This window comes from Sminthopsis crassicaudata, chromosome 4, assembly GCF_048593235.1.
Source record: "Sminthopsis crassicaudata isolate SCR6 chromosome 4, ASM4859323v1, whole genome shotgun sequence".
Taxonomy (NCBI): Eukaryota; Metazoa; Chordata; class Mammalia; order Dasyuromorphia; family Dasyuridae; genus Sminthopsis; species Sminthopsis crassicaudata.
Genome location: NC_133620.1, coordinates 362,095,713 through 362,239,891, shown reverse-complemented (window position 1 = coordinate 362,239,891; position 144,179 = coordinate 362,095,713). Strand labels below are relative to the sequence as shown.

Sequence of the window (144,179 nt, the reverse complement as noted above, 5' to 3'; positions counted from 1 at the left end):
ACAGTGATTTCCAATAAAACTACTTCTTTTCTATTTCCACATAAATTGGATTTAGCCCTAAGGGAAGCTAATCCCAAAGAAAAGGAGTCCAGTTTTTATTCTTTCACTCTGGTGCATTATGACCTCACCCAAGAATTCTAGGAAAAATCTTTTAAAGCTAAAGTATCCCAGGATATATATTTTATTTTGTAAAAGAATAACAATTATATATAACTATTTTTATGCTAATGCTTAAACACAAAAAAAAAACCTTAAAAAAATAATGAACAAATACTTTTAAAACAAAAAATAACTCACTACCTTTATACTCTTTTGAGAGGTAAACCTTTCAGGACTGCTCAACAACTATTTCATATTCATCTTAGATCATCACGCTCCAATTAACTTGTAATTCTAAGTATTTTGGCCATCCAGACTTACTAGCTTCAGTATCCTCCTAGTGGTGCAAGTCATCTTGCCTAGGAGTTATTGCAGTTTCTACAATTGCCTTCTTATTGACAACCAAATAATTAATATCCAGCTATAGAAAAAGTTAACTTCTCAGAATCCTTAGGTTCAGGGACACAAACAAGCAAGCAAAAAAAAAAAAATCAGCCAGATTCTTTAGGTCCAAGCAGGTAGTCTCCTTGCCATGTGCATGCAGAAAGAAAGGAAGGACAACCCCCAACGCTATGCTGCTGGTGATCTTCCCCTATTCTTTCAATTTGTTTATACCTAATATTTAACTATTTGTCAGCTCATCTTAAAACACTCATCTCCTATAGACCACCTATTTGCTATATGCATGGATTTTGCCAATTCCCAAGTTGTTTTGCTGTCTTTCAATCTGTCTTGATTTTTGTTGCCCATATGATCCATCCTTGTCAAGATTCTTGCATTTCATAAATATTTGGTCTCTTCATTCTATTGCTATACACAACCTGACAACTTCTTACCATGTCAGTAGTGACCACTATGAATTAAACTCTTTATATATGATCCAAGAAGAAATTAAAGCTCTGATATATGATATAGATGAGAGAAGAAGAGAAAACTGGTTATTGGGGCCAGAATAACCAATTTGGATTTGCAGCTTTGCCACTTAAAAGTTAATGTTTTTGAGCAAATCATTCACTTCTCTGGACTTGTTTCTTTATCTGGAATATGAGAAAATTGGTCTATATGATTTCTAATATTTCCCTACTCAGAGGATATAATACATGAGGAAACTAGGATTGCAAAATCTAGAATCAGTAAAATGGAAACCTCATTTGCAGTGACTATATCCCATGAGTGCCATGTTTTCCCTTCTTACCTCCAGCTCCTGAATTCCCTAGATTCCTCCTACCTTCTGCAGGAGAGTTTTCCTAGTCCTCCTACATCCCTTTATCAACCAGTCTTTTCACTCTGAGATTACCTTCAAGTTATACTGTATACATCTTATAGACAGGTATTTATTTGAAAGTTGTCTCACCCATTTAAGTGTGAGTTCTTGAGAGAATAGATTATGCTTTTTACTTTTTGGGGGAGGGGGATCAGTATTCTCAGCATTTAGAATAGTTCTTGGTACACAATAAGTAATTAATAAATGCTTATTGACTTCATAACAAGTAAAAAGGAAGGGAATGACGACTGATGCTAGTTATTTTCTTGCTGACATTCCATGCCAAGTCACATTCTATTGAATTTAAGACTTTGAAAATTTAGCTTTCTTTTTGCAAAATAGCCTTTTTGTTTATAGTGGGAGCAGCAGCAACACAGAATTGAATTTTCCTTTATTCTTGGTTTGGGAGTTGATAAGGTCACAAACCTTGGACAGATCTCACCCAATATGCAAGAAAGAGTGACTTCTTTCTTTTTTTAATTTAGTATTTTATTTTCCCCCAGTTACATGCAAAACACATTTTAACATTTGTTTTTTTAAAACTTTAAGGTCCATATTTTCTCCCTTCAATTCTCCCCATTCCCACTCATTGAGAATACAAGCAATTCAATTGAGGCTGTACATGTGTACACATGCAAAATGTTTCCATAATAGCCATCTTCTGAAAGAAATATAAACAAAAGAACAAGAAAACCCTCAAGAAAAGTAAAGAAAGTTTTAAAAAATTATGACTCAATTTATATTTAGACACTATCTGTTCTTTCTCAGGGTATGGATAGCATTTTTCATTATAAATCCTTCAGAGTTGTCTTGAATCATATTGTTGAGATAGTTATACCATTCACAGATTCACATCTTATGATATTGCTGTTACTTTGTACACAATACATTTTACTTTGCATCAGTTCACGGAAGTCTTTCCAGGTTTTTCTTAGAGGATCCTGCTCATCATTTCTTATAGCACAATAGCATTCCATCATAATCACATACCACAATTTATTCAGCCATTCCCCAATTGATGTGCATTACCCCAATTTCTAGTTCTTTGCTCCTTTTTTCCCCCCACAAAAAAGAAAAGATGCTCTAAGTATTTTTGTACATGTAGAAGCTTTTCCTTTTTGGGTTTTTATTTCTTTTGGGATACAGACCTAGTGATAGCATTGCTAGTTCCAAAGGAATGCATGATTTTATAGCCCTTTGGGTATAGTTCCAAATTGTTCTACAGAATCAGTTCACAACTTCATCAAAAATCTATTAATATCTCATTTTTCCCATATACCAGAGAAGGTGACTTCTTAAACAACCATCAGACAACCTAGCAATAGCATTGCAGAAATCAAGACATAGTTCATTTTCTGTTTATCTGTCCTCAAATATTATACATTATGTAGTCAATAACTTGTGTGCTGGGCAAATACTGGGGAGCATAACCCAAGGTCTCATGTTCTTGATGCACAAATGTGGAAGGCTGTTGTTTGGGCTTATTGATATATTTCATGTTATTTGTCATTTTATATTTTGTTGATTTCAAAATGATGTCTATTTTAAGTGATTTTAAATAATAATAATAACTATGAAGTTAAATAGCAATTTCAAAGTTATCTAAAAAGAGGCTTGCTGAAGTTGGAAACTCATGAACATTAACTAAAATAATTTGAAATTGAAATAAGTTTTAAGAGCCTGAGAGATAAGGAGGCTCTACTTACCATAACCAGGGCTGGCCTAAAGAAATCACAGGCCAATTCTAAAATACAGGAGAGGAGGCAGGAGAAAAAGAAAGAATTAAACTTTCATATTTCTCTTCAACCATAAAACCCCAAAACTTATATGACAACTTTTGGCTAAGTGACAGGTTAGTGAAGTGAATCCACATGGGCAGAAGAGAGACTCATTGGGGCCTTTGTTATGAACCCAATAGTCTAGTTTCAGCCTAAAGCCTGTGTGTTTCCTGCCCTATTAAAGGTCTGTAAAATCAAATGTCTGATGATAATGCTGACAGCTCCTGAAAACAGTTACCTCAAGGAAGAATATTGCCAAGCCTGCTCCAAGCACCATGAAGTTTCTGACTAGGCCCCTATGTGTTATTTTCATTTCAAGATGAACACTAAATGACTGGATAATTTTTTGCTGGGCCTTCTGATAAGTCCATCTTTAAAATGTGGTTTAGAAAAGTTACTCCAGGTCACTTGTCCAATAGAGTGTACGTACCTTCTTGTTCTCCAATCTTCTGCAGCTTTCTCATTCTGTTAAAACTCGATCTTTTACCAGGAAATTCACTCAGACAGGGAAGTTCATTTGAGGTTAAAACTGTAAAGTGGCCAATTATCTTTCATTCATTGGTTGCATATGATCTTTAGTCCAAACTCTGGAAATAAGGACAGCATTTTGCAAAGTCTCTGCTCCAAAGCTAATGTTTTGGAAAGAAAAACAGCATATTGGGAATAAATTACATGGTCTTTAATCCATTTTAGTATTATTGCCTGTTAACACACAGTATTGCTTGCCAACACATGAGAAAGTTACAGTCTTCTTAGCAACCAACTTTCTGATTTGCTGAATTTATAGCATCTATGTTATATCTTTGAACTGACCAGAGCTAGAGAGCACAGCAGCCTAGGGTATGCAGCCTCCCTGGCAAGATGACCCAAAGGAAATCATAAATCACATGGCTAGGATTCCAGTTTAGTCGCCTCATAAGAGAAGGGTCAGGTGATGTGTATAATGATCACAGATTAAGAGCTAAAAAGGATTTTCGAGGTCATCCAGTTCAAGCCTTTCATTTTGCAAATGAGGAAACTGAGGCTTAAATAAGGTAAGTGACTTGTTCAAGATTATGCAATCATAGATTTAGAGCAGAAAACTTAACTAAGATTTTAAAAATTAAATAATATTTTAATTGAAGTTTTTTATTTTCAAAACATATACAGGGATAATTTTTTCAATATTGACCCTTGAAGAATTTTGTGTTCCAATCCCCCCCTCCCTGTAACCCTTCCTCTAGATGTTATGTAATACAATATATTTAACTACCATTTATTAAGCAATTACTGTATATATCAGAAACTGTGCTGAATTTTGGGGATACAAAAAAAAAAAAAGAAACAGGCAAAAGACTGTCCTTGCCCTCAAGGAGCCCACAGTCTAGTGGGAAAGGCATCAAAAAAACAAATATGTTACAAACAAGCAGTAAACCAGATAAATAGGAAATAAACATATGGAAAGCACTAGAATTAAGAAGGTTTGAGGAAGGTTTCATGTAGAGGATGGGACTTTAATTATTAATTAGAAAAATGCAAATTAAAAATACTCTGAGGATAATCTTACAACTATTATCTAGTTTAATATGACAAAAAAGGAAAATGCTGGATGTTGGAAGGGATATGGGAAAAGCAGGATACTAAAGCATTATTGGTGGGGCTGTGAACTGATCCAACTATTCTGGATAGCAATTTGGAGCTGTGCCCAAAGGACTATAAAACTGCATAACTCTATGATCTAATACTACCTTTAAGTCTATATCCCAAAGACACCAAAAAAAGGAAAAGGACCCTATGTGCACAAAAATATTTGTAGCAGCTCTTTATTTATTTATTTATTTTTTTTTTGGTGGTTGCTAAGAAATGGAAATTGAAGAGATCCCCATCAACTCTGAACAAACTGTGGTATGTAATTATATAGGAATATTATTGTGCTATAAGAAATGACAAACAGGATGATTTCAGGAAAACCTGGAAAGATTTTCATGAACTGATGGCATTATACACAACAATATTGTTCAATGAAGAACTGCGCGTGATTTAACTATCCTTAGCAATATAATGATTCAAGACAAACCCAAAGAACTAATGAGGACATATACTATCCATCTCCAGAGAAAAAACTGATATTGTTTGAGTATAGACTGAAGCATGTTGTTTTTCACTTTTTTAAATTTGTCTTCTTATACAAAATGAGTAATATGGGAATGTTTTACGTAAATGGACATATGTAGTCTATATATGATAACTTATCATCTTAGGAAGGCGAGAGAGGAGAGAGGAAGAGATACAATGAGACAAAGTGCCACTGGAGTTATTAAATAGGAACAGGAGGAAATGGTGATGGTTGATAGTGGGGGAAATTGACATGATTAGAACTGTACTTTAGGAAAATCCTGTTAATGGAAAAATGGAAGATGGATTGGAGGGAGAAGTGACTTGAAGCAGGTAGACCCAGCAGTCAGCTATTGCTGTAGCCCAGGTGTGAGGTAGTGAGGGCTTGTACCAGAGAAGTGGCAGAGTTAGAGAAGAGAATGGGGCATATTTGAGAAATTGCAAAAGTAAAATGTAAAATCAAGAGAGTTTGGGGTTGTTGGGGATTTTTTGTTTGTTTGTTTAGATGTGGGAAGTGAGAGATAGTGAGAATTTGAGGATGACACGTAGGTTGTGAACTTGGGAAACAATAAAGATGTGATGTCATTGACAGTTTTGGAAAAGTTTGAAAGGGGAGAGATTTTAGGTAGAAAGATAATAACTTTGGTATCACGTCGAGTATGTCGAGTATAAGATAGACATACAGTTTGAGATATTTGAAGGACAGGTAAAGATGTGAGACTGAAGGACTAGAAAGACAAATTTATCTAGTTTAACTCTTTCTTTCTACAAATGAGGAAACTGAGGCTCAAGTTAAGTGGCTTGCTTAAAGTTACCAAAGTAGTAACAGAAGAAAGCTTTGAATTTAGATGCTCTACTTCCAAATCCAGAGCTCTTTCACTGAGCCATGCTGCCCCCTCTTGAAGAGCAAAGCCCTGGCTCAGAAATGCCTCTTTTGTTCCTGAGGTGCTAAATGTATTTGTAATGTCTCCCCTCCCTTCCTCCTCCAGCTGCTGCCACTTCCCCCACCCTTCTTTGAATGGAGTGGAAGGGAAATAGGAAAGGGGTGGAGAGGGAAGGAGATCTTTAGTAAACTTAATAAAAGTGAAAATTAAGGGGCGGGAGACATTTCTTAAGGCAGGAAATACATCAGAGTCAAGTTCACATTTAGTCCTTCTACATATGCATACAAGGGTAGATCCCAGAATGAAGTGTGAGAGACTGCTGTTTGAGAACAAAATTGTTACAAATTATATGAATTCATCTACAGGCTCTCTTGTTCATCATTGCCTCAGGAAAGTAAATCATTAATAAAGGACAAGTGAACAAAGTTGTTCAATTGTTTTAATCACCTCTGACTCTTCATGATTCTGTATGGTTTGTGTTTTTATTGTTGTTGTTTGTTTGTTTTTGGCAAAATTACTGGAGTGATTTACTATTTCCTTTTCCAATGCATTAAGGCAAACACAAAGTCACACAGTTAATCAGTGTCTGAGGTAACATTTGAACACAGTTCTTCCTGACTCTAAGGTCCAGCACTCTATACATCAAGCTATTCAGCTGCTTTCAAATGGACAATACAAAAGAGAAATGAAAAAAAAAACAAAACAAAACAAAACAAAAAAAACATAAAAATGTTCAGTTGTGCTTGTCTTTTTTTTTAAATATAAATTTTAACAATAAAACAAAATATGGGCAAATGAAGCAATAGAAAGAATACTGGATTTGAAATCAAAATATTTAGATTCAATACTGACTCTGCCACTTATTATCTTCATGATAATGGACAAGTTATTCAACTTTTCTGGACCATAATTATCTCATATGTAAAATGAGAGTTGACCTCTAAGCTTTCTTTTAGCTCTAAATATATGATCTGTTTTCTTATGGATTATGTTGTACTTCATTACAGAAACTATATTTTAGCATTAAGTTCTTCATGAGTTTGTTTAAAAGGGTCTCCAATATATTACTGTACACTTGAGTAAAGAAAATGTTAGGAGGTTTTCCTGCAACCTCAAAATAAAGCATGGTAGTGTATAAAGGCCATATTGCTTTACAAAATCAGAATTCCTTTGAGTTTGAAAAAAGAACTTTGACCATGGGGCTTGACATAAAATACATGTTTAATAAAGTTGACTAAGTTTAATTAAACTGCATTGTATCTGTGTAAGGGAAATAATAATATTTTTAAAATGTCATAGACCTGGAGTCACAGGTCTTGGTTTGAATTCTGGCTTTTATTATTATGTATAAAATCTTGGATTCATTATTTCCTTCTCTCAGCCAGTTTCCTTATCTGTAGAAGTGTAAAGATTGGATGAGATTCTGTTAATGTACTTTCCAGTTTTAAGACTTCCCAGAGTTATGGTGAGAGAAAAACTCCATTAAAGGCCCTATTAATTGAAATTACTATCCAGATCATAAACTTTAAAGAGAAGGAACCTTTAAAAATCATTTAACTTTCCTACACAAATAAAGGGACTTACCTAGAGTCATACTACTATTAAATCACAGAGATTCAAATGCAGGGCTTCTGATTCCAGATACTGCATTCTTTTATAATGCTAGGTTGATGAATAAAGAATATAGTATAAAATAATTCCTAAAGCCGCTTTCAACATTGTAGACCTAGGTCTGACCTTCCAACCCTTATAATTTTCATGAGCTAGTCCTTACTCCTTCTGCATATATCAAATTTTTGGGAAGATAACTTCATACAAGTTTGGTCAATAACTGAAGGCCTAAAGACAACAGGTTATCAGGTATTATCTTGGTTCTCCAGAGCTAATTGGAGCCAGGGTGGGAGGGTCCTTTTCCCAGGACAAGCCTCTACTTACTTCCCTTCTGTTGCAGCAGCAGGGAGAACTGGCTTTGGAAGGATGCCTAATCTCCAGTGTGGGACTTGAACCTTTGGCCTTGAGACCAGAGGCAACAGAACTACCAGCTGGGTGACACTGACCTATTTCCTGATTTGGGAACTAAATGGAGGCAAAAGTATGTGAGGCATTTCTTTTCTCTCCACCTAGCTCTGCCTCAGTAGGGCTAGGATAACCAAAAACGGACTTCCCCAAAGTACAATTATGCCCTTCAAAGTTGGCTCCCAAAGAAAGCAGTGCATCTTACTTGTTTGTTTTGGATTACACAGCACTTAGTGCAGTACCTCACAAATACAAAAATATATACACACATATATGTTTGTATTTGTGTGTGTGTGTGTGTGTGTGTATATATATGTGTGTGTGTGTGTGTGTGTATATATATATGTGTGTGTGTGTGTGTGTGTGTGTATGTAGAAAGAAAAAGAGACAGAGATAGAGAAAGAAAAAAAGAGAGGAGAGAGACAGAGAGACACAGAAACACAGAGATAGAGAAAAAAGATTAGTTGTTATAAGTAGTAAATAAGGAGTTAAATCCAGTTCCACTAAACTATAAATTCATCAGTGTTTTCACTAAAAAAAATAAACTTACTAATATTCTCCTAGGCTACATAATATTAGTTATAATTACATTGTATACTACATTGGTTACAAATTTATGCAAATTTCTTGAGAAGGGTTTTTACTTGATAGTGCTGATGGAGAGGAAAACATCTAGTATATATCCTCTTGAAAGTCTATTTAAATTGGCAGTGTTCTTACATCCCGTTTGTAGCTTTTCTTTCTCTCCTGTTCAATATTCCCTTTGAAATTGTTGGCTACAAGTTTAGTCATGAAAATAAGTCCACACAGGGAAGTTGAAACTATTTAGTAAAATGAAATATTTCATTCTTATCATCCTGAATCCAAGATAGCTAGAAGTGACACCATATTGAGTAGGCCGAAAGCAGGACATAACTTTTGCATTCTAATATATGTTGGTCCTTTCCATTCATTGTTAAAACCTTATTTTTAAAAAATACATAAAAATAAGAGTCTGGGGGTGGTGACTCTGAAATAAAATGTACATCAAAGGTATTAAATATATAGCTCACAGGTCTCTTGTAGCCTTCCAACATTCAAAAGTGCTGCTAAAAACAGATTAACATATAATTGGGAAATTTTAAACAAATTAACAAAAGTAAAATAAAACATAATTTAAAATTTTGAAACTTAAAGCAACATACATCCTGAAAGGACTGTTTTTTGTGGATTAATGGCCCCCTTTTCTGCTTGAGTTTGGCACTACTGATCTACATTTGTATCACTGTTTGAGTGTTATTAATTCATTATAACTCTTATATAACTTCCAATTTACCATTTATTTTCCCTGTGTTCTCTCTTTTAAACATTATCCCAAAGCCATATAAATTAGGTTATAACAGTCTATATTGCACTATGGAAACAATCTCCCATGGGACTCCATTGAAAGAGCTTATTTTATATAAAAAGATGAGGATCAAAGAGTTTTAAATAACCTGCCCGAGATTAAATCTTGTTATAACAGAACTTGAACACAAGCCTTGAATCAAACAAGTGTTCTTTTTTGAGGCAATTGGAGTTGTGACATGCCTAGAGTAATATATCTAGTGAATGTCTGAGAGTGAATTGGAACTCAAGTTCTCCTAACTTCAGGACTGGTGCTCTTCATTGTGTCATCTAGCTGCTTAGATTCAGTCAAGTATTCTAAGATAGTTCCACTAAAACAATTTGAGCTGGTGTAAAAATGGCTTATGTTTATAAATTGCTCTAAGTTTTCCAAATGTTTTTCTCACAACATCCCTGTGAAGTATGTGGTTCAGGTATTATTATCCCAATTTTACAGTTACCAAACTTTAAGCCTAGAAGAGCTAAATGACTTACTTATAGTTATATAGTTTGGCATCAGAGCTGGTAGCAGAGCCCAACTCTCCTAAATCAAAATCCTAGCTCCCTGGAGGTCAGTTATACATTCCCTTCATGATGAAAGCTAATTTCCCTGATTCCTTTGGGACTCTGGTTTTTGGCTATTCAGCTTATCACTTAGCCCAAAAATCCAACATAAAACATAAAACACCCTTAACTCCCTAAACAACCTCATTTCTAGTAGAAAGTTTTGGGATTTTGAGCCAAAACATTACCTAGTTCTTGGCAGACTCTGGAGAGGACTTGTGGTCACAAGACCACCATGCAGGACTCTCACAGCTGAATGTGAACATTCTGCTTATTCAAGCTGCAATGCCATCCAATAACATTTTGGAGCCATTCTACTCATGTTCCAGCTGGATCAAGGAAGTCAAGCTGTCTGTCCAGCTGGGTTTTCATTATTTTTATTTGAAAGTCTGAATCATCAACCAGCATCATTCTCCAGCCAGGTGGCCTGTTAGGATTCAACGTCAATGTCTGGCTCTTTGTGAGTGAGTCAAAGATACCTCTGAAAAATTCTAGTACAGCTATTTCCTCAGTTTTCAGTCAGTCCCCATCTTGAGTTATGTCATCCTCACATGGCAAAGTGGAGGAAGATATTTCCCACTAATAACTGATTGAAAACACTGTTGAAACCAATTAAAGGTCTTAGAAACCATCTATATATCCAGCAATTGAAAAAATAACTAAATAAGTTACATTATACTGATGCAATAGAATGTAATGATGCCATAAGTGATACATGCATACAAAGAAGTATGGAAAGATCTATATGAAGTGAGGCAAAAAAAATACCCAGTAGAATTAGAATTGTAGACATCTTGACAAAAAGAAAGGAAGAAGAGAGAAAAAGAAAGAAAAGAAGAAGAGGAAGAAAGAATAAAAAGAGATAATGGGGGAAGAGAAAGAGAGGAAGAAAAGGAAGAAATAGACAAAGGGGGAAAAGAAGGAGACAGGCAAAGACAAAGACAGATAGACAGAGAGGAGACAGAGAGAGACAGAAAGAGAGACAGACAGGGACTTCCGGCCAAGATGGCGGCGTGGAGGCAGACAGCTGCTTGAGCTCCTCGTCTTCTCTCAGAACTTACTTCATGACAAGCCTCTGACTTAATGCTTGACCCAGAAAGAAATCCACAAATTATCACCAAGAGAAGACATCCTTGAAAGTCGCCAGAAAAGGTCTGTGTTTGTTCGGGGGAGGGTCAATCAGACTGGGCGCAGACTGAGGGCAGGCAGCCAGAGCAAGACAGGCAGCTCACACAGCTCAGACCGGAGGGGGAGGGGTGTGATCTCTGCCATTTCTGCGAAAGGGCTTTTGCCCCAGTGTGGATGCTCCGTCTTGGCAGCAAGCCAGGAGCAGCAGAGAGGGTGTAAACACCGGAGGTGAAGATTAAAACCCCAGAAAGCCAGCGTCTCTCAGAGCCCGGCCACCCCCAACCCCCACCTGGACTGACTTGGTGCGTCCTCGGAGCCTCAGAGCACAGACTCAGTACAGTCATTGCTGTTCTGTTAGTGGCTCTCTGCTGCCCTACCCCCAGTCTGTAGAGGAAGCCCATTAATACCATCCAGCCCTATCCCCCGCAAAACAGACCAATTGTTTCTCTTGTCAGTTTGTTTTCTTTGATTCCTACTCTGACAAAATGAACAAAAAATTCAAAAGGGCTCTAACCATTGACAGCTTCTGTGTGGAGAGGGAGCAGACTTCAAATGCTGAGGAGACTAGGAACAGACTGTCCCCAGATGTATCCCCTGGGAGGGATATAAGCTGCTCCTCAATACAAAAGAACCTCATAGAGGAAATCAAAAAGGCTCTCACAAGAGAGCTGGAAGAGAAATGGGAAAAGGAAAGGGAAGCTTGGCAAGAGAGCCTGGAGAAGTCATCCCATGCATTCAAAGACAGAATGGATAAAGAAATCAAATCATTGAGAAACAGGATTAGTGAGCTGGAAAAGGTAAACAACTCCAAGGAAAACAGGATTAGAGAGCTGGAAAAAGAAATCAGCTCTCTAAAAAATACAATGGAAAAAAATTCCATAGAAGATAAAAAATCAATTGGACAATTACAAAGAGATATAAAAAAAGTGAGTGAAGAAAATACATCATTGAAAATTAGACTGGAACAAGTAGAAATGAATGACTCAAGGAGAAACCAAGAGGGAGTCAAGCAAAACCAGAGAAATGAGACAATTGAAAAGACTGTCAAGTACCTTACCAGAAAGACAACAGACCTGGAAAACAGATCCAGGAGAAACAATTTGAGAATAATCGGACTCCCTGAAAAATGGGAGGAAAAAAAGAGCTTGGACACCATTTTCGAGGAAATTATCAAAGAGAACTGCCCAGACGTTTTGGAAACAGAGGGTAAAATAGACATTGAGAAAATTCATCGATCACCTACTGAAAGGGACCCTAAAATCAAAACACCAAGAAATATAGTGGCCAAGTTCAAGAACCATCAGACAAAGGAAAAGATATTGGAAGCTGCTAGAAAAAAACAATTCAGATATGGAGGATCCACAATAAGGATAACACAGGATCTAGCAGCGTCCACATTAAAAGAACGCAGGGCCTGGAACATGATATTCCGAAAGGCTAAGGAACTTGGTATGCAGCCAAGAATAACTTACCCAGCAAGAATGAGCATCATTTTCCAGGGAAGAAGATGGACATTTAACGAAATAAATGAATTCCATCTATTTTTGATGAAAAAACCAGACCTACATAAAAGGTTTGATCTTCAAATACAGAACTCAAGAGACTTCTAAAAAAGGTAAAAAGAAATCTTGAGAACTATACTTCTGTCAAAAAAATATGTAAAGAACATATGTACAATTTGTCTTAGAAACTAGAGGTGGAAAGGAGATTATATCATAAAAAAGTATAAAGTGGTGGTACTACATCTCATGAAGAGGCAAAGGTAACCTATTATATCTGAGAGAAAGAAAGGAGGGAGATGAACATAGCGTGTATCAATAGACATATTCGATTTATGGTGAAACTTCTTCCACTTCATTGAAAAGTGAAAGGGAAGGAGTAAGCTAAGGGGAAGGGAATACAGTAATTTCGAGGAAAAGGGATAAAATAAGGGGAGGATCTTTAAGGTGGGGGAGGGATCCTAAAAAGGGAGGGCTGTGAAAAGCAAGTGGTGTTTACCAGTTTAATACTGGATAGGAGGGTAAAAGGGAAGGAAAGGGGAAAAGCATAAGCAGGGGTTAATAGGATGGCAAGCAATATAGAATTAGTCCTTCTAACCATAAATGTGAATGGGGCAAACTGCCTCATAAAGAGGAAGCAGTTAGCAGACTGGATTAAAAGTCAGAATCCTACTATATGTTGTTTACAGGAAACACACCTGAAACAGGATGAGACATTCAAACTAAAAGTAAAAGGGTGGAGCAGAATCTATTATGCTTCAGGCAAAACCAAAAAAGCAGGAGTAGCCATCCTCATCTCAGATCAAGCAAAAACAAAAATTGATCTAATTAAAAGAGATAAGGAAGGGCATTATATCCTGCTAAAGGGAAGCATCAATAGTGAAGCAGTATCAATATTAAACATGTATGCACCAAGTGGTGCAGCATCTAAATTCTTAAAAGAGAAATTAAGAGAGCTGCAAGAGGAAATAGATAGCAAAACTATAATAGTGGGAGATCTCAACCTTGCACTATCAGAATTAGATAAATCAAACCACAAAATAAATAAGAAAGAAGTCAAAGAGGTAAATAGAATACTAGAAAAGTTTGATATGATAGATCTTTGGCGAAAGCTAAATGGAGACAGAAAGGAATATACTTTCTTCTCAGCAGTTCATGGAACCTATACAAAAATTGATCATATACTAGGACATAAAAACCTCAAAATCAAATGCAGTAAGGCAGAAATAGTAAATGCATCCTTTTCAGACCATAATGCAATCAAAATAACATTTAATAAAAAGCCAGGGGAAAATAGACCAAAAAATAATTGGAAACTAAATAATCTTATACTAAAGAATGATTGGGTAAAACAGCAAATCATAGACATAATTAATAACTTCACCCAAGAAAATGACAATAATGAGACATCATACCAAAATGTGTGGGATACAGCCAAAGCAGTAATTAGGGGAAGTTTTATATCTCTACAGGCCTACCTGCATAAAATAGAGAAAGAGAGGGCCAACGAATTGGGTTTACAACTAAAATTGCTAGAAAAGGAACAAATTAAAAACCCCCAGACAAACACAAAACTTGAAATTCAAAAAATAAAAGGTGAGATTAATAAAATTGAAAGTAAAAAAACTATTGAATTAATTAATAAAACTAAGAGTTGGTTTTATGAAAAAACCAACAAGATAGACAAACCCTTAGTAAACCTGATTAAAAAAAGGAAAGAGAAAAAGCAAATTGATAGTCTTGAAAATGAAAAGGGTGAACTCACCACTAATGAAGAGGAAATTAGAACAATAGTTAGGAGCTACTTTGCTCAACTTTATGCCAATAAATTTGATAACTTAAATGAAATGGAAGAATACCTTCAAAAATATAGCTTGCCCAGATTAACAGAGGAAGAAGTAAGTAGTCTAAATAGTCCCATCTCAGAAAAAGAAATAGTCCAAGCTATTAACCAACTTCCTAAGAAAAAGTCCCCAGGACCAGATGGATTTACAGGTGAATTCTACCAAACATTTAAAGAACAACTAACTCCAATGCTATGTAAACTATTTGAAAAAATAGGGATTGAAGGAGTCCTACCAAATTCCTTTTATGACACAGACATGGTACTGATACTTAAACCAGGTAGATCGAAAACTGAGAAAGAAAACTATAGACCAATTTCCTTAATGAATATTGATGCTAAAATCTTAAATAAGATATTAGCAAATAGACTTCAGAAAATCATCCCCAGGATAATACACTATGACCAAGTGGGATTTATACCAGGAATGCAGGGCTGGTTTAATATTAGGAAAACTATTAGTATAATTGACCATATTAATAATCAAATTAATAAAAACCATATGATCATCTCAATAGATGCAGAAAAGGCATTTGATAAAATCCAACATCCATTCCTACTAAAAACGCTTGAGAGTATAGGAATAAATGGACTATTCCTTAAAATAATAAGGAGCATATATTTAAAACCTTCAGTAAACATCATATGTAATGGTGATAAACTAGAACCTTTCCCTGTTAGATCAGGAGTGAAACAAGGTTGCCCACTATCACCATTACTATTCAATATAGTACTAGAAACTCTAGCCTTGGCAATAAGAGCCGAGAAAGAGATCCAAGGAATTAGAGTAGGAAATGAAGAAATCAAATTGTCACTTTTCGCAGATGACATGATGGTATACTTAGAGAACCCCAAAGACTCTGCTAAAAAGCTATTAGAAATAATTCAGAATTTTAGCAAAGTCGCAGGATACAAAATAAATCCACATAAATCCTCAGGATTTTTATACATTACCAACACAATCCAACAGCAAGAGATACAAAGAGAAATTCCATTCAAAATAACAGTCGATAGTATCAAATATTTGGGAATATATCTACCAAAGGAGAGTCAGGAATTATATGAGCAAAATTACAAAACACTTGCCACAAAAATAAAGTCAGATTTAAATAATTGGAAAGACATTCAGTGTTCTTGGATAGGCCGAGCGAATATAATAAAGATGACAATACTCCCCAAACTAATCTATTTATTTAGTGCTATACCAATCAGACTCCCAAGAAACTATTTTAATGACCTAGAAAAAATAACAACAAAATTCATATGGAAGAATAAAAGGTCGAGAATTGCAAGGGAACTAATGAAAAAAAAGTCAGAGGAAGGTGGTCTAAGTGTACCTGATTTAAAGCTATATTATAAAGCAACAGTCACCAAAACCATTTGGTATTGGCTAAGAAATAGACTAGTTGATCAGTGGCATAGGTTAGGTTCACAGGACAAGATAGTGAATAAAAATAGCAATCTAATCTTTGACAAACCCAAAGATCCCAAATTTTGGGATAAGAATTCATTATTTGACAAAAACTGCTGGGAAAACTGGAAATTAGTATGGCAGAAACTAGGCATGGACCCACATTTAACACCACATACTAAGATTAGATCAAAATGGGTCCAAGATTTAGGCATAAAGAACGAAATCATAAATAAATTGGAGGAACATGGGATGGTTTACCTCTCAGACTTGTGGAGGAGGAAGGAGTTTGTGTCCAAGGGAGAACTAGAGACCATTATTGATCACAAAATAGAACATTTTGATTACACCAAATTAAAAAGTTTCTGCACAAACAAAACTAATGCAAACAAGATTAGAAGGGAAGTAACAAATTGGGAAAAAATTTTTACAGTTAAAGGTTCTGATAAAGGCCTCATCTCCAAAATATACAGAGAATTGACTTTAATCTATAAGAAATCAAGCCATTCTCCAATTGATAAATGGTCAAAGGATATGAACAGACAATTTTCAGATGATGAAATTAAAACTATTTCCACTCATATGAAAGAGTGTTCCAAATCACTATTGATCAGAGAAATGCAAATTAAGACAACTCTGAGGTATCATTACACACCTGTCAGATTGGCTAAGATGACAGGAACAAATAACGATGAATGTTGGAGGGGCTGTGGGAAAACTGGGACACTGATGCATTGTTGGTGGAGTTGTGAAAGAATCCAACCATTCTGGAGAGCAATCTGGAATTATGCCCAAAAAGTTATCAAAATGTGCATACCCTTTGACCCAGCCATACTACTACTGGGCTTATACCCCAAGGAACTACTAGAGAAGGGAAAGGGTCCTGTCTGTGCCAAAATGTTTGTGGCAGCCCTTTTCATAGTGGCTAGAAGCTGGAAGATGAATGGATGTCCATCAATTGGAGAATGGTTGGGTAAACTATGGTATATGAATGTTATGGAATATTATTGTTCTATAAGAAATGACCAACAGGAGAAATATAGAGAGGCTTGGAGAGACTTACATCAACTGATGCTGAGTGAAACGAGCAGAACCAGAAGATCATTATACACTTCAACAATGATACTGTACGAGGATGTATGCTGATGGAAGTGGATTTCTTCAACATAGAGAAGAGCTAATCCAATTCCAATTGATTAATGATGGAAAGAACCAGCTACATCCAGAAAAGGAACAATGGGAAATGAATGTAAACTGTTATTTTTACCTTCTGAATCCAATTCTTCCTGTGCAACAAAAAATTCGGTTCTACACACATATATTGTATCTAAATTATACTGTAATATATTTAACATATATAAGACTGCTTGCCATCTGGGGGAGGGGCTTGGGGGAGGAAGGGAAAAAATCTGAATAGAAGTAAGTGCAAGGGATAATGTTATAAAAAATTACCCATGCATATGTACTGTCAAAAAATGTTATAATTATAAAATAAAATAAAAAAATAAAAAAGAGAGACAGACAGAGAAGAGAGACAGAAAGAGAGAGAGACAGAGAGAGAGAGAGAGAGAGAGAGAGAGAGAGAGAGAGAGAGAGAGAGAGAGAGAGAGAGAGAGAGAGAAGCAGATCATGGGTAGTAGAACTTGAGATAAAAAAACAACATGGAACAAAAATATCTTCTTTGCTTACTGCTTATTTGTTTATTAACTCATTCATTTCAATTTGTTAGCTTCCAGGAATTTTTTGCTATGTCCTTGGTTGATTTTTTGGTTGATGTCTGTTAAACTTATGCTGTTTTTTAAAGAAGAAGAAATCATTCAGAGGGTGATGAGGAATACCAGGCACAAGCTAAAGAGACTGACCTCATCATCCGTCAATATTTGGGGACACTTAAACATGTAAGAATTCCTAGAGACAGAGAGAATTCTAAAGCTTAATCCATGCTTTTTCAGAGTTTGTTATCCAGTTGGAGAGATAAGACAAAGATGTGAAAAAAGAAAAATCATAATGTCAATCAGTATATAAGTGTTAAATGAGGAACACTTAGATGTTGAGAATTCAAAAAAGGAAGAGATCAGCATTGAAAGTCAGGGAAGTCTTTGGGCAGGAAGTGAGATTTAAGCTGGGAACTGTAGGAAAGAAAGGCAAAGAAGAGGAAGGAGTATCTATCTTCAAGGGAGATAAACTTGAACAAAGCTTTAAAGCAGTGATCCTCAAACTTTTTAAATAGGGAGCCAGTTCACTGTGCTTCAGACTATTGGAGTGCCTCACACTCTATCTCTGCAGCCTCAGCCCAGTGCCGGAAGTGTGCGTTGCTAATGCAAGTTTAGGTGGAACATCACTTTGGGTCTGATTTTGCCATAGGCGGGCCGCATAAACGTCCTCAGCCGGCCACAGTTTGAGGACGCCTGCAAAAGTAAAGATTATGTTTATTTACTCTCTGAGGTTGATGAATAGGCCCATTTGGCTGGAATGGGTGGTTTGTGGTGACTGCAATAGATTAATAATGAATGATTTATTCATTGTAGTCCCAGCCAAATATTGTACTTTCTGATAGAGTAGCATTCACAAGCTCTCATATGCATTAAAAAGCCTATACAGAGATCCAGTCAAGACTCAGTCTATTCCTCTAAGAAAAAGAAGAGTGATAGAAATTAAATGTAATGAAAAAAATTATCCATATGAGGTCCCTGTCCCAGAACCATATAAGAGATTCCTTGACTGTTGACAACGCTCATGAAAGGACTGATGAGCCTGATTCTGAATGTGTGCATTGATATGGAATGGGGAAAACCTTGTCCCATTTCAGAACATGGATAGGTATTCTGTGACTATTTTTTGTTTGTTTTGTATAAGAACAATGACCTTTTGGTTAGCCGCAGAGCTAAAACAGTTGCATGAAACACTGAAATCCTTCTTCTATCCATGAGATATAAGTAGATTCTCAATTTGTCACCTTTGTGTAGATAATTCTCAGATCTACTTATCCAACTCTTTGACCTTCAGCCTTACATCTCCAACTTTTTATTGGACTTCTCAAAATGAATTCTGAAGATATTTTATACTCAACATGTCCACAAGTAGATCTCCAAGCCCTCTCTCTTTTGAACTTTTCTGTAATCATTTGGGGAATCATTGCACATATTCATAACATCTCTTACATGTTCCCCCTTCTCTGACATTGCCAATACCCTGGTGTAGGCTCTTATCATGTCATGCTTGGACTATTGCTATTCCTAAAGCCCTTATTTGTTTTCTACAAGTTTCTTCTACTCGAATCCATTCTCCACATAGCTATAAAAATGATCTTCCTAAAAACACAGGTCACCCTGTGTGTGCCAAAATATTTGTGGCAGCCCTTTTTGTAGTGGCTAGAAACTGGAAAATGAATGGATGCTCATCAATTGGAGAATGGTTGAGTAAATTGTAGGATATGAATGTTATGGAAAATTATTGTTCTGTAAGAAATGACCAGCAGGATGAATACAGAGAGGCTTGAGGAGATTTACATGAACTGATGCTAAGTGAAATGAGCAGAACCAAGAGATCATTATACACTTTAACAATAGTACTGTATGAGGATGTATTCTGATGGAAGTGGATATCTTCAACAAAGAGAAAATCTAATTCAGTTCCAATTGATCAATGATGGACAGAATCAGCTATATCCAAAGAAGGAACACTGAGAAATGAGTGTAGACTACTTGCATTTTTTTTTTTTACTTCCCAGGTTATTTTTACCTTCTGAATCCAATTTTTCTTGTGCAACAAGAAAATTGTACGGTTCTACACATATATATTGTATCTAGGATATACTATAACATATTTAACATATATAAGACTACCTGCAATCTAGGGGAGTAGGTAGAGGGAGGAAAGGAAAAAGTCAGAGCAGAAGTGAGTGCAAGGGATAATGTTGTAAAAAATTATCCAGGCATATGTTTTGTCAATAAAAAGTTATAATAAAAAAAAAAAAGAAAGAAAAAAAAAACACAGGGTACCATCTACTCAATAAATTTCAGTGGTTCCCTATTACCTACAGAATCAGATAAAAATATTTTGTTTGGTATTCAAAATCATTCATAATTTTACCTCTTCTCACCTTGCCGGTCTTACAATTTATTCTCCTCAAACTATAAAATCCAGTAACTGGCCCCTTGTTGTTCCTCAAATAAAACTATCTTCCAACTTAATCTTTTTGTGCTGGCTGTCCCTCAGACCTGGAATTCTTTTTCCTCTTCTCTTTTTCCTGGCTTCCCTGAATTTTCCCAAGTGTCAGATGAAAATCTGCCTTCTACAAAGAGCTTTTCTCAGTCTTTCTTAATACAATGTCTTTCCTCTATGTTTACTTTCCATCTATTCTGCACATCTGCATAAATTCCTTGTTGTCTCCTCTACATAAAAACTGTTTTTGCATCTTTCTTTATATCCCCACTGTTTAGCAGTGCTTGACATATGTGCTGTATTAATAAACAATTTATTTAAAATGTTAATTGAATGACTAATTAGAGAAATGTTCTTTCTACTCATCATCAATCTGGCTCATGTTATCATGGTCTCTTAGTCCAGGCAGACAAATTGAACTAAACTTCAGTTTGTGCCTTCATTCCTTTGGTACAAGGCATTGTGAGGTCTTAAAAGTTAGAAGAGCCACCAGAGATGTAATTAATGAGTTTAGGAAAGAGCTATGCTTAAGGAATGACTACCTACTTCACCCAGCTCGGCAGCCAAGATGCCATGTCCTGAAAACTAAGGTGCATCTGCATCCATCTGGTTATTCTGTGCTTGGAAATGAACTTGGTAGGGGTAAATGATTGTAGCAGCCCCTTAAATTTGAAGTTACTGTTAGCTGTCTCTAGATAGGCAAGAATTGAGAATAGAAACATATATTAGAGTACCAGATTTTCCCATCATGCTTGCAACTTCAGGGTTCTCTTGCTCCCCGAAGTCTGCACCTTTTCCTTCTTGCTCAAGCCCTTTCTGTCTGAATCTCTTTCTGTGCTTTGCTAACTCTATCTCTTTCTTTTTGTCTCTGTGTCTCTGTTTCTCTTCTGTTTTTCTGTTTCTCTTCTTCTGTCTCTCTGTTTCTAACTTTATCCCTCTGTCTCTGCCTCTCTTTGTCTCTATCTCTATCTCTTTTCTCTACCAACTAAACAGAGCTTCTCTGAGCAAGATGTTTTGTCAGCCTTAAAGTGCCCTTCAGAAGTGAATTTTTATTGTTGTTGAGTATGGTGATTCAAGTCATTTAAATTCAAGAAACCTTTATTAACCCAAATCTCATAGTATGTGTTAATGTTGCAAAGACAAATATAAAAGAATCTCTGCTTTGGGGGTGCTTATAATCTACTGATTATAATAAATGTCATCTTTAAGAGGCCTCGCATGATTATATTTCTCTAAATTTTAGGGATCCCAATCCAAGTACTCCTGCAGGTTCCTACTGCCTAAGAATAGAGAGGCTCAACCTACTATTCCTAATTCAACCAATCTGCAGCTGATGAGTTTTGCAACTAAAAAGACAGACTAAAAATTTGTCACCCTGTTTAACAATAACAGTAACAACATCTAGTATTTTTATAATGTTTTAAGGTTTGAAAGCAGTTTATGTATATTATCTTGGTTTGATCCTGAAAATACTCTGGGAGGTCGGTGCTATTGTTGTTTCCATTTTGCAGACTAAGGCAGATAGAGTCTAAGGAACTTGTTTAGGGTCATTTAGCTGATAAATTTCTGAGGTAATATTTGAACACAGGACTCTCCTTCTTCCAAGTCTAGCATTCTATCTAATCTACCCACCTATCTGTAATTAAAAATTCTATGACTGACCTTCCCATTCACTATGAGATTTGAGAAATGGATATTTGTAGTCTGGGAAGACTAAGTATAGAGTGATACAGCAACTTTTCCATTAAAAGTAATAAGGAGGTTTAAGTTTGTTATAAATGCAGGATACATTCTGATCTGCGAAGATGTTAGAGAGGAAAATTATGGAGACTTATGATGTTAAGAGGAAATATATTAGAAAACAAGGAAAATCATGGCCCCCTCCATCCCTCATCAAAGGTTGTACTCTGTCTGCTTGACCAAATCACATACACTGGGGGAAGAGACATGTAAAACTGTGATATTGTTGATTATGCTTAGAGGAAGGCTTGAATCCTCTAAAAAATGCTGAAATCTCAGAGCTGAATTCATTGGTTCATTCACTGGTTGATCACTCAATCTGCGAAGGCACTATCATAGATGTTATGATGAAGGCAGATGTTAGGCAGCTACCACATACAGGTTATTATGTGAGGATCCAAACAAAGGCATGACATGTTTGTTCTCAGGGCTTACAGTTTAATGGAGTTAAGGCATACACAACTATGATACTGGGGAAAGTAATTTAATTGCAGTGGAGAAATCCAAGAAAAATGCCATGAAAATTTTAAGGCATGGATCGTTTTCAGAAGAATGAGGGAAATTTTTAAAGAACAATCATAGGATCATAGATTTAAAGCTAGAAAGGTCCAAAGATACCTTCAAGGTTAAGAATCTCATTTTATAAGGGGCAGACCCAAGAAGGCAGAGAAGATACACACGAATTTGTAAGCTCCCTTCTTCCCTCAATACCAATTAGTTAAATTAGCTTCAAAAATAACACTGGACTGATAAAAAACCACAAGGATTAGAAGCACAACTTACCAGCTGAAGAGAATTGGGAATTTCAACAGAAAAGGTCTGTTCTGAGGGGAGGGAAAAAAAAAGACATGGACAGGGTTGGACTAAGAGCTAGCACACTGTGCCAAACGGGCTGGGGAGAACTCTGGGATCAGAGAAGCCACTGAGATAGAGGAATCTAGCACAGGCTGATAGTGCTAATCTGCTTATAAAACAGCCGATCAGAAGAGAAATCAAATTACTTTAAAATATAAAGCCTGATCCTAGAATCACCCCAATCCAAAAGTGACCTAACACCTATCTTGGCAGGGCTGTACAGCCTCCTTCTGCTGACCGAGACTTTTCCTTGGGGCAGTTAAGGACCTGGACAGCGGGGGACACAGCCCGGGGCAATCTCTAATCCATACAGTGCAGGGCTCAGCCTGAGACAGTGGAATTCTAGCAGCAGTGGAACTCCCAGAGAAGGGGAACCTCCAAAGCAGGGACTGTGGTTTCTGGGCAGATACTTCCAGTTAGAGTGAAGGGGCTTTTCACATCAGCGGGAGGCTTTGGCTGGGGTTTGTGATGCTTTTACTGTTCAGCCTTAAACCTCAGGGCAGTTGCTAGGCCACACAGCGGGGGTCCTTCACTGGGCACTGCTCCCAGTGCAACCGTGCTAAACACCTCTGAGGCATTTCTGGGGAGGGGAGAGGGAAACTCTCTCCCAGAGCTCTCTCTTAGCCTAGACACAAGACTGTGGCAACCATCTGGTCTGGGAGGAAGGTGATAAATTTCTTACCCCAAGGGCAGACCCCCCACAGAGTGTTAACAATGAGTAAGAAGCTGAAGAGAATGACTGACACCTTCTATACAGAGAAAGAGTGGGTATCCAACGCCGAGGAGGCTAACAGCAGAGAGTCTCCAGATAACACCCTAAAGGGGAATGATACCTGCCCCCCCCATCACATAACTCTCTCCTAGAAGAGACTATTAAAAAGTTAAGAGAGTTTGAAGAAAAATGGGGAAAGGAAAGAGAAGCTATGATAGAGAATAACAATGTCTTGCAATCTGAGTTAGAAAAAAAGAATTTACAGGAGATGCAGGGAAACAAAATTTGTGAATTAGAAAAGGTTAAAAAATCACAAGAAAGTATGATTTTTGAATTGGAAAAGATAAAAAATTCCCAAGAAAGTAGGATTTGTGATTTGGAAAAAGAAAATAATTCACTAAAAAAAATAGTGAAATGGAAAAAAATTCAACAGAGCAAAATAATTCATTTAAAAACTCAATTGGACATATACAAAAAGAACTAAAAAAATGTGAATGAAGAAAATAACTTATTAAAAATCAGGACTGAACAAATACAAATGAATGATTCATTGAGAAACCAAGAATCAGTCAAACAAAACAAAACAAGCAAAAAAAATGAAAAGCTGGAGAATAACATCAAATATTTAATGAGAAAATCTATAGAGCTGGAAAATAGATCTAGGAGAGATAATCTGATGATCATTGGACTTCCTGAAAATGATGAAAAAAAAAGAGCCTAGATTCTATTTTTACAGGAAATCATCAAAGAGAACTGTCCAGAGATAATAGAAATAGAGGGGAAAATAGGCATTGAAAGAATTCATCGAACAGCTTCTGGAAAATACCCTAAAAAAAGAACTCCATGAAACATTGTCTCTAAGCTGCAGAACTACCAAACTAAGGAAAAAATATTGCAAGCATCGAGGAAAAAACAATTCAAATATCAAGGTGCCAAAATAAGGGTCACACAAGATCTGGCTGCCTCCACATTAAAGGACTGAAGGGCCTGGAACCTGATATTCCAAAAGGCAAAAGAACAAGGATTGCAACCAAGAATAAACTACTCAGCTAAGATTAGCATTTTCTTCCATAGAAGAAGATGGTCATTTAATGAAACAGAGCAATTCCATTTGTTTCTAAAAAAAAAAAAAAAAAAAAAAAAAAAAAAGACTTAAACAAAAAATTTGATCTACATCCACAAGACTCGAGAGAAGCAGAAAAAGGTAAAAAGAATTCTTAAAAGAACTGTATCTCTGTTGTGGATATACAGAAAGTCCACATAGATAATTTGATTTTACTGATATAACATAAAAAAAACAGAAGGGGATAGTATCAGAAAAAGGGAAAGGCGAGATAAAAAGAGGGAAACTACATCCCAGGAAGAGGCATAGAAAATCTACCACATCTGAGGGAATTTAGAGAGGGGGAGACACATTGTGTGAATCTTACTCTTATCAGAGTAGGCTCAAAGAGTAAATAATTGACATGTTTGTTTTTCAGAGAATTCTCTCTCACTTCATTAAAATGGGGGAGAGGAAAAGAGAAAAGGAAAAGGGGAATAAGGGAAGGGTACAAGAAAGGGGGAGGGACTTAAAAGGAGGGGGAGGGATACTAAAGAGGGAGGGCTGCGCATCACAAGTGGGGTCTATAAATTAAATACTGGGGAAGGGGTTGAGGGGAGACAAGGGGGGGAAAAGCATAATCAGGGGATAATATGATGACATGAAATACAGAATTAGTCATTTTAATCATAAATGTGAATGGGATGAACTCTCCCATTAAAAGGAAGCGGATAGCAGACTGGATCAAAAGTCAGAATCCTACAATATGTTGTTTACAGGAAACACACTTAAAGCAGGGAGATACATATAGAGTAAAGGTAAAAGGTTGGAACAGAATCTATTATGCTTCAGGTGAAGCCAAAAAAGCAGGGGTATCCATCCTTATCTCAGATCAAGCAAAAGCAGAAATTGATCTAATTAAAAGAGATAAGGAAGGAAACTATATCCTTCTGAAAGGTAGCATAGACAATGAAGCCATATCAATACTAAAGATATATGCACCAAGGGGTATAGCATCTAACTTCCTAAAGGAAAAGTTAAGAGAATTGTAAGAAGAAATAGACAGCAAAACTATAATAGTGGGAGATCTCAAACTTGCACTCTCAGAATTAGACAAATCAAACCACAAAACATATAAGAAAGAAATTAAAGAGGTAAATAGAACATTAGAAAAACTAGGTATGATAGATCTTTGGAGAAAACTGAATGGTGACAGAAAGGAGTATACTTTCTTCTCAGCAGTTCATGGAACCTATACAAAAATTGACCATATAGTGGGACAGAAAGATCTCAAAATTAAATTCAGGAAGGCAGAAATAGTAAATGCCTTCTTCTCAGATCACAATGCAATAAAAACTACATTCAATAAGAAGTTAGGGATAAATAGACCAAAAAGTAATGGGAAACTAAATAATCTCATCTTAAAGAATGACTGAGTGAAACAGCAAATTTTAGAAACAATTAATAATTTCACCCAAGATAATAATGATGAGGCATCATACCAAAATTTGTGGGATGCAGCTAAAGCGGTAATAAGGGGAAATTTTATATCGTTAGAGGCTTACTTGAATAAAATAGAGAAAGAGAAGATTAATGAATTGGGCCTGCAACTTAAAAAGCTAGAAAAAGACAAAATTAAACCCCCCCAACCAAAAATTAACTTAAAATTATAAAATTAAACAGAGAAATCAATAATATGGAAAGTAAAAAAAAAAACTATTGAATTAATAAATAAAACTAAGAGTTGGCTTTATGAAACATCCAATAAAATAGATAAACCTTTGGTAAATCTGATCAGAAAAAGGAAAGAGGAAAATCAAATCGTTAGTCTCAAAAATGAAAAGGGGGATCTTTCCACCAATGAAGAGGAAATTAGAGATATAATAAGAAGTTACTTTGCCCAACTTTATTCCAATAAATTTGATAACTTAAGTGAAATGGATGATTACCTCCAAAAATATAGACTTCCTAGATCAACAGAGGAGGAAGTAAACTGCTTAAATAGTCCCATTTCAGAAAAAGAAATAGAACAAGCTATTAATCAACTCTCTAGGAAAAAATCTCCAGGTCCAGATGGATTTACATATGAATTCTACCAAAAATTTAAAGAACAATTACCCCCAATGTTATATAAACTATTTGAAAAAATAGGGAATGGAGGAGTCTTACCAAACTCCTTTTATGACACAGACATGGTACTAATACCTACACCAGGTAGGTTGAAAACTGAGAAAGAAAACTATAGACCAATCTCCTTAATGAATATTGATGCTAAAATCTTAAATAAGATATTACCAAAAAGACTTCAGAAAATCATCCCCAGCATAATACACTATGATCAAGTAGGATTTATAGCAGGAATACAGGGCTGGTTTAATATTAGGAAAACTATTAGTATAATTGACCATATTAATAATCAAATTAATAAAAACCATATGATCATCTCAATAGATGCAGAAAAGGCATTTGATAAAATCCAACATCCATTCCTACTAAAAATGCTTGAGAGTATAGGAATAAATGGACTATTCCTTAAAATAGTCAGGAGCATATATTTAAGACCGTCAGTAAGTATAATATGTAATGGAGATAAACTGGAACTTTTCCCAGTAAGATCAGGAGTGAAACAAGGTTGCCCACTATCACCATTACTATTCAATATTGTATTAGAAATGCTAGTCTCAGCAATAAGAGTCGAGAAAGAGATTAAAGGAATAAGAGTAGGTAATGAGGAAATCAAACTGTCACTCTTTGCAAATAATATGATGGTTTACTTAGAGAACCCTAGAGATTCTAATAAAAACTTATTAGAAATAATTCAGAACTTTAGCAAAGTAGCAGGATACAAAATAAAACCACATAAATCCTCAGCATTTTTATACCTCACCAACAAAATGCAACAGCAAGAGATACAAAGAGAAATTCCATTCCAAACAAATGTCGAGAGTATAAAATATTTGGAAATCCATCTACCAAAGAAAAGTCAGGAATTATATGAGCAAAATTACAAAACACTTGCCACAAAAATAAAGTGAGATTTAAATAATTGGAATGACATTCAGTGCTCGTGGATAGGCCAAGCGAATATAATCGTGATGACAATACTCCCCAAACTAATCTATTTATTTAATGCTATACCAATCAGACTCCCACAAAACTATTTTAATGACCTAGAAAAAATAGCAACAAAATTCATATGGAAGAATAAAAGGTCGAGAATTTCAAGGGAATTAATGAAAAAAAAAAGTCAGATGAAGGTGGTCTAGCTGTACCTGATTTAAAGCTATATTATAAAGCAGCAGTCACCAAAATCATTTGGTATTGGCTAAGAAATAGATTAGTTGATCAGTGGAATAGGTTAGGTTCACAAGACAAAATAGTCAATAACTATATCAATCTAGTGTTTGAAAAACCCAAAGACCCCAACTTTTGGGATAAGAATTCACTATTTGACAAAAAGTGCTTGGAAAACTGGAAATTAGTATGGCAGAAATTAGGTATGGACCCACACTTAACACCATATACCAAGATAAGATCAAAATGGGTCCATGATTTAGACATAAAGAATGAGACTATAAATAAAACAGAGGAACATAGGATAGTTTACCTCTCAGACTTGTGAAGGAAGAAGGAATTTGTGACCAAAGAAGAACTAGAGATCATTATTGATCATAAAACAGAAAATTTTGATTATATCAAATTAAAAAGCCTTTGTATAAACAAAACTAATGCAAACAGGATGAGAAGGGAAGCAACAAACTGGGAAAACATTTTTACACTTAAAGGTTCTGATAAAGGCCTCATTTACAAAATATATAGAGAACTAACTCTTATTTATAAGAAATCAAGCCATTCTCCAATTGATAAATGATCAAAGGATATGAACAGACAATTTTCAAGTGATGAAATTGAAACTATTTCTATTCATATGAAAGGGTGTTCCAAATCACTACTGATCAGAGAAATGCAAATTAAAACAACTCTGAGATACCACTACACACCTGTCAGATTGGCTAAGATGACGGGAACAAATAACGATGAATGTTGGAATGGATGGATGTGGGAAAACTGGGAAGCTAATGCATTGTTGGTGGAGTTGTGAAAGAATCCAGCCATTCTGGAGAGCAATTTGAACTATGCCCAAAAAGTTATCAAACTGTGCATACCCTTTGATCCAGCAGTGCTACTACTGGGCTTATATCCCAAAGAAATACTAAAGTTGAGAAAGGGACCTGTGTGTGCCAAAATGTTTGTGGAGCTCTTTTTTATAGTGGCTGGAAATTGTAAAATGAATGGATGTCCATCAATTGGAGAATGGTTGGGTAAATTATGGTATATGAATTTTATGGAATATTATTGCTCTGTAAGAAATGACCAGCAGGATGGATACTGAGAGGTTTGGAGAGAAAAGATGGAACTTAAATAGATGTATGTGTCCTCTCCGCCATCTTGGCCGGAAGTCCCTGGTTAAGTCCCAAAGAGATCTTAAAGAAGGGAAAGGGACCTGTACGTGTAAGAATGTTTGTGGCAACCCTCTTTGTAGTGGCCAGAGACTGGAAACTGGATGCCCATCAAGTGGAGAATGGCTGAATAAATTGTGGTATATGAATGTCATAGAATATTACTGTTCTGTAAGAAATGACCAGCAGAATGATTTCAGAAACGCCTGGAGAGACTTACATGAACTGATGTTAAGTGAAATGAGCAAGACCAGGAGATCATTATATACTTCAACAACAATACTATATGATGATCAATTCTGATGAATGTGGCTCTCTTCAACAATGAGATGAACCAAATCAGCTCCAATAGAATAGTAATCAATTGAATGCCCAGTGAAAGAACTCAGGGAAATAAGTGTGAATCACTCCATAGAATTCCCAATCCCTCTATTTTTGTCTGCCTGCATTTTTTATTTCCTTCACAGGTTAATTATACACTATTTTAAAGTGCAGCAAAATAACTGTATGGACATGTATACATATATTGTATTTAACATATACTTTAATATATTTAACATGTATTGATCTACCTGTCATCTGGAGGAGGGTGTGGTGAGAAGGAGGGGGAAAATTGGAACAAAAGGTTTTGCAACTGTCAATGCTGAAAAATTACCCATGCATTTATCTTGTAAATAAAAAGCTATAATAATGTTTGTTCCCATCCCTTTCCCAATTTGTCACATCAATGGGATATAATTCTGCTCATCCCATGATTTTTAAGTCATGGTAATACTAGAAATTGTTGGTCTTGTCTATTGGTGTTTATCCTTCACAATTCATTTCAGAGACAAAATTTAGCTCTACTCTTTGTGAGAAGGGATATTCTATAAAAGTTTCAATCAAACACTGAAGCAGGCAAATCCTTCAAACACTATCTGGTATCACTTCTGAACTTTAACCTAATCACAAGGACAGAAGGATGTGACAGTGAATGCTGTATTCAATTGTATCTAACTCTTTGTGACCTCATTTGTGGTTTTCTTGGCAAAGTTATTGGAATGGTTTGTCATTTCCATCTATACTTAAGGAAACTGAGGCAAACAATATTAAGTAACCTACCCAGGATCACACATTTAGTTAGTGTCTGAGGCTATATTTGAATTCATGAAAATAATTTTTCCTGATTCCAGGTCCTGTGCTCTATCCATTGTACTCTCTAGCTTTCTGATGTATAAGGAAAGTATTATATGAATAAGAAAAAAAGAGGATTTGTATAAAAGAATAGCTATGTTGAAACATTACTTTTAGCAAACTGAAAAAAAAATTTCTGATGTCACAATATCCCACTACTATGAGGAATATTTTGATTACACCAGGATTTCCATATAATGGTAACATGATAAAATGTAGACAGCCTGACTTACAGTAAGGGGACCCAGGTTTGGTACCAGCTCTGCCATAAATTAGTTTGGTGATTTGGGGCATGTTACTTCTTTCTGAATGTCAGTGTTCTTTTTTTGGAGATTAACCAGGGCCAAGAGCAAAATGATTAGAAATTGCCAAGAGATAGAAGTAGTTCTGTTTTAAGTGTAGGCCAGCCTGTCTCTGAAAACTACCCTACTCCTTAATCCAGGAAGGCAGGAAATTAATCACAGAAAGCAAGGGACTGATAAAGTGTTAAACTTAACTGAAAAATAATTTTACTCTGGTGACCTTTTTATGAAGCATGAAGTTCCTTGAGTGAATTACAAAGCAAACTTGTCCACTAGTTTGTCAGTGGTTAGTTATGCACCTAGATGGCCCTTTAAAGATAATCAATGCATTATTCAGTATGTTCAAGACAGACATTGCAATACCATGACTAGGCATGTATACAAGAAGAGATTAAACAAAAAAAGGAAAAGAACCTATATGTACAAAAATATGTATAGCAGCTTTTTTCTCGGGAAGAAGAATTAGAAAGTGAGGGGATGTTTATCAATTGGAGATTTGCTAGATAAATTGTCATATATGATTACAATGGAATTCCATTTTTCTATGAGAAATAATAGGCAGTATGCTCACAGGAAAACCTTAAAAAAAAGTCCTCCATGAGCTCAGGCAAAGTGAAATGTACTGTGTCCAAAGTAATAGCAATGTTGTGGGATTATAAACTGTGAATGACTTTGTTATTCTCAGCAATACAATGATCAAAACTACTCTAAAGGACTTACTGATGAAAAATGTTATCCAAACCCAGAGAAAGAACTGATTGTGTCTGAATATAAATTGAAGCATATTTCTCCCTTTATTTTTCTTGAGAGGCTTTTTCTTTCGGGAGGAGGCAATCTATGTTTTCTTTTACAACATGACTTTGATGGAAATGTTTTGCATAACTTCACATATGCCTTCTTAATGCAGGGGAGATAGGGAGGGAGGAAGAAAGAGAAGGTGTAACTCAAAGTTTTAAAAAGAAATGTAAAAATTGTTTTACATTTAACTGATTAAAAATAAAATATTAAATTAAACAGAAAAAGGGAGAGTCATTACCAGGAACAAATTATGGCGTGTGACCCAAAACTATATACTAATTAAAAGAATAGATTTTTTTTTTCTCTCTTCTTCCCTCTTCTACTTGCCTGATAGGAAACATCCCATTCTTTAGTTTAAAAGTTTGTCAGTTTAGGAGTGTCTAGGCATGAACTCACAGCTATGTAAAGGCATATACTTTTCAGATAGACATAGACCCTTCAAGAAAGTTAGTCATTTGAGAGAGGTAACATGACATTTAAGAAACAAAACCCCTGGAAAAAAAGAAAAAAAAAAAAAAAAGATCTAATGATAGAGTCATGGGAGACCTAGCATTAATAATTCAGAGAAGAGCTGAGTCAGAACTCTAGGAAGAAAGAAAAGATCATTTCGATCCTGTATACCAGAACCACACATTGCCTTGCTTGTATTTCCCATGTATGCCTGCTCTCCCCACAGACACTATGTCTATATGTGGGAAACTGTATCTTCAGTTTCCAATGAAACTTTTTGTTATTCTTCCATCACAGGAATCCCTTTAATTTGAGTTAAATGTATCTACTGGCTACTATAAATATGAAACATACAAGAAGCAGTTTTAACAATTGGAATGCCCATAGATTATCCCTAGAAAATCAAGATAGTAGCTGTCCTCTAGAGAAGTAAGCCAGAGGCAATGCTAGACAAGGAAAAACTCTAGCAATTAGAGTTATTCTTACTGGACGTTGTCAAGCAAAAAAATAAAAAAAGAGATAACCACTTGTTAGGGGAATATAGAAAAGATTCTTGGTCAGACAGTTGGATATTTGGTCCCTGCAGATTCTATTACACTAAGATTCTATAGTTAGAAGACATCCAAGGTATCTAAGAGTCTCACTTTCTATGACATTAGAGACAGTCTATTTGACTTGAGCATATCCTTGAAGAGAATCATGGAATGTTGGCCTCAAAGGTAAGACTCTATCATTACTGATAAGGAAAATGATATCTACATCTTATATAACTTGATACTAAGGTAATGATTAAAAGAAAAATAACACATTTTAAATTGGAAAGGATCATAAAAACATTCTAGTCCAACTCATTGATCTTACAGAGGACCTGGGGCTTAGAGGAATTAAGGGATTTACCCAAGATCACATAGATATAAATAAATAGCAAAGCCAGGAATCAGATCTTGTCTCTATGATTCCAAATCCAATCAATGGTCTCTATTCTATCACATTGACTCCTAAAATAAACCTAGCTTTACCTCCATTACTAATTAACCTATCACCACTATCTTGCAAATAGAGTTCCCCCTTTATATTATGCATGATTCAACAAACTAATTGATGCATTGATAACATCTGAAAATGCATGCTTCCATATGAATTTCTTGTCCATCAAAGCTCTGCCAAAGAATAGATAGTATGTTTTATCCTCTGTCTTTTGAAATCACTATTTCAGATCAGAGTGCTGGGATCCTTCAAAGTTATATTTGTGGGTTATCTTTCAAATTTTTTCCAGACTTTGTGTACATGTCTGTGTCTTTATTATGTTTATACAAGTGCATGCATGTGTCTATGCCTATATAGCACTCTATGTACATGTGTGTTGATATGTATTTGCAGACATGCTCACATATGTGCATCTAAAATAAAAATGATCTATGAATAAATGTATTTATATGTATATATGTGTTTATATATACATGTGCATACATGTCTGCATATTCATAGCACAGGTTCTACATCTACAAAATGGTAAGAAAATTCCTCTTGCCACACATACAGATATAGTTTATATAGTCTACACATACTATGTTATTATAGATGATGTGATTATAATATAACAAAACATAACATAGTATAATATACATGTATAATGTATGCATATGATATATACATATATGATATACACAATTATATATATATATATATATAGAGAGAGAGAGAGAGAGAGAGAGAGAGAGAGAGATGTGACCTATATAACAAATATCAAGCAAATATTTGTCAAATTCCAAATTCCAGTTTTGTAATCCCAAGCAAGTCATTTAAACTGTGAGTATTCTAGGAAATTCTTTAAGACCAAGAGTTGGAGAGAAAATGCTAATATGCATTGATAGGTGAAGTTTCCTTATCCAGGATTTCATTATGCTATATGAAATCATAGGTCCATTCCCTATCTTCATATACTTATTTTTAAAAAAGACTATTAATAACAGAAGCTCACAGTTTCTAATGTAATCCTTCTTTGTAAAACAAAATGTTTGTTGGTAATTAAATTCCCATTTAAAAAAGAAAAATAAATGACCTCTCAATGTCATTGGGACTTTGTCTTTCCTAGAACACACTTTCAATTCATGGATGCAGCTCCCTCAAAGAGTTGCTATGCTCTTTAGCAATTTTGTACATGTGACTCGTCAGACCTTAGATTAAGCTCTCAGATGATCCTTTCCTCTCCCTCAATTTCTATGCTCTTTTTCATCTTACAGCCTCTATGTATCACTGAAAACTCCACGCATTACTCCACAATAGCTGGGTCACCTTGATAAATATTGACCTTGTATAAATTTCATGAGTGAGGTAGATGATGGCTCTCAGGGCAGCTTGCACAGAAATCCCCCTTTATGCAAAGTTATAAATCACTTATGAATAGAGCTCCACATGTTTGATGAATAAGTCTCTTGGATTCAAATGATGACTGATTCTCGAGTATTTTTTTTTTTTCTAAGCTGCAGTGCAAATCTTAATTCAAGCAGGCAGTCACCCTCCCTGAAGCTACAATGTCTTTTTGTTGCTGAGTAAGGTGAGAAGCCCATAATAGGATTTTAAATGTAAACATATCATGTCTTAAAACAAACAACACTCAGTGTCATTGCATATTTATACCTCAAATTAGCCTGACCTAGAGGAAAACCCCCAGAAACTTCTTATGTTATGTTCACTTAACTTGAGGGTTTAGGTGCTTGGTAGTGGAGAGAAGTAAGATTATTAGAGACTAGAAGTGTGGAATCCATTTTCTCTAACCACATTTTAATCAACTCTTTGGTTTCATTTGAAAAATTGTGTTATTCCACAAAGAAGGGTCTGTGTAGGGGGCAGAGATTTAAACAAAGAACACAAGGAGAGTGAGGGTGCTGTCCAGTAGATAATGAAAGCTTTTAACCTTTTAGGATTTCATAGAATCTCAGAGCTGGAATTTTTTTATTTTGTTAATGTTTTAGTCTTTTTCCTACATCACAATTTTATACTTCAACTTTCTTCCTCATACACTTCTTGCTTATAATACATAAGTACAACTAGGCAAAGGAAATCATCATATTGGTTATGTTTGAAAAATATGTATCCAAATCCACATCTGGAAACTACCATTTCCCTATTTAAAGAAAGGAGACATAACTTATTGTTGGTCTTCTGAGGACATTACTAGTCACTTTAGTGATCATTGATGTTCCAATGTCATTTTTCTTTAAGGTATTGTGGTTTAAATTATTAAATTATTTTTTAAATTATTATTTAAATAATTATTAAATTATATTTAAATTATTCTTTTAAAATAGTTAAATTAAATACTATTAAATCATATTTAAATTATTCTGTTAAATTATTTAAATTAAATAATATTAAATTATTAAATTATCAGAATCTCCTAATTCTGATCATTTTTTCTATATCAACTTATGATGCAAATTCCCAGCTCTTTCTGAATTCTTTGAGAATAACATTGGTTAGAGTGTTAAGTTAGAGTATTAAGCATGGAGTTAGGAAGACCTAAATTCAAATTTGACCTCAAACATTTACTAACCATGTGAATCTTGGGAAAGTCACTTTAACCTCTGCTTGCCTCATCTGTAAAAAGGGGATAATAATAGAACCTACTTCCCATATCTGTTGACACCAAAAGAGATAATTGTAAAGTGCTCACAGTGCCTAGCATATAATAAGCCCTATATAAATGTTAATTATTACTATTATTTTTATAGCAATGATATCCTTTCATTACATGCATTTACCACAATTTATAATGCAATTAAGCCATTCTCTAATTGATTGGGAAATCTACTTTGTTTCCATATCTTTGCCCCCAGACACTCCAAAAAGTTCTGTTATAAACATGCTTACTAAGAGTATCATGGGAGACTTCAAAAGATATAAAGACCAAATCATAACTGACCAAGGAATCATTCTATAAGAATCTCATTTTGGAAGGCTCCTCAGAGACCATTTGTTCTAATTTATATCTGAACAAATATCTAGTAAATAAACTTGAAAAATCATCATCCAGCTTCTATTGGAGAGCTTCAATAAGGGAAAATCCATTGCCTCTCATGATACTGCCCATTTTAATTTGGCATGATTCTCAAGTTTAGTAAGTATTTCCTTATATCAAGCTAAGTGTACTCCTCTGTCACCTTCACCAATTGCTCGTGGTTCTATCTTTTGTGGGAAAGAATAAGTCCAAATTTACAAACAAATCTAAGAAAACGAGTGCAAGAGAAATTCAAAAGGTGTTATAGTTTGTTTTTTTTTAATTGGATGTGGAAACTGGATTATAAAAGAGAATAAAACTTGGGACCCATCTGAGAAAACAATAGATCATTTCTTATGCTTTCCTAACTAAAGATATTTCCATAGTTGTCATGCTATGCAAGAAAAATAAAATCAAAGGGTGAGGAACCATAAGAAAGAAAGAAAAACAAACAAACAAACATCAATGATACAAAAAAAAATGCTATACTTTCCTCCACATTCAGTCTCCATATTTCTCTCTCTGGATGTGGATGGCTCTAAGAATTGGAAAATGAGTAAATGCCCATCATTTAGGGAAATGGCTAATAAATTATGGTTCATGAAAGTAATAGAAAATTATTGTTCTATAAAAATGATGAACAAGATGATTTTAGAAAGGCCTGGAAAGATTTACACAAACTGATGCTGAGCAAAACTAGAAGAATCAAGAATACATTGTACACAAGAACAACACAATTGTGTGATGATCAACTGTGAAAAACTTGGTTCTTCTCAGCAGTTCTATGATCCAAAGCAATGTCCAACTTTAGAAAGAAAATGTCATCTGCATCCAGAGAAAGAACGATAGAGAATGAATATATAAATCAACACATTCTGTGTTCACTTTTTTCTTTTTCTTCTGTTTTTTTTCCTTTTGTAGTTTTTCTCTTTAATTCTGATTTTTCTCTCCCAATATGATTCATAAAGAAATCTGTATTAAGAATAAAATTATGTATATTTATAACCAGAAAAACAATAAAATGCACATTTAAAAAAAGAAACACTATAACAAACATTGGTACCTTCACTGTAATGTGAAGAATCTGTGATTTTTATCATAAAGGAATTACCTGCAGAAACACCTTCTGTCAACACAGATTGCAACCTATCAAAACAGATGGCAATCTATGACTTGTTAGATGTGTCCCAGGAGAATTGCCAGAAACATTTACTATTTAAATTACTAGGTGATTCAATGGATGCAGTGCTGGGCCTGGAATTAGAAAGACTTATCTTCCTAAATTTGAATCTGGCCTCAGACACTTACCAACTGTGTAACCTTGAGCAAGTCACTTAATCCTGTTTGTCTGTTTCCTCGTTTTCAAATGCTGTTTAGTCATATAGTCCAACATGACTAGACAACAGAAAGAGAAAGAGAAGCTTCTTGAAGGTAGGGACTTCTTCAGTTTTGTCTTTATATCCCCAAGGTCTAGCAAGTTACATGTAGTAGATCCTCAACAAATTCTTGTTAATCAATTCATTAATTTAATACAAATAATCAGCATTTACACAATTTTTTTTTAAGATTTGTGAAGCATTTTATGTACATTATCTCACTTGACTCTAAAAGCAACTTTGTGAACTGGGTGCTATTATTATCCCTGTTTTGCCTTTATTTAGTAGCTTTAGTCATATCTGACTCTGAGGTTTTCCTGGCATTTTCATTCTCCAGCTCAAAATAAGAAACTGAGACTGAAAGAAGTTGAGTGACTTCCTCAGAATTAGCTAATAAGTAGGGAAGGCAGGGTTTGAATTTAGTTCTTCCTGGTTCTAATCTCAGTGACAGATCTTTTGAACACTATTCAAAACTAAGAACAAGATACCTTTGGATGAAACTTCACTAAATGGCAGAAGAGTTTGAGTAAATAAAATCATATTTTTAACAGACACCTACCTATAACAGATCAAAATAAGTTTTAAGATATTTTGCAAAACTGTCTTCTTATATTTTGCTAACAGTCTCTATCAGTCTTTGTTAGTTACTTAGGTTTAAATCTGATCAAATCTACCTTGCCCAGTCAGATCTGTACATGTTCTTCCTGAAAATTAGGAAACAGAAATTTGTGAACTTGCGATACCGTGGATGCAACAACAACTTTATCATATCTTGGGTACAAACCAACAAGGGAAATAGAAGAAAAAGAGTCATAGGGATACAGCTTACATTTATCATATAATTTGTTTGCTCATCCAGCATTATAGAACTCCCTGACATTACCCCTTTCCTGGACTATTGGCCTTTTAATTCATGTACTTCATCTCCCCTCTTCTCTACATTCTATTCTTCATGCAACTATCAAAATAATTTTCCAAAAATACAGGTCTGATAATGACACTATCTCCTACTAGAAAATGGCTCTTGGTATTATACATTTGTATCAATTTTCCATTTTCTTAAATATAAACTTTTTATCAGTCATATCTGATTTGATTATTTTGTCTACTTCACAGGTTTTTAAAAATTCTACTTTCAGTAGTTTTATCCCTGAAAAATGTTAATTTTGTGATCAAAATGGCTCTTTAATATTTTTTTTTTTGGTTAAAAATTCTTCCCCTAACACTAATACATTGTTGGTGAAGTTGTAAACTAATCCAATCATTCTGGAGAACAATATGGAACTATGCCCAAAGGGCTATCAAACTATGTATATCCTTTGATCCAGCACTCTCTAACTAATGGTCCTATATCCCAAAGAGATAATAAAAAAGGAAAAGGACCCACATGTGCAAAAATGTTTGTAGCAGCCCTTTTGGTTATGGCAAGGAACTGGAAATTGAGTGGATGCCCATCAGTTAAGGAATGGCCAAATAAGTTGTGGTATATGAATGTTATGGAATATTATTGTTCTATAAGAACTGAGGCTAAATAAAGTGAGTAGAACCAAGAGAATATTGAATACAACAATATCAAAATTATATGATGATCAATTCTTTTTTTCCCCTGAGGCAATTGGGGTTAAGTGACTTGCCCAGGGTCACACAGCTAGGAAGTGATATGTGTCTGAGGTGAGATAAGAAAGGAAGAAAGAAAGAAAGAAAGAAAGAAAGAAAGAAAGAAAGAAAGAAAGAAAGAAAGAAAGAAAGGAAGGAAGGAAGGAAGGAAGGAAGGAAGGAAGGAAGGAAGGAAGGAAGGAAGGAAGGAAGGAAGGAAGGAAGGAAGGAAGGAAGGAAGGAAGGAAGGAAGGAAGGAAGGAAGGAAGGAAGGAAGGAAGGAAGAAAAAGAAAGAAAGAAAGAGATCCTCAGTCCCTTTCATCTTTCCTCCTCCCCATTAGAGTTATAAAACATTTCCTACTGCACCCTGCTGCATTTGTGGAGAATTAATATTTCTGAAAATAACTTCTAGAGTCACTTAGAAGGTTAAAGGAGAAAGGAATCTGCATGAAAATTACTCTAAATAACTTCCTTGAATAAGAAAAATAGATAAATTAGGGGAGCTAGGAGGAAAAAGGAAGTTATAACATTTTATCTGAAACCAAAAAAGGAAGGATAAAATTAAGTAGGAGCTTAAAATTGCAGTCATCATGAAAGATTCAGGACCCACTTGGTATTTCCTGGGAGCCGGAGCAGGAGAAGATATACTGGGACAGGTTTCCTTTTGGTACACTTTCAAGAGGTTAATCTGGTTCTTAAATTCCAAGGATTCTTAGATTTCAAAAGTTCCATGGTCATGGATAGGGAAAATTACACTTATATTTTTATTAATTTCTAACTGAAATTTAGCTGTTCCTTCAATTATGCAATAAATATTATTCTGAGAAGGGGTCTACAGGGTTCACCAGACTGCCAAAGGGGCCTATAATATGAAAAAGGGTTAAGCACTCTTTCGCTGTTATTCAGTCACATTTGATTCTTTATGCCCCTATTTGAGATTTTCTTGGCAAAGATACCGGAGTAGTTTGCCATTTGTTTCTCCAGCCTGTTATACAGATAAGGAAACTGAGTAAGAGTTAAGTGACTCGTCACACAGCTCATAAGTGTCTACAAATGAGTTTGAGCTTAGGTCTTCTTGATTTCAGGTCTGATACTCTATGGACTGCTGCACCCTAGCTGTCCCTTCTTAAGCACTATTAGGTCAACAAAAAGCTGGTGCCTATAACTGCAGTAGGCATGAGATATAAAAGTCCAGCTCTGGCCAGTGTTTCCAATGGAGAAGGAAAAGAGGGAGCACCAGTAGTAATAGGTTGCTAAATGGGCAATCATTTCTTTTTTTGAATTATATTATGGCATGTTATCTCAAATTTTCCTTTTCCTGGCTATCATTTATTTGCTGATATTGAATTTGATGGTTCTTTAATTTAATTTAATTTGATGGATTTGGGGTGGAAATAAGGTGGGGGGTTGTATCAGGTTATCTTTTACAATGCCATCTTCACAGTACCTTCACTTCAGGCTTATTCATGTTGTTTTTTAAGTTTATCATTTTCACTTTTTGTTTGATTGTTATCACAGAACCATTATTTATTTATTTATTTGTGTGTGTGTGTGTGTGTGAGAGAGAGAGAGAGAGAGAGAGAGAGAGAGAGAGAGAGAGAGAGAGAGAGAGAGAGAGAGAGAGAGAGAGAGAGAGAGAGAGAGAGAGAGAAACAAATTAGGGAACCAGTGATCTGATTAATATCCAAAGCTACTGTTTTATAACTGTGTAAGGAATCATGATGGGTGGTCCTGAGATGCCAGAATGACTCGTTAAAAGAAACCCACAAACAGCTCAACTTGTCACTTGACAACTTGTCTCAATAGTGACCCATCTTGCAATTCCTGGTTAGTGGCCACATAACCACCAAACCGCTGTCTTGGGTTTTGTTTTTCCCTTTCATCTGCCCACTCAGCATATGTCAATTTAACTTGGATCAGAATCATATGCCCTGATTAAGCCCCTTGGATCTGTTGCCTCAATTTCCCCCTGAGTTTGCTACTCTCCACCAGACATCCTGGTAATGAAACAGCTAGTAAACTTGTTCCTCTGTGGTTTCAGCACCAGAACCAGCTGTTAGGAATGCTTACCCAGCTGGCCCCAATTACCATCTTGCCATAGCTCTCATTCCTCTGAATCCTCTGCCCTCTAATAGTCAGAATCACCCTTTCACTTCCCACCACCACTCACTAGATTTTGATAAAGTCAAAAGAAATCTGGAGTGCATCTCTAGAAATTCTAAAGTGGTAGGGAAAAAATGAGTCTAGTATTTCCCTCTCTATAAAAGAGACATTTGGACTAGAAGATGATAGATTTAGGAGTTTGAAGCCATCAGAAACCATCTAGTCCAATTCTCATATTTTAAAGATGTGGAAATGGCCCAGAGTGTGTGATTGTCAAGCCCAAGATCACATAGTATGAAAACTGGAAGATTGTAAGTAATCTGCTAGTCCATAGGACTAACTTTACTGACAAGAAAACTAAGATACTTGCCTGAGGCACACAAATAATAAATGATAAGAGTTCAGTTTTAAACCCAAGCCTTATGAAAGCATGCAACCTTTATTATACCATAGAATCTTCTAATGGTAATGTCATCAAGTTCTCCTTCCAGTTCTAACATTTTGTGGTTCCATGATTTGGGACAGTAGGTAGCATTGTGACCTCAAAAGAAGCATGTGACAAGAGAATGGTTTGTTCCATAGATGGTTGGCAGTGGGAATGATTTGTCTTCCTGTATTATGGCCCATGTATATAAAATGACAAATTCTTGACCGAGGACCAGAATTTATACCGGGAAGAAAGAGAAGAATATGTTAGGCTGCAGATTTATGGATCTTACCAAGACAGTCTTAATCTGATTGTTAGGCAGTTCTGTGGATAGAATCCTAGGCCTGGAATCAAGAAGTTGTTGCTGTTCAATAATATTAATTTTCCATAACCCTATTTGGGGTTTTCTTGGCAAAAATACTGAGGTGGTTTTCCATTTCCATCTCCAGCTTATTTTATGGAAAAGGAAAACAGGGTTAAGTGACTTACCCAAGGTCACATAGTCATTATGTGGCCAGATTTGAATTCAGGAAAATGTGTCTACCTGAATCCAAAACCAGGGACCTATCTACTGTACCAACTAGCTTCCCTAGAGACCTATCTTGAAATCTGGCCTTCCAATCTCTCTATCTTTCTTGTCTTGTTTCCCTCTCTCCTCTCCCCCCCCCCCCCGCCTCTTTGCTTCTCTCATCTCCCCCTACTCCCTCTCTGTCTCAACTTCTTTATATGTAAAATGGGTGTAATTATAGCTCCTATTTACCAGGGTTGATGTAAGGATAAAATGAGATAATATGTGTAAGGTGTTTTACAAATCTTGAAGAGTTATATAAATGTGGTGGTGATGATGATGGTGATGGTGGTAGTGATGAAAACATGGACATAGAAAACTTGCAAAACAATATATTATAGAGAATATGAGAAACTTAGAAAGAAAAATCAGAGAGCAAAAAGTATCCTGTTATTCTCAAACACAGATATGAGAAATTGAGTCAGGAACAATCTCAAGGAAGAATATCTTACCCTTTTCTATGTCACAGACCATTTTGGCAGTAAATCTTTTGGATCCCTTCTAATAAAGTTTTTAAATCCATAAAATAATATGCATAAGATTACAAAGGAAACTAATTATGTTAAAATCTAGTTATGAAAAAAATTATTAAGCTCCAATTTGGAACCTCCAGTCTATGATCTCATATATCTATCATTACATGTAGAACATACATAATAAACAAATAGCAATACATAAAAGATCTTGGATTTTGTAGGCATGGGAATTCATTTCATCGATGCAGTTATCAATCTGCCTGTAACTACTAAGATAAATCTAGTTCCTTGGGATTTAGAGATGTTAGTTGACTTTTTCAGGGCTACATAGTCAGAGCATTAATCAGTAGGGGATCAAACTTGGTTTCACTGAGAAAAGATATGGCAAATGAAACATTCTCCTTTTTAAAATATTTCACTCTCAGGCAAATGCCATAGGGTCTGATGTATAAATGTAGAAATATTTTTATTCGACCTTTCAAGTTTAAAATCAAGAGTTCACATACACACATACATTACAGTAATCAGAAATCTCTAGATGAATAATTAGAAACATTCTGCTAGAGCTTTTTAAAATTTGAAGAAGTCAACAATGGAAAGAGTTTAATGTGAAAGATTTCATATCTAGCTTCACCTTCCCCAACCCTCTCTTTCCCCCATACACATGTACTGCTCTCTCTAAGCTCCTCTTTCTGTAATTCAATGAGCACGGGTTTGGTTTTCATTTTAAACCCAACTTTAGAAAAGAAATGATGAGAAGAAGAAATGGCCAATGATAATGCTTCCCTTATCAAGCATATCATCCCCTATTCATAATTATTAAACTCATGTATCTACAATCTGAATTCATTTATTTCCCTCTCTGCTTTACATAGGTGAAAACATAAATGGAATGTGGCCAAAAATCTTTAGGCGAATCAAAGCTGGGAGGCTAGTTTTATACATAGTAAAGCAAAATTTAGAATTATATCTAGAAATTAAAACTTGGAACTCAACCCATTTAAGAGTTAGATATAAATTTAAAGTCTAATATTTGAGGTATATTTAAGGAAATAGATGATATGAAAAAGACTTGTAAGAGGATTAGTAGACTACATAAAACAGGAGGCACGAATGTGACCCATCTGCTTATGTGTCAGCAATGTGATTTGGTTACCAAAATAAATAAGGCACTCAAGTTAAATTAATTAAGTTAAAATAAGCTTAGTGCCCATTATCATGAGATTGAGCATTCCCCTCTATCTGTACTGGTAAGATCATGTCTAGAATATATACTCAATTCTAGTAGTCACATTCTAAGAGTATCATTGACCAACTAGAGCATATCCATATAGATACCTGAAAAGGTATTGTTTGTCCTTCCTTTGGAAGAAGACCAATTGGATTTAAGTGATATAGAGTTCCACAAAGTCATTAGCTTCATTCTCTCTTCCAGAGCCATCAAAGACTAGTGGCAAGACAAAAGTTAAAATTACTGGCAATGACTGGGAATGCAATGGATAACTTTGGCATCTTTGATGTCTTGTAGTGTCCCATAACTGCCTACCTCAACTGCTCATGTGGAAATAAGAAGAAATTGTTCTCATCAGCCCATTCTTTTAGGGAAGCCTTTGTATCCTTGGAGTAGACCTTCCCCTAAGTTACTGATGAGTTTGAGGCTTGTTGATTTCCTACAACATGGTTTATCCCATCTGCTAAGACAGCTTCTAGCAGTGTTTAGCCACTGTGTGTTATAGCTCCTTGGAACACTAGGTGAGAATTGGGTGATAGGTGGACATCAAAGATGAAAGAGAAGTCCTGAAAAGGGCTCAGCAGCTGTCACATCAGAGATAATATTCCTCCCTGAATAAGTCAAAATACATAAATAACTAGAATACACATGTAAAGGAGATATTCAGGCAAAGTCCTAAAAGGGATTGAGAGAGATCATTTTTACCTAGGGCGGGGGGGAGGCTTTAGAAAAGACTTCATGGGTAAGGAGGCATCTGAGTTGACCTGAGATTTTTAGATTTATGTGATCTTTCAACTAATTCAGCCCTTTCATCTGGACACTGATAAAAGGCATAGAACACTGTAGGGATAGGGGAATAATATAGCTGATGATAACACTGAATTAGCAGCATACCTGAATATACATGCAGAGACCTTCAATGCTTTAAAATATTCTTTCCCTCCCCAAGAAAAAAAAAAAATTTGAGTGGCTGCAGATGACATTTGTAATCACCCCTCGTGACTAATACTCCAAATAGGAGAAGTTACTGGTTCTTTCTGTAGAGGTTATTTGGCTCCTTTAATTACAGTGCATCAGCCTAGGCTTCCTTGGGCCAAGTAGCTCTGCTTTCAAAACTCTTCCCCAGGCTACCTCGCCCAATGATGTCAGATGGACCAGTATATTGGCTCAGCCCTCGCCTTTCACAAGATGATGATGCGCTAGGGGAAACGAAAGCTATCCTCACTCAGGAAACATCTGGTTGCTCTTCTAGTCCTCAAGCAGGGTCAATCACTAGCTGTTTTATAAGTTAGTGGAATAGAAAACTATGGGAAGACATGGAGGTGCTAGGATTACTCAATCAAGCAGACAAGCCATAAAATGAACAGCAATGTGAGGAAATAGTCTCTCTGGCCAGCCATCTCCAGGGACCTGGGCATGATTGCAATGCAGTCACATTTCCTAGTCTGTAATGGAAAATGAATGCTGTTTACAAAGCTTAAAGTAACTGAAATGGGAAAATGAGCCAGGCCTTGGCGGTAGGAAGGGGAGAAGGAATCGCACTTGAAGACTTTCGGCAGCTTAGTAATTATTCAACATCAGGACTGTAATACAGGCTCCTAGTGATGGATATTATTTATGTCCTCCACCATGAAATGCTATATTCATGGGTGAGCTGAGTCTCCAGTCATTTAAAAACAGAGCTCACTTTTCAGAAGCTATTTGAGACAAAATAAAAATTACCATCTCTCTTCCAACAGGGAAAATGTCCCATGAACCAGGAGAAGGGAGCTTTTCTACAATTGGCAGTGGTGATGGCAGCTTTAAAAAGGCAGGAAGACATGTGTCCAAATTCTGACTATGCCACTTGTTAGCTGTGTGTGCATGAGCAAAATACTTTTGCCTTAATTTCCTTTTATGTAAAATGGGAGGTTGGATTAGATTTTCCCTGAGATAGGTTATTGACCTGAGGTCTTTAGATCCCTGATGGATTGGTCTGTGGATAGGTTTCAGGAGACAGATAAAGGAACTTGCATAGGACAAAAAAATACATCTTTATTTTTATATATCTTAAGCTAAAATTTAGCATTTCTTTCCATTATGAAGATAATTCCTCCATTCTCTTCTAGGCTTTCCTCCTGACTCTCCAGATTTCTTTCTCCACTATACTTTTTGCAGCCTCTCATGTGGGAAGATGCCTTTGCTCCCATATATGGTGGCCTTTTCTCCCCAGAATATCCCTCCACCTTGAAATCTTCTCATCTTGAAAGATCTCTTAACCCTTGAAATCACTGCCTCTCCCTGGTCATTTCCTCCCAGAACTTCCCTTCTACAGTAAGGTATCAGGCCAGTCTTGTTTATTCATTCATTCTTTAGTCTATACTCTATGTCCAGACCTCTGCAGATGTCATCCTTTCCCTCACCTACTTTTTAACTTCCTTTGTGTACTAATTTTTTTCTTTTTAGAATATAAGCAACTTGAGGGCAGGAATTGTCTTTCTTTTTGCTTCTATTTGTATTTCCAGCACAGTACCTGATACTTAATAAATGCTTGTTGACTTGGCTTATTGATTTAAGATTGAGGCAAAGAAGCATTCTTCTGATAATATATATGGAAGCTTCACCATCCTGCCAAAGATGGCATTACACATAAAACTTCTTGATCTTTTCCAGTTCTAAGCCTGTGATGCTGTGATTTTCTAAGGCCTCCTAAGGATTCTTTAAATCCTATGATTAATGTTGCAAAAGAGAAAAGAGCTCAACCCTCCTTCCTTCTGCCTTACAGCTTGTGTGGGAGTAGTAGTGAAAGTTGTTAATCATTTAAGTGCTGATTCTAAGCCTAACCACCCCCCCCAATTAGCATTAAAGTTGAATGTTTCTGCTTTAGTTTTGATCTCATAATTCCCTCTCAGTAATACAAGATGGATGGATAATATCACTTGCAACAAAGGATTTACAATTTCTAAGTTGAAATAAAATGCCAGAATGAATATTTTCACCTGGTATTGCTTTGTGTTTTACATTGTACGTTTAGAGAAAGATAGCAAGACAATACCATGTACTTTTTTAATCTTCTTGATGCTTTCATAGCTTCTGATTCAGGTTTCTGAAAGCCCTTTGTGCATCCATATCCTTGAGGAAAATGGCAGATATAGTGCTGGAAAGATCCTCAGAAACCCTCTAGACCAATTTTCCTGTTTCAGTAATAATAAAATAAAGATTCAGATATGTGAGACAAAATTGTGTAGAGCTTTTTACTTTTTAATGTATAATGGACCCCTTTGGTAGTCTGGTGAAGCCTATGGATACTGCAAAGTAAAGTTTTTAGTGCATGAAATAAAATACATAGGATTACAAAGGAAATGTGTTATACTGAAATATTTTTATCTATATCTATGTATGTATGTATGCACAGATATATAAGGGATTCTTACACCTCCTGGTATAGATGGTAGAATGTTGATCTTAGACTCAGGAATATCTGGGCTAACTTCTCAGGTAGTATAGTAGATAAAATGTTGACCTGGAGTCAGGAGGACCTGAGTTCAAATCCGATTTCAAACACTTACTAGCTGTATGACCCTGGACAAGTTACTTAACTTTGTTTGTCTCAGTTTTCTGGTCTGTAATAAAATGAGTTGGAGATGGAAATGGCAAATCACTCCAGTGTCTTGCCACAAAAATCCCAAACAGGGCCAAATACATTGTCAGCAATATGTGGTCATATTGCTAGCATTGTCGTCATTGAGACATTTCCATTATGGTCGAGACTCTATAACTCCATTTAGGCTTTTCTTGTCAAAGAAATTGGAGTGATTTGCCAGCTCAATTTATAGATGAGGAAAATGAGACAGATAGGATTAAGTGACTTATCTAGGGTCACATAGCTAACAAGTGTCTGAAGTCACATTTGAACTCAGGTCCTCCTGATTCCACTCCAGCCTTCTATCCATACATTATCTGGTATCCTATATAAACATAAGTATCATTTAATCTCTTTAATACTCACTTCCTTCATCTGTAAATCAGAAGTAACTATGGTTCTAATACTAAGTTCACATGATTGTTATGAAATTCTTAAGGTGAAAAATCAGACCTGTTATTTCATTGATTTCAGGAATTTCCAAGAAAAAAAATTGTGTAGAACAGAGGTGTCAAGCTCACTGCCCTCCCAAGATTAAAATGTTATTGGGAAATATTTAACAAAATAAGTAACAATACAATGCATTGGAATATTAATTTGTGGTTTTCTAATTCAATATTCAAGAGACAGGTGTTCCATTTTTATTTGAGTTTAATGCTTTTGGCCTGGAGAGCTAAGCAACTAGATGACTTGACCAGGTTCAAATAGAAAACAAGTCAGGAGGATTTGATCTCAGACTTTCCTCACTCCAAGAATCCTTCTCTATCTTTTGTCATATGTTACTTCAAAGTTATACCACAAAAGATTAATTATTATAAATACCCAAGGGTATGCTAGAGCCAATTATTAACATTTTAGAGGGAGCATTTACACTTCAGCAATCAACAAATGTTACATTTCAAGATATATTATTCTGTTGATTGTCTAGGCTGAAGATGATGAAGAAGATAATGCAAATTAAACTTTAAAAAGTGTCCTGCATGGATTTTCTTTTCAAGCAGCAGTCGTTAAATATTCACCAGCCCATTTCTAAACTTATTACACAGGTGCTAAGTAGTAAATCCAAGTTCTGTTCCCCAAATCTATCACATTTTCCATTTGGGCATACTTCCTAATGGCAACGGAGAAAATTAAATCTTTTCTCTCTGTGATGCTGACTTCTCATTTATGCCTGAGAAAACCTCTACATGAGTCAAATGAAGACATCATTTCTGCAAACCATGATATATTACTCTTCTCATTAATACTAGCTCTAGCAACATGACTAAACTAAACACAGTTTAACATTGTCAACATAAATATTACTTGAAAGGAGAAGGAGCAATCACATTGAAGCAACTCACTGGATTCATGGAAGCTATTAACTATAGTATTTCATTTGTCTTGACTGGCAAAAGTACTGATAGGAAAGGGAAACTAAATCATCAGTCCATTTGAAATTTCATCCACCATTACATTTTAATAACTTTATTATTATAAACATAAAAGTATTACTTCCATTAATAGGGAATAAATTCAATAAACTAGCTTTAGGGGAAAAGTTCCTGAAATGAAGTAATAGATAATAAAGGAAAGAATGAAGGGAGGAAAGTTAGTTGCATATTTCATGCCAACAACTTCTTTGCTGTTCCAAAAACATAAAGATATATAGACATATATAAATATGTGTCTATATCTATATATTAATATATAGCAAACAATATCCTTGCTTACAATCAAGAATCTGACTTTACTACAGTCTAGAACCAATATATAGAGCTCTGTTACATTCATATTCACTTCCCATTACTGACTAGAGGTTTAACTAATAAAAGATGAATGGAATTTCATCCTAAGGCACCAACATGTAAAGGGGAATGTTTCCTTCCCCGAGCACCCAGCTCAAAAGTCCCTGACTCATTATGTATAGTTTAGGCTCTAGTAAATACCAACAGTTCACATTAGACAGCTAAGTAAATCAATACATAGAATCCTTAACTAGGATTTAAATGAGTCCTTGGTTTAAATCCAAACTCAGACAAGTACTACCTTAATCAAATAGCCTAGCCTCTGTCTATATCAGCTTCTTCGACTGTAAAACAGGAATGACAACATTTACCTCCCATGATAATTTTGAGGATAAAATGAGATATTTATAGAATACTCTGGAAACTTCAGCATTTCCTAGAGGCAGCTAGGATGACACAGGGAATAATGGAGCCAGGAAGACCTGAATTCAAATATAACCTCAGACATTAGCTGTGTAACCTTAAGCAAATCACTTAGATGCTGACTGCCTAAATTTCCCCCAACTGTAAAATGGGGCTCATAGTACCTGCCTCACAAAATTGTTGTGATGATCAGGTGAGATATTTGTAAAAAATGTTGTACAACACCTGGAACAAAATAAAAGCTTAATAAATATTTATTTCCTTACTTCTTACCTCATATTCCCACTTTCCCTATTAACTTCTCACTTCAAAGGTCCTTGATTTCTGGTATGAATGGCTGGTCCTTATGGAAGTTATGACTCTTTCTGATTCCCTGTGGTAAGAAACTTAAAGACTCTACCTCTATTTTATCACTTATACATACACACACACACACACACACACATACATATACATATATGTTATACATATATAACACTTATAGCACTTATAGTGTTGTTCCTATTCCCCATTTCCATCCATAATTTTAGTCTTGGGCTCTAAGCTGTAAGTCAAGGGTCTGCCTGATTCTATCTTCTGAAGAAGCATTGGGATTACTATTCTGTTTCTCACATAACTCTATAATAACAAGCAGTTTAAACAATAATACAAAATGGAGCCAACATCAATATTCATAGAAAACCATTAGTTAGTAGAATTTTTGCTTAAGGCACATTTTCTTTTTGTAGCCATAACTTATCTCTTGCATCTATCCTCTCTTTCTATTCCCATGATCACCATTTTAGTTGAGGCACACTTGTATTGCAACAAATTTCTAATTGGTCTCCTAGCATCTAGCCTTTCTTCTCTCCACTCCAAAACAAACACTATAATAATAATTTTTATAAGTCATAGAAAGTGATTGAGCATAGAGAGTGCTAACAAGAGAATATATACAAAACTCATTTTATTTCCCTTCCCTGGGAAGTAGATACATATAGTGTATAGCAAACATTAAAGCACTACATAAATACCAGCTAGCAGCAGCAGCAAAAACAGTCAACTCAGGTCATTGACAAAAATATTTAGCAGAATCAGAGAAAGGAAAACATTTTCTAAATTGATTTTAGTTCTCGTCAGCACTCTCTATGTTCAATCATTGGAGTAGGTAAGTAACAAGGCAGATCGAATATTGGGTGTGGATGCAGAAAGGCTCATATTCTTGAGTTTAAAGCTAACCTCAAATGTGACCCTAAGCAGTCTCTCAACTCTATTTGCCTCAGTTTCCTTATTTGTAGAGTGATCCAGAGAAGGAAATGGTGAACTGTTCTAGTATCTTTGCAAAGAAAACTTCAAATTGGGTCACAAAGAGTCAGACATGACTGAACAAGTTCAATCATTAAACCAGACACTTTGTCAAATGCCTTGTGGGAATTCGAGTGTTCAAAATTTCCTGATTCTACCAGACCTATTTGTAGTGCATGATGGCTCAGAGTGATCAATATTCTATTTTGTGGACATTGTGGACTTCCAGGAATTGACAGCAAATTCACTGGTCCATAATCAAAATTATCCATCTTTTTCCCCCTAGTGAAAATCAAGCTATTTATCTGTCTCCAGTTTCCTGGCACTTTAAGCTCTTTGTTGGTTTACACAGTAGCTGGTCTATCTCTTTTCTCTATTCATATGGTCACCATCCTAGTTCAGACACACATCACCCTTTGCCTGATCTATTGTAATACTTGGTCCACTGTAACAAATTCTAATTATTCTCTCAGTATCCAACTTTTCTTCTATCCAATCTATCTTCTATAAGATCTCCAGTCTTCTTGATCTATAACTATATCTTGTATATATCTATATATTGAGCCACTGGACTCAGATGGCTCTGAAGGGAAAAGAGAGGCAAGTGATCTTGTACAGTCCTCCCTTACTTGCATGTCATATCATCATCTTTCTGATGTCATGGTCCTCTTCCAGAATGAAGGACAAACAACAACAACAAACAATATATCTTCTACAATAAATACAATGACAAAAAATGTTTTGTGATTTATCAGAATCTCCTACAGAAGGTTGAAAAACTAGAAGTAAAAATCATCTATTGCCTAGAAGTTGCTGCTTATATCTCCTATCCATACCCCTAACCCATGCCATTCCTCAATCTAAGGCAAGCCTTTGTAGACTAGGAACAAAGCCTGGAAAAACATGCAATAGAGAGGTTTTTTGTTTTTTTTTTCCTGAGGTAATTGGGGTTAAGTGACTTGCCCAGGGTCACACAGCTAGGAATTATTAAATGTCTGAGAACAGATTTGAACTCAGGTCCTCCTGACTTCAGGGTGGGTGCTCTATCCAAGGTGTCACTTAGCTGCCCTGAAATGGAGGTTTTTAGTATATGAAGTCAACCTACATAAGTACTTATACATGGTGTGTCTATATAATCTCCACTTTTTCTAACTCTTTTTATATCACAAACCTAGCAAATCAATAAAAATAATTTTTAGCCATAAAAATTATACTTGCAGTCTAGATCTTTACTTTTGCTGGAACAATGAGAGAATTCCAGGCTTTTGGTTGGCTTTTCTGGTCTGGGAACCAAAGAAAGAGAGAGACTCATAGGCCAGGACTCCTGCTGTGGGATAGGAACATTTGAAAAGGAAGTGACCCTCTCCTGAAACTCCAGAGTTCCAAGGCAATAATAAATGTTGGCTGATTGTGCTGTGTGAATAATTCTCCTATGTGAGGGGCAAGAGGAATTTTTAGTACCCTTGGTCATGTTGAGATAGAATTTGTCATTAAACCATGGAACTAGCCCTGATATGGTGTTGATTGGCCCCAACACTGAATTCCCAATTCCCACAAAAGCAAAACAGAAGCTATGGTATAGTTCCCAGATGCTTTTGGAAATATTATCATTTAATATCTACTGATTCTAAGACCCTGCAGACTAAGATAAATGAGAGCCTGAAGCACTCAGAATCTATAATAAATGATTTATAATAAGGATAATATGACATGAGCCTACAGGGAATAAACACAGTAGCAGATAAGAGTGATAGAATGGAATGAACACTGGATTGGATACTCATGATCTGCGAGTTTTGTCATGTCATTTAAATTCACTCTGAGGCTCTGTTTCCTCATTTGTCAAACAATGGGATCAGACAACAATGTCTATATGGTTTCAGCTAATTCTAGATTTTATTGAGCTATTGGTCTTATTGACCCACTTGAATTGGTTTGATTTCTTAGATAACTGTGATTTGTGCATTTCTTTTGAATATTTACAAAGAATTGCCTCTAGAGATATGAAATCCCAACAAACCAGATTAAAAAGAAGGTATAATACAGTGAGAAGACTGGGTTCAAATCCTATCTATTTCTTTGTATGGCCTTGGACAAGTCAGTTAATTTTTCTGAGCCTAATGATCTGATCCACAAAATGAAGATAGGCAGCTAAGTGGCACCATGGTGCACCGAATCAGACCTGGAGTCAGAAAGATCCATCTTTATGAGATCAATTGTAGCCTTGGACACTTACTAGTTGTGTGGCCCTGGATAAGTCACTTAACTCTATTTTCTTTAGTTTTGTCATCTGAAAAATACTAAATACTGAGCTAAGGGCTGGACATGCTTTTGTTTCTGTTTGTAAGAAACTTGCTCATGAGTGGAATCAGATTCTGAGAATTATAGTGTGTGAATAATGAACCTTATAGATAAAATCAACTTCACCCAAGGTGCACAGATGCCAGGCTTTGAAATCATTGATTCAAAGTAAGTTTTTAGAATGCAATTAACTCTATTCCCTTTCTGGGTCCTGCAGCCTCACCTAATGGCCAAATTATTGGATGAATCATATCATCCATGTAGATATAAGCAACAGCAATAAGTTACTGCTAGAAAAAGGGCAAGTGTTTTTGTGTGTTTTTATTCAAGCCTCAAAGAATCAATTCCATTTTTACACAGAAGAAATACACAAGCTGAGGTATTGTGGCAGTCTGCATCCTGTAATTTTGAACACAAACAATCCTGGATTTCTATGCACAATAATAAGGGATCTGTACCATCATATGCTGGGTAGATATTGCCCCTGAGAAAATCACCAGGGCTGCTGCTATCTTTCCTCCTCACTTTCCAATAAATGATTCTGATGAGAACTAACTTTGAGGCACAGGTTAGTCAAATCAGAGTTCATAAGGTTTTCTGGTGAGAGGAAGAGCAGCCAACTCTGGTAGGTTCCCTGAGATAAAAAGCTTAAAGATCTAACTGGTCCTTAAGGTAAGCTAACTAGTCATCCCCTTGAATCCTTAAGGACACTAAGAATACCGCTACCTGTAAGGACACTTCAACAGAAAACAAAATGCAATGTCAGGGATAAATTTATGGGATCCCCAACTAGGGAGCATCTGTTATGGGATACTAGCACTGGCAATACACTCTGGAAGACCAGGCAGAGTTTCTATAGATGAATGCTGGAGAAGTAGAAGGCTGGGTATAGTGAGAGAAATCCATAAAACATGGAGAGTTGCTATATTGCTTTGACACTGTGAGAAATCTCACACTTTCTCAAGAGGGAATAAGATTGTATGAGAAAGAGTGGACTGACAATCTGAAATACTCTCCTAAGCCAATTTACTGAGCAATAAGTGTCCTGGTTCAGATTGGCAAATTTCCAGTGCAAGGAAAGCCAATTTTGAATGCAATGAATCTTATGTGCTCAGCAAGAAGCTACCTCTTGAGACAGGGGTTGGTGTGGATATGGTTTTTTGTTTTTTTTTTTTTTTCTGATTTGTTTTCTTCCTTTTTAAAGGGCACAATAGACCAATTGTGTTCCCTAGTAAGGACTTTCCTTTTGAAATATAAACAAGCAGAGTTTTCCTGATCTGACCTAGATTCAACTGTGGGAGAGTGGAATTGTTGCTAGGGTGGGGAGAATGGGAAAGGAAGTTAGCATAAGACTAGCATGAATAGGGAAGACATGCTGGAGAGTGCTTTCAGTTCTTTGGAAGAGAAGGAAAATAGCCAAGTTTGACTTGGTGTCACCAAGTTCATGGAAATGGGACCAAAGCTGTCTCCCTCTATATGCCTTTGCAATAGTTTTGACAAGCCTTCTCAATATCTTTCAAGAAGTCTGGAACTCCATTCTGTAAAAAAAAGAAAAAAAAATTAAACTCATTAATTTTGCATTCTCATCCAACAAGTCTAATTTTCCATACTATTCTTCTGATTATCACCAGAGACCCAAAGGCTATAGAAAGCAAAAATTCTTCTGATTTCAACAGAAGATGAGTGCAGAATATGGTAAAAATACAATGGAGTCAGAAGACCTGGATTGGGATAACTGCTCTATAATATATACATACACACATGCATACATATATACATATAAAACTTAAATCCATTGTATGAAGTCAGAACATGCTCAGATGTCAAAAACTAATATGTATAAAATATACATATATGTGTACATATATAATACATATACATATATGTGTATATAAAACTGATATCTACTGTATAATGTTGGAAAGTCAAAAACTCTCAGATGTTCCATTTTCTCATCTTTAAAATGGTAAAGGTGGGCTAAATAACTTATAAGATCTCTTCCAGTTCTAATTTTATCGCCGTATAGCCCCAAGAATAAGACTCTATAGGGAAAGCTACAGAAAGGAGCAACATGAAAACTGGAAAACTGGCCAATTAGTGAAGTGTGATGGGGACTGTTCAGTCTGTTTTGTTGGCATTAATCTACTAACTAAAGGAATCATCTGATTGCTTCTAATAAATACATTTTGAAAGTATGACTACTTCTACCAAATTGTTATTATTTTGATTATGAAATTACTATTTTAAATTGGATTATTTATGCTAGTTATTTTCTTAATGCTGAATAGTATTTGCATACCTGGTTTAAGTCTAATTTTATTTAGGGAACTTTTTTATTTTGTTTTGAGGAAGTTGGATGTATCTTGTTGTCTTCTTGCTATAATTTTATTAAACACTGCAAAAAAAATAATTCATAAGCGATAGTGATCTATAAGAAGTGATTCTTAAAAAGGCCCCAAGAGCCTTTCAGGATGAGTGTGAAGTCAAAACTACTTTAAGAATAATACAAAATTATTTTAATTTCTAATATAATAATAATAATATCAATTAATATAACCCATATGCCAAAAGCTTTTAGGATCCTCAAAAATGTTTAAGAAGAGGGTCCAGAGTCCAAAAGTTTAAGAACTACTGGTCTCTAGTATTCTCTCTGCTTTATCTCTCCCAAGTTTAGGTATTAATGCTATAATTGTTTCATAAAAAGAAGTCTATGGATAGTGCCAATTAGTGGTCATTAGTAGTTTTTCAGTTAAGAATGTTTATAATATGTATATTGATGGTTCTTTAAATATATCATAGAATTTGCTTGTTAAAATATCTGTACAATAGTTCCACTGTACCCTCCCTCTGCAACTTCTGGGTAGTTTATTTATGGCTAATTCAATTTCACTTTCCAAAACTGAGCTATTTAAACTCTCAGTTTCTGATTTTGTTCACTTGAATGTTACATTTTTGTCATTGATCTATTTCCTTTAATTCTTGGGTTTTTAAAAATTTTAATTGTGATTTTATTTAGTTAACTTTTATTTTATTCTCAGATTTTCTTCTCTTTTTGGAATTAGATGAGTTAAATATTTGTTTGTTTTGTTAGTATGGATGTATGTATATAGATATATACACAAATACACATACATACATATATGCATATGTATGTTTTGTAAGTTTTTAAAATCAAAGCTATTTTAATTTTATAAAAAAAATATATTTTGTTTTTACATTGTTTAACTTTCTCCCCATATCACTTTTCTTCTCTATTCCTAAGAATCATCCCATGTAATAAACTTTTAAATTAAAAAAAGAAAAAAATCAGAAAAACTAATCAATACATCAAAATATTCTAAAGAAAAATTAGTTCTACCACAAATATTTCCATATATATGGAAATTTTATTTGTATTTATTACCTCCTGGAATATATGGTATATCTATTGGTATTTATATGGTATATATAGGATATTTATGGGGTATATTTATTAGGATAAAGGACTATCTAGGTCCAAATATGTGAGCATTTTAATCACTTTTCTACATAATGCAATATTGTTTTCCAAAATGGTTATACCTATTAACAACTTCACCAATAAAATATCAGTGCCTCCCATCCATCACTGATTATGCCCATCTTATATGATTTTGACAATTGCTGGGTATTTTTTTTTATTTTCAGTTCTTTTATTATTAATTATGTGGATCATTCTTTCATATGGTCTTTGAGAGCTTATGATTCTTCTTTTGAGAATTTTTACAACTTTTGACTATTTACCTATTGGGAGATGGTCTTTGGATGCACATACATGAATATGCATGCACACACGTGTGTATGCATATAGGTATATATTTTACATCCATTCAAAATGGATTGTATAACTTTAATATTAAAGATAATACAATAAAATAAATAGAAGTAAAGCAGATCACATGCCTTTCACAGTTATGAATGAGAGATGTACTCTTAAACAAACAAAAAATAGAAGCAGCTTTCTTGCTAAATCTCCATGCTGATCTATGTGTTTTATTCATGTTTCCTAGACAAATTCATATTTTTACAAAGGATTTGGTTGTTATTCCTGCTTTTTACATTTATTTGCAGTTTTGTGTAAATGTTCCAAATGATACTGAGAAAAACATATATTCTTCTGCCATCTCATTTAGAAGATAACAGTGTTATTTTGTTTAATCCTAAAATTTCCCTTTTGGTTAGATTGTCCAAATTTGAAAGGGGGGAGAAAAGGAAAGAGAGAGAGAAACAGATAGAGATAGAGACAGAGACAGAGACAGAGACAGAGAAAGAGACAGAGAGAAGCAGAGAGAGAGATAGGGAGACAGAGAGAAACAGAGACACAGAGACAAAGAGAGACAGAAGAGGAGGAAAAGAACTATTAAAGTCTCCTAGCATTATTGTATTATTGTTTATGTCCTCTTGCAATTCAAAGAGTTGTTACATCCCATCCTCTAATCTTAAATATATGTCTATGTCCTAATGAGTTTGGCTCTGATTCTGGTCTCACAAAAGCAGCAGCAGGAACAGAAACTATATTTTTCTTATTTGTATCCCCAGTACTTAGCATAGTGCCTGGTACATAGTAGTACTTAATAAATTTTTTTACTTGAACTGTATGTACTGTAGTGAAAATATGCAAATGCACACACATGCACACATACACACACATAAATATTCATAGTTACATACATACACCAGACATATACTCCAGCAATCACCAAATTGTATTCTGCTCCTAGTTACTCAAGAGATATTCTACATAATGGTCTTCCTGTGTCAAAGATGACCAATTATCTCAGGTTTCAAAGATTGCCAGTATTTGTCAAACATTTTTCCTCCAGTGTCTTAGAGGCTCACCTTTGCTGCCCAGTTGACAAGCCAGGATGGAATCATGCCTCCAGGGTTATCATGGTAGAACATGGAAACTAGGTGGAGAGGCAGAGAAATGGTAAGGAAGTAAAAAGAACAATTCAGAAAAACAAAGAAACTATAGTGAGATACAGAATCAAAAAACTGTGCTATTCAGAATGGGTGCCGATATTGCAAAGGAAGGAAGCATCTAGGGATGAAGATTACTTTTTAATAGTTTTTTCCCCAAAATTAATCTTTATAAATGGTCTCAGAATCAGCAACAGGTGGTTTCAAGTCTTACCTTTGACCCAAACTAGCATGTGCCCCTAGACAAATCACTTCTCTATGCTACTAGGTAATTCTCTAAGACTTAAAGTTTAAGAACATGAAACCTGTCTATTTTGATAGAGAGATATTCCAAGAAGCGTTCCCTCTACCAATTAAACCACATATTCAATCATTTCCCCCTGCCCTAGCACCCCTCAAAAAAATACAAAAACTAAAACAAAACAGTCATTAGTTCAATCTGGTTTGGACTTGTGGTTTCATTAATGTGATTTCATTATGTCTAAGCACCTATCAACAAGACTAATAAAGATTAACCTGAAACACAGTCCTAGAGAGATGCCTCTAAGGAACCTGCCCAGGTCAGTATGAATCAGATATAGGACTTAAACCCAAATCTCTCTGGTATTAATCCAGCCCTCAAGTCCTCAAATTATGCATAAATCTATACATACAAAAAATAGGTAGGTAGATACATTTAGGGATTCACAGAAGAATTTATATATGTATAAATTCTTCTGTGAATCCCTAAATGTACAAAGATAGAGAGGGAGAGAGAGGGAGAGAGAGATGAATAGATAACTGTTCCTGACTGCATTTCAGGTTTTCTTGGCAAAGATACTAGATTATCAAGCTCATTTTACAGATGAGGAAATTGAGACAAACAGGGTTAAGTGTCTTGTCCAAGATCACCCAGCTAGTAAGTGTCTGAAGCTAGATTTGAATTCAGACAAGTCTTCCTGACTGCAGGGTCAGAGCTCTATCCATCTAGCTGCCTAGGAGATAGAGATACATAAAAATAATATTTTGATATAATTTATTTCCTATATAATCCTATATATTTTATTTTATGCATTTAGAAACACCGTATCAAAAAAAGGGTCTAGACCAGGGGTGGAGAACCATTTTTCTGCCAAAGGCCATTTGGATATTAATAATATCATTTGCAGGCCGTACAAAATTATCAACTCAAAAACTCAAACAGTGAGAGGTTTTTGAACCTTGTTTTCAGCTCATCATTGCCTGTGATTGACTTGACATGGCCAGACCAAATGGTTTCAGTGGCCTTATAGATTCATCTTCCTGAGTTCAAATCTGGCCTCAGACATTTAATAGATGCATGACCCTGGCCAAGCCATTTAGCCCTGTTGGACTCAGTTTCCTTCTCTGCAAAATGAGCTAGAGAAGGAAATGACAAAGTATTTTAGTATCTTTGCCAAGAAAACCCCAAATAGGAGCACACAAAGTCAAACAAGATGGAAATAAATGAACAACAACTGTAGCAAAATTTTAAAAGCTGAAGTCAGTAGGACCTGAGTTCAAATCTATTCTCACACAATTAAGACTTCCTAGCTGTGTGATCCTGGGCAAATCACTTTACCTCAGAAAAAAAAGAAGAAGAAGAAGAAGAAGAAAATAAAAATAAAAATAAGTTTAAGTATGTTAATGAATAAAAGTAACATCCTTGATGGTAGAGTATTCCATAAATATTGATACTAAAAAAATAATAAAACTCCCTGAATATACATTCCTGTGATATATATTATGCAAATTTATAAATATGCCTCTTGGCATATTTAGGATGTAGAATAAAACATGAATTTTCATACACAGCCAATGTATATATTTCCTTTGCTCCACTATGCGGGGGTGAGGGGGAGAGGAAGCATGTAAAAGAGGATTAAAGAACATCAATAAAACATACAAAGCATACTATTAAAAACAAAGAAATACCAAAGGGGTTATAAGCATTAACTTTGTTACTGTATGTTAGATTTAATATGCACTTAAAACAAATAGGTAACAGAAGTCCACAGTTTTATCATAATCTGTTTTGGTTTTATTGTAAATTGAAATATTCATGTTTGTTGATTAAGTTAATTTTTAAAAAGAAAAGAAAATTCCAAAAAGAACAAAAAAGATCAGCTCTAGTGCAAAAGTCAGAAAATGGTAACCTTCTGAAGCCAGAAGACAACGTTATAGGGCTTAAAGTACTATCCTAAAGACAGTTGAACTTAGGTTCAAATAAAAATGAGATAACATTGTGCAATGCTTTGTAAACCACAGAGAGTTATATAAGATCTAGCTTATTAACTTTTTAATGAAGTCTCTCAGGTATCTCTAAGACATACCTACTAAAGTAGGAATGAGTGGAAATCTGCATTGTGAGGAGTTCTCACACACACAAAAAAAAGTCACAACTCATTGATACATTCACCTTCATAAGAAGAGACATTAACATTCCCATGGATTCAGAAACATTCCTGAATTTCTTAGGGATTGCTTCATTTTCATACTATTTGTATATGAAATGACATAATATAAGTGCAAAGCTTCTTATACTGTGGGTCACAACCCCATATGGGGTGATGTAACTGAATGTGGGGGTTGTAAAAAAATTTGGAAATTGTAAAAGATATAAAATATTCCTCTAAAATCTAATTATTTTATGTAAAACTAAGCAAGTATTCTCATTAGCATGTCTATTTGTTTTTATCTTTAATAAATTATAAAATTATATATAGTACATACATACCCCAAATAATAGTTTTAAAAATAATTTTCTTTATAATGTATTATCAGTAAATGTTTGATTTATGGACTTTTTATATACCTATTATGTACCTGGAGTCATACAAAAATTTCTCAAATGACAAGGGGTCATGAGTGGGAAAAGTTTAAGAAGCCCAAATAGCATATAGGAGGCTGCCTTCAAAGTCAGAAATAGCTAGATTTAAGCCCTTCCAGTGACACATTGATTAATAAGCATTTAAAAAGTGACTAATGTGTGATATAGGTCTATGAATATAATCTCTCAATACTCCCAGTGCAACTCTAGGACTCCAAGTTGTAAATGACTTGCTTATCTGTGTCACTAAAGAGAATCATTACACTGATGAAATCATAGTTCTAGAACAAACAAAAAAAAATGTTTGGAAAGTACTGGAGTGTTACAAGAGTTTTGTTTTTGTTTCTTTTTTCAGTAAGGATGTAGATGGGAGTAAGAGAAAGCAGATTTTTTTGTTAAATGAAAAAAATATTTTTAATAGAAAGCCCTATAAGCTTTGCTCTATTTTCAGTTCATCACAAGGGCATAACTAAGAAACAAATGCCTCATTCTAACACTGACAACGGCAGCTGTTTTTACCTTTGCACCCCTTCTTGCCATCACTTTCAATCACAAGGCTTTGCCTGTAATCTTTGACTCGTATGATACCATTCTTCGTTGGAATTTCAGGCGTGAAGAAGCTCTTAGCCAATATTACATATACTGTCCGCCCATTTAAATCCAGGTCTCTCCTGTCCCGAATATACACATACTGTGTTGCAAGTTAAGGAGAAAGATCCTGTTCGGTTTTGCATATATATGAGAATGGAAAGTCAGTAGACAAAATCCAAGCCCCCTATAGTTCTACATATCTGATCCAAAAAGACAAAAGATCATGTCACTGACTTGTAATTATTCTCTGTACTACTTATTTGGTTCTTGGCACAAAGACTTCAAGACAAAAAAAAAAAAAAAAAAAAAAAAAGACCTTAGAAGCCAATTTAGTCTATCCACATTATTTTTTCATATGAGTTAGCAGAGGCTCAGAGGGGGAAATACTTTACCCAAGAACATACTGAAGATAAGGACAGAGCTGGGATTTGACTCAAAGTCTTTGGATTCCAATTCCTCATATTAATTATTTTTTTATATTGTCTCCTCAAACAGAATGTAAGCTATTCCAGGGCAAAGATGGTATCTCATTCTTTCTTTCTTCTCCTCCTCCTCCTCCTTCTCCTCTTCCTCCTCCTCCTTCATCTCCTCCTTCTTCTCCTTCTTTTTCTTCTTTCTTCTTCCCCCTGCCCAGGGATATACACATAGCTAATTTGTGGTTGTTAAGTCATTTTTGAGTCATGTCTAACTTTTTATGACTCAATTTAAGAATTTCTTGGCAAAGATACTGAAGTGATTTTCCATGTCCTTCTCCAGCTCATTTTACAGATGAGGAAACTGAGGCAAACAAGCTTAAGTGCTTTGTCTACCATCACACAATTAAGTGTCTAAGGCCTGATTTGAATTCAGGAAGAAGAGTCTCCAGGCCCAACACTCTATCCAATGTACCATATCCCTACCCTAGAGATCATAATAGCACTCCCCCAATAGAGTTATTGTGAGAATCAAATGAAATAATATTTGTAAAAGAACACAGTCTCTAGAGTTTATTAGATATGCAATAAATGCTTACTCCCCTCCTCTGTATCTTTGCAAAGCCCCATCAATGAATGACTAGGTCTTATATACAAAGAAAAGTTAATGAATGGAAAAATAACTGATTTTTCTATATTCTCTTTTTATTCATCAAGAATGAGAAAGTCTTTTGTTGGGTAGTTTGCCACTGATTATACAGCATCTCAGTGCACCCTCTTTTGTCCATTCATTCATTCACAAAGCCTTTTATTGAGAAACTGCCCTACCCATAAGCCTTTTGTTAAGGTGCCAAGAGGTAGATGATAACCAGTAATACCTGCCTCACAAAGTCATTGTGAGGACTGGCTGAGATAAAAAATGTGAAAATCTTCATAAATTATCAAGAATTATTTCATACCAGTAGGTTGGGGGGCCATTTAGATCTTGTCTTTTTATTCCTAGTAGATGGCATAGTGCCTTGTACATTGTGTTATCAACTGTTTGCTAAATAGAATTATGATGACGATGATACATGCTCTCAAGAAGTTTATAGTTTATGCTGTGGAGACACACATACACACGCATATGCACATGCACAATTAATAGGGAATAATTTCATCCAGTGACTGGAGGAGCACTAGATCTGAAATCAGAATACCTGGGTTTGAAAGTCCCTCTGACCACTTTTTTTGCTACGTGTCCTCAGAAATGTCATCTTACCTCCAAGCATTTCAATTTCCTCATCTGTAAAATGAAAATACCCACCTCATAAGGCTATTGTGAGGATCAAATAGCAATAGTATATGAAAAGAGCTGTATAAACAAACAAGTTAGAATAAATGCCAGCATTCATTCAGCCAGCATTTAAAACAATTACAACCTGGTTTCAATCTGCACTCCCAGTTTTATTAGATATTACTTCCCTTCACTCCCAGCTAGTCTGCTAGCTGTTCCTCACACAGGATTTTTTATCTCCCATTTTTATTATTTTGCTGTCCTCCCATGGCCAAGATGGGCTCCTTCCTTTCCTCTGTCCACAGATTGCTTTAAGTACTACCTTTTAAAACACAATCTTTCCATATCCCTTTAGCTATTGATATCTTGCCCAAGCCAGAATATCTTATAATTATTTTGTATGTATGTAAATACTAATAAATATATACACATGTATGTGCAGATATATATATACACACATATACATACACACGCACACATACACACACACACACATATATATACATACATATGTATGTATGTACACACACACACAAAGACTGTGAGCTCCTTGAGGAAAAGGACTGCTTCATTTTTTTAAAGTTTCTAGTACCTACCACAGAATCTAACATAGAAGAGATACTTAAAACTTGTTTGCTAATTCATTAATCATCAACATTATAATTCAGGACAATATCTGATTTATCATCTGATCACCTATCATAAACAAGGTATCATTCCCAATGGTATAAAGATACAAAGACAAAACTAAATAGTCTTTACCCTCAAGAAAAATTCATTCTGACTTGTACCTGTGAGTACAAGCAGAATCTTTTGCACATTCCTAGGAGTTTAAGACATGATTATTGAATGTTTGAACAAATAAGTGAATAAAAAAGTTCTGAAAGACCATGAAGGAAAGCTTAAGCAGAGTGGAAGAGGCATGCGTCCTCTGAGAGCACTTCTTAGAAAACAACCTTAGTTATTACCCAGAGGTCTTGCAACTATAGATCTTTTAGGTTGATAGCAGGACACATTCCAAAGTTTCCAGGCACATGACTTACAACAATTTCAATAGAGGTACCCTTGATATAATATATTGTAATAAATGACCAACATTTATTAAATCCTTGCTGTGTGAAATAAGGGGTATTTAGGTGGATTAGTGGCTAGAGCATGAGGTTTGGAATCAGAAAGACCTGAATTCAAATCCAGTCTCAGACACTTACTGTGTTAACCTGGGCAAACCATTTAACCTCTAAATAGAGGTTAAATATTTACCTTGGAGGCAACTAGGTGGCTCAGCAAAAGAAATGCTTGGCCTAGAGGCAGGAAGACCTGAATCCAAATCTGACCTCATTTACTACTTGCAAGTCACTTAACCTCTATTTGCTTTAATCCACTGGAAAAGGAAATGGTAAACCATTTCAGTACCTTTGCCAAGAAAACCCCATGGACAATATTGGCATGATATAGTCCACAGGTTCATAAAGAGTCAGACAATGCTGAACGACTGGACAAAAATAACAAATGTAAAAGGAACCATACTAGTTGCTAGAAGATTGGGGGTGTTGTTTTTTGTTTGTTTGTTTGTTTGTTTGTTTATATATTTCTTTTGGGACCTTACCTCGCCATAGAAAATTCCTTGTTAAAGACATTTTTCACCAAAGCAAATCAGCAGCTGTTCAGGAACTAGAGTCTCAGGGGACTGTCTAGGGATACAGAAAGATTTAAATGACTTGCCCAATGACACCAGCCAGGATGGGGGGGGGGACACTTGAATCAAAGTCAGCTCTCCATACACTAAGTCATGTAGCTAGGTTTTAGAAAGACAAATATAAAAGTTCTTGTCTCCTTTAGAGTCTGACTTTCAAAGAAGAATGTTAAGAAATGTCATCTATAGCTGAGAATTCCCCAAAGTCACAACTACATTTGATGATTCCAAAAGAACTCATAAATAGCTCACAAATGAGGTCGTTTGGTACTTCTGTTTAAAAGGATACATCTCTGTTTGACATGGGAAAGGGATATTTCACTTCCCAGTAGACGACCATCTTTCCATGGATCTCCATTTCATAGAGTTCTGTAAAACAGGAAAGGAAGAAAAGAAATCAAAAATACTCTTTGGTCTTATTTTCCAATTGACAGGTGTATAAAAGTTATGAGATTATAAGCTTTAAGAACAGAGACCTTAGAATCTTGGAGTTCAACTCCTTGAAAGAGAAGGAAAGTGATATTGAAAGAAAGAAAGGGACTTGTCCATTGTTATACAATTATTGTGTGATAAGGGCTCAGGTTCAAACATATGTCTTCTGACTCCCAATATAATAATAAAAGAGAGAAACATTCAAATGCTGGGTCTACCTCCTTCAGAAGGCAGTATCAGAAAGTATTAAGGTGAGGGCATATTCTAGAGATCACAAAGATCTCTTTCAATCATTAATAATTAATAATCATTAATAATGATCCATGACTATGGAACTCTAGAAAGCATTGAATCGATTATACCATAAGAAAAGTAGTCCATATAGAAAACAGGTAGCAATGAGAATAGGTTGGGGGGGAAAGAAATTAAACCCAAAATAAAGTATACACAAGTAAATTAATTTCTCAGTGCCCAATATAGTCTTCCTAAGACTGTTTATGATAGATGAATTCCTGATGTGGCTTATAATAGATGTTTAATAAATGCTTATTGATTGGTTGGCAGAAGGAATGTCTCTACTGGGATTTCTCTACATGAAATCCTCTCCCCCTCTCCTTCAACCTTCTACCTCTTCCCACAAAAAAACACTTGACCATCTTTGATGCTACAGACACACTTTTCAATTGGGGATACTGTTTCAGCTATGGAAAATTAAAACTGTATTTTCTTAAGATTTTTTTCCTACTTTTTTTAAGTCATAATTTCCACCAGAGGTCACCAGAGCATCAATATTTTTACTTTGGGGAGTTTTTCCTCCCTTCAGTTTCAAATATTTTTTAACAGTCTTTCACTTGTGTATAAAAACCTGTCAATCCTTGGAGAGGACAGTTAATGAATATGTTCATATGGGCATATTCATGGGCAGCATAGTTGTACTTACAAAATAATGATTCTCTAGTAGTTGAAAGTCTGAATGTCAATCAGAGGCCCCCCAAAGTTTTTGAGGAATAAAACAAGAGAGATGTTGAGCTGAAAAGAATTGCAGTCTCCCACTGGAGCAAAGCTCATGAGAACTAGAATCACTGCCCCATGTTTCAAAAGACTTCAAATAGGGCTACAAAAAGCTGAAGTTTAGAGGACTATGAGGAGAGGAAATATAATGTTTGGTGTTTATATTTATGTTTTCTTTTTCTCAAAGCTGAGCTATAAGTCACTTTCCAAGTCCACAATCATTTAAGAATACTAGTATTAATAATAACAACTAATATTCTATAGGATTTAATATTTAGTGAGCACTTTCTTAAGCACTTTATAGATCTCATTTGTTCCTCATAACAAATCTGGATGGAAGGTATTATTATTATCCTCATTATACAAATGAGGAAACTGAGGCAAAAAGAGATTAAACTAACTTGCTCAGAGTCACATATGTAGTAAGAGTATTCACTAGAAAGATTATGTACAGCCAACACAATTTGAATAAGTATTCAGTAAGTATTTATTAAGTATCTACTGTATGTAGAATATTGTGTAAGTAGCTTTGGTAAGAGAAAGAATAGATAAAGAGATAGACATTGTATTACTATCTTCGGGGATCTTAAGTTCAGGAACTAACAGTTTGTTAAAGAGGTATAATAGAAGCTGAAAGTTCTAATAAACATTGTTGCATGGTAAGAAGATAATAGTTATATGTAGGTTATTGTAGAGTTGAATATTTCATTTGCTTTTGTTTTTGTTTGGACAAAACTTGTAATTTTATTGGTATACAGAACTATCCTTAAGAAACTCCTCTCTGCCAATGTAGATCAACATCAGCTTTGCAATTTATAATCTTTAGCGAATTTTCTAGGAACACACAAAGGCTAAATGATTTACTTAGGGTCATATAGCCAGAATGTGGTGTAAACAGAATTTGAATGTAGATTTCCTAGTTTCTCCACTTATTATGCCAGCCTGCCCTTAATTTGCCATCTATTAAAAAAAAACAAAAAAAAACAAAAAAAACAAAAAAAAACTCCTTTATAGGGGCCTAGGGGAACTTGGGAATTGTTTTAAGGAAAAGATTAAAAACATTATCTTTTTGGCATTGAATGAGAGATACAAACTACTGGAAAATGAACAAGGATACACTGAGATCATTTAGAGTTTTGTTTGATAAGGAAGGAAAGGAGGAGAAAGCAAAGCAGAGGAAGAGACCTGCTCTCACAAAGAGCAAAGGACCTAGAAAGACCCTTCATGAGGAAAGATCTCTGAAGAAAGTAAAGCATCAACGAATAAAAGGGAAGATGGGAAAGGAACATGCAATATAATTTATATATAGATATACACATATAAGATATAGATACTCACATATCTCTATATCTATCTATCTATCTATCTATCTATCTATCTATCTATCTATCTATCTATCTATCTATCTAATGTGTGTGTGTATTTTGGAAACAGCCTAGCTCTCTCTGTGTGTCTGTCTCTTTGTCTTATCTTTGACTCTGTCTCTCTCTCTTTCTATCTGTCTCTCTATATGTCTATTATGTATGTATTATATGTCTTTTTAGAGTATTAACTTCTTAAAAAGAAGGTCCAAGTTGTCAACAAAGCCAAAGACCTGGAGCTAGATCTCAAAGACAATACAGTCACAGGATCAGACACTCAGAGTTGAGACAGACCAGAGGGATATCTAGCCTGCCACCCCTACCCCAAACCTACACACACACACACACACACACACACACACACACACACACACACACACACACTTCATTTTACTGATGAGGAAACTGAATAAATGACTTGGCCAAGATCACACATCTAATATTTGAATTGGGATGACATATATCCCATCTAGTAAGCTAAAAGTTAAATTTGCAATATGCAAATTACTCAAATAGTTTGATTTTCCAACACCAGGTGAAAGTAGTTCCATTCTGTCCATTGAGGCCAATTGCATTTTGTTTGACCCACTTCCTTATTTCAGTACTTCATTATTTCATTATTTCAGCAAGTTACACCACTACAAATCCCATCCTCTCAGAACTTAAGTAGCATCATGAATTTTAATTTTAAATAGAATTTGCTAGAGGACATTTGTTTTATGTGATGCATTGTCGAAAATGAGAGAAATGATAAGAATTCCATTATTACTTACTTGGTGTTCTTTGTTTATTGATTCAATTAAAATTAATGACTTTTTAAGAACTGTTATGGGAGAAAAGGAGGGGGGAAAAAGACAATTCTGGTTTTTACACTTTCCAGGCAAAAGATACTGCTTGTTCCCTAAATTCAATTGAATAAAAATTTATTGAACCTTTATTTTGTACAGAGCACAACCTCTCAGAAATCCTAATCCCCAACCCCCCAGAAGTTTCTAAGACTTTAAGTCATAGGAAAAAACAAACTCATTTGGTAGAAGGATTTAAGGATTCAATGACTGTAATTTCTAATTCAGACAATCACTTATTAAGCACCTACCATGAGGTAGCACTATGTTAAATAGTTTACAAATATCTCATTTCATCCTCAAAACAACCCTATGAGGTAGGTGCTATATTATTCTCTTTTTACAAGTGAGGAAACTGAGGCAAAGATCTTTCTACCAATTAAATCACAGAGCCTGTCCCTATCGATATTTCTTTGTGAGAGGTACCATTCTTCATACTAGAGACACAGTGTTGCTCTGCTTTCAAAAAGTTTTCATTCTGAGAGATGTGCCACAATGATAATTGTGTGAATGCTCATCTGAGAAGAGAGAGGAAACTAACAGCTATTGGGGGTCTCAAAAAGCTGCCATAGAAAGAGTCTCCTGAGCTGAATCTGGAGGGATTCTCAGAGGCAGAGGTAAGAAGGGAATGCATTACCGTCATAGAGTGGGCTATAAAGACCATATAAATGCATGCAGGAAAGAGATATAAGCCTAGGTTCTAGCAATTAGGCTGGTATAATATAGTGTATAAAGGGGGATAACTATCCATTATGCTTTACTCTCACTCTATAATATCCTTCATAAGTTCATCACTAATACATCTCTTTTTCTAATCAGATATCTCATAGATAATAGTAACCTTATAAAGACTGTGTAAAATCTAAGAGCACTAATATATACTAGCAAAATATATATAAAGCTTGTAAAAGCTTATGGAAATCTAAGAGCATTAATATATGTTATTATTATTGTTATTAATTGCTGCCTTGATTTCTAAAGTACTTAAAAAATAAATACTTATTCTAATGTGGAAATTAAGTGATAATAGGGAGAGCACTGTGCTTGGCCTCAGGAAGACCTGAATTAAAATCCAACATCAGATACTTACTAGCTGTGTGGCCTTGGGCAAGTCACTTAATCCTATTTGCTTCAGTTTCCTTACCTGTAAAATTAGAATGATATAGTACCTACCTCATAGGGTTGTATTAAGGATGAAATGAGATGATATTTATAAAATTACTTAACATAGTGCTAACTCATAATAGGCATTCAGTAAATGATTATCTGAATCACTGATTTAGAATCATTGAATTCTCAAAGTAGGAAGAAACCTTAAGAGTCATTTGGTCCAATCTAGTCCATTGCATGAGGCAGTGTGGTCCAATGGAAAAATTAGGAGTATTAAGTCATTGAATGCCCTTTGAAGACTTGCTCCCCCTGTAGATTTATCTTCAAAAGTGTGTTACATTCAGAAGAACTGGATCAGGTTCTTTTTTTTCTGCACCTTATTACCTATCACCTCTCTAGGCCTCATTCTTTTTATGTATAATACAAACTAGATGAGCTCAAATTTCCCATCAGCTCTAAATCTATAAGCTCATATATTTCCTCTAAAATATCTTTTCCTGGTATTATTGGCTGTCTTTTTATGCATATGTTAAAGGAAGAGGGGAATGGTAGAAAAAAATTGGATTCAAAGTCATAAGATCCCACCATTCAAATATACTGCTATACTATTCAATTCCTAGTAACCCAGGGAACTCAGACAAGCCATTTAATTAGCCCTTACTCCAGTAAAGTAATCCTTTTGCTCCTCTGAATAAATATAATCCTCTTAATTGATTCTCTATACCATTCATTCACATCAGTTGTTTTGAAACCTCTCTTCTAGCACCCCCCTTTACTTTCAGCTAAGGGCCTTATCTCATATTTTCCTAAGAAAATTAAGGTTATATATCATAACATCCTTATTTATTTCCTCATCTCATATTCATCTGAAATCAATATACTTTTCCCTTGACTTCCCTTTGCCTCCTCTCATCTTCTCTAGCAGGTTACTCCTCCAACTATCATTCTAGTCACTCATTAATCTCCAATCTCTATTAACTAGTTCTTCTCCTGATGCCTACAAACATACCTATCTTTTTTAGCTCTTTTTTTATTAATTTTATAATTATAAAAATTTTTTGACAGTATAGATGCATGAATAATTTTTATAACATTATCCCTTGTATTCATTTTTCTAAATTTTCCCCTCCCTCCCTCTACACCTTCCCATAGATGATAGGTAATCCCATACATTTTACATGTGTTACAGTATAACCTAAATACAATATATGTGTGTAAATCCAATTTTCTTGTTGCACATTAAGTATTGGATTAAGAAGGTATAAGTAACTTGGGTAAAAAGATAGTAGTGCTAACAGTTTACATTCAATTCCCAGTGTTCCTTCCCTGGGTGTAGTTGTTTCTGTCTATCATTGATCAACTGGAAGTGAGTTGGATCTTCTTTATGTTGAAGATATCTACTTCCATCAGAAAATATCTTCATACAGTATTGTTGTTGAAGTGTATAGTGATCTTCTGGTTCTACTCATTTCACTCAGCATCAGTTGATGTAAGTCTCTCCAAACCTTTCTGAATTCATCCTGCAGGTCATTTCTTACATAGCAATAATATTCCATAAAATTCATATACCATAATTTACCCAACCATTCTCCAATTGATGGACATCCATTCATTTTCCAGTTTCTAGCCACTACGAAAAGAGCTGCCACAAACATTTTGGCACATACAAGTCCCTTTCTCTTCTTTAGTATTTCTTTGGGATATAAGCCCAATAGTAGCACTGCTGTATCAAAGTGTATGCACAGTTTGATAACTTTTTGGGCATAGTTCAAATTGTTCTCCAGAATGGCTGGATTCTTTCACAACTCCACCAACAATGTATTAGTGTCCCAGTTTTCCCACATCCTCATCAACATTCATCATTATTTGCTCCTGTCATCTTAGCCAATCTGACAGGTGTATAGTGGTATCTCAGAGTTGTCTTAATTTGCATTTCTCTAATCAGTAGTGATTTGGAACACACTTTCATATGAGTGGATATGGTTTCAATTTCATCATCTAAGAATTGTCTGTTCATAACCTTTGACCATTTATCAATTGGAGAATGGTTTGATTTCTTATAAATTAGGGTCAGTTCTCTATTTTGGAAATGAGACTTTTATCAGAACTTTTAACTTTAAAAATATTTTCCCAATTTGTTACTTCCCTTCTAATCTTGTTTGCATTAGTATTGTTTGTACAGAAACTTTTTAGTTTGATGTAATCAAAATCTTCTATTTTGTGATCAATAATGATTTCTAATTCTTCTCTGGTCATAAATTCCTTCTTCCTCCACAGGTCTGAGAGGTAGACTATCCTCTGTTCCTCTAATCTATTTATGATCTCATTCTTTATGCCTAAATCATGGACCCATTTTGATTTTATCTTGGTATATGGTGTTAAGTGTGGATCCATATCTAATTTCTGCCATACTAATTTCCAGTTTTCCCAACAGTTTTTTCAAATAATGAATTTTTATCCCAAATGTTGGTATCTTTGGGTTTGTCAAACACTAGATTGCTAGAGATGTACCCTTTTTTGTCCTTTGTATCTAATCTGTTCCACTGATTGACTGGTCTATTTCTTAGCCAATACCAAATGATTTTGGTGACTGCTGCTATATGATATAGCTTTAGATCAGGTACACCTAGACCACCTTCATCTGACTTTTTTTTTTTCATTAATTCCCTTGAAATTCTCGACCTTTTATTCTTCCATATGAATTTTGTTGTTATTTTTTCTAAGTCATTAAAATAGTTTCTTGGGAGTCTGATTGGTATAGCACTAAATAAATAGATTAGTTTGGGGAATATTGTCATCTTTATTATATTTGCTCAGCCGATCCACGAGCACTGAATATCCAATTATTTAAATCTAACTTTATTTCTGTGGCAAGCGTTTTGTAATTTTGCTCATATAATTCCTGACTTTTCTTTGATAGATGGATTCCCAAATATTTTATACTCTCGACATTTGTTTGGAATGGAATTTCTCTTTGTATCTCTTGCTGTTGCATTTTGTTAGTGATATATAAAAATGCTGAGGATTTATGCGGATTTATTTTGTATCCTGCAACTTTGCTAAAGTTCTGAATTATTTCTAACAACTTTAAATTAGAATCTCTGGGGTTTTCTAAGTATACCATCATATCATCTGCAAAGAGTGATAGTTTGATTTCCTCATTACCTACTTTTATTCCTTTAATCTCTTTCTCGACTCTTATTGCCGAGTCTAATTTCTAATACAATATTGAATAGTAATGGTGATAGTGGGCAACCTTATTTCACTCCTGATCTTACTGGGAAAGGTTCCAGTTTATCTCCATTACATATTATACTTGCTGATGGTCTTAAATATATGCTCCTGATTATTCTAAGGAATAGTCCATTTATTTCTATACTCTCAAGCATTTTTAGTAGGAATGGATGTTGGATTTCATCAAATGCCTTTTCTGCATCTATTGAGATGATCATATGGTTTTTATTAATTTGATTGTTAATATGGTCAATTATACTAATATTTTTCCTAATATTAAACCACCCTGAATTCCTAGTATAAATCTTACTTGATGATAATGTATTATCCTGGGGGTGATTTTCTGAAGTCTTTTTGCTAATATCTTATTTAAGATTTTAGCATCAATATTCATTAAGGAGATTGGTCTATAGTTTTCTTTCTCAGTTTTCGATCAACCTGGTTGAGGTATCTGTGTCATAAAAGGAGTTTGGTAGGACTCCTTCATCCCATATTTTTTTCAAATAGTTTATATAACATTGGGGTTAATTGTTATTTAAATGTTTGGTAGAATTCACACATAAATCCATCTGATCCTGGGGATTTTTTCCTGGGAAGTTGATTAATAGCTTGTTCTATTTCTCTTTCTGAAATGGGAGAATTTAAGCAATTTATCTGCTCCTCTGTTATTCTAGGAAGCCTATATTTTTGGAGGTAGTCATCCATTCCACTTAAGTTATCAAATTTGTTGGCATAAAGTTTCTCTAATTTCCTCTTCATTGGTAGAAAAATCCCCCTTTTCATTTGTAAGACTAACAATTTGATTTTCCTCTTTCTGATCAGATTTACCAAAGATTTATCTATTTTATTGGCTTTTTCATAAAACCAACCCTTGGTTTTATTTATTAATTTAATAGTTTGTTTTTTTTTTTTTTTTACTTTCAATATTATTTATTCCTCCTTTTAATTTTAGTATTTCAAGTTTGGTTTTTGGTTGGGGGTTTTTAATTTGGTCTTTTTCTAGCTTTTTAAGTTGCAGGCCCAATTCATTAATCTTCTCTTTCTCTATTTTATTCAAGTAAGCCTCTAAAGATATAAAATTTCCCCTTATTACCGCTTTAGCTGTATCCCACAAATTTTGGTATGATGTCTCATCGTTGTCATTATCTTGGGTGAAATTAGTAATTGTTTCTATAATTTGCTGTTTCACCCAGTCATTCTTTAAGATGATATTATTCAGTTTCCAATTACTTTTTGGTCTATTTACCCCTAACTTCTTATTGAATGTAGTTTTATTGCATTGTGATCTGAGAAGAAGGCATTTATTATTTCTCCCTTCCTGCATTTAATTTTGAGATGTTTATGTCCTAATATATGGTCAATTTTGGTATAGGTTCCATGAACTGCTGAGAAGAAAGTATACTCCTTTCTATCACCATTCAGTTTTCTCCAAAGGTCTATCATACCTAGTTTTTCTAATGTTCTATTTACCTTTTTAATTTCTTTCTTATTTGTTTTGTGGTTTGATTTGTCTAATTCTGAGAGTGCAAGGTTGAGATCTCCCACTATTATAGTTTTGCTGTCTATTTCTTCTTGCAACTCTCTTAACTTTTCCTTTAGGAAGTTAGATGCTTTACCACTTGGTGCATATATGTTTAGTATTGATATGGCTTCATTGTTTATGCTACCTTTTAGCAGGATATAGTTTCCTTCCTTATCTCTTTTAATTAGATCAATTTCTGCTTTTGCTTGATCTGAGATAAGGATGGATACCCCTGCTTTTTTGGCTTCACCTGAAGCATAATAGATTCTGCTCCATCCTTTTACCTTTACTCTATATGTATCTCCCTGCTTTAAGTGTGTTTCCTGTAAACAACATATTGTAGGATTCTGACTTTTGATCCAGTCTGCTATCTGCTTCCTTTTAATGGGAGAGTTCATCCCATTCACATTTATGATTAAAATGACTAATTCTGTATTTCCTGCCATCATATTATCCCCAGATTATGCTTTTTTTCCCTTGACCCCCCTAAACCCATTCCCCAATATTTAATTTATAGACCCCACTTGTGATGCCCAGCCCTCCCTCTTTAGTATCCCTCCCCCCTCCTTTTAAGTCCCTCCCCCTTTCTTGTACCCTTCCCTTATTCCCCTTTTCCTTTTCTCTTTTCCTCTCCCCCATTTTAATGAGGTGAGAGAGAATTCTCTGAAAAACAAACATGTCAATTATTTACTCTTTGAGCCTACTCTGATGAGAGTAAGATTCACACAATGTGTCTCCCCCTCACTAAATTCCCTCAGTTGTGGTAAATTTTCTATGTCTCTTCCTGGGATGTAGTTTCCCTCTTTTTATCACTCCTTCCCCTTTTTCTGATACTATCCCCTTCCCTTTACTACTTCCCTTTTTTATATTATATCAGTAAAATCAAATTATCCATGAGGATTTTCTGTATATCCACAACAGAAATACAGTTCTCAAGACTTCTTTTTCCCTTTTTTCTGCTTCTCTTCAGTCTTGTGGATGTAGATCAAAATTTTTTGTTTGTCTGTTTTTTTTTTTTTTTAGAAACAAATGGAATTGCTCTGTTTCATTAAATGACCATCTTCTTCTATGGAAGAAAATGCTAAACTTAGCTGGGTAGTTTATTCTTGGTTGCAATCCTTGTTCTTTTGCCTTTTGGAATATCAGGTTCCAGTCCCTTCAATCCTTTAATGTGGAGGCAACCAGATCTTGTGTGACCCTTATTGTAGCACCTTGATATTTGAATTGTTTTTTTCCTTGCTGCTTGCAATATATTTTCTTTAGTTTGGTAGTTCTGCAGCTTAGAGACAATGTTTCATAGAGTTCTTTTTTTAGGGTCTTTTTTAGAAGCTGTTCGATGAATTCTTTCAATGCCTATTTTCCCTTCTGTTTCTCTTATCTCTGGACAGTTCTCTTTGATGATTTCTTGTAAAATAGAATCTAGGCTCTTTTTTTGATCATAGTTTTCAAGAAGTCCAATGATCCTCAGATTATCTCTCCTAGATCTATTTTCCAGGTCTATAAATTTTCCCAGTAAGTATTTGACATTATTCTCCAGCTTTTCATTTTTTTGTTTGTTTGTTTGTTTTGTTTGCCTGATTCTTGGTTTCTCAATGAATCATTCATTTTTATTTGTTCAGTCCTCATTTTTAATGAGTTATTTTCTTCATTCACATTTTTTAGTTTTTTTGTATATACCCAATTAAGTTTTTAAATAAATTATTTTGCTCTGTTGAATTTTTTTCCACTTCAATTTTTTTAGTGAGTTATTTTCTTTTTCCAATTCAGAAATCCTACTTTCTTGAGAATTTTTTATCTTTTCCAATTCAGAAATCCTACTTTCCTGTGATTTTTTAACCTTTTCTAATTCACGAATTTTGTTTCCCTGCACTTCCTGTGAATTCTTTATTTTTTCCAACTTAAATTTCAGGACGTTGTTATTCTCTATGATAGCTTCTCTTTCCTTTCCCCATTTTTCTTCAAACTCTCTTAATTTTTTAATAGTCTCTTCTAGGAGAGAGTTATGTGATGGGGGCAGGTATCATTCCCCTTTAGGGTGTTATCTGCAGACTCTCTGCTGTTAGCTTCCTTGGGGTTGGATACCCGCTCTTTCTCTGTGTAGAAGGTGTCAATTGTTCTCTTCAGCTTCTTTACTCATTGTTAAAAATGTGTTGGGGTTTGCCCTTGGGGTAAGAAGTTTATTTATTTATTTACCAGCTTCCTCCCCCACTATAGGTAGAATGCAACAACCCTGTGACTGGGCTAAGAGAGAGCTCTGGGAGAGAGTTCCCCTCCCCCCTCCCCGGAAATGCCTCAGAGGTAATTAGTATGGCTGCCCTGTGAGGAGTGCCCAGTGAAGGACCCCTCTGTGTGGCCTAGCGACTGCCCTGAGGTTTAAGGCTGAAAGTCACAAACCCCAGCCAATGCCTCCCGTGGGACCATGGATATCAGCAGCTGACATGAAAAGCCCCTGCACTCAAACCAGAAGTATCTGCCCAGAAACCAAGGTCCCTACTTCAAAGGTTCCACTTCTCTGGGAGTTCTGCTTCTCTGGGAATTCTGCTGCTGCTAGAATTCCACTGCCTCAGGCTGAGCCCTGCACTATGTGGATTAGAGGCTGCCTAGGGCAGTGTCCCCCCTGTTCAGGCTCTTCATTATCCCAAGGAGAAGCCCCAGGCAGCAGAACGTGGCTGCACAGCAGTGCCGAGATCTATTAGGTCACTTCCAGATTGGGGTGGTTCTAGGATCTGGCTTTATACTTTATAGCTTGATTTCTCTTCTTATTTGCTGTTTTATAAGCAGAGAAGAGCTAACAGCCTGTGTCAGATTCCTCTATCTCAGTGGCTTCTCTGATCCCAGAGTTCTCCCCAGCCCGATTGGCGCAGTGTGCTAGCACCTAACCTTATCTGTGCTGGCCTTTTTTTTCCCCTCCTCTCAGAACCTACCTTTTCTGTTGAAATTTCAGATTCTCTTCAGCTGGTAAGTTATGCTTTTAATTCTTGTGGTTTTTATCAGTCCAGTGTTATTTTTAAGGCTGATTTAACTAATTGGTAATGAGGGATGAAGGGAGCTTACAAATTCGTGTGTATCTTCTCCACCATCTTGGCTCCACCCCTAAACATACCTATCTTCAAAAAAATTACCTACTAGATCCTAGCATCTCCATAAACTATTATCCTCTACTTCTTATTTACTTTCTCAGCTTAAATTTCAGTAAACAGTCAAATATATTCAATGTTCTACTTCCCTCTATTTCTTCTAAATCCTCTGCACTCTGCTTCTAACCTCTTTACTTAATAGAATTCATTATCTCAAAAGTTATCAGTGAACTCTTCATTGCCTAATTTATTGGTTAATCTATCTAGATCCTCATCTTTTTGGAACTTTGTGCTCTACTTGACATTGTTGATTATCTTCTTCTAGATACACTCTCCATTTTGGATTTCTATGATGTGTCAAGCTCCTTTGCTGGTTTTCCGCTCGTTATTCTGACTAACTATGACTCAACCTCAAGGTTCTGTCCTTACTCCCCTTCTCTTTTCCTTCTATATCATCTCATTTGGTTATTATATCAACTCCCATGGGATCAATCATCATTTCTATTATTTCTGTTTCACATATTTACTTCTAACTTCTCTCTTAAATTTTAGTTTGAAGTCATGAACTTCAGATAGGTATCTCATAACAGAATTCATTATTTTCTTCCTTCAAGCCTTCCTTTCTTTTTATAAGTAAATTTTATTTCTTTCAATCAATTAAAAATTGCCTTTTCTCTCTCCTTAAGAAAGAAAGAATTCATCCTCTGTCACAAACATTTATAAGCAAGCAAAACAAATTCCCACACTGAACCCTTCTTCCAGGAAGTAGGTAGCCTATTTTGTCATGAATTCTCTAAGAATTATGGTTGGTCATCACAATATTTGGAGAAACTCTCTCCTCTTCTAATATACCCATTACTGTTGAGGGTAACAGTATACTTTTAGATCAAAACCTTGGCAGTATCCTTGATTCCCAAGTTTTTCTCTCTTCACATATTCAATGACTTGCCAAAATCTCAAAACTTATATCTCTATCTCATCTCTTATAAATGGACTCCTCTCTTCTCACACCAGGCACCATTCTGGTTCAGGATTTCATCATTTCCTGCATGGACTATTACAATAACACTCTAATTGGTCTCTCTTACCTTATCTTTCCCTCCCCTAATCCATCTTCCACACTAAAGCCAATTTTCCTAAAATTCTGGTCTAATCATGTCACTACCCTGCTTAATAAACTCCAGGGATTTCCTAGATCAAATTTAAATTTCTTACTTTGGCTTTTAAAGTCTTTTACAACCTGAATCTACCTTTCCAATCTTTTACCACATTCTTACCCTCTAAGTATTTTATATTCCAGTCTTCTCGGCTTCCATGCTGTCCCTACATATATTTTGTCTCCCTGACTTTGTACTGATTATCACTTGAGAGTCCCTGAGGCTAAAATCCTCACTCATCTTAAAGATGTCTCAGAATCTCTGGCTTTATTCAACAGTCAGCTCAAACACAAGTTTTTATAGGAGGCTTTTTCAGATCCCTGTTGAGACTTGTACCTTCCCTTCTAAAATAACTTTGTGTCTATTCTTCCTTCTACCTTCCATGTCTGTCTGTCTGTCTCCCCTCCTCTCTTTCTATACATACATACTTTACATTTTGTTTCTCCTGACTTCTGGCCAAGATGGCGGAGAAGAGGCAAACAGCTGCTTGAGCTCCACGTTTTCTCTCAGAACTTACTTCATGTGAAGCCTCAGAATTAATGCTTGACCAGAAAAGAAACCCACAAATAATCACCAACAGAAGACATCCTTGAAATTCGCCAGAAAAGGTCTGTGTTTGCTCGGGGGAGGAGAAGGACAGACTGGGCGCAGACTGAGGGCAAGCAGAGAGAGCAAAGCAGGCAGCTTACACTGCTCAGACAGGAGGGGGGAGGGGTGCAATCTCTTCCATTTCTGTCAAATGACCTTTACCCCAGAGTGGATAATCCATCTTGGCAGCAAGCCATGAGCAGCAGAGAAGGTATAAACACCGGAGATAAAAAATAAAATCCCCAGAAAGCTAGCTTCTCTCGGGACAGCCACCCCCACACCCACCCAGAGAGACTCAGTGCTTTCTTAGAGCCTCAGAGGGCAGACCCAGTGCAGCCATCGCTGTCCTGCTAGTGCCTTGCTGCTGTCTCCCACAGTCTGTAGAGGAAGCCCAGTAACACCATCCATCCCCATCCCCCCCCCAAGAAATAGACCAATTGTTTCTCTTGTCAATTTGTTTTCTTTGATTCCTCTCTGACAAAATGAACAAAAACTTTAAAAGGGCTCTAACCATTGACAGCTTCTGTATGGACAGAGAGCAGACTTCAAACCCTGAGGAGACTAAAAGCAGCCTGTTTCCAGAGGAAGCCCCTAAGGGGGATATGATCTGCTCCTCAATACACAAGACTCTCATAGAGGAAATCAAAAAGACTCTCACAAGACAGCTAGAAGAAAAATGAGAAAAGGAAAGAGAAGCTTGGTAACAGAGTCTGGAGAAGTCATCCCAGGCATTTAAAGACAGAGTGGATAAAGAAAACAAATCATTGAGAAATAAAATTATTGAGCTGGAAAAAGAAAACAGCTCTCTAAAAAATAAAATGGAAATGGAAAAATATTCCATAGAAGAAAAAAATTCACTTAAAAATTCAATTGGACAATTACAAAAAGATATATAAAAGTGAGTGAAGAAAATACATCATACAAAATTCGACTCGAACAAGTAGAAATGAATGAATCAAGGAGAAACCAAGAAGTAGTCAAGCAAAACCAGAAAAATGAAACAATTTAAAAGAATGTCAAGTACTTTATTGGAAAGACAACAGACCTGGAAAACAGATCCGGGAGAGATAATTTGAGAATAATCAGACTCCCTGAAAAATGTGAGGAAAAAAGAGCTCAGACATTATTTTCCAGGAAATTATCAAAGAGAAATGCCCAGACATTTTAGAAACAGAGGGCAAAATAAACATTGAAAAAATTCATTAATCACCCACTGAAAGGGACCCTAAAATCAAAACACCAAGAAATATAGTAGCCAAGTTCAAAAACCACCAAACAAAAGAAAAATATTGGAAGCTGCTAGAAAAAAAGCAATTCAGATATGGAGGAGCCACAATAAGGATAACCCAGGATCTAGCAGTATCCACATTAAAGGAACGAAGGGCCTGGAATATGATATTCTGAAAGGCTAAGGAAATTGGTATGCAGACAAGAATAACTTACCCAGCAAGAATGAGCATAGTTTTCCAGGGAAGAAGATGGACATTTAATGAAATAAATGAATTCTATCTATTCTCGATGAAAAAACCAGATCTACACAAAATGTTTGATCTTCAAATACAGAACTCAAGAGATTTCTAAAAAAGGTAAAAAGAAATCTTGAGAACTGTATTTCTGCCATAAAGATATGTAAAGAACACATGTATAATTTGTCCTAGAATCCAGAAGTGGAAAGGAAATTATACCATAAAAAAGGGTAAAGTGGTGGTACTACACCTCATGAAGAGGCAAAGGTAATCTATTATATCTGAGAGAAAGAAAGGAGGAGGATGAACATAGTGTGTATCAATTGACATTTTCAATTAATGGTGAAACTTCTTCCACTTCATTGAAAAGTGGGTGGGAAGGAGTAAGCTAAGGGGAAGGGAATAGAGAAATTGTGAGGAAAAGGGGTAAAATAAGGGGAGGAACGTTAAGGTGGAGGAGGGATACTAAAAAGGGAGGTCTGTAAAAAGCAAGTGCTGCTCACAAGTTTAATACTGGGAAGAGGGGTAAGAGGGAAGGAAAGGAGAAAAGCATAAGCAGGGGTTAAGAGGATGGCAAACAATATAGAATTAGTCATTCTAACCATAAATGTGAATGGGGTAAACTCCCCCATAAAGAGGAAGCAGTTAGCAGACTGGATTAAAAGCCAGAATCCTACTATATGTTGTTTATAGGAAACACGCCTGAAACAGGGCAATACATTCAGAATAAAAGTAAAAGGGTGGAGTAGAATCTACTATGCTTCAGTTGAAGCCAAAAAAGCAGGGGTAGCCATCCTTATCTCAGATCAACCAAAAAACAAAAGTTGATATAATTAAAAGAGATAAGGAAGGAAACTATATCTTACTAAAGGGTAGCATAGATAATGAAGCAGTATCAATATTAAATATATATGCACCAAGTGGTGCAGCATCTAAATTCTGAAAAGAGAAATTAAGAGAGCTGCAAGAAGAAATAGACAGCAAAACTATAATAGTGGGAGATCTCAACTTTGCACTTTCAGAATTAGATAAATCAAACCACAAAATAAATAAGAAAGAAGTCAAAGAGGTAAATAGAATACTAGAAAAGTTTGATATGACAGATCTTTGGCGAAAACTAAATGGAGATAGAAAGGAGTACACTTTCTTCTCAGCAGTTCATGGAACCTATACTAAAATTGATCATATACTAGGACATAAAAACCTCACAATCAAATGCAGTAAGGCAGAAATAGTAAATGCATCATTTTCAGACCATAATGCAATGAAAATTACATTCAATAAAAAGCCAAAGGAAAATAGACCAAAAAATAATTGGAAACTAAATAATCTACTACTAAAGAATGATTGGGTAAAACAGCAAATCATAGGCATAATTAATAACTTCACCCAAGAAAATGACAATAATGAGACATCATACCAAAATGTGTGGGATACAGCCAAAGCAGTAATAAGGGGAAGTTTTATGTCTCTAGAGGCCTACTTGCATAAAATAGAGAAAGAGGTCAACGAATTGGGCTTACAACTAAAAATGCTAGAAACGGAACAAATTAAAAACCCCCAGACAAACACAAACTTGAAAGTCTAAAAATAAAAAGTGAGATTAATAAAATTGAAAGTAAAAAAAAAACCTATTGAATTAATTAATAAAACTAAGAGTTGGTTCTATGAAAAAATCAACAAAATAGACAAACCCTTAGTAAATTTGATTAAAAAAAGAAAAGAGGAAAAACGAATTGATAGTCTTAAAAATGGAAAGGGAGAACTCACCACTAATGAAGAGGAAATTAGAACAATAGGAGCTACTTTGCCCTACTTTATGCCAATAAATTCAATAACTTAAATGAAATGGAAGAATACCTTCGAAAATATAGCTTGCCCAGATTAAGAGAGGAAGAAGTAAATAGTCTAAATAGTCCCATTTCAGAAAAAGAAACAGAACAAGCTATTAACCAACTTCCTAAGAAAAAATCCCCAGGACCAAGTGGATTTACATGTGAATTCTACCAAACATTTAAAGAATAATTAATTCCAATGCTATATAAACAATTTGAAAAAATAGGGATTGAAGGAGCCCTACCAAATTTCTTTTATGACACAGATATGGTATTAATACCTAAACCAGGTAGGCTGAAAACAGAGAAAGAAAATTATAGACCAATCTCCCTAATGAATATTGATGCTAAAATCTTAAATAAGATATTAGCAAAAAGACTTCAGAAAATCATCCCCAGGATAATATACTATGACCAAATGGGATTAATACCAGGAATGCAGGGCTGGTTCAATATTAGGAAAACTATTAGCATAATTGACCATATTAATAATCAAATTAACAAAAACCATATGATCATCTCAATAGATGCAGAAAAAGCATTTGATAAAATACAACATCCATTCCTACTAAAAAACACTTGAGAGTATAGGAATAAATGGACTATTCCATAAAATAATAAGGAGCATATATTTAAAACCATCAGTAAACATCATATGTAATGACAATAAACTGGAACCTTTCCCAATAAGATTAGGAGTGAAACAAGGTTGCCCACTATCACCATTACTATTAATATTGTACTACAAACACTAGCCTTGGCAATAAGACCTGAGAAAGAGATTCAAGGAATTACAGTAGATAATGAGGAAATCAAATTATCACTCTTTGCAGATGACATGATGGTATACTTAGAGAACCCCAAAGACTCTGCTAAGAAGCCATTAGAAATAATTCAGAACTTTAGCAGAGTTGCAGGATACAAAATAAATCCACATAAATCCTCAGCATTTTTAATACATTACCAACACAATCCAACAGCAAGACATACAAAGAGAAATTCCATTCAAAATAACTGTCGATAGTATAAAATATTTGGGAATATATCTACCAAAGGAAAGTCAGGAATTATATGAGTAAAATTACAAAATACTTGCCACAAAAATAAAGTCAGATTTAAATAATTGGAAAGACATTAAGTGCTTTTGGATAGGCCGAGTGAATATAATCAAGATAACAAATACTCCCTAAACTAATCTATTTATTTAGTGCTATACTAATCAGACTCCCAAGAAACTATTTTAATGACCTAGAAAAAATAACAAAATTCATATGGAAGAACAAAAGATCAAGAATTTCAAGGGAAGTAATGAAAAAAAAAATCAAATGAAGGTGGCCTAACTGTACCTGATCTAGAACTATATTATAAAGCAGCAGTCACCAAAACCATTTGGTATTGGCTAAGAAATAGACTAGTTGATCAGTGGCATAGGTTAGGTTCACAGGACAAGATAGTGAATAAAAATAGCAAACTAGTATTTGACAAACCCAAAGATCCCAACTTTTGGGATAAGAACTCATTATTTGAAAAAAACTGTTGAGAAAACTGGAAATTAGTATGGCAGAAATTGGACATGGACCCACACTTAACACCACATACTTAAGATAAGATCAAAATGGGTCCATGATTTAGGCATAAAGAATGAGATCATAAATAAATTAGAGGAACATAGGATAGTTTACCTCTCAGACTTATGGAGGAGAAAGGAATTTGTGACCAAAGGAGAACTAGAGATCATTATTGATCACAAAATAGAAAATTTTGATTACATCAAATTAAGAAGCTTTTGTACAAACAAAACTAATGCAGACAAGATTAGAAGGGAAGTAACAAATTGGGAAAACATTTTTACAGTTAAAGGTTCTGATAAAGGCCTCATCTCCAAAATATACAGAGAATTGAATCTAATTTATAAGAAATCAAGCCATTCTCCACTTGATAAATGGTCAAAGGATATGAACAGACATTTTCAGATGATGAAATTGAAACTATATCCACTCATATGAAAGAATGTTCCAAATCACTATTGATCAGAGAAATTCAAATTAAGACAACTCTGAGATACTACTACACACCTGTCAGATTGGCTAAGATGACAGGAACAAATAATGATGAATGTTGATGGGGATGTGGGAAAACTGGGACATTGATGCATTGTTGGTGGAGTTGTGAAAGAATCCAACCATTCTGGAGAGCAATCTGGAATTATGCCCAAAAAGTTATCAAACTGTGCATACCTTTTGATCCAGCAGTGCTACTACTGGGGTTATATCCCAAGGAAATACTAAAGAAGGGAAAGGGACCTGTATGTGCCAAAATGTTTGTGGCAGCTCTTTTTGCAGTGGCTAGAAACTGGAAAATGAATAGATGCCCATCAATTGGAGAATGGTTGGGTAAATTATGGTATATGAATATTATGGAATATTATTGTTCTGTAAGAAATGACCAGCAGGATGAATACAGAGAAGCTTGGAGAGACTTACATCAACTGATGCTGAGTGAAATGAGCAGAAGTAGGAAATCATTATACACTTCTACAACAATACTATATGAGGATGTATTCTGATAGAAGTGGATATCTTCAACATAGAGAAGAGCTAATCCAATTCTAATTGATCAATGATGGACAGAATCATCTACACCCAGAAAAGGAACACTGGGAAATGAATGCAAACTGTTAGCATTTTTTTGTTTTTCTCCCCAGGTTATTTTTACCTTCTGAATCCAATTCTTCCTTTGCAACACCAACAACAACAACAAAATTAGGTTCTGCACATATATATTGTACCTAGGATATACTATAACATATTTAATATGTATGGGAATGCCTGCCATCTAGGGGAGGGGGTGGAGGGAAGGAGGGGAAAAATTCAGAACAAAAGGGAGTACAAGGGATAATGTAAAAAAATTACCTATGCATATGTATTGTCAAAAATGTTATAATTATAAAATTAATTTAAAAAAAAAAAAGAAATTACAATACCAAAAAAAAAAACATTTTGTTTCTCCTGTTATAATATAAGTCCTTTTTATGGATAGGAACTGTTTCCATCTTTTGTCTTTGCATTTCCAGTACTTAACATACTACTTGGTACATCATAAGCGTTTAATAAATGCTTATTGATTAATTAATTGATTGAAATAAATTTTTAAGATGTGATAGGGAAAGTCTTTGCTTAATTTTTGAAAAAGAGTCACTTATCCTATGAAAAAAGTCAGTTAAGTTGGAACTAAAATAGTGTACAGGTAGCAATTAGTTCAAAAACAGAATAACATAAACATTCAGTTGGAGACAGAAATTCATCTTAGCCAATAGGGAAGTAGGGAAGAAATGAATAAAAGAATAGGATATAAGGTAATGGAAAGGAGGGCAAATCAAGGGAGTCAATAGTCAAAAGCAAAACAAATTTTTGAGGGAGGTCAATAAACTGAAAGAGGAAAAGGAGAGAGAAGGAAGAAAAGAAGGAGAAAAAAAAAGATACATGGTAGAAAATAGGATAGAGGGAAATACAAAGTAATCATAACTGCAAATGTGAATGGTCTGAATTTAACCATAATACAACCATACATTATTTACAAGAAACACTCTTGAATCACTAACACCCATAGAGTGAAAATAAGGGACTAGAGCAGAATGAATCATGCCTCAGCTTAGGAAAAAAAAGAAAAAAGAAGAAGACAGGCGAAGCAATCGTGAGCTACAAGAAGAAAATAGACCTAATTAACTACATTTTGCTACAAGATACTATAGGCAATGAAGTAATATCAATAACAAACACATATGTACTGAATAAAATAGCATCCAATTCTTAAAGGAAAAGTTAAATATATTATGGAAGGGAATAGATAACAATAGACAATAAAACTTTACTAATAGAGGATCTCAACTTTCATCTCTCAATATTAAATAAATCTAATGATAAATAAATAAATAAAAAGAAGTTAAGTAGATAGAATAGAATTTTAGAAGAGTCAGATATGATGGCTTTTTGGTGAAAAATTGGATAGAAATAAAAAGGAGAAACCTTTTTGTCAACTGTAGATGACACCTTCACAAAAATTGATTGTGTATTAGAACTTTAAAACCTCACAAATACAGAAAAAGAAATACTAAATGCATCCTTTTCAGATCATAATGCAATAAAAATTAAATTGAATAAAGAAGAAGTAGGAGAGAAGGGGGATAAGAGAATAGCATATAAGATAATAGAATGGGAAGGGAAAATCAAGGGAGGCAGTGGCCAGAAGCAAAACATACTTTTGAAAAAGAATATTATAAAATAAGAGAAAAAGAAGAGAAAAGGAGAGATAGAAAGGAGAAAAGAAATGATGCATTGGGGGAAATAGGATAGAGGTAATCAAATTGCAAATGTGAATGGTCTGAATTTTTGAAATGCAGAGTAAAATTTATTGAAAACTAAATAATCTGATTCTAAAGAATGAGTGGCTCAAGGAACAAATCATAGAAACAATCAATAATTTCACTAAGGAGAATAATAACAATGATACAACATACCAAAATTTGTGAGATGCAGCCAAAACAGTACCTTTGGAGAAATTTATAATTCTAAATACTTACATAAATAAAATAGATAAAAAGTAGATCAATGAATTGGATTGCAATTTTTAAAAACTAGGAAAATCTACAATTAAACAGCAAATTGGAAATACTAAAAAATGAAAATAACTAAATAACTAAAACTAGGAGCTGGCTTCATAAGGGAAAAAAACAATAAAATAGAAAAGGATTGAAATTGCAGATGAACCAATGGGCACTGAATACAGACATGGTTAATACATGTAGGATGCAATTTATTACCAAAAAGTATTTGTACAAAAGGCTTTATCAAAGATTCTGATCAGAAAAGGGGAGGATAACCTAGCTGTTCAGGAAAAATGAAAGATAGGAGATAGACAGCCAGGGCTATCTATATAGCCTATATATTCTGTGGAAAATATGTGGAAGGACATGGACAAGAGTCATTCTAGATGAAAGGATTGAGATAAGGTGAAATGTGCTCTGATAGAGGGAATACTCACCTTACTGAGATCACAGATAAAAGTAGCTTCATAAAATCACTGGACTACACATTTAGAGTTATAAGGGATCCTCCACACTTAATATAAGTCAAGACATATAGTAAGTGTTTGTTGATAATTGTATTAATTGTAATAAGTCTGGAAAGTGTTATGATTCTTACAAGGTACTAAGACAGTGGAATCGATAGAAGCAATAATTATCTAATTTATCATGGTTCAGTATGATTGATCTGATCCTACAAGGAGATGTTATGGGCCAGAACTTAAAACAAGGTCCTAAGTGGAATTGAGGAAACAATGGTTAAATCTAATTTAGCATTGATTTAATCCTACAACAAATAATGGTTTCCTAACCTAGTGTAATGATTGGAGTATACTCAGTGTACACCATATAAGCAAGAAGCACTCAGGGCCAGACCCACAAGCCCACTCTCAGAGGCGGAGACAGGTTCATTCCATTTTCCACCTTTGTGCTGGCTGGAGGCTTTGGATTCAGAGGGAGCTAGAGGCAGAAGCTGGAAGAGACAAAGGACTAGAGGCAAGAGCTCTCAGAACCAAGGGGAGAGAGATAGGCCTCTAAGAAAGCTAACTGGGCTATTTTAAAGGAGACAATAAAGGATCTGAATTTTTAGCTCCTGGCTGCATTTGGGGTGATTATTAAACTGAACTGAAACTAAGGCTGCTCTCAGAAGCTCCCCAAGAAATCTGCTCCCAGAAAAGATTATAATTTAGAAAAGAACATTACAGGAAAGGAACTTAAAATTATGCTAGGAAGGTCATCCAGTCCAATAATCTCATTTGACAGATGGGAAAACTAAGGCACATAGTATTTGATGTGAGATTTGAGTCCAAGTTTTCATAATTCCAATTTTGGTACTCTATCTCCAGGTTTCTTTCCTATTTTCTTCTTTAAATGTGTCTGCATGCAAAACACAGAAAGATGGAGGAAAAAAGAAAGGAGAAAGAAGAGAAAGAGAGACAGAGAGACAGACTGAGGTTGTCTGGACAGTGACAAGGTGAGAACTCAGGTTTTTTGGACAATTACAAGGTGAGAACTCAGGTTGACTTGATAGAGGGGGCAAAGCTCATTGGCTGGGGTGGTTCTTCCCAGAAGCCCTTGCATTATTCCACGCCCATTCTCTGGGAGGATAAAAAGAGACAGCACTGGGCGCAGAGAGCAGATCGGCCTGGAGAAGGATAAGAGCTGGAGGAGATTCAGAGCCAGGATTCAAGAAGGAAGACTCTGAATTGCATCAGGCTTGACGGGGCTCTGTGCAGGAAGGGAAGTCACTTCTTTGGACAAGAGTTAACAGCAACTGCCTGGAGACAACGGTTCACTACAGGAAGAAGAATCTGTCGGAGAGATTTGAGTAGAAGACACAGCAGATCTCTTCCCAGAGAGCGATCCAGCAGCTTCTAGAGACGACAGTTCGCTACAATTGGCGCCCAACGTGGGGCAAGGACTTTTGCTTATCCTGACAAGAGGAGCTAGACCAGACCTTTGCAATTTGGCGCCCGAACAGGGACAGACACAGTCCTGATTCCAGTGGAAAAGCTTCCAATCTAGATCTCAGTCTCTCTGACCCAGAACCGTGAGTAACGAGGAAACTTTGTTAAAGATTAAGTGAGCGTGCTAATAGATAAATAAGGAACTTAACTTGTTAAGGGCTAAACCAGGAATCTCTTATAGCTGAAATGGGGCAGATGTTAGCTATATTCAATCCCTGGACCTCAGCCGACTCATCCCCAGCCCCAGAAGCAACCTCAGCCCCACCCCCATTCAGGAGTGGTACTATAGAGAGTATAATCAACATAATTGAGGAGCAGAGTTTACTTGTAACCTGGGTACAGATTGCTAAACTCTTGGCTGCATTAAGACACACATCCCCTTGGTTCTTAGAGGAAGAAAAGATAGATGTAGATAAATGGAAGCTAGTGGGATATGAAATGAAAGAATTTCAAGCAAAAAATGGGCCTCGTTCAATTTCTGCAGAAGTATTTTATATCTACAACATAGTTCAATTAGCCTTAAACTATCAAGCAAGTTGTAGGAAAAGGAAAAGTTCTAAAAATGAACAGAGGAGGAAGTGTGAGGAAAAAAGGAAAGATCAAGATCTTTCCCTAGAGCAAGAGGATTTAAATGAGGAATTATGGTATGATTCTCTTGAAGAAGCTTCAACCCTGCCTAGAGAACAGATTATTGACAGGCCCACATCAACCCCACCTTCAGAGATGGAGGAAGAAAGAGGGGAAGAGGCAGAAACACAAACAGAATTGCCTATGAAGAAGCCTAAGCCTATGACAAGATTAGAAAAAGCATTGGTTAAAGCTAAGAGAGAAGGACAGGATATAAGTGATTTTATACATGCATATCCTGTGATTGAAAATACTGACTCTGTAGGTAAAAAAAGGAGAAGATATGCACCTTTAGATTTGAATAAAATTAAGGATTTGAAAAAAGGTTGTACCCTTTATGGGGCTACATCAGCTTATGTCAAAATATTACTAGATGGTTTGTCTTATGAAGTCCTAACCCCGAATGATTGGAAATCCATAGCAAGGACATGTCTGGAACCTGGAGAAAATTTATTATGGCTTGCGGAATTTCATGAATTATGTAAAATTCAAGTCAGATGCAATTTGGAAATAGGAGTTAACACACAATTCACTTTTGAGCACTTAGCTGGTGAAGGTCAATATGGAGAGAATTCGGAACAGATTAATTATACCATGACAATATATGAACAAATTGCTAAGGCTGCAATAAAAGCTTGGGGTGTCCTTCCTGGACAGAAAGATCGTGGAGAGGCTTTCACTAAAATACAGCAAGGTCCCAATGAACCTTTTGCAGATTTTGTGGGACGTTTGCAAACTGCTGTCAAAAGAACTATTGGAGAAAATTCAGCTACAGAAATAATGACCAGACATCTGGCTAAGGAAAATGCCAACGAGATTTGCAAAAGAATTATATGGGGATTAGACAAAGATGCTCCTTTAGAGGAGATCATAAGACGCTGTGCTACAGTGGGAACAAATGCTTTTTACACCGGGACAATGATGAATGTGGAAAGGCAGGGTCCCTCCTGGCAAGGGACTTCTAGAGAAACTCGGCGATGTTTTCAATGTGGAAAAATTGGACATCTAAGAGCTCAGTGTAGGTATGGAGATACAGTGAGAAGACAGGGTGAAAGAAGACCTAAAACCCCATGTCCAAAATGCAACAGAGGACTCCATTGGGCATCAGAGTGTAGAATAATTCAGGGAAATGGGATGAGGGGCCCAGGTCCAGGGCCCCAGGCAAAAAAGACATGGGGCATGATAGCAGCTGATGTTACACCTAAAGAGCCTTTAGAAGGTCAGGACTCTGATTTGATCAACCAGCAGAAAAGCAATCACATGGTAGAAAGGGATTACCTGATAAGTGAGCCAAAAGGCAATCAGATTGCAAAAATGGATTACACTTGGGGAGAATACAGGCCTTTTAAACCAACAGGGCTGTGTCCAGTGCAAACAATTCCAATGTAATTGCCAAATGATGAGAAGATATTTAGAAAGTGGTAAATAGAAGGTAATTAGATAGGTTAACTGCCTGGGAGAGAGGGTTTGCTTGTATTTCTTCAGCAGGAGAAGGAATCAGATGGGTGCCAACGAGTCATATTCGCCTTGTCCATTAGAGAGAGACAGAAAAAGAGAAAGACCTCAAAATAAAGGAGAAGATCTAAGAAACATCTGACACTGAAAGAGCATGGATAATAAGAAGACTGTTAAAGAACTTTAAAAACCAGCAGGAATCATTGGACTTCCTCACACAAGATGAGACTAATGGACAATGGACTTATGGACATTTATAAATTTTCAATTTATGATTATGTTATATACTTCTAGCATGTGTTATGTTACTATGTTACTATATGCTTATGTAATTTATGTAATTATCTGTAATACTTCCCATATTGATGGATTTATGTTTCAAGGTCATTTATGTAATTATGTGTAATACTTCCCATATTGATGGATTTATGTTTCAAGGTCATGACTGTCCTATGTTCTAAATCAAAAGAAAGGGGGAGATGTTAGGATTACTAAGTGAGAACTGAGGTTGTCTGGACAGTGACAAGGTGAGAACTCAGGTTTTTTGGACAATTACAAGGTGAGAACTCAGGTTGACTTGATAGAGGGGGGCAAAGCTCATTGGCTGGGGTGGTTCTTCCCAGAAGCCCTTGCATTATTCCACGCCCATTCTCTGGGAGGATAAAAAGAGACAGCACTGGGCGCAGAGAGCAGATCGGCCTGGAGAAGGATAAGAGCTGGAGGAGATTCAGAGCCAGGATTCAAGAAGGAAGACTCTGAATTGCATCAGGCTTGACGGGGCTCTGTGCAGGAAGGGAAGTCACTTCTTTGGACAAGAGTTAACAGCAACTGCCTGGAGACAACGGTTCACTACAGGAAGAAGAATCTGTCGGAGAGATTTGAGTAGAAGACACAGCAGATCTCTTCCCAGAGAGCGATCCAGCAGCTTCTAGAGATGACAGCTCGCTACAGACAACAATTTGCAAGTCTTAAGTGGTTACCTAGTGAAAGATATCTTTCAGTCCATCTCATCTCCAGTTCAAGAATTTGAGGGAAAAAAATTGAGAGTTCCTAAATAATATGATTTAAATAGTAGAAATGATGTGCCACTGAACTATTATATTAGCAAACCAACTTATTTGATCTAATGTCCTAAGATATTTCAAAATTGTTACCTCATCTCATAGTGACTCTTAGAGCCAAAGAGCCATTAAACAAGATCATACTTTCAAACCTTGCCATGTTTAGAAACACATAAATCATGGAACAGGGCCCTTATAACCATCATACCTTTGACTCTAATCATTGGAAAAGATTCACCTATATGCTTACAAAACAATGAACAATACAATGCTCACTCCAGGACAACATCAAGCAAATGAAAGGACCTTCAGTCAGGAACATGGACAGTATACATGTATTTCCTCTCTCTTTAGCAAATTTGCCACATGAAAATCCAGATTTGGGGAATATGAATCAGAGGGAAACCTACTTGGTTTATAGGAAGCTTCACTATGGCTTTCCTTTATATAGGAAACTACCCAGAGGTCCTAAAATGTAATTCACCTCAAACTAAAAAAGCAGTCCTTCTACAAACAAGGAGGCATACCTATATCCTTAAGTTTTTGTTTTTTTTTTTTTTAAGAAAAGGAAAGGAAGGGAAAGGAAAAAGGAGGAAAAGAGAAAAGAAAAGAAAAGAAAAGAAAAGAGGCAGTATGAATGTGGGAACTTGTTCTGTTTTCTTTTGTCTTTCAGTTCCCAGTCCCAAACCTTGAAGGAGTTAAAAAATGTTTATTGAATTGAACTAAATACATACAAGTTCTCCAAAGGAATTTTTAAATACAAATTACAGCATGAGATATTCCTTTTTTTTCTTTTTTAGCTCCTGCTATTCTCTCTTCTCTCTTCCTATCTCTTAATAATCAGTATGCCCTCAGAGACAACATAGGCATTTATAATATAAATTTGAGCCAAGCAAAGATAAATCTACACTATACTCACCTCTCAAAAATCAAATATACTGATCAATTATAATGAATTTGGTTGTTTTCAACAAGGAGGTAATTCAAGACAATTCCAATAGATTTATAATGAAAAAAGCATACACATCCAGAAAGAGAACTATGGAGACTGATTGTGGATCATAGTATTTTCATCTTTTTGTGGTTGTTGTTGTTTACTTCTTTCCCATGGCTTTTTTCTTTTTGATCTGATTTATCTTGCACACCATGACAAATATGGAAGTATGTTTAGAATAATTGTACATATTTAAGCTATATTGGATTACTTGCTATCTAGGGTATGGGGGGGCAGAGGGAGGAAAATCTGAAACATGAGGTTTTGCAAAGGTGAATGTTGAAAACAACCTTTGCATGCATTTAGAAAAATAAAATACTATTTCTTAACAATATAGCTTTTAAATTTTCAAAATAAATGCAAAGATAATTTTCAACATTTACCCTTGCAAAATATTATGTTCTAAACTTTTATTCCCCCTTCCAATATAAGTTAAAAATTTTCAATTCTTCTAAACATATTTCTACATTTATCATGCTGTACAAGAAAAATCAGATCAAAAGGAAGAAAAAATGAGAAAAAAACAAGCAAACAAATAACAACAACAAAGAGGTAAAAATACTATGCTATGATCTACATTCAATTTCCATAATCCTCTCTCTGCATGCAGATGACTCTTTTCATCACAAGGCTATTGGAATTTCTTCGAATTACCTCATTGTTGAAAAGAGTCAAGTCCATCACAGTTGACCATCATATAATCTTGTTGTGTACGATGTTCTCTTGGTTCTACTCACTTCACTTAGCATCAGTTCAGGTAAGTCTTTCCAGGCTTTTCTGAAATCAGCCTGCTCGTCATTTCTTAGAGAATTATATTCCATTAAATTAACATATCATAACTTGTTCAGCCATTCTCCAACTGATGGGCATTCACTCAATTTCCAGTTCCTTGCCACTACAAAAAGAGCTGCTACAAACATTTTTCCACATGTGAGTTCTTTCCTTTTTTATAATCTCTTTGAGACCTAGTAGATACACTGCTGGATCGAAGAATATGCAGTTTTATAGCCTTTTGGGAAAAGCACCAAATTATTCTCCAGAATGGTGGGATCACTTCACAAAAATACTATTTTTAAAAATCAAATATTCCCTGGACAAACATAAATAGTTTTTGGATTTTTCTGCCATTGTGGATTATATGCAGAAAAGCTTGCTTACATTGATATGGGTAATTGAGAGTGGTTTTAAAGTAAACTGAATACTTCACTCACCTTTAACATAGGAGTCCCATTGCTTTCTATATTCTAAATCCATATAAACATCTGCACACAGAGTTGGAGGGCAATTCTTGAAATCACCAAAGGCTTTATATTCATAAAGTCCTGTTTGCTGTTAAAAAATAAACAAAAGAAATCAGTAGGTTACCACTGTCAGAATGCCTCCTACCAGGCATGATGCCACACAACTATGATCTCTGATACTGGAGAGGCTGAGGCTGTTAGATCATTTGAGTTATGGTATAGATCTGGTATCCAGAATAAATCCATTAAAGTGATCCCTCAAAAGCAGTGGCTGGGAAAGGAACATTGCTTCCAGGGTGGCTAAGAAGGGGCAATCATCAGAAACAGATCAGGTCAGGTCCTTCATGCCAATAACCAGGCCTGTGAATGGTTACAAGAACATCCAGACCAGTGAAAAAAGAACTCACTCTAGCTTCACATCCCAATAAAATAGCCTCCTAAATGGATAGGAAGTAACCAGAAAGAAAATTATTACAGGCAAATGTGAAGCAGATGAGGCCACAACTTTATTTTACATTACCCCAAACCCTACCATTCTACATCAATTTCTCTGGTTTTCTAGCTTTACTTTTTGGCATGGGAGTCCAAAATGTTGACTTCAAATCTCACAAACTAATTTTCTTATTGGGAGATCTTAAGAGTTCCAATATTTTATATGCTTTGGGGCAACAATCAATATATCAATCAATAAGCATTAAGTGTCTACTATGTGCCAAACATTATTGTAAGTGCTGGGGATCTAAAAAAAGGAACAGACAGTTCCTTCCATAAAAATGCTTATTATTTAAGACAGGGAGAAACAGCTAGCATTTATTTAGCTTACTATATGCCAGGAACTGAACTAAAATACATATAACCTCATTTAATTCTCAGAACAACATGGGAGGTAGATGCTATTATTATCTTCATTGTACAGTTGACAAGGCAAATAAAGGTTGTGACTTTTCCAGAATCACACAGTTGTGTCTAAAGCCAGATTTGAACTGAAGGTTTCCTGACTGCAATCCCAAAGCTCTATCCACCTAGGTATTCTGAAAAAGAAAAGAAAAGAAAAAAAGAAAAGAAAAGAAAAGAAAAGAAGAGAAGAGAAAAGAAAAGAAAAGAAAAGAAAAGAAAAGAAAAGAAAAGAAAAGAAAAGAAAAGAAAAGAAAAGAAAAGGAAAGAAAAGAAAAGAAAAGAAAAGAAGAGAAAAAGTCTTCAAGATTCCTATGTTTAGCCATGGTGTTTTATGAGCTGTCTCTGTCAATATTTTAGTCCTGAGTCAGTTGTCCAGAATGTGGTACTGTCTCTACAACATTCTACAGTTCCCAATTTCTTCCTTGCTGGTAGCCTCATGGGTTCATACTTCTAACAAATAGAAACCTAATCTCCATGCAAAAGCACATATTAATGGACCATGTTGTTTGAAGATGCTAAAAGTTAGTGAATGAGGTAGGGGAAAACACTATAATTGAACTCTTTCAATAAGAAAGCAGGATAAATGTACTGGAAGCAACAATAGAATGGGAAGCAAAAGACCTGGGTTGCATCAAATAGCTTTGGAGCTTAGAATAAGTTAATTCCCTCTTGAAGACCCAGTTTCATAATTTTTTAAATGAGGGGTTTGAACTAGTTAAGTAATTATCAGTCTGGAGATAGTGGACCCCTGTGGGATCTCAGAATTATTACAAAAGGCCCTTAACTTCACACGTAGCATCCTTGCTCTGGACTATCTTCTAAACCTTGCAATCACAGGTTAAGCCACATAAAGGAATGTATAGTATACCCTAAAGTCAGGATACTCTCTGGATCTTTGCATATAAAATTATACTACTGAAGCCCTATGAACATATAGTTCAATAGTCAAGAAGATGCAATTAGCTCAAATAAGCATGAATTTCTAGAAATAAAGTAATAAGAATGATAGCTAAAGAACATTTTCTCCATGAATCTAGGGTCCATCTTCCCTCAAATCTAAGCTAACTATTGATTTTAATTTATTTTTATCAGTTATTTTATTGATCTTTATTGATAGAAGAAATACTTCATTAATTTCCCAGTTAGAATGTAAATTTCTTTGGAATAGGGTTTGTTTCTTTCATTTTATTTAGAAAGTCATGTCTAACACACTGCTTGGAACATAAGCATTTAATAAATATTTGCTGTTTGATTTATTGAGGGATTGAGAGCTCCCCATATGAATCACAGCTCTGGTGTTACCTTCCCCTCTCCCCAAAATTAAAGTTTTACTTAGTATTTTATGTGAATAATTTTGTTTAACTCTCACAAGACCCTTGTGAAGTAGGTGTTACTATTATTACCATTTGATCTATGAAAAAACTGAGACTTTAAAAAATTCAGCAAATGGACCAGGATCTGCAGTTGGTTAGTGTATTAGGCAGGATTTGGGCTAAGAGTTTCCAAATTGTAAATCTAACTCTTTAATCTGTCTGGCAAACAACTTCTTAAGATGTATTAGTCCCTGCCTATAATAATATAAAATTCAATCAAGAGACAAATATATGTACAGGAAAATATTTAAGAATTTAGACATTTGTGTATACATGTGTACACATATGTGTATAATGTGTGTTTGTATTTATATACATTCATGCAAGCCTAGAGCAATATATTGATAAATAGATATACACATATATCATAGGCCATAAAATTCATAAGAGTTTCAATTATACCACTACCAAGTCAATGAAAGCTCTTTAGAGCAATGGCTCCCAACCTTTGGGGCTCTGATCACTCCCCACCAACACACACACACACACACACACACACACACACACACACACACACACACACACACACACAACTCAGATTTCTTGTGAGGGGTCATGGAAACCATCTGTTCACCAAGCATTTGTCTCTACATCGCTTTAATCAATGGAGACTAATTGTACAATTACTGGGGAGGAGGAGAGAAGAAATGGAAATCTTTGAATTTTTTGCTATTTAAAAGATATTTTTATTCTTCAAAGACCTCTGCTCCAACAAGTATGTTCTCAAAAGGAGAACAATGTTCTCTTTAACATTTAATGCCTCCCAGTTATATCTCTGACTTTCTAAATTTCAGCATCTTACCTCAGCTGCAAGCTCACCCTAGAATATACATCTCTCTTTTCCTTCATTCATTGTTGAATTCTTCCCTGGGTCTGCATTTTGGGGAAGGGCCCAAAGTGGTTGGCCAACCTTCATTCCCCTCTGAGCAGATTTTTCAGATTTAAATACCATGCATTACTCCTAGTTACTTCACCCTGGAGCTCCCCTCACTTCACCACCATTCTTTGTACAGTTTCTTTTCATATATTGTCTTCTTCATTAGAATGCAAGCTCCTTGAGGATAAGGACTTTCTTTTTGCTTATATTGTTTTCTCCAGCACTTAGCACAATGCCTGGCTCCTACTAAAAGCTTGTTGCCTGACTTTAATACCCCCAAAGTACTCAAACACAGTCTTCACAATATGGAAGTATGTTGGAAGCAGATAATTGGAAGAGTGGATGCAAACAGGCAGAAATAAATGCACTCAAATCCCAAAAGGGAATTTTTGGTATTGAGAAGAGGTGAAGAATACAGGACTCACAGGGGGCTTTGCCATTTCTCTCTCTTCCAATTATCAACAATAAATGCTTCCCAAAAGTTCTGATCCACTCTAACTTGTTTTGACCTGCCTAGGAAGATGAATAATAACTAGCATGAACATAGCAATTTAGGGTTTTAAAGACACATTACACAGATTATCTCATTTAGTTCTTACAACAATCGTGTGAGCTGTATTACTATTCTTAATTTCATTTTGTATAGGAGGAGACAGAGACTGATAGTCATTAAGTGACATATATAGAATCACACATTAAGTATCTAAGGGAGGATTTTAACTCAGGTATTTCCAACTTCAAGTACAGTGGGTTATCAATTTTGCCAATTGGATGCTTCTATTTTTTTTCTTGCATTTATTTATTGTTTATCATTCTCAAAGAAGACCATGATATCAGGAAGGTGATGCTATGACATGCAAGTGAACTGGATTTGAATGAAGAAGGGCTGTTAAAGTTCATCAGCTTCATTTTCTCCTCCAAAGCCATCTGGATCAAGTGGCTAGATATAGATTAGGATGACAGGAGATGAACCTAAGTGCAATGGAAGAACTTAGCCTAAAACAACTAAGTAAAGCTTTTAATAGCAAGGTAGCCCCTCTCTTTGCTACTCCCCTCAGTGAGTAAAGCTCGGTAGGAAAGAAATGAGTCATCTCAGCCTTTTAAAATTGATAGATTTTAAATAAATAGATAGATAGATGTGGGCATACAAACATATATGCATGTATGTATTTATAAAAGAATCTATATTGGAGGGGAAAACTCTAAGGATTTCTGGCCAGAATAATAATCACTATTTACATTTACTCTGAGGCAATCAGGGCCAAAATAAAAACCAAATGGGCATGGCCTGGGATCACATCATAAGTGAATGACTATGAAATAAGGAATTTATAGGCTACATCTCTTTTTTTGTGTGTGGGGGGATACAGAGGCAGTTTCAGGAAAGCAATCAGGATTAAGTGATTTGCCTAAGGTCACACAGCTATTAAATTAAAATTAAAACAGTGTATTGTGCTTGTTTCTAGTCAGGTTTCCAACCAGCATGAAAAATAAGAAATACATTTTAAATTTTACTTAAGATATACATAGGTCAAAACTTGTATCTTGATAGCTGGCATCAGATTCCACTATCCTAGGCATGAATGGTACAAGAACTCTAAAATTAGAGAAGGGGCTCAGAGACTTGAAGCTCTTGTGGCTGAAATCCTATGGAATCTTAAATGTTTTTCAGTTCAAAGCAAGTGGAAAATAAGCTCCTTGGGGACAGAAATAATTTTTTACCTTCATCTTTGTATTCACAGCAGTCTAACAAGTAGTACTTTATAGTACATAGTAGATACTTTATAATCATGTCGAGTCTCAGTTTCTTCATCTGCTAAATAGAGATAATACACTACGTACTTCACAAGATTATTTAGGGGCCCAAATAAAAATATATATAGGACAGTGTTTTCCCCTTTGTTTAATAATTTTTTAGTCAGGTACCTCATTTGGGGTTTTACTGGAAGTGTAGTGAAATGGTTTTCCTTTTTCCTTCTCTGGCTTTTACAGATGAGGAAACTGAGGCAAATTGTGTTATGTGACTTGCCTAGGGTCCATAACTAGTAAGTGTCTGAAGCCAGATTTGATCTCAGGAAAATGAGTCTTCTTGATCCCAAGTTCCTGTACTCTATCCACCATGCCAACTAAAAGCCCACAACTTTCTCTAGGTGCTCATAATTTTAAACTTGGAGACAAAGTCGAGACCTGTGATTGAATTGATCTAAGAAAGAGCATGATGAGAAAATACCCTTTACAAATGTAAAAGTCAGTATCCTCTTTCACTTATAATCTGGAACACAGAGATTAAGTAAGTTTAAGAGAGGCAAGACAGAGTAATGGCTAGAGAACAAAAGTGGGAGTTAGGAACGCCTAGGTTCAAAAGCATTAATTAAATGACTTGCTGAGCCATGCATATATTATGCACAATGGTATCTGTCATAAAAGTAACACATTAAAAAAATCAACAAAAGTAGTTAGGTGGTGCACTGGATAAAGCAACTGTCCTGTAGTCAAGAAGATCTGAGTTCAAATTCAGCACGAGTTACTTACTAGTTTTGGGATCATATTCAAGTCACTTAATAACTGTTATTGCCTTCAGAACAAACAAAAGACATTATTTCAGGTGAAGTAAAATACACTTATCCTTAATTAAACCATTAAAAAACATCACTGTATGTTTCATTTATAATGGTGACTTAGCAATTACTTAGAGAAATCTTATTGCTAGGTTTATACATAATAGTCCTAAAAGGAAGCCAATTCAAGAAAAATTGAACTTTCTTATAAATTAGATTTCTACATTCACAGCTCTTATCCCCCTAAATCTCTGCTGATTCCTTCCATTTCGATGGTTTATCTGCATTTATGTTAGTGATGAATCATACTTCTCTAAACCTGCTAATGGTCCAGGAAACCTTAATTTGTCCCAGAACAACTCATTTCTATTCCACTAGTAGATCAAGAGTCATCTTTATTACTCTCCTCTGGAGCTTTTCCAAGTTTCTAGAAACTTGGACAAGTAATAGTACACAGAAGAGAAAGCTAAGTGTCTCTGGGCTGAAAAGAAACAGCTCTAATTAAGGACCTTAATCCAGTCTCTGCCACTGAGCAGTGAGTCCCAAACTGCATTGTCTAATTAAACCCAATTCAGTGCTTGGGATATACAAATATATTTGGTTTTGTTTTGTCTCTAAGGAGTGTCAGCCAAAAAGGATCTTCACCTCAATATTCCTGTTCCTCCATAGCCCTTCTATAACCAGGGCTACAATTTTATAAAACCATGGAAAAGAATTGGAAACTGGAGGGATGCCCATCAATTAGAAAACAGCATATGCTTGTGCTGGCATACTACAGTGCTATAAGAATTAATGATCAGTATTTTTTTTAGAAAAAACCTTGAAAAACTTGTATGAAATAATGAAGAATGAAATGAGCAGAACCAAGAGAATGTTGTACAGAGTAACAATAATATTGTTCTAAGCATGACTTTGAGTGAATGTCACTTTAATTATTATAAATACCCAAATTAGCCATAAAATAAATGAAGATGCTCTCTTTATTCAGAAAAAGAACAGATAAACAGAAATATTTATAAAATAATTTTATGATATATATATAATATATATACACACATACATACATACACATATATGTATATACATGTAGTTGTACCTAATAGTAGCCATCTGTGGGAGGAGAGGAGGAAAGGAAAAATTTACATGATTACTATGTATTTTTTCTAGTAAATTTATTTATTTTTAATACACATTGTTTTATGAATCAAAAGAGATCTGTGAGAGGGAAAAATCAGCAAAAGGGAAAAACCATGGGAGAGATTAAAAAATGGAAAAAAGTGAACATAGCATGTGTTGATTTATATTCAGTCTCTTTAATTCTTTTTCTGATGCAGATGGCATTTTTCTGTCCAAAGTATATTGGGATTGCTTTGGATCACTGAACTGAGAAAAACCAAGTCTTTCATAATTGACCATCACACATTCTTGCTATAATTGTGTACAATGTATTGCTGGTTCTGCTAGTTTTGCTCATTATCAGTTCATGTAAATCTTTCCAGACCTTTCTTAAATTAATTTGTTCATCATTTTTGTAGAATAATAATATTCCATTATCTTCATATACCATAATTTATTCAGCCATTCCCCAATTAATGGACATCTACTCATTTCCAATTCTTTGTTACCACAAAAAGTGCTGCTACAAACATTTTTGCACAACTAGATCTTTTTCTCTCCTTTATGATTTCCTTAGGATACAGTTTCATAGCCCTTTGGGCACAGTTCTAAATTGCTCTCCAGAATGGTTGGATCATTTCACAACTCCACCAACAAGGCATTAGTGACTCAATTTTCCCACATTCTTTCAGATATTTATATTTATCTTTTGCTGTCATCTTACTCAATTTAAGAGGTGTGAGATGGTAACTTAGAGTTGTTCTAATTTACATTTCTTTAATCAATAGTGATTTAGAGCATTTTTTCATATAACTAAAGATGGCTTTAATTTTATCATCTAAAAATTGTTCACATCCTTTGTCTAATTTTAATTGGGGAATGACTTGTATTATAAATTTGACACCATTCTTTATATATTTTAGAAATGAGACCTTTATTAGAAACACTAGCTATAAAGATTTTTTCCTTGCTTTGTACTTCCCTTTTAAATTTGTTTCTTTTTGTTTTGTTTGTGCAAGTTTTTTTTAATTTAATGTGATCAAAGTTGTCCATTTTGCCTTTCAGAATGTTCTCTAGATTTTCTTTAGTCATAAATTCCTCTCTTCTCCAAAGATCAGCTAGGTAAACCATCCCTTGTTCTCCTATTTTTTTATGTTATCACCCTTTATCTACAAATTATGTATCAATTTTGACCTTATTTTGGTCTGGAGTGTGAGATTTAGGTCCATGTTCAACATGGATCTCACATTATGTTTTGGTTTTCCCAGCAATTTTTGTCAAATAGTGAGTTCTTATTCCAGAACCTGGATTTTGAGGGGTTATCAAATACTAGATTATTATAGACCTTGATTATTGTGTCTATTCCACTAATCCACTGCTGATTTGTTCTATAATTTTAGGTTTGGTACTGCTAAGCCATCATCCTTTGTATTGATATTTTTTTTGTATTTGTATAATATAACCAAAATGGATGAATATTTACAAAAGTATAAATTTCTCATATTAACAGAAGAGGCAATAAATTACTTTAAAAGTCCAATTTTTGAAAAAGAAATTGAATAAGCCATTAATGAAGTCCCTAAGAAAAATCTCCAGGGCCAGATAGATTCATAAGTGAATTTTATCAAACATTTAAAGAACAATTAATTCCAATACTATGAAAATCATATGGTAAAATAGGTAAAGGAGTACTACTACATTTCTTCTATGACACAAATGTAGTATTAATACCTAACTCAGGAACAGCCAAAACAGAGAAAAAACAATCTCCCTAATGAATATTGATGCAAAAAAAATTAAATAAAATATTAACAAAGAGATTATAGCAACTTATCAGGATGATCAAGTGGGACTTGTACCAGAAATGCAGGGCTGCTTCAATATCAGGAAAACCATTACCATCATTGACCATACCAATAAAAAAACCACCAGAAATTATATGATAATATCAAAAAATGCAGAAAAATTCAATAAAATACAGCATCCACTCTTTTTAAATACACTAGAGAGCACAGGAATAAAGGAATCTTTCCTTAATAAGCAGCATCTATCTAAAATCAACATCAAGCATTATTTGTAATAGAGAGAAGCTGGGTGTATTTCCAATAAGATCAGGGATGAAACAAGGATACCTATTATTACCACTATTATTCAACATTGTACTAGAAATGTTGGCTACAGCAATAAGAAAAGAAAAAGAAATTAAATGAATTAGAATAGGCAATAAGGAAATAAAACTATCTCTCTTTGCATATGATATGATTTATTTAGAGATTTCTAGAAAATCATCCAAGAACATACTGGAAACAATTCATAGCTTTAGCAAAATTGCAGGATATAAAATAAATCCACACAAATCATCATTTCTATATATTACTGACAAAGCCCATCAGGAAGAGATAGCAAGAGATTGATTTAAAATTACTGTAAACAAAATAAAATACTTGGGGGTCTATCTGCCAAGACAAATGCAAGAACTATATGAACACAATTATGAAATACTTCTCATGCAAATAAAGTCAGATGTGAACAGTTGGGAAAATAGCAATTTCTCATGGGTAAGCTGAGCTAATATAATAAAAATGATAATTTTGCCTAAATTGGTCTACTTGTTCAGTGCTACACCAATCAAACTGCCAAGTTTATAGAACTAAAAAAAAAAACACAAAATTCATCTGGAAGAACAAAAAGTCAAAAATATCAATTACTGATTATATATATTTAAAAGGAAAATCAAGTTATACATAATAAATTTGAACTTTTATATGTAATCCTTTTTATTATGTTATGTTACAGAAACTCTTGTTTATTTCATAAACTTAATAATTAATTAGTCAGAAATTGAATAAAACCATGAATAAGAGCATCCAAGCAACTTATAATTGTGAAAGGATCATTACTTATTTATCTTTCTTATCTTACCCAATAGCTAACTCTGAAAATCAAGGATACCTAGTAGGTCTTTGTTGAATGGATAAATAAATGAACAAATGAATACAATAGTGACCTAGAAAATCCAGAAATTCATAAAAAGCAAAAACTTATGACAGAGAAGAAGGTATTGTGGTCCAGTGGAAAATGTGCTGCCTTTAGAATCAGAAGACTTGAGCAAGTTATTCAATCTCTCCTTGAAACTTGGGAATTGATGCTGAACTTGCTGCAAAGCCCACCATTTCTGAGTTCTAGAGATGACTTTTTGAAACCCACAAGCTGAAAATCCACAGACTACTTTACTTCACTTATATCAACTTATAAATAAATATATATATATATATATATATTTTACATAAAGAGCTTTTTCCTAATTTTTTTAATCTCTTTAGCATATAATCTTAGTAGTAATATTGTCTAGGTTAAAAGGTATGGACAGTTTTACAGCCCTTTGGGTGTAATTTCAATTTGTTCTTCAAAATGGTTAGATCAAATCACAATTTCACCATCAGTGCATCAGTGTGACAATTTTTCATATCCCCTCCAACATTTGTCATTTTCTTTTTCTGTCATTTTAGTCAATCTTTTAGGCTTGAGATGGTACCTCAGAGAAAAACAAAAATAAAACTCCAAACAAGTTGTATCTCAAGGGTTGTTCTGAAGATTGATTAAAATAGCCTAAGTAAAGAGGCTTGGCAAACCCTAATAAACTCACTAAATTTTAATGTTAGAATTGTTATTCAAATGGCTAAGAAGATATTTACCAAGACTTTCCTTTCTTTAAACTAATGTATTCCTGTTTTGTGCAATTTCTGTGAAAAGAAGAAGGGAAACATTCTAATGCAATGATTATTCCCAATGACTGGAAGGACTGAACAATCTGAACTTTCAATCAGCAATAAAGTGATTGGTTTGCCAAGAACACCCACATCAATCCTCTTCCACCTACCCATTGCTCCCACTAGTTCACCTCCACCACTACCCCAAGCCTGCTTTGTGAGTACTGATCTTTATCCTGTTTTGTCTTTATGCCAGTCTTTTCAAATCTATATCAGCAAAGTGACCAACATCCAACCTTTCTCCAAAACACACACACATGAACACACACACAAAATACTACACACATACACACACACACACACACACACACACACACACACACAAAGTACTTCACACACACACGACCACCCTGATGAATGTACAGATGGTCATAAAGGGTTTGGCTTGTTTCTCATGAGGGAGAAACCTACATTACATCCTACATTATCTCAATGACACCTTACCCAAGAATCTGAGTGGTCAAACTTTTAAATTTTTTTTTTATTCCTCTCAGGAAAGAAAATTTTGGAGGAAATGGAACCTCTTCAGATGATAGAAAGAGTGAAAAGGAAAATGACTTACTCTGAGAACTCATACTATTTATCATTATTCAGTCTAATTGAAGGCGCCAATGTTGTGAATAATAGAAAAACAATGAATAATCTATAAATCATTTACAGTTACAGAAAGAAAGAAAAAAAGAAAGAAAGAAAGAATTTTGGGGCTCCCCTCATCACATTGATTAAAAGAATTTCTCTACCTGAGAATTCCCTATACAATAAAATTGAAGGTTTATCCTCTCATCCTCTCACCCTATTCCTAAATCTGAAAAACAATTAAGGCAAGGGAGTCCTTCTGTACATGTGGTACAAAAGAAGGAAGCCAGGCTGAATTTAAATACAATCATTTAGTGACTAATTCATATTGAAGATATTGATAGTTGCTCAACACCAGATATGCTAAAGCTTAATGATGAACAGAATGATAGTTTTACCTGGAAAAAGAGAAAACTGTAGCGTTTCACAACTTTTTCTATCCTTGACTCTGCAACCTTCAAATTCATCTTTTCAAGAACCTCATCATTTGAGTTACTAACAAGACACTCTCTATAAATGCAACTGGTTTTCCTTCTGAATTTTCCTCTTCAGTGGCCTGAATTTTTAGGCCAATTAATGGGAGAAATAGAATCATTCCCTGGGAAAATGTCATTTTTCCCCCTTGTGTCTTGGATTAAAATGATGAAAGAAGGATAGAAACAAGATTTAGCCAGTGTCTGCGTGATACCAGACATCTGGATTTTTTAAAAAGGCAAAAATCCAAACTTTATTTACATATTTCAAAAAAGACAACATCCAATATTTCCTAAACAAAAGAGGCAAATTACTGGATTGAATTTTTAAATTTTCATGGAAATAACTGTTATAACATTAATATAGCCCAAGTCTATAGTCAAGGTTTGTGCTGCAGCTTTCTATAGAGATTGTTTTAATTTACTCTTTTTCTTCTCTGCCATGAAAATTCTCACCTCCAATCAACTGAGGAGGATTTACCCTGAAATAACAACTAATTGAGAATATTAGAGAGCCAGACTTGAAAGAAAGAGGTACTTGTGATTTTAAATTCTGTTATTTCTTCAAATTTTCTCTTCTTTCTTGCCTTTTTTTAATTAAGCATTTATTTTTCTCTTCCTCCCACCTCCCCCTAACATTAAAAAAAAACTGTTACTCTCTTGAAAGATCTCTGCTTCCTTTTCAGTCTAAGAAACTCAGAATTCAGCTCTGTAGAATCCCCAAAAGGAGCTGTTTTTCACATCCTGAACCAGCTAGATTCAGTATTGAATTTGGCCAAATAATTAACAACTGTTTCAACAATGACAATCAAGTACTCTCACACTTGAGAGTACTTGGTAGTCTGAGAATACAACAAGAATTTTAGAAGTTGTAAATCAAACAATACTGAAATAAATACCCTTTTAATCCAAAGACCACTAATGAGAATGAAGAATTCCAAGAGATTTTCATTGATGATTTAAATCATACTTTGAGAAGAGAAAGTTTCTATTATACATGTGAATATTTTATTCATATGTACATATTTATAAACATAGGCATGCATGATTTATATATATATATATATATATATATATATATATATATATAAGAGAGAGAGAGAGAGAGAGAGAGAGAGAGAGAGAGAGAGAGAGAATGGAAGCTAGACATGAGATTAGGATGTATGTGTATATGCATATACAAATATGAGTATCCAATTCCCAGGTCTAGTGCTGTTCCACATATACACATGCATATATGTGTGTTTATAGGTGTACACATACATATACATACTCATACATATAAAATAGAGAATGGACCTGGTATTTCATTGATAGAGGGAGCTCCCCAATGAGGAAACTTCTTCTACCAAGGAAGTATGTATGTATAATGTGGGTATATAAATAGATAGAAATATATACACATTTATGCATACATAAAACTGGAAAACACAAACAGATGTAACAGATTCTGGCACATTTCCCAAGTTCCTGGGATGACATGTTCCTTAGGAAGAACTGAGAAACTTATATCAAGAATTAACTATGTGAAATGGAAATACTTTGAAGAAATCCAAGCATGGCCAGACATTTTATAATAGTTTCTGGTGGGTCATTTGTGCTATGAAATCTCTTTGGTTCATTGTGGAGGCATTTAAAAGCCTTTAGTAGACTTCCAACATCTTTTTTCACCTCATTCATCTCAGCACATTCTTGAAGTAACTCTCTTGCTTATAGAATTCAATATGGGATAATATTATGGAGAGGGTACATAGTCCTGCAAAAAGGGCTTCAGTCCTTTTCCTCTGCATTTAGCATTTAGCTAAAGGAGATTAAACTGGAGGCCCAGAGAATAAGGCAGGACTTCTGGAAACTGGAGTCCTGGCCAAGTTTGGCAATCAGTTTATCTCTCTGACATTCCAAGGAGAACGGACTGTTGTTTGGGAACTCATCTGAAAGTCAGATCATATCTGAAAATTAACTTGAACATCTAGGACTATTATTACATAATAACTGAGCTATGATTAAATTTCAGAGGTGGCCATTTCTAGTCATCTTGATCTATATCTGGCCACTGGATTCAGATGGATTCAGAAGAGAAAGTAAGATTGGTAACTGCATAGCCCTTGTTCACTTCAGTCTGATTAACTTCCTGATGTCATGATTCTCTTCAATAACAGACCAACAATCACAACCAATAGATATTGAGGAAAATATTCATAAGTATGTACTTAACATATCTTTGAAATAACATTCCTTTATAAAAACTAATTTATCTCAAATGATTAAATGTAATTGAGACTCTAGTCACTAACCCCTAATAATATGTGTGAAAGATAGGGGGAACACAGGCAGCAGGGGCTTGAACTGATAGGAGTAGAGATAGGAGTCACACACAAATTCCTCAAGATACTCAAGAGCCCTCCAAGGGGGAATGTAGCTTACCTGACTCTCAAAGAATGAGACAAAGATACTCATACCACATAAAAATACATATATGTACACACACATACTATGCATGCATAACTATGAGGTATCTCCTCTCAGCCATCAAATTAGCCAAGATGCTAAAAGATAGGGAGAAAAATCTTTGTTGAAGAATCCACAGGAAGCAAAACTTGCTAATTCATTGCTGATAGAATTGTGAATAGGTTCAACTATCCTGGAAATCAATTTCTAATTACACAAAAGGTTGCTGAATTTCACTATTGAGCTAAATACAACAAGAAGATAATTGATAGAGCAAGACCCATCCATACAAAAATGTTTGTAGCAGCAGTTTGCAACAACAAAATTTAAGATGCAAAAATATATGCTTATTAATTGAGGATTGGTGAACAGATACTCATGTAGGGATGTAACTGCAATATAGGAAAGGGGGTAGGGATGGGGAATTCAGAGAAACATTACCAACTTGAACAAAGTGATATAGAGCCCAAAATGACTGGGTTAACAATTTAAATAAATAAATATGTAAAAGCAAAAATACCCCCCAAAACCCTCTAGTAAATCTGAATAGTGTTTTGTATCCTAAGCCAAAGTTCAAAGACCTCTTTCTCTCTCCTTTCTATTAATAGTCATTTAACTGATTTGGTTGGGGTTAGGAGAGAGTTGCTTTGTAAACTGCTAAATTTGGGTATTTATTGGGAAAATCTGTTGTGCCAAGACAAAAATATCAAAAAAAGTTAGAGACACATAACAAAGAAAACATATAATATTTACATAAATTCCATCTATTCTTAACACATTTCAATTTATCAGTCAATAAACATTAAGTGCCTACTACATACCCAGAACTGTACTTTGTGTTGGGGTTACAAGAAAAAGTAAAAATTAGTCCCTTCCCTCAAGGAGTCTACAATGTAATGGAGTAGAAAATGTGGAAATATGTAAAATGTAGGAAATAATTAAAAGAGAGCACTGGAATTAAGAAAGCTTCCCTTAGAGGGTAGAATTTTAGTTGGGATTTACATTCCCCCTCTGAGGGCTCTTGAGCACCTTCAGGAGTTCCTGTGTGACCCTCTTCTCTAGTGCTATCAGTTCAAACCATACAGTCTGTGTTCCCCCTATCTTTCACACACAGTATTAGAGATTAGTGACTAGAGATCCAGTTCCATTTAAGCATTTGAGATGAATTCACTTTTATAAAGAAATATTATTTCAAAGATATGTTAAGCCCAGGAGGTCAGTAATCTGTATTGGGGAAGGAAAGCTTTCTAGGCATGGGGGATGGACAGAGAAAATACTAAGAGCCAAAAGATTGAGAATTTTGTTTTCAGAACAGTAAGGAAAATATGTATTGGGGAATAAAGTATAAGAAGACTGGAAAGGTAAGAGTGGACTAGGTTATGAAGAGTTTTGAAAGCCAAACAAAGCATCTTCTATTTGCTCCAGGAGGAAATAAGAAGACACTAGAGTTTTGTTGCTTTGTTCTGTTTTATTTTGTTTGGGAAGGGAGAGGCTGACATGATTGGATCTGTATTTTGGAGGAAATTACTTTAGTGCTATGTGGAAAATGGATGAGAGCAGGCAGACCCACCACCAGGTTACTGCAATAATCATGGCAGGAGATATGATGAGGATTTACAGTAAAGTGGTAACAGTATTAGAAAGGTGAAGGGGGCATATTTAATACATATTACAAAGGTGAAAATCAAAGGCCTTGGCAACAGTTGTATATGGAGGGAAATTGCAAGCTTGAGTTGATATAAAGATGCTGCTGCAGTAAATGGAATGGTATAGGAGGAAAAGTACTAAGTTCTGCTTTGAACAGTTATAAGTGTCCACTGGACATCCAGTTTGAGATGTCTGAAAGGCAATTAAAGATGTGACATTAGAGATCAGCAGAGAGGTTGGGGCAGGCAAAGTAGATTTGAGGGCCAATGAGATCACCAAGTGAAAATAGTGAAAATAGTATTGAGGGGGAAAAAAGAGTCCAGAATAGAATCTTAAGAAACTTATAGATATAGATATAGATATAGATAGATAGATAGATAGATAGATAGATAGATAGATGGGTTAGCGAACACTCTGGTGCAATTTGTGTTTAATTTTTTTCAAAGGATGAAATATTACTTTTAATTTTAAAATCAAAACAATAATATGTCCTTAGACTTAAAGCTTGGAAAAGAGCCCCATGCAGCTCCATGTCATATGTTCAGCTGTTGGGGAAAGCTTTTTTTTTTCTTTTTTTTCTTTTCCTGAGGCTGGGGTTAAGTGACTTGCCCAGGGTCACACAGCTAGGACATGTTAAGTGTCTGAGATCAAATTTGAACTCAGGTCCTCCTGAATTCAAGGCTGGTGCTTTATCCACTGCGCCACCTAGCTGCCCCCACTCCCTGGAGAAAGCTTTTAAAGTGAATTGTTATTTTTACTGATGGCAAGTACATCCTAATGATAACTGAAATTCTCCCAGAGCCTAACTGTTCTTTCATTGCAATTAATCAACCAATGAGTTTCATATACTTTTCCTTGATAAAGCACAGTGTAAGACACTGGAAAAGATGCAAAGATTAGTAAAACATTGTGAATCACTGTCCTTAAAGCATGTATAATTTGGTCAAGAAAGGAAAACATGAACAGGCTATTCTAACTTTATAGATGGGCAGGATTTTAAAAGTTCATTTGCAAATTGGTTATTTGGAGCAGAGAGAAAATTTCTTTCTAAAGAAACGGTATCACGCACAGTAGTTGGGTAATCAAGCTAATCCTTACAACAGAGATAAAGGCATTGTAAAAGGAAAAAAAAAGGGGGGGAAATAATTAGATTTGGCAAATATGTATCAAGTACCTAATAAGTGAGCTGGAAATAGGGATAGAGACTGATCAGTGATTTTACAAACACAGGAACCACAGACTACCAATACAGATCAGCACCTTCTCTGTAATTTAAGTCTTATAAGATGGCTGGTAGATTTCAGAAACACTTGAAAAGATTTAAATAAACTGATGCAAACTGAAAAGAGCAGAATCAAGAAAACAGTATATACAGTATTAGCAACATTGTTCCATGATCAATTATGACTTAGCACTTCTCAACAATATAATGATCCAAGAAAATTTAAAAGACTCATGATGAAAAATTCTATCCACCCCTAGAGAAAGAATTGATTGGAGCTTGAATGAATATTGAAGCATATTATTCTCACTTTATTTTCTTTGTGGTTTTTCTGTTTTGTTCTGTTTCTTCTGTCACAAAACAACTTATATGGAAATATGCTTTCCATGATTGTACATATATAACCTATGTCAAATTGTTCACACTCTTAGGGAGAGGGTAGCAGAGGGAAAGAGAAAACTTGAAACTTAAAATTTTATTTTAAAAAATGAATGTTAAAAATCACCTTTACACATAATTGGGGAAATTAAATCCTATTTTAAAAGATTTAAAAGTTCTATGAGCACTGAGACAAACCCAAAGACGAACAGCTGATATTTTTTTTTTAACAGTAATTGTAAATCAAATTATTTACTCATCTTTTTAAGTCTTAATACATGATATGAGCACTTTATTTTTATCATTTTGTTCATGTAAATGAATAAACTACCTGTTTCCACTTGATTTACATTGTACTTTGAGTACTTTTTTTTTTTTTTAATTTTTTTTATTATATATATATATATTTTATAATATTGTCCCTTGTATTCATTTTTCCAAATTACCCCCCCTCCTTTATTCCCTCCCCCCGACGACAGGCAACACCATACATTTTACATGTGTTACAATATAGTCTAAGTACAATACATGTGTGTGAATATCATTTTCTTGTTGCACAATAAACATTAGAATCCGAGGGTACATGCAACCTGGGCAGACAGATATTAGTGCTAACAATTTACATTCCCCTCCCAGTGTTTCTTCTCTGGGTGTATCTACCTCTGTCCATCATTGATCAACTGGAAGTGAGTTGGATCTTCTTTATGTTGAAGATTTCCACTTCCATCAGAATACTTCCTCATACAGTATCGTTGTTGAAGTATACAGTGATCTTCTGGTTCTGCTCATTTCACTCAGCATCAGTTGATTTAAGTCTCTCCAACCCTCTCTGTATTCCTCCTGCTGGTCATTTCTTACTGAGCAATAATATTCCATAACTTTCATATACCACAATTTACCCAACCATTCTCCAACTGATGGACATCCATTTATCTTCCAGTTTCTAGCTACAACAAAAAGAGCTGCCACAAACATTTTGGCACATATATGTCTCTTTCCGCTCTTTAGTATTTCTTTGGGATATAATCCCAGTAGTAGCGCTGCTGGGTCAAAGGGTATGCACAGTTTGACAACTTTTTGGGCATAATTCCAGATTGCTCTCCAGAATGGCTGGATTCTTTCACAACTCCACCAGCAATGTATTAGTGTCCCAATTTCCCCACATCCCCTCCAACATTTGTCATTATTTGTTCCTGTCATCTTAGCCAATCTGACAGGTGTGTAGTGGTATCTCAGAGTGGTCTTAATTTGCATTTCTCTGATCAGTAGTGATTTGGAACACTCTTTCATGTGAGTGGATATAGTTTCAATTTCTTCCTCTGAGAATTGTCTGTTCATATCCTTTGACCATTTATCAATTGGAGAATGGTTTGGTTTCTTATAAATTATGGTCAGTTCTCTATATATTTTGGAAATGAGACCTTTGTCAGAACCTTTGTTTTTAAAAATATTTTCCCAATTTGTTACTTCCCTTCTAATCTTGTTTGCATTAGTATTATTTGTACAGAAACTTTTTAGTTTGATGTAATCAAAATCTTCTATTTTGTGATCAATAATGATCTCTAGTTCTCCTCTGGTCATAAATTCCTTCCTCCTCCACAAGTCTGAGAGGTAGATTATCCTCTGTTCCTCTAATCTATTTATTATCTCCCTCTTTATGCCTAAATCATGGACCCATTTTGATCTTATCTTGGTATATGGTGTTAAGTGTGGATCCATATCTAATTTCTGCCATACTAATTTCCAGTTTTCCCAACAGTTTTTTCCGAATAATGAATTTTTATCCCTAATGTTGGAATCTTTGGGTTTGTCAAAGATTAGATTGCTATAGATGTACCCTTTTTTGTCCTTTGTATCTAATCTGTTCCACTGATCTACCGGTCTATTTCTTAGCCAATACCAAATGGTTTTGGTGACTGCTGCTATATAATATAGCTTTAGATCAGGTACACTTAGACCACCTTCCTCTGAGTTTTTTTTCATTAGTTCCCTTGCAATTCTTGACCTTTTATTCTTCCATATGAATTTTGTTGTTATTTTTTCTAGGTCATTAAAATAGTTTCTTGGGAGTCTGATTGGTATAGCACTAAATAAATAGATTAGTTTGGGGAGTATTGTCATCTTTATTATATTCGCTCGGCCTATCCAAGAGCACTGAATGTCTTTCCAATTATTTAAATCTGATTTTATTTTTGTGGCAAGTGTTTTGTAATTTTTCTCATATAATTCCTGACTTTTCTTTGGTAGATGGATTCCCAAATATTTTATACTATCAACATTTGTTTGGAATGGAATTTCTCTTTGTATCTCTTGCTGTTGCATTTTGTTAGTGATATATAAAAATGCCGAGGATTTATGTGGATTTATTTTGTATCCTGCCACTTTGCTGAAATTTTGAATTATTTCTAGTAGCTTTTTAGCAGAGTCTTTGGGGTTCTCTAAGTATACCATCATGTCATCTGCAAAAAGTGATAGTTTAATTTCCTCATTTCCTACTCTAATTCCTTGAATCTCTTTCTCGGCTCTTATTGCCGAGGCTAGCGTTTCTAGTACTATATTGAATAGTAATGGTGATAGTGGGCAACCTTGTTTCACTCCTGATCTTACTGGGAAAGGTTGCAGTTTATTTCTATTGCATATTATGCTTACTGACGGTCTTAAATATATACTCCTGATTATTCTAAGGAATAATCCATTTATTCCTATACTCTCAAGAGTTTTTAGTAGGAATGGATGTTGGATTTTGTCAAATGCTTTTTCTGCATCTATTGAGATGATCATATGGTTCTTATTAATTTGATTATTAATATGGTCAATTATATTAATAGTTTTCCTAATATTAAACCAGCCCTGCATTCCTGGAATAAATCCTACTTGATCATAGTGTATTATCTTGGAGATGATTTTCTGAAGTCTTTTTGCTAATATCTTATTTAAGATTTTAGCATCAATATTCATTAAGGAGATTGGTCTATAATTTTCTTTCTCAGTTTTCGATCTACCAGGTTTAGGTATCAGTACCATGTCTGTGTCATAAAAGGAATTTGGTAGGACTCCTTCATCCCCTATTTTTTCAAATAATTTATATAACATTGGGGCTAATTGTTCTTTAAATGTTTGGTAGAATTCACATGTGAATCCATCTGGCCCTGGGGATTTTTTCCTGGGGAGTTGATTAATAGCTTGTTCTATTTCTTTTTCTGAAATGGGACTATTTAAGCAATTTATCTCCTCCTCTGTTAATCTAGGGAGCCTATATTTTTGGAGGAAGTCATCCATTTCACTTAAGTTATCAAATTTATTGGCATAAAGTTGGGCAAAGTAACTCCTTATTATTTCTCTAATTTCCTCTTCATTGGTGGAAAGATCCCCCTTTTCATTTGTAAGACTATCAATTTGATTTTCCTCTTTCTTTTTTTTGATCAAATTTACCAAAGGTTTATCTATTTTATTGGCTTTTTCATAAAACCAACTCTTGGTTTTATTTATTAATTCAATAGTTTTTTTACTTTCAATTTTATTGATTTCTCCTTTTAATTTTTGTATTTCGAGTTTAATTTTTGGTTGGGGGTTTATAATTTGGTCTTTTTCTAGCCTTTTAAGTTGTAAGCCCAATTCGTTAATCTTCTCTTTCTCAATTTTCTTCAAATAAGCCTCTAAAGATATAAAATTTCCCCTTATTACCGCTTTAGCTGCATCCCAAAGATTTTGATATGATGTCTCATCATTATCATTATCTTGGGTGAAATTGTTAATTGTTTCTATAATTTGCTCTTTCACCCAGTCATTCTTTAAGATGAGATTATTCAGTTTCCAATTACTTTTTGGTCTATTTACCCCTAACTTTTTACTGAATGTAGCTTTTATTGCATTGTGATCTGAGAAGAAGGCATTTATTATTTCTGCCTTCCTACATTTAATTTTGAGATCTTTATGTCCTAGTATATGGTCAATTTTTGTATAGGATCCATGAACTGCTGAGAAGAAAGTATATTCCTTCCTATTGCCATTCAGTTTTCTCCAAAGGTCTATCATACCTAGTTTTTCTAATGTTCTATTTACTTTTTTAATTTCTTTCTTGTTTGTTTTGTGGTTTGATTTGTCTAAATCTGAGAGTGCAAGGTTGAGATCTCCCACTATTATAGTTTTACTGTCTATTTCTTCTTGCAGTTCTCTTAACTTTTCCTTTAGAAAGTTAGATGCTATACCACTTGGTGCATATATGTTTAGTATTGATATGGCTTCATTATTTATGCTACCTTTCAGCAGGATATAGTTTCCTTCCTTATCTTTTTTAACGAGATCTACTTCTGCTTTTGCTTGATCTGAGATAAGGATAGCTACCCCTGCTTTTTTGGCTTTACCTGAAGCATAATAGGCTCTGTTCCAACCTTTTACCTTTACTCTGTATGTATCTCCCTGCTTTAAGTGTGTTTCCTGTAGGCAACATATTGTAGGGTTCTGCTTTTTGATCCAATCTACTATCCGTCTCCGTTTGATGGGATCGTTCATCCCATTTACATTTACAGTTAAAATTACTAATTCTGTATTTCCTGCCATCGTATTATCCCCAGATTATGCTTTTTTCCCTTGACCCCCCTGATCCCCCTCCCCGATATTTAATTTACAGACCCCCCTTGTGACGCGCAACCCTCCCTCTTTTTTTTTTTTTTTTTTTTTTTTTTTTTTAGGATCCCTCCCCCCTCCCTCCAAGTCCCTTCACTTATTCCCCTTTTCCTTTTCCCTTTTCCTCTCCCCCCTTTTAATGAGGTGAGAGAAAATTCTCTGAAAAACAAATATGTTAATTATTTACTCTTTGAGCCTCTTCTGATGAGAGTAAGATTCACACAATGATTCTCCCCCTCACTAAGTTCCCTCAGATATGGTGTATTTTCTATGTCTCTTCCTGGGATGTAGTTTCCCTCTTTTTATCACTTCTTCCCCTTTTTCTGAACCGACCTCCTTCCCTTTACTACACCCCCCTTTTTTTCTTTTATATCAGTAAAATCAAATTATCCTTGAGTATTTTTTATATACCCACAACAGAGTTACAGTTCTCAAGGGTTCTGTGTACCTTTTTCTGTTTCTCTTCAGTCTTGTGGATGTAGATCAAATTTTTTGTTTAAGTCTGGTTTTTTTCTTAGAAACATATAGAATTCCTCTGTTTCATTGAATGACCATCTTCTTCCGTGGAAAAAGATGCTAAACTTAGCTGGGTAGTTCATTCTTGGTTGCAGTCCTTGATCTTTTGCCTTACGGAATATCAGGTTCCAGGCCCTTCTATCTTTTAATGTGGAGGCAGCCAGATCTTGGGTGACCCTTATTGTGGCACCTTGGTATTTAAATTGTTTTTTTCTAGCTGCTTGCAGGATTTTCTCCTTTGTGTGGTAATTCTGCAGCTTAGCCACAATATTCCGTGGTGTTCTTTTTTTAGGGTCTATTTCAGAAGGACTTCGATGAATTCTTTCCACATCTACTTTCCCTTCTGTTTCTATTATCTCTGGACAGTTCTCTTTGATAATTTCCTGTAAAATAGAATCTAGGCTCTTTTTTTGGTCATAGTTTTCTGGAAGTCCAATAATCCGCAGATTATCTCTCCTAGATCTATTTTCCAGGTCTATAGATTTTCCCAGTAAGTATTTGACGTTGTTCTCCAGCTTCTCATTTTTTTTGTTTTGTTTGACTGATTCTTGGGTTCTCTGTGAATCATTCATTTCTATTTGTTCCATCCTGACTTTTAAGGAGTTATTTTCTTCTTTCACAGTTTTTAGTTCTTTTTGTAAATGCCCAATTTCGTTTTTAAATGAATTGTTTTGCTCTATTGAATTTTTTTCCATTTCCCTAATTTTTTTTTTGAGAATTATTTTCTTTTTCCAATTCAGAAATTCTATTTTCTTGAGACTTTTTTATCTTTTCCAATTCAGAAATCCTACTTTCCTGTGTTTTTTTAACCTTTTCTAATTCACTAATTTTGTTTCCCTGCATCTCCTGTGAATTCTTTATTTTTTCCAACTCCAATTTCAGGACGTTGTTATTCTCTATCATAACTTCCCTTTCCTTGCCCCATTTTTCTTCGATCTCCCTCAATTTCTTAAGAGCTTCTTCTAGGAGAGAGTTATGTGATGGGGGGCAGGAATCGTTCCCCTTTAGGTTGTTATCTTCTGAATCTTTGCTGTTAACTTCCTCGGGGTTGGATACCCGCTCTTTCTCTGTATAGAAGGAATCTATAGTTTTTCTAGCTTTTTTGCTCATACTTAAAAAATGTTTTGGGGTCTGTCCCTGGGGTAGGAAATTATTTACTTCTTTACCAGCTTCCTCCCAGACCGGATGGATGCAGCGGCTCCTGCGCCCGCGCTAAGAGAGAGCTCTGGGAGAGAGTTCCCCACCCCCTCCCTGGGAGTGCCTCAGAGGTGATTAGCACTGCTGTGCTTTGAGGGCGTAGAATAGTGAAGACAGCAAGAAGCTCAGCCTATGTGTCCGGGTGGGGAGTGGGTGTCTGCAGCAGGTGACGTGAGAAGCCCCTGCGCTCAAACTGGAAGTGTCTGCCAGAAACCGCGGTCCCTAGTTCAAAGGTTCCGCTTCTCTGGGACTTCCTGGAGCTGAGTTCCACTCCCTCCAGCTAAGCTAGGCAGTGTGTGTTGCCTTGGGCCGTATCCACCCACTTGTCAGTCTCTTAACTGTTCTCAGGAGGTAGCTGAGGCCACACCCCCTGGTGCCGAGTCTGCGGAGTCACCCCCAGGGTGGGGGGGTGGGGGGGAAATCTAATCTGAGTTTTAAAATATTTTGGCTTTCTCTTCTGAACTGCTAAATAATTAGCAGAGAAGAGCTAACAGCCTGTGCCAGATTCCTTTACCTCAGTGGCTTCTCCGATCCCAGAGCCCCTCCCAGCGCAATGGGCGCAGTGTGCCCCTACCCCACCGTCTGTGCTGGTCTTTCTTATTCCTCCCCTGAGAACTGACCTTTCCTGTCGAAACTCCAGATTCTCTTCAGCTGGTAAGTCGTGCTTCCAGTCCCTGTGGTATCCATCAGTCCTGAGCTAATTCTGAGACTTAATTTATCTAATTGGTTGTGAGGGAGTGAGGACGTTCACTGAGTCGTGTGTTTCTTCTCCGCCATCTACAGCTGATATTTTTTAAAGATGGGCCTTGAACCAAGGTTCCATCCTCCCCCCTTCCCAGCTTCAAGGTCAGCTCTTTATCCCCTATACTTCACTGGCACTGAGGATACAAAGATAAAACATACAAACAAATGATGCAGTTTACTCCAAACAGTCTTAGCCAACAAGGAGTTTACATTATACAAGGAAGACTATGTTCACAAAAGTAAGCCTTTCTCTAGAGAACTTTTAAGTTCCTAGCTGAGGATTTTGTCTCTACCTGAGAGGCAATTGAGGTCATCAAAGAAAGTTTTTGAATAAGACAGCCTAATAAGTAGAAAACCAGAGAATATTACTAAAAACTGCCTCAGGTATCATGCAAGGGCACACAGAGATTCAGAAACTATTATGTCTAGAAGAGACCATAAGTCATCAATCAGGTGGCCCAATTCCTCAATTTACTAACAGAATAAGAAGAGATCAGAGAAGTGAAGTAATTTGTTCCTTTAAACTAGAATACATGGAGTCTGGTGGCCAATATAATTATTCATTCCACCATAATTTCTATTCCTCAAAAAGAGGTAGACTATAGAGAATGAAGATGATCTAGTCACATTTTATTAGGAAGATATGGCTGACTATAAGTGATAGTATTTTATTTGAAGGGGCTACTAGTGGCCCAGTAGATGAAATCCTGGATATATAATCAGGAAGACCTAAGTTCAAACCTGGCCTGAGACACTTACTAGGTGTATGACCCTAGTTGCCTCAGTTTCCTCATCTGTAAAATGAGATAAAGAAGGAAATGGCAAGGTAAAACAGTATCTTTGCTAAGAAAATCCCAAACTGGGTCATGAAGTCAAACACAACAGAGCAACAAATTTTATTTGAAAGAAGATTTCTTTTGAAAAATGATTTTAATTGATTTCCTCAATCTCCCTGTAGGTGCCATCTTCCCACTCTCCTGGGGAGCAAAGACTTTTATAAATTTATTACAGTAAAGGATTTTAAAGAAAAAGTGTAAGAAGAGGTAAAAATCAACAAAAATAAATACTTTAGAAAAAATGAAATTATATTCAATGTTCCATATTACTTCTGAAAATGAATGGGAAGTTGGGTCTTCTCTGATCTACTCTGATCAAGACAAGGTTGCTTCTTTATGATTTTACAACATACTTTTTTTAAAATTTAGGTTAATGGTGAATGTTCTTTCCATTTATATTATTGCCACTCTGTCTATGTCCCCCAAAGTTGTAAAACATTATTTATTTTTCATTTCATTATAGATTCTTAAATAATAATGTATTCTGCAAGCCAAAAATTATATTCCAAAAGCAAAGTTATCTATGACACTAGGAACTTATAAGAGGGTGTAATGCAGTCTTATCACATTATTCTCATATTACACACTTTACTTTTCTAGCCAAACTAAACTGGCGTAGGGATGTTTAGCATGTTAATGACAGCACCAAAGTAGAGATAACACAAAGCTAAGTGGGATATCTAATACACCAGATGAGAGTCAGGATCCAAAAGCATCTGAAATAGGCCACCAGAGCATTGGTAAAAATCTATTATGGTGAACTTTAACAGGTGAAAATCTAGTCTTACTCTCAGGTTTAAAAAAAATGAATTTTACAAGTACAAGATGGAGATGGTATACAGCAATTAGCTGAAAAGGATCTGACAGGTTTAACAGACTACAAGCTCAACATGAATCAACAGTATTCATGCACTCTTACACTGTAGTAGGCAAGATATGGCCCCAGACAAATTTTGCTCTAAAACAGGTCTCATCTAGCTAATGTAAGCTAGTGTAAGATCTTATCATACATAGTTGTAAGCATTACAAGAATAGCATAAGTCTCAAAGAAAATGTATGGAGTTTATCTATATTGAGGGAGCACTGTCATTTCATAACTAAGGAAACAAAGACCTGGAGGGATGAAGTCATTTGCCCAACATCACACAGGTAGCAAGTGACAGAGCTGGGAATTGAACTGATGTCACTTCGTATACACACACACACATTCACACATTTATACAAACATATATATGTATATATACTTATAAACATATGCATATGTGTATGTAAGCACATGTATGTATATATATATGTGTTTGTGTATAATGTGTATGCATGTTTTTAATAGAAATTTGATAATTTCTGGTTCATTTGGTTTTTCATTTCTGACTTGTTTTTGTTTATTTGGCTCAGCTGGGAGAAATGGAGTTCTTTTTTCTCATGTTTCTTCTCTGATTAAACTGGCATATTCTGAATCTGCTTAAGCATAGAAAAGAACTAAGAAAAAACTCCCTTACCAATAACATTCTTTTTTTTATAATGTTAATGGCATCTTTTGTTCTAAAGCTATTGTCTGGTTCTCATCAACTGGCAAAAATAAAGAGAAGTTAGATTGTTTAAAATTCAGAAGCTAAAAGCTCTTCTGTTAAAAATTAAAAGCACCTATCACCAAATTCATACTTATCATATGAATAACTAAATTTTCAGGTAAAACTAATTTTATGAATAAAACAAATAATAGGCAATGCATTTTGCTGTTACTCAACAAGGTGCCTTAGATCTGTAATCATTTATTTTGCACTTTTCCTAAAACTATCCTGTGAGGAAAGTAGAGCAACCATTATTGCCTCTTATTTTACAGATGTAGTAACTAAGGCCCATAGTCACAGAACTAGTGTCAGGATTTGAATATCTTTTTAAAAAATTTATTGATATATTTCAATTTTACATTACATTATAATTTACATTATGTATTTTACATATATAATTTATATTACATTATAAACAGTCACAAATTATCCCTATTCTATGAGAGGTCTCTTCAACCAAGCAAAACAATTAAGTAAAATTAATAATTTAGTAAGCTCATGCAACTTTTTACATCTGTAGCAACACTCCCCCCATTACTTCTTAACTTTTTAGTGAACAGAAACCTATCTAATTAATTAATTATTGTTATGTATAATTATTAATTAATTGTTCATCTTTCCCATCTTCTACTCCACTGAGGAAAATTTTCATAATGAAGCAAAACAAATTTCCCCAATGAATGTATTAATACAAATAAATTATACATATATTATTTATACAAATATATGTTATAGATATATTAAAATATATTATACATATAGATGTACATTATATATATGCATATAAATTTGTGTTTCATTCTGCATCCTAATTCTAGCACCTCTCTATCAGCTAGACAGTATGTTTTATTATCAATCTTTTGAAATCATGGTCATTTCATTTTGTTAGTCATAGTTCTTGCAGATTTCAAAGTTATTTGTCTTTACAGTGTTGACATAAATTGTCCTTCTGGTTCTGTTAATTTCATTTTTTATCAATTTATTAAAAAGTCTCCAAAATTGTTCATTTTTATTATTAATATTATCATATAAATTGTTCTTATAGTTCTGGTTACTTCACTCTGCATCAGTTCATACATGTCATTTCATGTTTTTTTGACATCACTTATTTCTTCCTTTCCTATAGCACAATGATATTCTATCACATCCACAGATCATAACAGATTTAGCCATTCCTCAGTTAACAGGTTTCCTAACTTAAATCCAATTCACTTACATGTTATGGTATTACCTCCCTGATGCCATGGTCCTCTTTGAGAACAAAGGACAAACAACAATAATATTTAGTGCTTGGATTTTTGTCACTACAAACTCAAATAACTTGACTCCATTATATAACGTTCAGTCTATTATAACAGAATAGTGAGGGCTAAGAGGGCTAAGAGATATCACCTGTCTATCTTTTACAATTTACAGAGTGGCAGAGAATAACAACACTTTGGTTTGGATGTAATGTCTTTCTTAATTAATCATAAGATGATAACGATGATGAATTATGCATACTTAAGTATAAGATCACATTAGTATCATAGCTCCAGAACCAATTTAGGATTTCAGAGGTTATCACTTATAGAAGAAAATCTTCTAAGTCCCTGAAAGATTAAGTGTCTTGCTCTTGGTCCCGTAAGTAGAAAGTGCCAGAAGCCAGATTCCTCTGATTCAAAATGTCCCCTTTTATATTCAGTCACTGCGTTTCTCTCCGTCCTCCCTTCCTCCCCCCGTAGAGTCATAGAGTAGTCTGACTCGACCTCTTTCTCTTACATTTTATATATATATATGTATATATATATATGACATATCTCCCTGCACAGTCAGTTCCTGTGGGTCCTTTATCAAGTTTGTACAACACACATTGCTTGGGTGAAGCCAACCCCACTCAGGGTAGCAGCTGACCAATCAGCGCCCGCCCTCCACTTTCCTACCCGGTCCACTGTTAGGGTCTTAAACTCACCCCGCCCCGACCCCTACCTCGTCTAGCAGTCGGTAGATATGGAAGCCCTCTGATTCCACCAAAGACTCCCAGACTTTGCCTGCCGGAGTAGGGGCCTCCAGCTCAGCGCAGGCCTGCCGGAATTCCTGCTCCGAGAAGCCGTCCTTCTTTTCCATCCTGTCAGTGTGCAACTAAGGCCCCAGGTGGGAGGGAAGCACAAGGGAGATAGCCTGAGCGGGAGTGAGCCTGAGATGCTGAGGGGCGGGGCTGAAAAGGGGAGAGCAGAGATGAGTGAAAGGGGGAGGACCAGGAAAGGAGACTGGGAGGGACCGACCGGGAGGAGAGTTAAAGAAAATGAGGAAGAAGGGCCTGGGATAAAATGGAGTGGGAGAGAGGAAAAGGAAATTATTTGGAGGGAGAGGTAATAATGATAATAACAACAATAACAATAAGTATTTATAAAGTCCTTTAAGATTTGCAAAGCATCTTACAAATATTATCTCATTTTATCTTCACAATCCCTTTGGAGGTAAGCATTATAATTGTCTATTTGTCAGATGAGGAAACTGAGGTCAGAGACTGAGTTACTTAGTCACACTCAGCTAGTGTTTGAGGCTATCTTTGAACTCAGGTCTTCCTGATTCTAGATCTAATGCTCTATGCTCTATGAATAGGAAGAAAGAATAGAGAGGAAGAGAAAAGGAGAAGACTAGAGGGAAGAATTAAAGCCGAAAGAGAAAGAAATATATGGGGCGGGGCTGAGAAGGGAAGAGCAGAAATGAGTGAAAGGGGGAGAACCTGAAAAGGGACCTGGGGGGGCTGGCCAGGAAGAAGGTTAAAGAAAATGAGGAAGAAGGGCCTGGAATAAAAGGGAGTGGGACAGAGGAAAAGGAAATTACCTGGAGGGAGGAGTAATAATAATGATGGAAATAACAACACAACAACAATAATAACAATAAGCATTTATAAAGTCCTTTAAGGTTTGCAAATCATCTTACAAATATTATCTCATTTTATCCTCACAATGCCCTTGAAGGTAAGTATTATAATCATGTCCATTTAGCAGATGAGGAAACTGAGGTCAGAGACTGAGTTGCTTAGTGATACTTAGCTAGTGTTTGAGGCTATATTTGAACACAGGTCTTTCTGATTCTAGATCTAATGTTCTATGCTCTATGGATAGAAGGAAAGAATGGAGAGATAGAGAAAAGAAGAAGACTAGAGGGAAGAATTTTAAAAAGAAAGAAATATGAGACAGAAAAAGAGTGGGCACAGAAAGAAGAGGGAGCTAGAGAATGAAGTTGGGGATAGTGAAGAAAACATGAGTCAAGATATCACCAATGAAAGTTTCTCTTAAGGGTCAAAATATTCAATACAGAGAAGCAGTGATTAATGCAGGGGTTAGAGACACATTCAAAAACTTAAATGAATTTTTAAAAGAGATATATGTATACATTGTCAGATAGGAACACTTCATTGCTTAACTTTTTCTTTGTTAAAATGGAGAATTCAATTGTGAGAGATGAGTATGTGGAAATAATTGATGTAAAAGCAAATGGCACTTATATATTTTAAAAATTAAATCATTGTTACAAAGCATAAGTCATGAAATTGTTTGTCCTTCATTTTAGAAAAGGACTAATGCCATCACAGGGTCATACCGACTTATTGTGAATTGGATTTAAGTGAAGCAGAGTTGCACAAAGTCATCAACCTCATTTTTTCTTCCTCAGTCACCAAAGTTTAGTGGTTGAACAATTGCTAAGATGATTAGCAATGACCTGGGGTGCTAAGGATGATCTCGGCGTCTTCAATGTCTGACCAATCTCTAAGTGCTCTATAGCACTTACTTTGGCCACCTTCATGGCAGATGGAACAAATTGTTATCGATCCATTCATCTGGGGAAAGTCTTCTCATGCTTGAGGTAGACATAACTCCATAACTCACCAATAGATGTGTTGACCATCAATTCCCCTCAAGTTTAGCCTTTTTACACAGATGGTTTACTAGGTAGGGTATGGCCACTGAACATATTACAGCTTCTTAGATGAATCAAGTGGACACCAAAGGTGGATGGATGAACAACCGAGAAAGGGTTTGGCAAGCCCTTACATCAAAATCCCTGGTCCTTAGGAACACCCCATAACCCCAGATCACTAAGTACCAAAGGAAAGATAAATATATTTGGAAATGAAAGTAGTTTAATAAGAAAAAGTATCTATAAAATATTTTACATGACAAAAAGCCCATGCTTTGGGGGAGGTGGAAATACTCAGGATCTCTGAGCGCTGCCAGAAGGGAGCCACAAAATAAGGAAAAGGATAAAGGAATTAGAAAGAGAAGTAAAAAGTATCTGATTATTTGGTCTGAGTGTTCTGCCTTATTTGCAGAGTCTTTCTCTGCCTAGTTATTGTTACATTCCTATGTTTCATGCTGGTTATTTCCTGAGAACTCCTGGTTTCCTCAATGAAGAGCTTTATATAAATCAAAGAAATGAGCATAGAACCTTTTTAAAAAATTAAAAATAAAAAGCAAAAGATCAAAAAAACCAGATAATTTTAAATTTGTTCCATACTTAAACACATCAAGAAATAAAGAGTAACTAAATCTTAGTTTACAGTGATTACCAAAAAAAAAAAAAACCAAAAAAAAAAAAAAAACTGTAGGCCCTTGTAGAGAGCCCTTAAGCAACAACAGCCCTGAAAGAATTTTTTTGGATATTGGTAAGTTTCCCAAACTTTCTTAACAATATCTCAGTAACCATTTCAACCTGGAAGCTCACTCTATCTTTCTATCCTATACAATCTCTCCTTTTGATTGTCTGGTTCCTTCCAGAACTTCCATTTTAAGGAACCCAAGCCAACCAAGTCTTCACTCCCCTCCTGGCTTCACTACTGACTCCAGGGCTTTCTCTATAATGCTTCTCCATGACTTTTCAGCTTCTTTTTATGTGTTGTCTTGTCTTCCTTCATTAGAATGTAAGCTCTTTGTGGGAAAGTATTGTTTTTCTTTCTGTTTGCATTTGTATTGCCAGTTCTGACAGGTCCCTAACACATTTCAATTATCATTTTCAGGCATGCCCTACTCTTCATAAGTCCATTTAGAGTTTCCTTTGCAAAAATAATGGAGTAGTTTGCCACTTCCTTCTGCAGCACATTTTACAGATGAGGAAACTGAGGTAAACAAGGTTAAATAACTTGCCCAGGGTGAAGTCTGAGGCCAGATTTGAACTCAGGAAGATGTCTTGCTGACTACAGTCCTGGCACTCTATCCACTCTACCCCCAGCTAGCCTATTTGTTTAGCAACTGGATAAGGCTCAGAGATGTTTTGAATTGGGGAGATACAAAAATCTACAAACTCCTTACACAGTAGTGGTGCTATGACACAGAGAATGGAGGAGGTGAAGGACAACCACTGAATAACTTGGCTCTTAACACATATACCCCAGGGGATATGAACAAATCACCAGAGCCAAAGGTGCTTCCCTCTGAGTAGGTATCAGCACCACCTAGTGGTTTAATGAGCAAGAATGTCAAGAGTGATGCAACTTGTTCCTCCAATGACATGCTTACTTGTTGGTTATTGGACAAGATGTTCACATTTACACTACAAATACATAATTTAGTTAATATTTATAGATGATCTTAAACCCATGTGATTCTTCATACCCTCTGCCCCCATTTTCCCACCACTCTACTACTATCACTGTAGAAGCAGAAAGGGTTGAAAGAAGATTTAAGAGCCATTTTCTACTTTTTTTTTTTGTTTGTTTTATGAGTTGCTGTGGTCAAAATATTTGTTATCCAAATGGTTAGATTAGTGGTGATGAGTTTACAGTGATAGATTTCTCTATTCTTCACTAGGCTGGTCCTTTAAAAAAAAAAAAAAAAAAGATTAGTGTTTTAACAGACCTGTGTGCAAAGTTTCTCCAGTATGATAGAACTTACACTCCATTTATATAGCTTTCACAATGAGGCCTAAGATGTAGAAATTTGTCATTTCCTCCATCTATCAATTTACCATTGTTTGGCAACAATGGCTTCTTTAAATAGATTAGTTTGGAGTGTTTGATTATATGCTAAACTGCAATGGATAATGAGAGCATGAAGAGGTTGTGACACATTACAAATAAGGAATTACTAAGGAGAATCCATGTGAAGGAAGTCATCTAAGTAATGTCCTATTAGAAAGAAAAAAGCATGGGTTGATCACATGATGAGTGAGGAATGATCAATGAATAGCTTCACAATCTCCATTGTTATCTTCACAGTCTTCAAGGGTCCTATCAGCTCCTCTCTCTGCTCCCTCCCAACTTCCCACTTTCTCAGCTAAGAACCTTGCCTCTTATTTTACCAAAAAAAAAATTGAGACCATTCACTATGAACTCTTTCTTCTCTTCTTAATCTCCTGTCTTCTTCTGCCACTTTCTCACATGAAGTGTGGGATGAAATGGCCTACTCCACATTAAGGTTAACCCCTCTACTTGTTCAAGTCATCCCATTCTATCACCATCTCGTCCAATAATTTGTCCCCTCTGTCATCTTTCCCTATCTACTGGCTCATTTCTTACAGCTAACAAACATGTCCATGGCTGCTTCCCTATCTTGAAAAACCTTTACTTAATCTTTCTCTTCAGTGCTTTGTAGATAAAGGCTATCTGCAATAGATGCCTCCAATAGATTTCTTCTTGCTCTTCTTAACCCCTTATAAGCTGACTTCTAACTTCATTATTCCATTGAAATTCTTTCTTCGAAGTTACTAATGAACTCTTAGTTGCCAAATCCACTGACCTTTTCTTAATTCTTTCTTCTTGACCTCTCCATAGCCTCTACATTATTCATAGCTCTCTCTCTCCTCCTTGATTCTCTCTTTCAAGGTTTTTGAGAAATCATTCTTTCTTGATTTTCTTTCTATCAACAGCTTTTTCTCTGTCTCTTTTGCTGGATCCTCTTCCAAATTCTCTAACTTTAGATGTCTCTCAGGGTTCTATCCTGGGTTATCTTTTTTTCTCCCTCTTTACTACTTCATTCAATCTGCTCCTATGGATTTAATTACCATTTCTATGTTGATAATTTTCAAGTCTGCTTTGCCTGCCCCAGTCTTTTTCTGACCTCCAATCTCACATCTCTAACTGTCTTTCAGGTATTGTAAACTGAATGTTCAGTAGATATTTTAAACTGTCCAAAGCAGAATTCAGTGCCTTCTTTTTTCTCCCCAATCCCTTCCCTTATACTTAGGAAGCAGCCGCATCTTCCCAATATCTCAGGCTTGCAACCTAGGAATCATCCTAGGTCTCTCATTATCTCTCGGCCCTACCATATCCAAGCTCTCCTCTGGCACTGACATCATTCTAGTGCAAGTCCTCTTCACCTATTGCCTTGATTTTTGCAAAAATCTGCAGGTGGGTCTGCTTGCTTCAAGGCTCTCCACTCCAATCCAACTTCCATTCAGTTACTAAAGTGATTTTCCTAATACTCAGATTTTATCATGTTACTACCCCACTTCCACCTCTGTCATTCAATAAACTCCAGTGTCTTCCTATTACCTTCAGGAACAAATACAAGATGTATTCAAAGGCATTCCTAAACTAGCCCATTCTATCTTTCATTATTCTTATACTTTATTCACCAACACACTGTAGTCTTTGATCCAGTGACATTGTAAATTCCTTGAGAGTAGGGACTTTCTTTGGCCCTTTTCTATATCTATAGCATTTAGCATTGTACCTGGTATACAGTAGGCACTTAATAAATATCCATTGATTGATTGGCACATTGGGTGAGGCATTCTGATAAATATATAAAAACATGGACAGTAGTGCCCCAGGATGAACAGATATTTGTGAGTTATAAGATATACCATTGGAGGAAATGTATCCATTTATGAGATCACAGCTTTTATAATAACATTTTTCAAAGGACATCATATTTTCATTTTCAAATCTAAAATGTTTTAAAGGTAATTTCATGACCCCATATTTTAGAATCTTTAAGGAAAGAGTGGTTAATGATTATATTTTATACTTTTTTTTGATTTATTATATAATCTACCTGTACAGATTGTGACTTACATTACCTTCTTATCCTATCTGACCCTCCCATAAATTCTTCTTATAGGATCCATAAAATACACCTGAGTTTTTTTAATATTTATTATACTTTATGGACACAAATGCAATAAAGCTGCCTGTCAGTTGTTCTTCTTACTATCTGCTTCTTGATTGAGTCAGATAATAGCTTACAGAATCTCTGAATTGCCACCCATTCAGTGGCATATTTACCTCTCTCCAATTTACCTTTCTAGTGTAAACCCTTAATTTGAATGAGCCTTGCTGCTTAGTTTTCTCTCTTAGGAACATCTTGCCTCTTTCAGGATAAGCTGATCACTGAAATTTCATATGTATATTCAGTTTTTAATACTCAAAACCTTAATTTCCTCAGTTGCCTCTCTCCTCTGATCAGAGGGAAAACCCCTCCCCAAACCTTCCTTTATAAAGGACTCATAAATTTGAGCTAGGTGACATAATGGGTATAATACCAGTCTGGAGTCAGGAAGATTCATCAAATTCAGCCTCTTACTAGTTTCTTGTCCCTAGACAAGTCATTTAATTCTGTTTGCCTCAGTTTCCTCATTTTTTTAAATGAGCTGAAAAAGGAAATGTTAAAACACACCAGTATCTTTTTTTTTTTTATTTTATATATATATATATATTTTATAATATTATCCCTTGTATTCATTTTTCCAATTTACCCCCCCTCCCTCTATTCCCTCCCCCCGACGACAGGCAATACCATACATTTTACATGTGTTACAATATAGTCTAGGTACAATACATGTGTGCGAATATCACTTTCTTGTTGCACAATAAACATTAGAATCCGAAGGTACATGCAACCTGGGCATACAGATATTAGTGCTAACAATTTTCATTCCCCTCCCAGTATTTCTTCTCTGGGTGCAGCTACCTCTGTCCATCATTGATCAACTGGAAGTGAGTTGGATCTTCTTTATGTTGAAGATTTCCACTTCCATCAGAATACATCCTCATACAGCATTGTTGTTGAAGTGTACAGTGATCTTCTGGTTCTGCTCATTTCACTCAGCATCAGTTGATTTAAGTCTCTCCAGGCCTCTCTATATTCCTCCTGCTGGTCATTTCTTACCGAGCAATAATATTCCATAACCTTCATATACCACAATTTACCCAACCATTCTCCAACTGATGGACATCCATTCATCTTCCAGTTTCTAGCTACAACAAAAAGAGCTGCCACAAACATTTTGGCACATATATGTCTCTTTCTGCTCTTTAGTATTTCTTTGGGATATAATCCCAGTAGTAGCGCTGCTGGGTCAAAGGGTATGCACAGTTTGATAACTTTTTGGGCATAATTCCAGATTGCTCTCCAGAATGGCTGGATTCTTTCACAACTCCACCAGCAATGTATTAGTGTCCCAGTTTCCCCACATCCCCTCCAACATTTGTCATTATTTGTTCCTGTCATCTTAGCCAATCTGACAGAACACACCAGTATCTTTGCAAAGGAAACTCCAAATTAGAGCTGGACATGAGTGAAAAATGACTGAACAACAAAACTTTCCAGGTAACTCTGGAAGTAGTCCTGTTTAGTTTTGACTCTACAGAACATTGTGCTTCTGGGTCATGTGCTCTCTGATAGCCCTTTTTACCACCCCAACTGCTTTTCAGCTTCCTTGGTATATTGACTTCCTTTATTAGACTTTAAGCTTCTTGAGGGCAGAGACTGTCTTTCTTTTTCTTATTTGTGTCCCCAGAATTTAACAAGAGACTGGTAATATGTTTACTGAATCAAATAGCATTATTATATATTCCTCCATTTCATATAATCTGTGGTTTAACAAGACTATTCCATTTTGTCCCATTTTGTAATTCATCTCACATCACTTTGCATTTGGACTAGTTAATCCCCATGCCAGGAATTCACTCTTTTCTCACCTCTAATTCTTAGAATCCCCAGTTTTCTAAAAATTCAATTTTAAGGACCAACTTTTTCATGAAGTCTTGTCACATCCTTCAAAAATATCTCCTACTTATTTTGTATGAATCTTGTTTAGATAAACACAGGTCTTATCTAAAGGAATAGAAGCCACTGGAGAGCAAAGCCTATTTAATTGTTTTCCTCTTCATTAGGTGATATAGCAAAGAAGTAGGGAACTGAAGGGAATGATTGAAAGGATTTATCACATATAGAATATGCAATTGATAGAGAGTACCACAATGCTATTTCTTCTTCCCTTCCTCTATCTCTTCTCCCCCCCTCCTCCTCCCCCTTCTCTTTCCCCTCTCCTTCTTCCCCCTCTCCCCTTCTCTCTTTTCTATCCTTCCTTCCTCCCTCTTCTTCCCCCACTGCCTCTTCTTTTTTCTTCTTCTTCATTTTCCTCTTCTTTTTCTTCTTCTTCTTTTTTCTTCTTTTTCATCTTTTTTCTTCTTCATTTTCCTCTTATTTTTCTTCTTCTTTTTCTCCTTCCTCTTCTTTTTCTTCTTTTTTTCCTCTTCTCCTTCTTTTTCTCCTTCTTCTCTTTCTTCTTTTTCTTCTTCTTTTTTCATTTTTTTCTTCTTCTTCTTTTCTTTTTTCTTCTTTTTGTCTTCTTTTTTCTTGTTTTTTTTTCTTCTTTTCTTCTCTCTTTCTCTGTCTCTGTGTCCGTGTCTTTGTGTTTATCTGTCTCTGTCTTTGTCTCTCTATTAGAAAAGTGGGAGCCAACATCCTCCAATGAAAAGGGAAATGGAGGTCTATAAGAGGTTTGAAGTGGGTTGAGAAGATTCTGGCTTGCACTTGTAAAGGGTAGTTCTCTATACCAATCCAATCACAATCATCCAGGCTCTTTCCTTATATATTAAAACAACATAAAAACTTAGAAGGAAGAACAAAAAATCAGGGTTACTTTGAAAACTATGTATAGAATTTATTACATAGGTTTTTTTAAGTAAACAATGTGAAATCGAAATTCATGGTTTTATATGGAATCCTCTTTTTATGTTGTATTGCATGCATGCTGTTTTTGTTTCTTTTTATTTAAGTTCAAAATTGAATAAAAAAAAGTTAAAGTTAATTGCAATTGTGAAATAAGAACCCCTTAGAATAGATTGGTAAAAGAAAGTATAAAGCCCATGATTAATATGGAAATATATCTTGCATGACTTCATGTGTCATATACAGATACACCCCAAATACTATGTCCCTCAAAACAATGCAGGTATCTAGTCTCTGTGTCCTTGTCAGTCACTACCAATAGGAACAAGTAAATTTTCCCTCTTCTTTACCACTCAAAGGCACTGATTTTCTACTGTTAATTCTGTTTTGGAACCATCTTCCACTCCTATTCTCTCATTGGCTAAGTTGTATGGGATTCTATTTGTTGTCATTACCAGTAAAGCAGTGGAGGACAGAGGAGGGCCTGGCATGGAGATAGTTGCTTTCAGCCTCAGTTCCTTCCTTTCTACTAAATCCTACCATTCCCTGTGGGGTTTGGACCCAATGTCATTTTCTCCATCCCTCTGGCTTTTTTTTTTAATTTAGTAAAACGTTTTATGGGAACTGTCAACCAGAAACATGAGATCACCAAATGGGGACAAGTATAGAAAACTTATTAGATAATGTTTTTAAAGTCCAATATGAATAACTGAATTATTTAAAATAGTCTGTCTAATTTAAATCTTCTAAACCATAGGTGGCTTGACTGAAAAAAAATGTTAATATCTGGAACTTGTACAGTGTGTTATAGTTTGGGAAACAATTTACAAATATTTTCCCATTTAATTCTCACAATAGCTTTGTGAAGACAGATATCATTAACTCCATTTTATGGATGAGGCAACCAAAACAGACATAGGTTAACTAATTTATCCAGATTCCCATATAACACTAGTAAGTGTCTGAGGCAAGATTATGAACTCAAGTCTTCCAAACTACAAGTCCAAGTACTCTTATCTAAAACACCTATTGTATTCTCAGTAGAAAAAAAGAAGAGCTGTCATATTTTCAAATGTTGTCTATATTAGGTTTAAAGAGTAGATTTTATTCCAAAAATATTGATTTTATTCATTTATTAAGATTAAGGACAAAAAAAAAGAAAAAGAAAAACCTGGAAACAAAGCATGTCAAAAAATATAAAAAATAGCTGAACAAATGATGGTTTGTGAATGTCATGGAATATTGTTGGACCATAAGTCTCTATTTTTTGAGATCAGTTAGCCAAATCTCATTTTACAAATGAGGAAATTAAGGTCTCCAAAGCTTAAGTAGCATAGCTGTGTTCACACTGATCATAGGTGATAGAGCTAGGATCTGAAGCAAGGTCCACTGACTTCAAAGTGATTCCTATTTCTCTCTGTTAGATAACACTTAGCACTCTTAGAAATAAGGCAGAAATACATTGAAATCTTAAGATTATAAGAATTAGAAGTAGTGACATTGTTCAGCCCCCTCTTTTGATTTAGGCAAAGAAAAATAATCCCTTGATTGCATATTAAATTCAAAGAATATCCACACTATTGAAGAACTATGCTAATTGAGAATCACTGGTACTATCTTAGAAAGTATTAAATATTCATCATAGGGTGAAACAAGAGTATTGGTTATGAAACCTCAAAGCCAGGAAAGGATACATTAATGACTCTCCATGTTCCAAAGCATATTTTGTGGTAAGTTGACTATATATAAAACAGGAGACCAAAAGATTGAATTGCAACTTTGTTTCATTCCTGGAAGAGAGTGACAAATAAGAGCCATCCATTTCCAGTCAGGGAATTCCAATGATGCGCTAAACGGTATTATATTACCCAACCTCTTCCGCTTCAGTAACCAAGAGTCTCATGGGATGGGAATTCAGAGCAGGGGGGGGCTTGGGTTACACTCTGGTTGTGATACCTGGCCTAGAGCAACTTGCCCTTTCATTTTAATAAGCATAAAATGGTAGTAGCCTTGAGTCATATTAGAAGACTGGGGTAAAGGCCAGAATTCCTAAGTAGCTTTCTCATGAATGTGAAATATGCCCTGTGTGTCTTGAATGAACATAACTCAGGGCTATTGCACTCCCCCATAAAAGAATTTCCCCAGTTTCCTGGCCAAATATCATTAGTATCATGTCTTTCTAGCCAGGATTTATGGAGCTGTGTAAATTCCAGATACCTTAAGTAGCTATCATTTCATGGTCTTCCTCCCCCAGTAGAGTTCACAACCTCTTTTAATGATCTTCAAGAGTTGCCATGACTGAAAAAATACTAATACTCTGACAATGTGGTGAGGAATTTATCTAAACTTAGTCATGCTGAAACTGAGGTGAAGGACACATATATGGATCTGTCATAGTTTATGCTCTGCAGGCCATGACCCTAGAGAAGCCCCTACTCAGTAATGAGGAATCAAAAGAGGATTCCAGTAGAGAGTAAGTCTTAAATCACTAAATATTTGCTCAGTGTTATCATTGGTGTCAGAAATATGGAAAATCCCAATGATGTTAATAGCCAAAAGTTATTTAACACTTTAATATGACAAAGAATTTTATATTTATCTCATTGGATCCTCACAATGACAGCCCTGCAAAATAGGTTGACTTCTTCTCGGGCCATATTCTGGCCTTGATTAATATGTGGTTCTATGAAAAAGATAAGGTGTGTTCTCTCAGATTGGCTAAAATGACAGGAAAAGATAATGATGAGTGTTGGAGGGGCTGTTTGAAAACTGGGACACTAATACATTGTTGGTGGAACTGTGAGCAAATCCAGCCATTCTGGAGAACAATTTGGAGCTATGTTCAAAAAGTTATCAAACTCTGCATATCCTTTGACCCAGCAGTGTTACTGCTTTTTAAAGCAGATTTTAAAGGAGGGAAAAGGATCTGTATGTGCAAGAATGTTTGTGGCAGCCCTCTTTGTAGTGGCCAGAAACTGGAAACTGAGTGGATGCCCGTCAATTGGAGAATGGCTGAATAAATTGTGGTATATGAATGTTATGGAATATTATTGTTCGGTAATAAATGACCAACAGGATGATTTCAGAGAGGCCTGGAGAGACTCACATGAACTGATGTTAGGTGAAACGAGCAGAACCAGGAGATCATTGTACACAGCAACAACAATACTATACGACGATCAATTCTGATGGACATGCCTGTCTTCAACAATGAATTGATTCAGACCAGTTCCAATTGTAATGGAGAGCCATCTACACCCAGAGAGAGGACTCTGGGAACTGAGTGTGAACCACAACATAGCATTTTCACTCTTTCTGTTGTTGTTTGCTTGCAGTTTTGTTTTCCTTCTCGGTTTTTTTTTCTTTCTAGATCCGATTTGTCTTGTGCAGCAAGATAATGTATGGATATGTATAGATATATTGGATTTAACATATATTGGAATACCTGCCATCTAGGGTAGGGGATGGGAGGAAGGAGGGGAAAATTTGGAACAGAAGATTTTGCAAGGGTCAGTATTGAAAAATTACCCATCCATATGTTTTGTAAATAAAAAGCTTTAATAAAAAATAAAATAATAAAAAAGGAAGAAGATGAGGTGTGTGTAGCCAACCTGTATAGCACTAAATGTGTTTTCTCTCATAGTTACCTGATATATTGAGGCTAGAGAGAAAGAGGCAGAATATGCACATCTCCCCATTTTTAAACTTGTAATTTCTTACCATCAGTCACCAAATCCCTCTATTTCTGGTTTTAATCTATCCAAATTTACAATGTATAAAACCTGATGATTTTATATATTATTTTAATAAGTTAATGTCCAGCTTCTGCATATTGCTGTTGAAAACCATCATCATTTTTAAAATTCTGGGATCATTCTCACTTCCTTTCTCAAGGAATTTAATACCTGGCAACAGTCTTCTTTTCTTTCTAAATTGTGGAGCTGATATTAAGAAAATTCAACTCACAAGTTTTAGAGAGAAAACAAAAAAAAAGCCTTTATAAGAAATATGCACAATCCAGCAAAATAAATATCCACATCAGTCACATCCGAAAATGTACATCTCATTTTGCATTTTAAGTCTATCATTTCTGTTTTATCTTTAATATAGTTTATCATTGCAATGATCAGAATTTTAAAGTCTTTCAATGTTGCTTTTGTTGCTATCATATAAATTGTTCTCTAGGTTCTGTTCACTTCATTCAACATTAGTTTTCCCAGTTTCCTCTGAAATGGTCCATTTTATCATTTATAATATTTTTATAATTATTATATTTATAATATTATTCCATTACATTCCTGTGCCATATTTGCTTAGGCATTTTCTAGCAGGAAAGTATCCTCTTTAGTTTTGGAGTTTTGGCTACTCTGAAAAGAGTTACTATAGTTTTATACATATAGGATCTTTTCTTCTTTCATTTATCTTGTTGGAGTATAAATCATTATTCTCTGGCTAGACCAAGTAAGCAGATTAGTAACTTTGTGAACATAGCTCCATGTTGCTTTTCAAAGTGGCTACACCAAAAAAAATTATTGCAATTCTTTTTCTAGTGTTTATACCAATTTAAAACTTTGCCAACAGAGTGCATCAATGTCATGGAACAATTTGAAAGTGTAAATTGCTGTATCTATGTCACATTATATTAAAAAGCTCTCTGGCTGAGAAGTTAGATAAAACTGGATTCATTTAAGTCTCTATTGTGCCTCTTAGTAGCTCTATGACTCTTGGCATCTCACTTAGCCTATCTGACCTTCCATTTAGACTCCTGTAAAAGGAGGATACATATCCTTTGTACTACTTCCCTCTTAGCATTGTTATATGATATAATCGTGTAATAAAATGAATGGCAAAACAAAAAAGACTCTGATAAACAGGAAGGGAAATGAGTGTTGGCTAGTAATTTCAAGGAAGGCTTCATGGAGGAGATAAAGTTTGGAATGAGAATACAGCAAGACTCCCAGATATTGCTTAAGTCTCTTCGATACAAGTCACACAGAAGATTGAAAGAATGGTAGATTAATTGAAAGTGTTGGTTACCAAGCCCTTTGTGTATAATAGTGTCCTAATATCTAAACTAGGAAAAAGATAAAGGAAGAAAAAAAGAACTACAGGATAATATCATTAATGAATACTAGTTTAAGAATTTTAAATAAAATCTTGGCAAAGACTATAGAAATTATTCATTATGAGCACATTACATTTTTACCCAAGATGAATAAAGATGTCTAAATTTAGGGGCAAGAATCCACGAAGTAGGCACTTAGATTGTACAGTGAATAAGGTACTGTACAAGGAATAAGACCTTAGTCCAAATTTTCCATCAGATGCTTAATATCTCTGTGATCCTTTAATTTCTTTCTATCTCAATTTCCTCACCTTCAAAATGGATATAGCAATAATATCTATCTCTTGCAGGGGTTCTCAAACTATAGCCCACGGACCAGATACAGCTGGCTGAGGACGTTTATGCGGCCCGCCAGGTTATGGCAAATGAGCTGAGGGGCGGAGACAGAGTGTGAGTTTTTGTTTTTACTATAGTCTGGCCCTCCAACAGTCTGAGGGACAGTGAACTGGCCCCCTATTTAAAAAGTTTGAGGGTTATTGTTAGAGAAAAAAATGAAATAATATTTGTGAAGTATTTTGAGAAACTTAAAATGTTATATAAATGTTAGCCATTATTATTTAATCATATTAAAAACAAAAACCACAGGATTATTTCACTGAAAAAAACAAAAAAAATTGACAAAGTACAACACTTGATAGGGCTAAAGACAAAAAATAATCCCTACAATGTGTAATATAGATGAATTTTTTAATATGATAAAAATATTACCTTAAACTATAAGTAAACATTGTATGCAATGAGCATATACTAAACATGTTCTCATCAAATACAATAGTAAAACAAGAATGCCCCAACCTCTATTATAATTTGATATAGTTCTAGAAATACTAGTAATAGTAATGACAAAAATAAAAAAGAGATTAAAGGCATGAAAAATAAACAAAGTAAAATCAAAGCTATCCCTTGGCACAGAAGGCTTTAGAAATTTCTGAGGGAAAAACAAAGAAACTCACGACATAATTAACCCCTGCTATGCTAATTAATTGACTGTCTATTATTTTTCTTGCAGGCAATAAAATAACTATATTTTAATTTAAAAATCCAGAAGACAATAATAGGGAAATTCCATTTAAAATATTTAGGAAGCAATCTACTGAGATACATTTAATGTTTGTATAGATTCTATTATTAAATACTTCTTAATGATATAAGGAATAATTTAAATATCTGGATAATTATTCAGTACTAATAGTTGGGCCATATCCATGTAATAAAAATGACATGATACCAAAGTTAATTTGTAAATTGATGCAACTTAATGTTACACAAATAAACTACAAAAGGGATACTTTACAGAAATACACACGATAATGTGAAAATTTGTTTGAAGGAACAAAAGATCTAAAACTTTAAGGGAGATTATGAGGAAAAAAGATAGGAATAAGTGTAAAATAGCCCAGTATTTGATAAATTCCAAAACATAATTTACATAACTCTATATTTAAATTTTTAAAAAACTAGCTGAGAAACCTATAAAGCCTTTTAACAGAAATTACTTGGACCAATAATTTATACCATATTACACAAAAAAATCAAAATGGGCATATAAATTGAATGTTAAAGATCATAAAACAAAAAATTAAAGGAGAAATAAATGATATAGTTTTCATATCTTTGAGCAAGAGATGGATTCTTAACCATATTAGAGATAGAAGCAATCACAAAAGATAAAGTAGATAATTTTATGTAAAATTGAAAAGCTTTTGTATAAAGAAAATTGTGTATCTAAGATAAGAAAGGAAGCAATCAGCCAGGAGAAAAAAATCTTTGTATTAAATATCCTGATATCATTGAATTCTAGTATATACAGACAATAATAGATGGGTGAATACATAAATATAGTCAAAATCCATTTACCATAATATGGTTAAAAGATATAAACAAAAAGTTCTCAAAAGAATAATTGCAAGCTATTAACTCTATGAATGAATGTTCCAAATTGCTAATTGCTGATAAGAAGAGAAAAGCAAATGAAGAAAAAATATTAATATTTCACCTCATCTCACCTCTAGCAAATTGCCAAATTGCCAAAAAGACAAGAATAATCAATGTTGCAGGTATTGTGTGTTGTAGAAAGTCAAGTATATTGAGACATTGTTGGTGAAAATGTGAATTGGTTAACCATTCTGAAATGCCATTTCAAATTATGCATATAAAGTAACTACAACATCCAATTCCTTTAGACCTGTAATTCTATGGCTAGATGTATTCATAAGGAGGTAGTTGACAAAAAGAAAGACTCTCTCTGTGCGTAAATATACACTAATATACATATTTATATAAGACATGCATACATATATACATGTACATGTATGTGTGTGTGCTATCTATCACTACTTTTATATAGTGGTAAAAGAACTACAAATAAAGGAGATGTCCATTGAGAATGACTAAATAGATTGTGGTACTTGAATATAATGGAATATTACTGTACTATGAGAAATGACAAACATGACGACAACAGATGACAACAAACAAGAAAGTCTTATTTGAACTGATGTAAAATGAAGCTTTCAAGAACAATATATACACTAATTACAACATAAATGTAAAGAGTAGAAATCATAAAACAACCAAAATAGAATGTAGTGAAATTAAAAGAACAAACTTTAGCTCCCAAAAAAGATAGGAGAATGCATTTCCCTTAGTTCTGCTGCAGAAGTCAAGGTCTATTAGTATGAAACATTACATGTAATGTCAGACTTTACTGTTGATAGGTTTTGCTGAATTCTTTCTCTTCTTCCCCCCCCTTTTCTTTCCTTTAAAAAAACTATTTATCATAACAGAAGCCTTTAAAAGAAAAGGAATTTGAGGGGATAGAAGAAAAAATTTAAGCAATATAAAAATAAAATATAATTTTAGGTTATATATATATATATATTCAGTCTTGTTAATCATATTTTTATATTAGTCATGTTGTGAAAGAAGAATCTGAACAAAAGGAAAAACTACAAAAAAAGAAAAAAAAGCCAAAAAATTGAATGTGGTATGCTTCAATTGTTCTTAAGATTATACCTTTTCTTGAAGATGGATAGCATTTTCTATCAGGAGTTTTTTTTGGAATTGTCTTGAATCGTTGTATTGCTGAGAAGAGCTAAATTTATCATAGTTAATCATTGCACAAGGTTGCTGTTGCTGTGTACAATATCTTCCTGATCCTTCTCCCTTCACATAGCATCAGTTCCTATAAGTCTTTCAAGGGGTCTCTGAAATCTACCTGGTCATCATTTCATACAAAACAACAGTGTTTCCTTACATTCATTTACCATGACTTGTTCTGTCATTCCCCAATTGATGGGCATTCACACAATTTCCAATCTTTTGCTACCACAAAAAAGAGCTATTATATGATGAATGTTGGAGGGAATGTGGGAAAACAGGGACATTAAGACATTGTTGGTGGAATTGTAAACAGATCCAGCCATTCTGGAGAACAATTTGGAACTATGCTCAAAAAGTTATCAAACTGTGCATACCCTTTGCTCCAGCATTATTTCTACTGAGCTTATATCCCAAAGGGATCTTACAGGAAGGAAAGGGACCCATATATGCAAAAGTGTTTGTGGCAGACCTTTTTGTAGTGGCAAGAAATTGGAAAGTGAGTGGATGCCCATTACTTGGGAAATGGCTGAATAAGTTATGGTATATGAATGTTATGGAATATTATTGTTCTATAAGAAACAATCAGCAGGGTGATTTTAGAGAGGCCTGGAGAGACTTATATGAATTAATGTTAAGTGAAATTATTGTACATAGCAACAGCATTATACAACAACTAATTATTATGAACATGACTCTTTCCAACAATGAGATGATTGAGGCCAGTTGCAATGATCTTGTGATGAAGAGAGCCATCTACACCCAGAGAGAGGACTGTGAGAACTAAGTGTGGATCACAACATAACATTCTTACTCTTTTTGTTATTGTTTGCTTGCATTTTGTTGTTTTAACTCATTTTCTTTTCTTTTTGATTTGATTTTTCTTATGCAGTAAGAATTGTTTAAATGTTTACATATATATGTATATATACATATATATACATGATTTAACATATATTTTAACATGTATAACATATATTAGATTGCTTGCCATCTAGGGAAGGGAGTGGGAGGAAAGAGGGGGGAATTTAGATCACAAAGCTATGCAAAGGTCAATGTTGCATATGTTTTGAAAATAAAAAGCTTTCAAAAAAGAGCTATTATGAATATTTTTGTACAAATGAATCTTTCTCCCTTTTTTATGAATTCTGAGATAAAAACCTAGTAGTGGTATTGCTGAATCAAAGGATATCCACAGTTTGATAGCCCTTTGGGAATAGTTCCAAATTGCTTTTCAGAATGGTTGAATCAGTTCACAGCTCTATCAATAATGTATTAGTGTTCCAATTTTTTTTACAGCTTCTTCAGCATTTATCATTTTCCTTTTCTGTCATATTACATGATATGATAGCTGTGAGGTGGTACCTCAGAATTGTTTTAATTTTCATTTCTCTTATCAATAGTAATTTAGAGTATTTAAAAAAATTTTAAATAGCATTTTATTTTCCAGATACATGTAAAGATAATTTTCAACATTTGTTTTTAGAAGACTTTGTGTTCCAAATTTTTCTCCCTCTATCTCTTACCTCCCCCTTCACCAAGATAAAATTAATTTGATATAGGTTAAATATGAGCAATTCTTTTAAACATATTTCCATATTTATCAATATGGAAAAATCAAACCAAAAGGGAATAAACCATGAGAAAAAAACAACAAACAAAAAGTAGAAATACTATTCTTCTATCCATATTCAATATCCATAGTTCTCTCTCTGGATTCAGATGGCATTTTGCATCCCAAGTCTATTGGAATTGCCCTGAATCACTGCATTGTTGAGAAGAGACAAGTCCATCACAGCTGATCATCACAAAATCTTGTTGTTACTATACACACTTCATTCAGCTTAAGCTTCAGTTTATGTAAGAATTTTGAGGCTTTTCTGAAATAAGCCTGATCATCATTTCTTATAAAATAATAATATTCCTTTACATTCTTTTGCCATAACTTACTCAGCCATTGCCCAATTGATGGTCATCCACTCAATTTCCTTCTCCATATATCTGATAGGTAGTCTATTCCTTGCTTTCCTATTTGCTTACAGTATCATCTTTTATGTCTAAATCATGTACCCATTTTGATCTTATTTTGGCATATGTTGTGCGGTATTGGTCTATACCTAGTTTTTGTCATACTATTTTCCACTTTTCCCAGCAGTTTTTGTCAAATAGTGAGTTCTTATCCCAGAACTGGAATCTTTGGGTTTACCAAATCAATTATCATTAATTCAATCTAATTCTCAGCCAGTACCAAATATTTTTAGTGTATATGTACTTATTTACATATAGATATATGATATGTTTAATCATCTACATAGAATCCATGTGTATACAGCATTCCACATAGAATAAACCTGCACATGGGATCCTGGTAAATAGATGAAAGAGACCTCAGAGACCACCTTCTTCCACTCCCACATTTTATAGGGGAGAAAATAAATCATCAAAGTTAAATGACTTATTTAGGTCACAGAGGTTTTGCAAAGGGCAGAAATCCCGCTGATTTTCAAGGTTATCTGATTTTCAAGAGGGAGTCCCAGGGATTCAGCCTTCAGAGAAAAGGCCCCAAACAGGCAGTATTTGAATTATATACCCATTTCATCTCACTGAAGCATAGGAACCCTGAGCTAGGCCCTGCTGCCATAACTTCCAGGACTTCCAGTATGGAAGATCTTAGTGCTTATATCTCTCCTGAAAGATGGACAGACACTCTCAACAAAGCCTTTCCTAGCCAGAGACAGAAGTGAGAGTGGAGATATCAGGTGGACATTCTCCAGGGGTAAGGAAGTAAGGCCAAGAGACCAAGGTATAGGAGTAGGGAGGAATTACAGCCTTCCCAGCAGCACCAATGGACCCAAGCATTGCCTTTTAGTCTTGTGGACCATGGAGAATGGATGGAAAAATCACCACCATCCTCACATTAATATCATCAATTAATATAATTATTTTAAAGACCATTATTAATATCATTCTCATGTACATAAGAGCATATATTTAGAGACAGAAAGAATCTTAGATAATTAGTCCCCTCATTAAGGAGACCAAGTACATTCATTAAATGAAGGTCCTGGATTCAAATGAGTGGCTAAGGTAGAATTTGAACTTCAGGTCCTCAGACTTCAACTCCAACATTCTTTCCATAATGATCAGTATAATGGTAGTTATTAATGTTATTTTTATTATTGATATTATTAGCATCACTGCTAACATTACTGATACTGGCAAGATTTATGGAGATGGTCATTATTATTATTGGTATTACAGACCATTACTCCTAGTTTCATCAGGGTGGAGGACTCCCAGACTTCCCATCAGTACAGATGTACAGGTCCCAACCTATCTATGATTTAGGGAGTGTCTAGGGAGTTGTGGGAGGGGGAATTTCTTAACACTTTCTATGTTCCAAGTATGTAATTAAGAATTTAATAAATGTTTATTGGCTATTATAATATACAAATAAATAAACAATCCTGGGGAAAAAAAGAATTGTAGATTTTATTTTCCCTTGCAATAGAATATAATAGACAGTAGAGGGAGTAACAAGGGAAAGAAATGGAGCTGGGTAGAAATGCTGCTACACAACAAAGCTGTACAATGTTCCTAACAAAAAAAAACAAAAACAAAAACAAACAAAAAAAAGAATGTGTGATCTTTCTAATGACTCATCTTAACGAAAAAATAAAAATTCCTAGTTGTTGACTCCAAAGATTTCAAATAACTGGTAATCCGAAATTTAGAGAATCAAAAAGACTTTTCTAAATTTTGTTGCTAGGTTCTATTCAGATAGTGTATCCCTATTAAAATGCATCTTGAACAATAAATTAGATAAAAATTAATGGCTTTGAATTTGGGGTCATATCTCACTGAAGTGAGTGCTATGAATCTAAAACTCTGTGCAATTGAAAGACTTAATCCACTTTCCAAAGATGATTATTTCAGTAAATATACAGATGGAATTCTAGATTCCAGACAATTAGGTCTGAGAGAAATCTTAGTGATTATCTACTTCAATAATGTTATATTGAGGAAATCAAGGCTAAATGAAGAAAAATTCATGAGTTCAAGGCCACATAGCTAGTTAAAGTATAGAACTGGATTTTGAAATGAGTTTTCCTTAGTCCAAGTACTGTTTCCACTATGTGGTAGCTATCCCTTAGTATTATCCAAGAAT

The 144,179-nt window shown here is 35.1% G+C and overlaps 1 protein-coding gene across 1 annotated transcript; it reads right to left on the bottom strand.

The window, feature by feature from the left end:
- Positions 1 to 53,082: 53,082 nt before the first annotated feature.
- On the bottom strand, positions 53,083 to 123,087 carry PCTP (phosphatidylcholine transfer protein). Its single transcript, XM_074261846.1, has 6 exons — positions 122,873 to 123,087; positions 94,050 to 94,167; positions 64,804 to 64,883; positions 61,061 to 61,232; positions 57,634 to 57,701; positions 53,083 to 54,314 (listed from the first exon to the last, which is right to left on the bottom strand). Exons 1-6 carry the CDS (start codon positions 123,008 to 123,010, stop codon positions 54,249 to 54,251), a joined length of 642 nt encoding a protein of 213 aa, XP_074117947.1. The 5' UTR covers positions 123,011 to 123,087; the 3' UTR covers positions 53,083 to 54,248.
- Positions 123,088 to 144,179: the final 21,092 nt, after the last annotated feature.

Coding starts and splice junctions, on each gene's coding strand:
- PCTP (XM_074261846.1), bottom strand. CDS start 123,010: ATGGAAAAGAAGGACGGCTTCTCGGAGCAGGAATTCCGGCAGGCCTGC. Junction 94,168..122,872: donor TCTACCGACTGCTAGACGAG/GTAGGGGTCGGG, acceptor ATTTTTTAACAG/CAAACAGGACTTTATGAATA. Junction 64,884..94,049: donor ATGGGACTCCTATGTTAAAG/GTGAGTGAAGTA, acceptor CCTGTTTTACAG/AACTCTATGAAATGGAGATC.